Raw genomic sequence first — 144,179 nt, forward strand, 5'->3', positions numbered from 1 at the left:
TTATTTATTTTTATTGTATTAAATTGACATAAATTTACTAGAAGAAGCAGAAAAAAATTTTGAACTTACAAATTGTATATCAAAATTTAAATCTGTTATTCAAAACAAAAATATTCTAGACATAACTAACTTACTTTATAAAAAATTAACCTATGTATCAGTAAACAATATTATAAAATAATTAAAACTTGAATAAATTTTTATAAACAAAACTCAATTTTGATTTGAATGTTAGTATAAATGGAGTTCTTACAATTTTTTTATTTAAATTTTAAACTCTTAACATTTATATATCTATTTATAATCAAAATATTTTTTTCAAGTAACTTAATCTATAAAAATTGAAGTTTTACTAAAAAAATGTTTAGACTTTTTTAATTAAATTATCTTTAAATTTTATTTAAATGTTTGCCTGATGGTGCAGAAATTCTAATGATCGTTTTAAAATCTTTTTGAATTGAACTTTTCAAGGTTTAAACCCAGTTGGTTGACACATAAACAAAAAATATAAATGTTTAAGTACAAACACAACATTATTATATAACAACATAACACAAAAACTTCACACAACATTATTATATACAATAAACTAATTAAAATAAAATTTTAATGATTATATTGGACATTTTTTAAGTAAAACTGTACTTACGAGTTCAAAACAATACTTAATCAAAAGTTGTTTACGCTAAGTAACAATTTATAATGGGAACTAAGAGCATCTTAGTAAGAAGTTTCCTAGAAAAAAAATTGCTACTTTTAAACTTTTACATAATATGACAACACAATTAAAATTTCATTTAAAATCTATTTCAGCTGAGCAAAAACGATCGTTTTTTGTTAAGGAAACTTTTTATTCTTTCAGTGTTATAAATTCAACATTCATTAATCAAAGTTTATCAAGTAACCAAACAAAGTCAATAAACAACGTTTTTAGTGATACTCTAAGATACTTTTTTTCTTTCTTTTCAAGGGGGTTCACAGGAAACAGGAAACCAGTCAAAACACGCCCTTGGAACTTACTATATTAAGACACTAACTGTTTAGATTTCAGCTATAAAAAAAATAGTTTGACAAGTATAACAAAACCACCTTGTGCAAAGTAAAATAATTGTTTGTAAAAAAAATTCATAGAGGTAATTTTTGACAGTCTAACTAAACTCTGAATAGAATTGTATGATAGCTAAGAAATACGATGAGGTTTAAGCTTTAATTTTTTTTTAATGTGGCAATTTTCACAAAAATGCATCGTGCAGAATTAAAGACAATATAAAGAAAGCTTAAGTAAGGAAAAAAAATACTTTTTAATTTTATGTATTTTGTATTATTTTAGAATTTTTTTCTGTTTTAAGTTTATTTTTCGAAAAATTAAAAAAGTCAAATTAAAAACTTAGCTTAACTTACATACGATTACAAACTTCACAGCCAAATTTTTAGCTACCGTACAGTTTACTTTTGGGTTATTTCCAGAAAATCTAAAGCTGCCTTTAAATTTATTTTTGATTAGCTAGGCCAGGGGTCGGCAGTCAATTCAATTATAAATTTAAGTACTTAAATAAACCAAAGCAATAAATTTCGTATTTAAACTAAAAAGATTAAAAAAACTAAAAGTTGTATTGTCAGCAATAATTAACTGTTACATAGAAATTTCTAAATTTAAAGAATTTTTAATCTTAAAAATAAATTATAAACATGTATATTTTTTCAGCTAAATTAAAACAATAAACTAAGCAAAGTTTCAATTGTTCTATTAAAAATTTTATACTTTTTATTTATTTTTATAATAATTAGTATTTTAAATTAATGATAAAAACTGATGTTTTTAAAACCGAGCTGAACTGATTTAGCATTGAACACTAAGATAAAATATTTGTACTTTCATTCGTATGTTGTGTGGACTTTTCCTGAAATGCGATTGCAGAGAAAATAGTTATGAAGTATATTAGCGGTTTGTAAAGCTGAAATTTTCTCGGAACTTTTCGATCAGTTTTTAACGCGAGTACGTTGCTTAAAGGGCCTAAAGCAATCATTGCGAATATAACAAATTTACATTTGCGAGAATTTTACTAACTTTGCTGTAAAACAGCGAAACTCCAAACTTAGTAAAAAATTATATATGTTTCAATCCAGATTAAACGGATTGGCATATAATCAGTATTTTAATGAGATTTTTGTTCGCTGCTAGATAGTTAGATTACTTGTATGTCAAACTAATGTAAAATAAATTATTTTCTTTACTAAGGACTAAAGCTTTGTAGCTTTTATCTTTTAAGGAACTTTTTATTAAAAAATACGTTACGTAGCACCAACTATCTATTTGCATATAAATTTACGATCAAAAAATGTTGTTAATCTACATTGCTAAAATATTAACTCTACTTTGCTTTTGTTAGTAATATTAATCTATTTTAAGCATAGTTTTCAATAAAAAGTTTTGAAAAAAACCTTAAAACATTTTTATAAATTACATCTGCATGCGTGTATGTTTTGTAGGAACTTTTTTTTTTTTTTTGAAAACAAATTCTTAATTAAAAAATAAAGTTCAATTTAATAATATAAATGTTTTCAAAGAAAACGTTTTATTAAACTTCTAGTTAAATTTGATACAAACTAACGATATTCATTTTGTTATATCAGTTTATGTTCTACGGAGTTTCATAAAGTTGAATGGTAGTAATCTGTAAGCCCTACCGTTATGTTCGTAATAGTTTTCAAGTAATTTATAATCTCAAACTTTTATCCTACTCTTAATTTGATAGAACAATAAGCTTAACTATTTCAGGTGACAAATTTTATTTTTCATCCGGATAGTGGGTTAGTCGTTAATGTAAATATGACTGCAGCTCCAGTAGGAATAAAAATTGAAACTGGTCAAGATCGATTCTACATGAACAGTGTTGCTTTTGTAATACCAAAACTTAAAGCTAATGTTACCGTAAGTAAAAATAAAACTTTTTTGCTCAAATTTTTAAATTATGGTTTTGTTGTTATTAGTAGTTATTAAAGTTACAAAAAATATTTAAATAACTTTTAAAGTAACAAAAAAAAAACTTTCAGGTAACTCTGTATTCAATTACAACTTATTATGTTAGGTTGCAAAGTGTCATATCCAGTCACTTCAGAATTTACAATTAGTCGAAGCGATCTTGACATAATAGTTTATGACGTCATAGCACATGGATCAATGAGTAAAGTTCATTTAAGAATTAGCGATATTGAGTTCAAGGTTTTAGTTGAAAAATATTTATTGCGTTTAAGCTGTTTTAAATAACTTTAAATTAATTTTATTTTTAGCTAATGTTGCACATAAAAGCAACAGTTCCTCGCATTGATATGGCTTTTGAAGATCTGAGTCACGTAAAATATACTTTCTATGGTCTTGTTGGGCGGTTTTATTAAAAAAGACGACATTACAGTAAGTAGTTGATGGGCAAAGATTGATTATGAGAACTGGGTTAGTAACTTATGACTTCTATAACGGTTTTAAAGATTTAACATTCTTTTGAAATCCCTTTTAAGTAAAAAAATTTGTACGTACATCTTAAAGTATTTGTATTAAATAAATCTAAGTTACAGTTTTGTCAAAACTATATAGAAAAGAAAAAGTTAAACGTCACAAAATGAAGTCAAGTAACCAATCAGGAGCAACCTTGCTGGTTTGCAGCCAATAGTGGGTTTAAATTAAGCAAGCATTCGTCTTTTGTTGTAGACTCAATGACAACCAAACCTCGTTATAACAATGAAGATAAAGATGCAAAAAATTGTAATTAAAAACGTGATAGCTTATAAAGTGGAAAAGCAAAACTTAATGTTTTTGAAGCGCTTTTCAAATGATCTAAACCATTTAGTAAAAACAACAAACTGAGTTAACGTACAAATTCAGAAGAAATAATAAAACTGGGAAAATTGTAAAAAATTATTTACAAACTATAGACTGAATCTTCCTTTTTCTTTTACACTTAAATTGTTTTAGACATTTCTCTAAAAACTTATTTAGCATTAGACTGATGGAAAGTACTTTATATAGATAAACCGAACTACTTGAAGTAAGTGTTTAATCTAACTTTTTTAGTTATGTTATAGCTCTGCTAAAATGTAGGTTTCATGTATCCTTACTTAGTTATCTACTAAAACATTTAGGTAGTCTATCTTTGTAAATACTTTCTTCAGTATTATAAATGCATACTTTTTTAATTTAAGAACTTGGTTTATTGGCTAAAACCTTAGATTATACTAAAAGTAAAATAAATGTATAAAACAGTGATGCAGTTTTAAATATCAAACAATCGAAAAGAAGTGTTTTGATAAATTACAAACAAAAAGATAATAAATTTAAAAGTTTCATTTGCACTATAAATAACTAAGGTCGAATGCTTTCAGTTTACGTAATTTTTTTAAAGAAGTTTTTAAGATTTTTTACATAAACGTTTATTGATTTTTTTCATGTTTAAAAAAAGAAATAAGGAATAAGCAAACAAGTTTATAGTAGTAACATGTTTTTTATTTTATTTTTAGTTTAGTGTTTTGTTTATAATGAAGTTTACTTTTGTATTATATGAAATTGTTAAAAAAGACGACTAAAGGTAAATTAGAAACTCTTAAGAACGTAGAAATAAATAATAGTACTATGTTATATAGTTTTTTTTAGCAAACTTCACGAAGCCTGGTCGAGTATATTTTAAATCTTTTTGGTTGTTTGAATGATGTTGCAATACATGAAGTTCTCAAAGTTGTTGTAATGATAGCAGTAAATAAAATTTAAATAAATAGCTACGCAATAAAATAATTTTCGAAATACTTCAAATAAAAAAACTAAAATTGATAAAATAAGTTTCGATATATAGATGTTTTTGAAGTTAATTTCTAAAACTACTTTGTTATATACTTTTAATCACCAAGTCATTTTTTAAATTATAAAAAATATTAATTTAAATAGTTAAGTGAAATAATTTTATTAACAGTTAACTTTAGAACAATTGTTTTTGTTAAAAACTTTAAACATAAAAGTTACTTGCTACTTTAATATAAAAGAACAATGTTAACAAAAAAGACATTAACAAATTAAAAGTTTTAAGTATTTGTTTACACTAAATTAATTCAATTTATATATATATACATGTATTTATCAACAATAACATAAGTTATATATTGTGTAAACTCTACTAAAACCTAGGTAAACTGCCCTTTACAAATTAGAAAAAGTTTCATAATTAGTGGTTTCAGTGCGTGATGTTTTATAGAACACCTTAACATTTTTATAAGTAGTATACAATTCATACACAATGTTAATTTATGAATTTTGAAAAAAACTTTTATGTATATCACTTGACAAAACACGTTGTCTTACGACAGAATAACTGTGTGCTAAACTTAATTTCTGATAAAGATAAAAATACTTATTTTTTTTAGTTAGTATTTTATTTTAACACAATTTTTAAAGCATAAATTTATACCGAATTTTTGAAGTTTAATGCTAAACCTTTTCTTATGTCTGATGTTAAAGCTAAGTGAAAAACTAAAAAACATTTTAGAAAACAGATTTTATATTTGAAAAATAAGTTAAACTGTATCAAGACAGAAATATTTCTCACTTTGTATGCAAAGACTTGCTGTTTATCTTAAACTGTAGAGTTTTAGTGTAAAGAAACAAAACTGTATATAATCAACATGTTTGAAACTATTTAATCAGTTTTTTTCTGCCTATAGCTTTTAAGCGTTGGTTTTATTTTTATTTGTTTGTTCTTAAAAAAGCAAATGTTTTAAAAATTTTTGTGCAATAGAAACACTGAATTTTACTATACAGTTAGGAATAAGTCTTCAAATTATTAAAAAACTTTAAAACTTATTTTGACTTGCAAGTTTTAGTTGTCTAAATCTCTTAGAATTTTAAAATGTAACATATTTTACTTACAATTTATTATTAAACTAAATATAAACCTACGGTTTCCGTAGTGTTTAAAAACAATATTAATCTATGGTTAAATAATTTTTATTGAACTGCAGGAATTTAAATAGATAAACGCTCAACATGATAAATGTTGTAGCAAATATTTTTTATACATTGTTATTTGCCAACATCGTATTATGTGACAACGATTGTACCCCATACAACCAGTTGGTTAGAGAAAGTTTGAAGGATATTGCTAGTAGCTATTTGATATCAATCGATGAATCAATCTCAGAAGATAACTATACCAACTTTTATAAGAAGTCTGAAACTCAGTTCTTTAATGAAAAGTTAGTTTAAGAAAAAAAGATATATTAGTAACTTTCGTTTCAAAAATATCAAATAAAATATATATTTTATCAATTAAAGACACAAATTTAAAAGAAATTAAAAAAAAAAATTTCAAATAAACAGTTTGACAAAAAAGTCTTATATTAGAATAAATTTTGTAAAATTTACAAAAAGGCTCGTTTTCATAAAAATTTTTTTATTTTTTATAGCGTTTTTTTTAATAACATATTATAATTTTTTTAGTATTTGTACAGTTATTGTTATAGAAAATAGTTTTTCTAAATTATAGCTAACATGTTACCTTTTACTGTTTATTTCCAGTTTTGGAGCTTTAAGTTCTTCAAGTCAGTTTGTGAAACTTTCATTAACCTTGTCTTATTCTGATGTTCCAATCCACGGTACAGACGAGAATATGCTCAGACAAGCTATGCATGAGCATGTACTGAATGGAGAAACTGAAAAGGGTGCAGAAAAATTAGGAACACTTTTGTTGCTGCGTAACAAGTTTTTGATGGCACCAGATGTTGGAGTGAAAGATAGATGTTTAAAAACAAAAAACAAATATTCTGTAATCTTTACAATGACCGAAGAATTTGAAACGTTTGTTTTTTAAAAAAACTACTAAGAAACCAGTCGGTCAATTTTTTATTAAAACCATAGACTTAAAAAATGTAAAATAAGTTTGTAGAAGTTAAATAATCTTACTTATAAATTTTTATACACTTTTTTTATAAATAAATAGCAAATAAAAAAAAAAACAATTTTGAAACTTGACTTGCAATTTTTTAATTTTTAGGTTTTAGAAAACTAGCCTTACATTAGTGCTTTTTATCAAAAGTAGAACTAGAAACACAGATAAAAATTTGACATTATGTATTTAAAATATTATTATAGATTGCGTAATGAAGTTGGTGATATGAACTTTGAAAATTTTCTCGGACTTTTTGCTTCATCAGATGAAAATAACGATTTTGTTGATGACAACTACTTCAACGTATTGTGTTCAGTAAGTGTTTAAATTAATAAATTTTATACCGAAAATGTTAACATGATAGAAAAATAAAACAACAACTTATCGGTATAAAATATCAACAGATTTTGAAATTAAAACAAAGTTTAAAATAAACTGCCTAAATTAATTTGTAGCTAAATAATAAAAACTTTTGAACTAGAAAAACATCAAACATTTATTGGTTTTATATAAAAGTTTTGAATAATACTTAAGAAAGGTTTTAAATATTTCCAAAGTTCATGCAAGTTTAAGTTCAATCTATTTAATAAAAACTAACTCTTTTACCTTAATTTTCAATAGCTGATGCTGTTGGCATCAATAAAATTAGTTTCTTTAAGAAAAATATGTAAATTAAATAATATTTTTTATAAAAAAAATAAATACAAAAAAAATTTTTATACCAATTATAGCTGAACAGTGTTTAAAAAACAAAGTGTAAAAAAAATTACACGCAGTGTGTATTTGTAATTGTTTAAAATATTTTTATTTAATATAAAAACTTTAAACTTAAGTTTTTTTTATAAACCTTCATAATTTATGTCAGGTACCTGCCTTTTACGTATGCTTAAAATAGTTAAAAGTTTAGCAATAAAAAAAACATATTTATCTAACTTGCATTTATATAAAATAAACTTAAATATAATGTACTTAGAGATATATTTCTGTGTTCTTATCTAGGTTAAAATAGTTCAAATTTTTATTTTATGTAATGGTATTTATTTTACTATGATTTAAAAATAAATAAAACGTTAGTGTAAAATTTGTATAACACTTCTGTAGCTAGACAACATTTAATAAAATTTTTATTTCTTACAAAATTAAATTAATAAGTTTAACTTAAACTAATAATTACTAAGCATAAACTGTTGGTAAACTTAAACATGATATAAATACAAGGCTACTGGTCAACGTGCTGGAGAAAAAATAGTTTCTAATAAAGACTACGTTGTAATTCGTAAGCAAGAATTTGATGTTCAAGGTATGTATGTAAAATTGATAAATATACTTAATTATTTATATTATTTAATATGTTAATCTACTAAACTGAATTTAAATTTAGTATAATTACGATCTTAGCCAAAATATACAGCTATTAATTAAGTTTTAATGTAAACTTCAACAGTATAGTAAATTAAACTAACTAAGTTTAAACGACTTAGTTTTTTGAAATAATAAAGGCGTTTAGCTTTAAATATATCACTTTAAATTTCGTTACAAATTTTTAATTACAATTTTAGCTTAAAAAGTATAAATCCGAATTCGATAATTTTAAGTTGTTTATATAAGTTATTTATACTGATATTTTCTTTATAACTTACGTAAATTTAAATTAAGTAAATTTTGAAATGTTGTTTAAATGAAATTAATATTAATAGCAAATATGTCAATGAAGTTTAATGTCGATTGTACAATAAGACAAGTTGCTATTCATGCTTCAAAAAAATGCGGTGGACTGCAGCTTTTTGCAACCTATGAAGCACATGGAAAGCCTTTAACATGGTTATAGGAAATAGTAAAATATGTATTTAAGAGTAGAGTTAATCGCTTATTTTTCATTAACTTTACTCCAATTTGTTAGAAAAAACATCTGTGCTTTTAAAGTGTTATTAATCGTATTTTAAAGTGTTTATTTCAAAAATAGAGCTCGTATTTAAAATGTAAAAAGATAAGATTGCGTTTAATAAAATATTTCTAAGTTTAACGAAGTATTGAAATATTTTATAGTCAATTGTGTTAATTTTTCAATAAAAATTCTAGGCTTGATGACGAACTAGTGCTTACGATACCAGTACATAAGAGATTTGGTGAATGGAAATTGGAATCTTTGAATTCAGTCAGAAAAGGGTGTCAGGTAAAAGTTGTAGGCCAATCAACAATGGGATTCTTTCACACATCAGTTGCACCAAGAAACGTTAGGGGATCTTTTAAGGTAATTTGTTGTATTTCAGTTGAGTATCTGTTATATCGTTTAAAGTAAATAAAAGTTATAATAACCGATTTATTGTTAAAATTGACTAAAAAAGTATTTAACTTAATTCAATACTCTCTTTTGAGTTTGTTAAGTTAGTAAACATATTTTGAACTATTAGAGTGTTTTTTTTTTTAAATTGATTTGACTTTAGGTAAACGTGCCAAACGTTTAGGTAAAAGATCTTAAATTTCAGTTTACGTGCTAAAAAATTAACATTTATTTCCCAATCAACTTTGTAAGTAAAAAGCTCAAAAAACTTTCGATATTCATTTTTTCTTTTATTAATTTTTTTACTACTTACAATAATTTTGGTACACTTTTTTACAGGTTATGCACTCAAGACCAACATTAAACACTGAAATGGGTGCATTATTAGACTTTTATGGGCTCACTCGTACAAACACTACGTATAAAGCACAGACTGTAAGGTAAAAATTTTATGTATATTACGTAAATGATAGCAACTTTCGAGTTTGTTGTAATATTATATAGCACATCTAACAAGACATATACAAAGTATATAATTTTTATATAAAAACTAAATAAGCTATTACAAGATCGTACAATGTTTGTTCAAATAGATCGAAAATAATTAATGAAAATAGAAGATAAGTTGTATAACAAAGTAAAAAATAAGTAGTTTTGTTTGAACCTTATGATTAAAGTTGTTGTTTTTGTTATATTTTATAACTAGCTACTACAAAGCTTTGAAATTTTTATAAAGAATGAAAATGTCTATACTTTAATTCTTTGTTGTGTTATATAGATTAAAAAATATAACTTAAATATATTGTGTTAAATTAAAAAAACAATTTTAAAAAAGTTTACTTTAGTTAGACCAAAAATTATTTAACAACAAAACAACAACGAAAGGTTTTAAAGTATGATACAAACTTTCGTTTCAAAGTAAAAGAATGTTTTTATAAAAAACAATTTAGAGTGCTACCTATTTTGAAGATCTGTGATTTTTGTAAACAGATTTTTAAACACCTACGGAGATGATATAGTAGATCCAATTAACTTGGACATTCCAGCAGGTGATGAAGGAACTGTCACATTGAAACTTCCACAAATTACTTCTTCATTCAGGCTGATGGTAGAAGGAATTAGTAACAAAGGTTTAACAACAGCTAATTATAATACTAACGAGATTTCAGCATACAACCTTTGTTATAAATGTGCCTATCAAAAGATCTTAAAACGAAAATTGCTAACAACATTTAGAAGTAATTTAAAAAAACTACAACTTTGTAGTCATTACTTAGCACTTTGTCATTACCTTCTACTTACTATTTTGTTGCTTAATTTACACAAAAGTAAAATAGTTAGACATAAAAGATAGTACCACAACTTTTTTTTTTAATATACAATTTAAATCAAATAAAAAACAATTTTAAGGTATTAGATTTATGAGAATGGATTCAAGGCTAATAGAAATTTCTAATTTAAAGATTGAGTACGATTCTGATTTACTGAAAGCTAAACCTGGCAAAAGAATCAAAATACCAGTTGATGTTACGAATTATGGTGAAACAGTAAGTGTACTTGTTTTACATTTGAATTTTATATAGCTGCAAAATTATTACATAAAATATTCTATCTATTTCAATTTTTTATTAAAGATTAAGTATGTGTGAGCCTTATGTTTTTACAATCTATATTAATATTCAAAAGTTATCGATGATAAAACAAGTTAAAATTATACAATAAATAAAAACCAACAGTAAGCAGTAAATTTTTTATTTAATAAAAAGAAATTAGTTTTTATAATTTTGTTTTAAGTTATACAATCAATTTTTTTTTATAGAAAAGTACAATAAACTCACAAGTGTTGTTCTCATAAAAAAATTTACATTACAGTTACTATTGTTATAACAATTTTGTTTAAACTTACCATGATCCAAAACTTAATAAAAAACTAACAGTTTGATAAGCTTCTATTGCTAAATGGTTGATTAAAACGTTAACGAAATATATTTATACAATAAACACATACTTTAAGTACACTGACAATCAAACTATTCATATAACTACAAACACCTAATTACCTATTTAATGCTTTGCACATCTATATTTTGATTTATTTTTTGTGATTAAAATCTTTATATATTAAGTTTTCCTATACTTAAAAATCCCTACTCTTTGTCCTGGACATGACGTTAAACTGTTCTGGTGTATGACTCAATAGCCGAATGGATTTTTTTACATCAGGTCCTTTGATCAAACCTTTTGATCGTATTTTTATCGTGCAATAAACAGTAAAAATACTCTAGTTAAGTAGTAAAAGTTATTAAAACCTATTTAAGAATGGCATAGGATTAAACAGGGGCGTAGCGTGGGGAGGGACACTGGCGCATGCGTGCCACCCAAAAACAGAAAGAAGTAAAAAAAAAAGAATGTAATATCGTTATCCTTTGTTGTTTATTTTTTCTACTTAATTTGCCTTTTTTCAACTATGTTTATCTAGTATTCAAAAAGTTAAACGAAATTTTGAATACCAATTAGTGATAATTTAAGAAAATAACCCAATATATTGATTCGGTGCGCAAACGAAAGTGCGCACCAATGTTGATGAAAAACTCCATTAGGAAAAATTTTATAACTTCATTAACTTCATAAGAATTTAGACTCAAAAAGTACGCATCTGATTAGTGCACCGCTGTAGTATAACCTTATGGCATATTTTTCTACAAAAAGTTTTCAAAAATACGTCACGCTTAAAGGAAAATTAAACAATTTTACAAGTATTTTTTTATGCTACAATAAATGTTAAGACTACTGCTACTTCTCAGTACTTTATTGTTGTAAACATTCAAGAAAAAGAGTGTCGGCCTATGAGAAATAAACTTCGTTTGTGATTTTTATTTTAAACAAATACAACCAGATTAATTAAATTTAAAAAATATACTTTTAACTTTTTTACAAAAATGTAATAAACTGTAATACCAGTTATAAAGTTGGTTTATTTTAACTTCTGTCTAACTTTATTTAAATTATGTGCAATAAGGTGTTGTTATCACTATTGTATTGCATTTTAAAGAAATTGATATTTTTTTTGTAAATAAAACAGATACTTTTTGTTTTATTAAACATATTCATTTTTAAACATATAAAGTTTACTGAAAATAGAAAAAACTATTTTTATTTAGTAAGTTTACATTTGTGCAAGTATAAGTAATTCTAATGAAATTTATACTTTATTTTAATTGTTTAATTTTGTAATATGTAAGTATTTTTCAAATCAGTTACTTCGAACTTATTTTACTTAATGAATTTATTTTAATTATTTTACTTATAAAAAGATCTTTTTATATCTAATTACTGACGAACTTTTAATTTAGGGGATTTTATGAGAAAAAATTTGCGCACCCTCTGACCAAAATACTACGCTACGCCACTTGGATTAAATCAACGTATAATCGTTTCATTGTATAAATAAGCTTGTTTTTTTTTTGTTGTAGTCTGTCTAGTTTGCCAAAATAATGAATAGTTCCTTTAAAATAGCTTACTTGCACAATTTCAATAAGCTTGCTAAATGTATAAATAATATAAGTGTATGAATAGTAGTTCAAGTGTAGTGTTTCTGACAGAAGTACTTTTTTGTGATTAACTAAGACAAGTTTATCAAGATGTTGAAAACTGAAATGTAGGTTTTCTTTCAAAAGTCGTTTACTTAAAGTAAAAAACTAGTTATAATATTAAAATATTTTCTTACTATTAGGATATAATAAAACTTGACTCGTGGGATGAACTTGACTATGCTACAGTAGAACCTTCTCAAAAACGAATCCTGACAAATCAAACAAAAAAATTTCATCTTATACTAAATGCCCCTGAAGAAGCTGCAATTGGTTTAACTTCTTCGACTGTTGTAATTGGTTAGAATTGTTTACAAACAATTTTTTAGTGTTTCAAATTATTTATAGTTTAAAAAAAAACAAGTAGCATTTTCTGAAGTTGTTTAAAATAGCTATATTTAATTTTTTACAGCAATCTAGTTTAGAAATTAAAAGACGATATTTTTACAAAATAAAAATTAAACTTATTAAAATTAAAATAAAGGTTGCTTAAACAAGTTTAAACTGATATTAGTGTTAGAGTTTAAACGAAAACGTATTTTTAAGTAGCTTGTGTTTTTAATCTTTGTTTAAGGTTTTATTAATCTTTTACATTACGGGTCTTGTTTTATAACTGGTTACATTGCAAACTGTTATTATACAGAATAAGTTTAAATTAACTCTAACATTGTATTAAATAGTTAAAAAAATCAAGACTAGGTATGTATATATAATAGTGACGTAATACTTCTTATTTTATTTTGATTAATTACATATAAATTTTTGATTTATGTTTTAAGATACTAGTTTTTTTAACAGACCGAAAAGCTGTTATGTCTATCAGAAAAGTGAAACAAATATAGTTGTAAAATGTAGTGTTGCATTAACATATATTTGTATATGTATATAAATAAGTTACTAACCTAGTTTGTAAAAAAGTTAATCAACTCGTTATAGAAGATTTAAAATGTTATTCAATCTTATTGTTAAATGTTTGTTATAATATGTTTAAAGATTTTCAAAAATTGAAAAAATATGTTAGCTAAGCATAACGTTTTTTTAAAATGTCAGTGTTTTAGTTTAATACTAGAAATAAACTTAAAGTGTTACGTATTTTATCGTAACAATTTTTGAGGTTAAATATTGTTTAGCTTTTTTCTGTGTTTTCACATTTATTTATTTGGTATAATGAAATTGAAAGTAATGAAATGTTTTATGTTAAATAACAAAACCAACATTTCATAACCAATTCATAAACATTTTATAAGCAAACAAAAATAAACTTTTTATATACTGTTGTTTCAATTTTTGTCTAACAGATCAGTGGAACAAGTGTTTCACTAAAAATTATAGCGTTTTTTAACATGTTTATACTTATAAATATACATGTATATACAGAATTAAAGTATTTAAGTTGATAAATCAAATCTTTCACACTGAGCCCATCTTAAGGGCTTTATTAATAAAAAGGTTTCATTTGTGTGTTTTGTTTTGTGCTTTATTTTGAACTTGTTTTGAAGCTGATGAGTGCATAAGCACGAAACTCCAGTCATTTAAGTTTTATATCTTCAAATAAACCATAATATATATATATATATATATATATATATATATATATATATATCTAATTATATAAAACCTATAATTTAAACAGCTGTTTCACACATTGAAATGTAAAATTTCATGTGATCGTCAGTAAGTTACAGCTTATTATAATAGTGAACAGAAATTTCGATTTTAAAATTTTTATAATAATTGTGACGTAGTAATGGTACAGTTTATTGTACGATTAGCTGAATATGAAATAATATGCTGTGAATGTTTTTTTATGCTTTTTAGGAAATTTTGAAAATTTTATTTTGAAAAAATGTTTTAAGCTACTTCAAAATTATTATTAAAATTTAAAAATCGAAATTTCTGTTCACTATTATAATAAACTGTAACTTACTGACGATCATATGAAATTTTACATTTTAATGTGTGAAACAGCTGTTTAAATTATAGTTTTTATATAACTAGATAAATACTTAGCTTCAATTTAATTTGTCGAGCACTATCGATCAGAACTTTTTATACAACCTTTAGTATATATATTTACGGAGTCTCAAAAAAGCCTTAAGAATAGAGCTAATAAGAGTAGATCTGTTCTTATATTTATTTGAGAGCAGTGAAACGCCGTTAGTCGGAAGAAAATTTTAACACAAAAACATCTGTGGTATATATATATGTATATATAATTCATTGAAATGTACCAATTTAAAAATACTGGAAAATATGTTTCATAAAGACAAAAAAAAATTGTCTTTAATCTTCAGCTAGTTCAAATTTAAAACAAAAAGCACTTTAGTAAAAAAAGATGCAAAAGTTTACAAATAAACAAAAACATTATGACTTAAGAATTGAACATTGCACATTAAAAATATTCAGCACAAAAATCGATCTACCATCTAACTAATCAAACAACTAAAATTTACAAAAACAATAGTTAAGTGACTATAAAATACTTCAAAATTTGTTGTATTTTAAGAGGAGCTTTTTCATAAGTGTTAAAATAAATAAAATAAATAATAACTCTAAGAATAGAGCTTTTTGAGACTCCGTAGATCTGTTCTTAAATTTATTTGAGAGCAGTGAAACGCCGTTAGTTGAAATAAAGTTTTAGCACAAGTACATCTGTGGTATTTATTCCGATAAGCTTAGCTTATCAGGATCTCCAGGATTTAACGCCTTTTAACGTTACATCTTATATACATTGATATTAGTATTGTATCTTAAAATACAACAAATTTTGAAGTATTTTATAGTCACTTAAATGTTGTTTTTGTAAATTTTAGTTGTTTGATTAGTTAGATGGTAGATCGATTTTTGTGCTGAATATTTGCAATGTGCAGTGTTCAATTCTTACGTCATAATGTTTTTGTTTTTTTGTAAACTTTTGCATCTTTGTTTACTAAAGTGCTTTTTATTTTAAATTTGAACTGGCTGAAGATTAAAGACAATTTTTTTTTGTCTTTATAAAACATATGTTCCAGTATTTTTAAAATTGTACATTTCAATAAATAAATAAATATATATATATCACAGATGTTCTTGTGCTAAAACTTTATTTCAACTAACGGCGTTTCACTGCTCTCAAATAAATTTAAGAACAGATCTACGGAGTCTATAAAATGTTAACACACATTAGAAAAAAAGCAGAAAAAAGCATGTATAATTATGTATAGTATTTATCTAGGTAGTAACTATAAATGGACTTTATGGTTTAAAAACAAAGTTTGGGATAAAAGCATAAAATTATAAAATTGTCTACAAAAAAAACAAATTTAATAAAAGTAGGCACTAACCTCAAAAAGCTCTAAGAAACGCCGTTAGTTGAAATAAAGTTTTAGCACAAGAACATCTGTGATATACATTCCGATAAACTTAGCTTATCAGGATCTCCAGGATTTAACGCCTTATAACGTTACATCTTATAAATATATATATATATATATAGAGTTCAAGGGTACAGTCATAATAAGTAAAATCTAAGTAAGAAAAGGTACGGCTCGTGATTAATGTTATGGACTAAGGGTGAAGGTTTATAAACCTTAATTAGAACTTAAACATTAATATCAAAATAAGTAAGTTTAGGTTTTTTTTTTTTCAAAAACTATGAAAGATTGAGACAGTTATTTCCAAAGACTAGCTTAATTTTATCCTCCGTATTTCAAACATGTCTTAGGTATAGTGCAAGAAATTGTTGTTTATGTGCTAAATTAGTGTTAAAAGTATGAGTATAAACACAACAAAGTCAAAATGTTCAAAATAACAGTCCTAAAATTTTGATACTTGACATAAAAGATTTTTAAAATGAATAAGATTATATATAAATATTCAAAATATAAATTTAAGTGTTTGTTAACAAAAAATCTTAATGAAACAAGTTCACTGGAATATAAAACTAAAAACAAATTATACAGTAATCTTCCTTTATTGTACCAACATATGTTTCTATGTGTTAACGGATTAACTAATTCTAATCATTCATAGCCGAGTTGAAGTGTGAATCCGTAAACACACAGAAACATATGATGGTACAATAAAGAAAGATTACTGTACAATTTGTTTTTATTGTAATTTTATATATATTTATACATTTATTTGTTTGATTATATAAAAAACAATAGTTTATACAGCTGTTTCGTATATGAGAAATATAACCTTATATACTTATCAGTAAGCTAAAGTTTGTTTACAATGCTAAACAGAGATTTTGAATTTAAAATTTTTATAATTATTATGACGTAGCAATTATGGACTTTATTGCATAGTAAGCTGAGTTTGAAAAAGTAATTCATCTTGTTTGAAAAAGTTTGGAAAAAGTTGTATTACAAAAAAGTTTTAAACTGTATTAGAAAAATGTTTTAAGCTATATCGGAAAATATTTTTCACTATTCGTGTTAGCGGCTTAATTTTACTTTGTTTTGATATTTAGTTAGTTTTAATTTTGCTAAAAAAGTATTTTTGTAATGAATGCATATAATTTGTTTTTCGATTTTCTTGTTTAGTGTTATGTTGTTGTCTGATTTATCAATTTCTATTTTTCTGAGTTACAAATTTTGCAGCCGAATTTAGTATTGAATTTTGACTTTGTTCTGTTTAACTTTTTATGAAATCTTTGATATATATTCATTCATTTATCAAGAAAAAACAAAAATTAAGTACATTAAATTTACTTTCACAGAGCCTACTTAAAGTGTTTGTTCATAGTTTATTACATGATGTCGAATTTAATAAAGACAGTAAAATTATTTAATGCTAGCTATTGGACTTTTTTTTTTGAATTAAACAATTAGAAATAAACTATATATATAAATACTAGTTTTTTTTCAAAGTTTCGGTTAATAGTGCTCGATAAATTATATTTGAGCTAAATATTTATTTAAATATGTATTAAACAACAGCTTTATACAACTGTTTCGTATATTAGATATTTCTATCTCATAAAATCATCATTAAAGCTTTATTATGTTCCATTTTTAATTTTAAATCAAAGTAAAACTAAGACGTGGGCACGAGCAGTTTAAAACTATTTTCTAATACAGCCTTTCCTTTCTACACTTTACAAAATTTTTGATAGCAATTATTAAAACGTTTTCAAAATGCATAAATTCTTTAACCAATAATAAAACTAAAACCAGCGTATTTCTCAACCTTAATAATTTTCTAAACAAAAATCTTTATTATTACTACGTCATAATATCTATATATTTTTTGAGATAGAAGTATCTCATATACGAAACAGCTGTATAAAACGGGAATGGGTCACTTTTGCACGAGCGTCGCTATTACACGAAGGGTCACTTTTGCACAGCGTCATTTTTGCACGCAGGGTCACTTTTGCAAGAGTGGATAATTTTGCATGGCGACTCTTTTGCACGAGCGTCACTTTAGCACGAGGGGACACTTTTGCACGGTGTCACTTTTGCACGGAAGGTCAATTTTGCAGAAAGAGTCATTTTTGCACGAGAGTAAAAAAAAACAAGATAAAATTTAAAAATAGATAAAAAAAAGTTACTGATCGAGGGTAAGGGTTAAAGGTAACAGTGATAACGAAAATAAAAATAAAATGGAAAAAAACTACAAAATAAAATAAAAACTAGACAAAAAAAAAAAAACTGACCAAGGTTACGGATAAGAGTAATAGAAAAAACATATACTTACCTAACGAAAACTATCATAATAAAAAATAGAAAATATGTTAAAAAATAAATTATACCGACCGAAGGTAAAGGTAGGGGTAGTGGTGCAAGTAGAAAAAAATAATTAAAATTAAAAAAAAAATTCAATTTTTTGTAAAAGTGTCTTAGTTCAAAAATGATCCTTCGTGTATAAGTGACGCCGTGCAAAAGAGTCGTCGTGCAAAAGTGTCCCCTAGTGCAAAAATGACCCTTCGTGCAAAAGTGACGCTCGTGCAAAAAAGTCTCATCGTGCAAAAGTGACACCAACCCGTATAAAACTGTTGCTTATTAAATAAGTAAATAATTAATTAATTTAATATAAATGTATATATATATATATCTTCATAAATAACTGTTTTTTATTGGACGAAACTGACTAATTACAGCATTAATGTTCAAGTAAAACAGATGAAAGGGTCAAAATTACGTTTTGTACAATTGGTTTAAGGAACACTAAAAAAAGTAAAGTTAAATTGCTTTTCTACTAAAAGGAGTAATTCAAGTACTAAGATAATGAAATAAAAACTTACCAAACATAAAACCAATTTCAAATTGACAAAAGGTCGCCGAAGAAGATCAACTTCACCATCACAAGTTTCACCTTCCACTTCTGTTGTGACGTCAGAATTAAATCTTCTTAAGATAAACTCAGTTCATGTGACAGCGAAAATAAACTCAAGGTTTGTCTTATTTTTACTTTATCAAATTTTTTCAACATTTTTTGCAAAGTAAGAAGAGTTAAAAAAATAACAGATTTGCCGAGACAACAGTAAAGACTTCTGTCACAAACAATGATGATAAAGCAAGGGAAGCAGAAATTGATTTGTTAATTCCAATCGATGCTTTCGTAATGAAGTTTAATATGGAAGTTGATGGCAAAATAATTGAAGGCAACGTAGAAAAAAAACGAAAAGCAGAGAAATTATTTGACAATGTTAGTAAAATGAATGTTGTAGCAAACACTTTGTTTTATCTTTGAGTTAATAAAATTTATTGTTGTAGCATGTAATATATTTTATAAAGTAAGGATTTTAAACTTTAAACTTTTGCTAAAAATTTTGTAATTAAATTATTTATATAGATTATACTTAAAAATAAGTTAGATTATTTATTTCAAGGTGTTCAACTAACTGATAAACTAAAGTAAAAAACATTAAGAGAACAATGCGCTATTTTAGGCAAAACAAAGCAACAAGACTGTAGGAAAAGTTGCTTCAAGGCAGAAATCAGAAAGAGATTTCAAACAGAGTATTGTAGCTGCACCTGGTGAAACAATTGTTTTCACTGTGGTTTATCAAGTGTTGCTATACAGGGTTTGTTATCATTGGATTTATCATGAGCAGAAATATAACTCTAACAAACTAAACAACCTACAATATAGAACAAAAAATCGTTTATTTTCAAACTTTAATACAAAAAGTAAAATTGTTTTTATACTAACAGTTTGATTTAGCATACAACTACAAAGTGATGCTCAACCCTAATCAGCCAATCAATAGTCTTTCTATAGACGTCTTTATTGTTGAGGAGTCACCTCTCAAATATGTTAAAACACCAGGATTTTCAAATAATATGGAATCAGTTTTTGACCCTAAATCTGTACCTGACGAGCCTCCTAAATCTTCAAAAATTACTTTTAGGTCAGACCATCATAAAGCCATTTGTTCCACTTTAAACTTAAAGAATACGATAAATTTGTAATCAAATAGAGTTTAAAAGCGTTTAAAGTACATTTTTATTAATCAATTTACAATTTATATTTCTCTACACAAAAGTATAATGCTTAAAATATAATAGCTAACAATAAATGTACAGTAGTTTTGTTAAAAAATAATTTTCTTTTAATAAAACTTAACCGGATTTAAAGTATAGTTATTTAAGGCAGCTGTCAAAATTTCACAAGTGCACAAAATTGCACGAAGATACTTTTGCACGAGCAGACAATTTTGCACGTAAACATTTTTGCACGGGTTGAATTTTTTATTCATTTGTTTTAGTAATTTTATTAATTTTTTTTTTCTGTTTTTTTTTTACAATCACTTTTGTCCCTAACCCTTACCCTCGGTCAGTAACTTTTTTTTATTAAAAGTTTATTATTTACTTATTTTATATATATTTTTTTATTTTACTATCACTGTTACCCCTAAACCTTACCCTCGGTCGGTAGGTTTTTTTTTTATTTTTAATTAACTTATCTTTATTTATTCCTTTTTTTTATAGAACGTTATATTAGTTTTTTTTTTGATAGTTTTTTTTTTGTTCTATTTTTTTTCCTCTTGTGCAAAAATAAACATCCGTTTAAAATTCTAACTCGTGCAAAATTGACCCTTGGTGTAAATTTTTCTTCGTGCAACTTTGACCCGTTCCCAGTTTTTTATATTTTAAAAGTTAATAATATTCTGTTATATTTAATAGGTAATATTTTTTATATAACTAGCAATTAAATTGAATTTTAGAAAGTTGTCTACCGAAACAGTAATTACATGTTTAATATATGCAGCAATGATAGAAGGACATGTCATGTAAGATACCAACCTACAATGGAGGAACAAACTTATGAAAACGCATTCGGATTAAACGGTGCTTACACTGTTCTTTATGACGTAGAAGGCACTGATATGTATGGAAGCATGTCTGTTAATAATGGGTATGTTGAATTTTAGTTAATATAAACAGTATTAAAACGAAGTTTTCATTGATTCAACAAAAAACTAATAGATATGTTTATATTCAACTTAATAAATTCTTTAAATTTTAAAAAGATTATCAAATGTGTACACTTCAATTAAAAAGTTTAAATTTTTTTAATAAACAGTTGAAATTTTTGAAGTTTTAAAGTTTTGTTTATTTATTTTCTTAACCTGTTTTTTTAACTTTTTTTTGTCTATAGGTTGGATAAAAAAGTATAATACTTAAAAGTTATGACCTAATTAAACTTTAGTAAATACCAACTAAACTTTTTTCTTGATTAAAGAAAAATTGAGTTGTGTCTAAAGCTACTTTTTTAAATCTAATTGCTAAACATTCTACAGCAGTAGTTCCCAACCTTTTTGATGTCCCGCACCCCTAAAATATTTTAATTTATTCTCGCACTATTTGCAATACATGTCGAGTACATAATAACTAGTGTAAATTTCAAAACTATCTTTAAAAACACTTAATAATGTCTTATTTGCTCTTCATCCAGAACTTCAGAGTATCTAGTATAGGTTTCAAAATAGGCTTTGAAAACACTTAAGACCTTATTTTTTACTCTTCGTCAAGAACTCCATGCGAGCACCCATGGTTGATAAACTGTGTTCTAGAGATTACAAAGAGATCATTTAATGAAAAACTCTTTGCACACTGGCTAATCTATAGAAGATATTATAAATTTGTTTTATTTTCGTATCTTGTTTATTTTGTTTTAAATGTTTCATAGAAATTTAAATTTAACTTCTAAAATTAAAAATGTCATAGGTTATGCTTTCGTATAAATTTATCAAATTACTGATATAATTTTCTGTGCTCTGTAAAACAACTTCTATGCACATCATAAATATAGTTTAAAGGTTAAGTTTTATTATAAAATTCATAATATTTATTTTCATTATCCGACTTAACGCTCTAATTTTAAAACAAAATTTTACCTTCTTTTTTTTTCATGCAGTTATTTTACTCATTTCTTCGCTGCACGTACCATACCTACTCGACCAAAATGTCTTGTCTATGCTTTAGACATATCAGGATCGATGTATGGGACGAAAATGGAACAAGCCAGAGATTCATTGATTGAACTTATAAACCTTAATGATGAAAAAGTTTGACAAATTTATTCTAAAAGTTAAAGTTTCCATTAGTTATTTTAATAATATTAAACTAGTTTAAAACATTACTAACAGTTTATTAAAAATATTTCAAAACAAAGAAAAAACAATCTACACAGAGATAACAGTTTAATTTTTTTTTATTGATTAATGCTACATTATCTATTCGAGTGGTTAAAAATATTGTATAACTTTAATTGTATAACCTTAGTTAAATATAAGTTCGCCATTAACAATGAAAAACCTTGATTCTCATTTAAGTTTTACATTGTTTACGCTATCATATGTGGTGGTTAAAAAACGATTTATTTTTGTTTGAAGGACTTTTTCAACATAGTTCTGTTTAATATTGACATTACTAAGTGGAAAGACGACTTAGTGCTTGCAACTCCAGAAAATAAAGCTAAAGCTATAGATTTCGTGAGAAGAAATGCCAATGCTGGTGGCGATTCTCACATTGTAAAGGCTTACTCAAGTGCTTTCGATTTGTTTGATCCTTACATTAAGGAATTGCGTATGTTATGTTTTCAGCTTTATTTTTTACTAACTTAAAAAAAAATAACTGTTGATTTTTAAAATGTTTTTAAAGAACTGTTGTTGCTGAATTTTCAAACTAATACTTTTTTAACATTTTAATATACAGAAATATTTTAACTTGACGTGTTCAATTCTATATCTAGTCAAAGTTTTTAAATTATTTTAAAGAAAATATTCTCAACAGTGGTAAGTTTATGGTTTAATAAGTTGAGTATATTTAAAACATATTTCAAACATTATTTAGTTTTTATAAGTTTAATGTTTTTTTGAGATTTTGACTGTATTTATTTTACAATAAGCTATACAAGACACACAATTTACAAAATACTAAATATTAGTTAGAGCAGTTCTCGTCAGTAGAGTACAAAGCTAACAAGTGATAAGATTTTACAAACTTATATAGTAACCAAGTAATCAAGTCATCATGAAGTAATCAAGAGATTAATAAAAGACAAAAGCAGTTAGTAACAGTTAAAATCAAATGAGTGCATTTACGTTATAATTGATCAACAGTAAAACTAAACATAAATAAAATGAAAACAATCCTTATAAAATGTTACGAAAATAAAGAAACAGTATAGTCAAAGTATTTTTGCTTACATAAAACAGGTTTCCTTAACAAAATACAAATGGCTTCTAATTTAATCAAATCGAAAACATTACTATAAATTTTAATAATTCTAAATCTATCTATACCATAACTGTATGCACAAGTTGGATTATTAATTAAATGTTTTGCAATAGATAAACGTTTAGATACGTTTAAAACTTTGACAGGTATATCATCTTTCTTATCTGAAAGGCAAAAATTCTCTACACATTTTTGTATGTGTTCTTTTATTCTCTTCCTTAGATGTGTTGTTGTTAATCCAATATAACTTGCTGTACAACAGCAACTGTACTGGTAGATTACCGTACTTTTATTTAACTTTGATACTGGATCCTTGCCACCTGGCGTTGATAGTGGCTTAGAGGTAAAAACAATTCTAGGGTTTTCTGCATAATAAGTATTTCTTATTAATTGTCTAGTTTTCTTTTCTAACATCTCTGAGCTTTTATTAATGAATGAAATTTTGAAAGTAACTACATATTTTTCCGGTCCTATTGTCTTTATCTTATCCAATTTTTTACATGTAAATAAATTGTTTTGTCAACTAACTCTTGTGGGTAATATTTTTTGTTTAATAGTATTTTGATTTGTTTTATTTCACTTAGTAGCATCTCTGGCGAACAAATTTTGTGTGCCCGATGACACAAAGTTCTTATTAAATTAACTTTTCTATTTAAACTGCAGTTTGATTGAAAATTTAAATAACATCCTGTAAAAGTTTTCTTTCAGTACACCAAAATTAAAAACCTATCATATTTTTGTTTAACTACAGAGATGTTAGAAAAGCAAGTTAGACTGTTAATAAGAAATACTTATTATGCAGCAAACCCTAGAATTATTTTTCCTCTAAGTCACTATTAACACCAGGTGGCAAGGATCCAGTTAATAAAAGAACTCATACCAAAATGTGTAGAGAAAATTTTCCCTTTTAGATAAGAAAGATGATATACCGGTCAAGGTTTCAAACGCATCTAAATGTTTATCTATTGCAGAACATTTAATTAATAATCCAACTTGTGCATACATTCATAATATAGATAGATTTAGAATTATTAAAATTTGTAGTAATGTTTTCAATTGGATTAAATTAGAAGCCATTTGTATTTTGTTAAGGAAACCTGTTTTATGTAAGCAGAAAGATTTTGACTATACTGTTTTTTTTATTTTTGTAACATTTCATAAGGATTGTTTTCATTTTATTTATGTTTTGTTTTACTGTAGATCAATTATAACGTAAATCGACTTATTTGATTTTAACTGTTACTAATTACTTTTGTCTTTTGTTAATCTCTTGATTACTTTATGATTACTTGATTTCTATATAAGTTTGAAAATCTTATTACTTGTTAGCTTTGTACTCTACTGACGAGAATTGCTCGAAATATATTTAGTTTTTTTTGAAATTGCGTGTCTTGTATAACTTATTGTATAGTTACTGGTCACTTATGCTCCAGTATTTATTTTATACTTCTTATAATGTAAAAAAAAAACTATCTAACAACAATACATAAGTTTTTATTTATAATAAACAAAAGTGCATAACTGAAGTAAATAAAATCACACAGAAGAATATATAGACACTACACATGATGTTGACTTTATGCAGTTCCACCGTTAGTTATTTTTGATACTTCTTTAAACTAAAATAATTTAAACTTAAAAATCTAAAAAAAATAATTATTAAACAGGTAAAGAGTTTGAAAATCTTTATTACAGACGTAAGTTTTAATGTTTTTTTTATTTATTTATTAAATGATTGCTATACATAAACTATTTAAAAGTGCAAATAATAATTAAGCAGTTGAATTATACATACACAAAAAACTATGCATATAAAAACTCAAAAAATGGTTTACTACAAGGATAAACAAATGGAATATTCTCATACATATGTTATTTATACTTATACTATATTAAACTGAAGTAAGTTTAGTTTAAACAAACTGGAACAAGTTTTTTTTTTAGTTTGCATGACTTGATCTGTAAGAAAACATCATATAGTTAAGTACTTTTTAATTTATGAACAACTTTTTCGATTAAGTATAAAACTGAAAAAATTGTACACAATTTTTCTTTTTTAATATTTATAGTTATAAAACGTAATGTAGCAAAATACAAGTAAAGTTTTTGTAATACCCTTTACCACCGTTTAATTTAGTTTGGTTATAGTATTTATATCGTTTTAACTCTTTTTTTAAAATAGGTGATTCTAGAAACATTCCTCAACCCAGAGATGATACCGGTAAACCGTTTAATTTCCGTGTTAATTTCAGACCTGTTTTAGATTTTATTCCTAAAATGACCGAAATCACCAACGTTGAAACTCGGACAGCATATAAAAGGTATCTGTGGTGTGCTGCTCGATAACCGAAAGGTTTTTTGTGCACAAGGTCTTAGAACCTAATATTTTGAGCGCTTTTTTTGTCGTTCAATAAGCAATAAGAATATTATCCCGACACGTGAGCATTCCCTTTGTTTTGTATAAAAAGTGTTTCAATACCTTTCATATGTCCTGCAAGACTCCTTAGAATATTTACTTGCTGCTGAAATGATTTTGTTGTTTAAGAAGTCACATATTTATAATGACTGGTTTGATTTTAACTTTATCTACACTTATGTTTAAAACCTAATTAATTCTTAATTGTAACAACTAAAGTAAGAAAGTACAATTTTTGATTGTTTATTCTAACCTAAATACAACAGACCAGGGTTAGCAGCTTTTTTTAATTAAGTAGTCTGAATTACTAAAATTTATCTTATTGGTGAGATTTGTTATAAAAAAGTCTTTAGGGGCTAACGTAATTTCGAAATTTACACAAAAAAAACACTTTGAAAACAAAATTGTATTAGTATAGTTACTTAGCATATACTATTATTAATTCAAAAATAACTTATGTGAAAGTTTAAAGTGTTTATTATAAAAAAAACTATATTTTGTTGTTTTACAAAAGAGCTTAAAGCCTTTATTTTAATGCAAATAAGTATGTGGCCGACTGGAGATTTCTTCTTGGCTGATATGGCAAGCAGTAGTTTGGTGAATTTTGCTGTAGTCTTTTAGATTTACGTTAAAAAAAATACATTTATAATTTTTGCATTTCAATAAACGTATAAAAACTTTTTCTTAATAAAAATGTTTTGAAAGCTACGACACAATAGTGACGAATTTGACCGAAACCGGTTTTGACGCAATAATCAGGTTTGTCAGTGGTAGGGATCCTCCTTGGTCGAGACAATTTTGGAGACATCCATATATTTACTTTACAATACAACCAGAAACAAATGTAACGTGTAAGTATTCTACTTTTTAATTTCAATCGTTGTAATTTAAAAAAAAAACAGTTATATTATTCAATCAAAGTTATTAGAACTAAACTTTTCCACCGAAATTTAATTAAAATTTAAGGTTTTTATAAATAACAAGTTAACAATCTCGCAAAGTTTTTTTTTACAACTTTCGTTGTTGATTAGAACTAAGGTTTTGCATACTCATGCTAATATAAACTTAAAATATTTTAAACACACTTAAGTTTTCAATTGTAATGTTAAACCCTAATAGTAGAATGCATACTTTAACTATCATCTTATTTAGGGGAAACTTATTTTGAAGACATGAAAAAAGCTGAAATAGAAAAATATGAATTATTTAAAAATAAACGAGAAAAAACATCAGAACATTGGAAAATGATATGTGTTCTAACTGATAAAAAGTTAGTTCGTTTTTTATCATTGAATCAAATTGAAAAGTAGCAAATTTTGTTGTTTTTATTATTTATGTTTTTGTGAACGAGAAACAAATCATTTTTAATATAACTATTTTACTAAATTCTACGTTTAAGCTAAAATCTTGACGCTGAAAAGATCTCTTAGAATAATATCTCTTAGAACTTTTGAAATATCAAGTTTTTTTATAACTTATACTTAGACCAAAAATACTTAAACCTACAAATAATTGTTAATTGAAATAAATATTTAAAACAAATTTGTTTACCGTTTGCACAAAAAGACTCTTTAAATTGTGAATGTTAACTATAAATAGATTTATAACAGGAACAGTTGTTTGTAAATTGAATTCGTTAATGACTAGGGTTTTTATAAGTTTGTACCGCTTGTATGATCTAAACATTTTAGCTGAGTTCAAAAAGCAAAATTTTTAAAGATAAATCTTGCTCAATACACACTTTTTATTGATAAAATACTTTGAAAATAATTCTAATCGGTTGTTGCTTCAAAAATTGCCTAAATAAAACCAGTATGTAAAGTTTTATAACGGATATAAACTAATGTGTCAATGATTTTCAAGTTTACATAAGAATAAAGTTTAAAATTTGCACAGTGAGAAGGAAAAATTATTAGACACTACTTTGACTATTAAATTTTAAATTTTAAACTTCTTTAAGCACATATTGCAATTATACCTGAATAAAATTTAAAAACTTTTATTTTTTACTTATTTAAGAAAAATTTATAAACAGTATTTAGAGTGTGTTATACCCCTTATTTAGAAATTTTAAAAAGCTTTAATTAGTTTCTGTACCTTTCAAAACAGTTTCTTATTTCGAAAAAATTCTGCACACAAATGCTTACGCGTTTTCGAATTTTAAGCACTTTGACTTCTAATAATTTAGGAAAACAAAGGTTATGATTAGTTTTATTAATTTTAATCAGACGCACCTCATATTTGTATGAAAACCAATGGATAGCCAAACAAGTCAGGGAAAGAAACAAAGAAAGAGTTCTTATTCACAATGTTGCTTTTGGATCTGACGCAGATTATGAGTTTTTGCAGCAAATTTCAGCAGAAAATGGTGGAGTTGACAGAAGAATATTTGAAAATCTTGATGCCGCTGCGTCTGTAAGTTTTATGAATAGTGATCTACCGAATCCTAGTATTCAGATCTGGATCCTGCCGAATATTAATTTTAAAATTAGATTCGGATCAGGGCGGATACTATATTTGTGGAGCCGTAGATCGCGGTAAGCTTTTTAAATTAAACTCAATTAACTTTAAAAAGTTAAACGAAACGTACAACTGTCTCAGAAATATTAAAACTAAAACTGATTACGACGTAAAACATAAAAGATAATAAAAAAACAAGCAATCTTGAGTTTGAAACGAACATAAGTTAATATATTGTCAATAAAGCTATATTTTCATTTTCGCCTACTTGTATATTTAACTTCGGTTTTTGTTTTTCGATTAGCATTGATTCTTAATTATTAAGCTCATCTTGAGTACACTTCTAGAAATTTCAAGATATTCTCAATGTTTGAGTTTTAACGCGGTACACATTTATGCAAATGATTGATAAAAACACTAAAAACAAGCACTGTTTAAAACATTTAGCCCGATGTCTTTCCTATGTAGGAATATAAGAAATCGAACACTTTTTTGTATTAATGCTGGTATTGTACTTACGTTGTGTTCTCAGAAAGAAACTAAAATTGGTTCTAAAAATCTTAATGAACTATTTCCTAAGTAGATAGTTGTAAAATACGAATATTGTTTGATTTCAGAGTTTTAACCACTATTTGATTTTTGTTATTCTTTAAAACTTAAATTGTCGATTTTATGGTTTTAAGGAAAGTTATTTATTTCAGTTCGCATATTTAAAATTAAATTGTTTTAGTAATTTTTAAAAGTTCTTCTTTGAAATCGACAAATATTAAACAAAAGTATAATTCTATTTTTATATAAAAATCCAACAGACTTACATGTGTGTATTGCATTAGCAGCTAGAGGAAAATAAATTGCAGTAACTTTTTAAATGTTAAGTTATTACTGGTGTCACATTTCGTTTTGGTTTTTTAGCCGTAAGGTATAATTTTTTATTAAAAGTATGCGTTCAATTTGATACAAAAAATACAAGAACGTCAAAAACCCGCAAATAATTTGCATATTTCAAAATAAGTCTATTTTCTTAACTTAAATAGTTGATTTTTTAATTTATACCCTTTACCCTAACCAACCTTACCAAAAAATATAACAAATAAGTCAAAAAAAAATTAAGTAAATAAAACTTGCTAACTGTAAATTTAAATCTTGTTGTTATTAGTCTTGTTTTGATATATGCAAAATAGTTGCAGATTTTTAAGTAAACTCAAAAACCCAGCCTAATTAATCTAAAACTAACCTAGTTATAAGAAATGAGCTGTTTAGAAAACCTAAAAACAAAGTGTTAAGAGTCTAAAAATGAAAAAAAAACTGTTAATCAAGCTGGAATACCTAAAAATTATAATAATATTAACAATAACAGTAATGATAATTATAATAATTATACAATTTGATCTACTAGATCCTAGTATCCGGCCGGATCCTAATTTTAAAACGAGATCTTAATTTTAGAAATTGTTGGATTCGGTAGATAACTAGTACTAAACGTTTTTAGTAATTTTTTCTAATACAAGTATAACGTTGATAAGCTCTTTTCTAGATAAGGGACTTTTTTTACGAAGTAACAAACGTCGTGATGACCGATGTGAATGTTGAATATGACAAATCTAAGGTTTCTATGTTGAGTAAAGTCGATTTTCCTTACATTAGCAAAGGTAAAGAAATAGTTGTCAGCGGAAAACTGAAAGAGTATTCGATTAATATCGATCAAGCTACTGGTGTTATGGATATGAAATACAACATAAAAGGAAAGGTTAGCTTATGAACAATTGGAGCTAACATTAATATACTAAAATTATTTACTTTTAGTAACAATTATTTATACCTTTAAGGTGTACTGTAGTACAAACTATAGTTAAAGAAACCAAAATAGCTAACAATCTTTAGTTTTTCATTTTAATTATAATACTACTTAAATTAGTTGTAATTTTGTTTCGAAAACTAAAGTGATTCTTTATGCTGCATAGTTTTATTTTACTGGAAATCGAGCATTTTAAATTGTAACAACTAGTTAATTAATTAAAAGAGTATTTAGTAAACTTCAGTTTACTTTTCTTTTTTTATACTTTAATAGTTTAACACATTTAATCTAAGCTTACTGGAAGAGGACATAAAGACGAAGTGATAATTGATTTCGAAATAAACCCGTACAAGACTAGTAGAATATCTGAATCTCAACATAAGGTTGTGAATGAATTTAACAAAAACTGTAAATGTGCTCGAACATTATATTTTACTATTTGTTATTTGATTTAGCTTAACTTATACGTTTGTTCAGATTGAGGAGTTTTCTGAGCGTATTTGGGCTTTTATGAGAATAAAAAGTTTGTTAGGAGACTTAAAAGCGAAGGTTGGCGACTCAGCAAAAAAAGAAACTAAGGCCGTAGAACTTGCTAAAAAGTACAATACAATTAATCATTATTTAATAAATTATTTATTTTGTCATACATGAAAAATGCTAAAATTAAAAATGATTATTTGCAGAGAAATAAGTTTATGTTGTTGCTGATTAAAGTTATCTATCATCATTATAACTGAATTTTTCTATATATTAGAACAAACGAAAAACTTTAATACTTTTGCATTACGTTGTGGAACCTATACTTTAATTATACAAAAGTTTTTACAAGGTAATACTTTATTCGAGTTTATATTTCAACACCAAAATTTTTAATACTCATTTAAAACAAAATTTAGATACAACTTCGTTACTCCACTCACTTCTCTTGTAGTGTTAAAAGATAAAGATCGTGAAGAAGCTGAGATGAAAATAATTGAAGACAGAAAAGCAAGAATAGCAAAACAAAAAGCAAGGTTATCAAAATTTACAACAACGACAGTTGCCCCAATTACAGTCACGTCAACACATACTCAACCGATGGTGACCAAAAATCAGTTTACTAAACCTTCAACTGTAAACCCAACTGCCTACCCTCATTACGGTGGAGTTTATAGGGACCCACATGTGGTGCTTCCCTTAAAACCTGGTGTGAATTTGTAATTTAACTGGAATGGAAAAGACAAAGAAGTATGTATAATTCTACTTTTTTCTAGTCGTATGATTTTTGTATTTTAGTGTGGATAATCTAAAAGTTATGCCTTTTTTCGTTGGTTTTTTGTTTATCAAAGTCAGTTAAAGTAGGAAAAAATAAACGTTAGAAGTAAAACAGTCCTTAAAAAATTTCAAAGGAGAATATCTTGTAAAAATGATAACAATTTTTACTACTAATTAAATTTTATAATCTGTTCAAGTAATCAAAATTGTACTTTGAAGTTCAAAACATTTTGAAATACTTTAAAAACAAAAAAAAATTGTTACTAGTCTAACTTTTGTTATAAAAATTTTTGTAAATTCTCATTCGTAAAAGTAGCCATACCGTTACTTCTATAGCATTTTTAGTGTTACTTATTAATAGACCATACTTTTTGTTTTTTTAGAAAGATTTATGCTAAGTAAAATATTAAGATCAAACTTTAGGCTTTTATTTAAATAGAACAATTTAAACTAGTTCAATAATTTCAGGTGACAAACTTAATTTTTCATCCGGATAGTGGGTTAGTCGTTAATGCAAACATGACTGCAGCTCCAGTAGGAATTAAAAGTGAAACTGGTCAAGATCGATTCTACATGGACAGTGTCGCTTTTGTTATACCAAAACTTAAAGCTAATATTATTGTATGTGTAAAAGCAGTATTAAAATATTTTTGGTTAAAACTTGTTTCAATATATGCTTAAGTTTTGTCTTTAGTTTGAAAGCTTTTAAGTAGATTATTAAAGATTAGAAAAAAAATATGTTGTGGGTTTATCAATACCTTTGTATTTAAAAAAAGTGATTTGAGTTATAGAAAAATATTTCAATATTTTTCAAAATAGAATTAACTATTCAATACACTCAGGTAACTCCACATTCAATTACAATTACTTATTTTGGGATGGGAAGTTCTTCATATAGAGTTACTTCCACGTTCTCAATTAGTCGAAGCGGTCTTGACATAATGGTGTATGACGTCATAGCAAATAGATCAAAGAGTAAAGTTCATTTAAAAATTGGCGATATTGAATTTAAGGTTTTTGGTGAAGAATATTTTTTATTTTTTAATTCTTTTAAGTAATTTTAAGTTCATTTTATATTTTCTAGCTGATGTTGCATATAAAAGAAAGAGTTCCGCACATCGATATGGCTTTTGAAGATCTGAGTCACGTAAAAGGTACATTCTTTGGTCTTGTTGGGCAGTTTTATGGAAAGGGAATCACATTACAGGAAGAAGATAATGGGCAAAGAGCGACTATGAGAATTGGGTTAGTCAACAATTACTAGTTACATTTTACTTAGGTAAAGGGTTTTAGTATTTGAGTTTTATTAAAATCAATTTTAGAATAATTAAGTAATTAATTCAATAAAAACTGTTTCATATTTAAAGAATTTAAGTTTAAGGTTTAAAAACAATTTATACAGAAAAGAAATGGCAACTGTTAAAGGTCACAAAATGAAGTCAAACCCTTTAACCAATCAGGAGCAACCTTGCTGGTTTGCAGCCAATAGTGAATTTAACTTAAGCAAGCATTCGTCTTTTGTTGTAGACTCAATGACAACCAAACCTCATTATACCAATGAAGATAAACCAGCACCAAAAGATGAAAATAAAAACGTGAAAAAAGTGAAGGGCGGAAAAGCAAAACTTACTGTACTTGAAGCACTTTTCAAAAATTCTAAAAACATTTGATAAAACTATAAAATTAACTTAATATACTGATGCTAAAGTAATAATGATATTAAAGCAACATTAAAAGTGTCTTTCAATATTAAAAATATTAAACTATATGGAGTAAATATTTTCAAACTGAAACTTCTATTTGATTTAACTTTTTATTTTCTTATAGCTTCGTTAAAGTTAAGGTTTAATATATATATTCTGAATAAACACTTTTATTACCGAGGTAGTCCGTCTTTGTATCTATTTATCTTCTAACTAAAGAAAATTCAACTGAGTATGTATTTTAATCTCTATTAACTTAGCGTAAATTAAGAGTACACTTTTTAAGGGTTACTATTGATAGTATTAAACAATAATATAATATTTAACAACTAGTTTTTTTAAAATAATATATAGCAAGTGAAACCATGTGTTATGTTTAATGTTTTAATCTGTTTTAAACTAAAATTTGATAACATAAAATATTTTTTTTGAATAAAATTAATTAAACTATCAAGAAGAAAGATTTTTTTTACACTTTTATAGATATTTATTTTTCTTTTAGCTTGTAGAATTGTACTAAATACAAACAAAACTTTAGATAAGCAGCAAGTTGATAGAAAGTAAGTAAGTTTTGTTCTGACAACAGCAAGAGCTTATTTTAAACAAAATTTTAGAAAAAGAACAAATTATTAAAAGTATTTCTACCGTAGATATACTAAATTTTTAGTATATTTAAAACGCGGATAATTTGTATTAGCTTTAGTTTTTGCAAAAATATTTAAAGTCATGTCATATAGCTACTATAGTACTAAAATCAACAAACTAAAACTAGTTCATTTTTTTTTTTGCAAAGTTTTTCGTAGACAAAGATTAATTGTTAAAAAAATTATTGAAACGTTTAAATTTAAAAATATTACCAAAAAACTATTATTTATAACTTGTTTTAACTTGCTTAAAAATTTTACAATGTATTTCAAAGCTTATAAAATTTTGTAATTTCAATATTTTCTTCGTAAATAGTTTTTAATTTTTCAAACTTATTGTTTATGTTTAAAAAAAAAACTGAATTTACATATTAATTCTATTTTATAGTTATGTGTATCTTAAAAAAACATATTAAGTTTTAATTGTACTACAAAGTACCAACTACTTTAAAAACTAGCGTAACATAGTCTGTAGGAGTAAAAGGAATTATTAAGAATATATGAATAAAGTATATATACTTTGGAATAAAAGCAATTATCTAGTGAAGTGCGAATGCGGTATTATTATTTTTTAAGACTAACTAAAAAAATATGCAGATTTGACTAAAAATGGTTTCTGAAAAAACTAATAATTACAGTAGCAACATTGTTTGTGACGAAAACGTAATATCAACACCGATTAAATTGCTGCGTTGCAAGATTTCTTAAAAAAATTCTTTATCTATTGTTGTGGTTTGCATTGAAACTAAACCTAGAAGTTCTTCTAAAAGGTTAAAATTAGTAAAAACACCTCCATTAGATATTCTCAGATGAGAAGTATTTGTTGTATCATTGCCCTCATGTAAGATATCGATGAAAGACCTAACTTGACTTATGCAGTTTTATAACCTTCTGACCTTTCCTAAATACAACTTCTTGTTTTCGTTAAATAATTTAACAAAATGTCTTTTTTACCACCAACACAAATTCTTTATAGTAATTACTTTTGTTACTTTATAACTTACCATGACAATTTTTTCTGATCATTCTGTAGTTACTGAAAATAATTATGTGCTTTGTTGAAACTGGCTTAAAATTTTTGTTTTTCTGTTTCTCGCAATAACTCCTAGATAACGTTTTTTAGTTCTTTTGGTTATCTATTGTGTTCGCATTTACTCTTTTTTCAAATGCAATGTTTTTATTGCAGATAAAGCAACAATGATTTGCTATAATGTTCAGTAAAAAAAAAAGTTTTTCTACTCTAGTAATAAGTCATTAAAATGTTGTACTTTTTTTTAGATGATTTAGAAACTTATCTGTCTATTCAAGCTGAATTATAATATTTTCTTTTGCTGAATATATTGATTTTACTGTTAACAAACTTCGTTATTTCTTTATGTTGTGAATTTGAGTTTAAAAGAGTTGCCAGATATATAGGCTAGTTTAGAAATTTGAAATATTTTGAAAGATTTTTGCTTTTTCTATTTCCAATAAACTTAGTCTCATTTGATGTAACTCAGACATATTTCTTTAAATGTGGCAACCATGTAAAATACTATTTAATTACTAATAAGATATTTTACAATTTAATTTATTGAAATATAATAAATTCTTTCAAACAATATAAATAAGACTCAAATTTTCAGAACAAAATATATTTTATGCTTCTTTCGTCAGTTGTATACTAAGCAATAAAAATAAAATTTCAAATCTAGCTTATATAAGTGAAAATGCAATCAACGTAATTAAAATTAAAGCAAAGAGTAATTAACAATACATAAGTACTACTAACTACAAAGTATGGTAGTTTACCAGTTTAACTGCTTCTGTGAAGCTAGTTATGTCGATATAACTTCAAGACAATTTGGCAAAAGAATAAAGGAACATATTCCAAAAAGTATCGATGAATTTTATAAGAGTAATAAGAAAACTAAACCTATTAGAGTAATAAATGCTTCAAAAAGATCTGCTATTGCTGAACACTTAGTAAATAACCTTGAATGTGCTAGTAATTATAATTTAAAATTATTTAAAATTGTTAAACATTGTTTTCACATTTCGGATTTAACTAAACTTGAAGCTATTTGTATTTTGTTAAGAAAACCAAAGTTGTGTAAACATAAAGATTTTGATTATACTGTTTCGTTGTTTTCTTTTTATGTTTTATACGTTGTTGCTCTGTTTTATTATTTTTTTTTTGCATTGTAATTAGAAGTACTTATGTATTGTTAATTAATCTTTGCTTTATTATTAATTACGTTGATTGCATTTTTACTATATAAGCTAGATTTGAAATTTTATTTTTATTGCTTAGTATACAACTGACGAAAAAAGCATTAAATATATTTTGTTCTGAAAAATTAAGTCACTTTGAAAAAAGTCTAGACACGCCCCTGCAAAATTCACAACCACATTTTTAGCTACCGTACAGTTTACTTTTGGGTTGTTTCCAGAAAATCTAAAGCTGCCTTTAAATTTGAATTTGATTAGCTAGGTCAGGGGTCGGCAGCCAATTCAATTATAAATTTAAGTACTTAAAAAAATCAAAGCAATAAATTTCGTATTTAAACTAAAAAGATTAAAAAAACTAAAAGTTGTATTGTCAGCAATAATTAACTGTTGCATAGAAATTTCTAAATTTAAAGAATTTTTAATCTTAAAAATAAATTATAAGCATATCTATTTTTTCAGCTAAATTGAAACGATAAACTAAACAAAGTTTCAATTGTTCTATTAAAAATTTTATACTTTTTATAAATTTTTATAATAATTAGTATTTAGTTTCGGTAGACTGAGACCGGTTTCGTCCTTTTTAGGACTCATCAGTCAGTCAGTCACAACCGAAAAACTTGTAGTCGTCAATCTACAAACGGTTTATCATGCTTTCACATTAATCAACCATTGCTAGCAATGATCAGTGACGTCAGCATTGTCATTTGCCGTGCAACGTTAAAAACATTGTCCACTAAGCAAGACATCTGGCACGCTCGTTTTAGTACGATCAACAAAAAAACATCGGCGAAAGTCAGCAGAGCAAAAGCCTGGACTTTCGTTTGCCGTGAGACAAGCTCAAGTTTAACAATAGGGTTGATCACGCCAATTCGATCATCAGACCACAAGTTTCGGTAGACTGAGACCGGTTTCGTCCTTATTAGGACTCATCAGTCAGTCACAACCGAAAAACTTGTAGTACAAACTTTTTCTTCTTTAAGTAATTAACTGACTAAGCTAAGATTTTTATAAAGTTACAACTATTTTCAACAGGTTTGCTGCGAGTATACTATTTTGATTAAATTAAAAACCCAAACAAAAAAAAGTTAGAGTGTATCAATGTCCTGGACAACACGTTAAAAGGTATCCGTGGTGTGCGAGTTCATAACCGAAAGGTTCTTTGTGCACAAAGTCCTAGAACCAAATATGTTGATCTTTCTTTTGTCGTTCAATAAATTATAAAACTTTTATCACAAAAAACACATTTAAAATTTATCTCATCAAGTTTTAAAACAAATATAAACCAATTAAAGTTTTTTTTTTAACTTCAGACTTTTTTGTTTAAGTACTACTTTCGACTTTTCAACATTAAAAGCTCAAAGCTTTGTATACAAATAGAATAAGTTGTGTTTTTTTTTCATAAACAAGTTATAGTAAACATAATGTTTCAATAAAAAGTTCATATTCATTTTTGTGGCCCATTAATATCTAGTTAAAAACAAATTTTGAATTTTAAAAGTTTGATTCAAGTTTTTAAGAGTATATAACATTATAGAAAGTAAATCATATAAACTATAGTTTATATGTCTAATAGTTTATCTTATAACTTAACTAGAGAACTGTTTTTGTAAATTCATCTTTTAGAGGTTTTATAGTTAAATTACAAAGTGTAAAAATTAATACAAATTAACGAATACTTAATGTTTGTATACTTGTTTGATGTTTTTATATAAGCACTTAATTATTGTTAAAGTTAGAGGTTATTAGAAAAATAAACTAAAAAACTGTGTAGGTTAAGCTTACACAAAAAAAGCTTATAAAAACTTAGCTTTTGAAACTAAATAAGTGTTCTTGAAGTTATAGTTTTTGATTTTTGTAATGATAATTTACTTTTTAAGTTTAATTACTTAATCTAGAAGCATAACGTTTTGCTTGTAAGTTCACAATTAAAAGCTTTATTTTAAACCAAGACCCCGTAGAAAAATGTTCATCACAGTTTTAAGTTATTTAATAGAACTTTAAACTTCGTTGCTTAAATTTATCAATTGACAGTAACTGTAGTATTTATGCAATTAGTAGTTAAAACTATTTTAACTTCAATTTTTTGTTGACTGACAATGTTTGTCTAAAATTGTTAAAGTTCTTAAATGCAGATAACAGCAGATTTGTATTTACTTAAATAAAATATATATTGAAGATTAATAGACTATAATAGTCTCTAACTGGACAGAATTAAAGTTCTTAAACTTTAATTTGAGCAAAGTATTAAAAAAAGCGTTCAGTTACAAATTACTTCGACTAATGTTTCACTACCTTGCGGCAGATCTTCAGGAAAAATTTGTACCTGAAGATGTAACATAAGGTAGTAATCTTTAGTCTTACTAACAAACTTTATAAAACTGAATATTTTGTTAATATTGAAAGTTATAGTTAAATTCTTTTAGTTAACTCGAATTAGTTTTAACGAAAAAAATTAGTAACAACAATATCTTACAACTTTTAAGCTACTGGAGTAAAAACTTCTTTACGATGTTTTCGAGAAGACTTTAATTAAAATTAGTTAAAAAACTAAGATAACATAAAAATATGAACAACCTGAAACAAATAAAAACTACTGAACAAAATAAAAAAAGTTTTTGTTAAAGAAGTTAGCTGTTTTCAACGAAAAAAAATTATAGACTGTAAAATAAACGGTTTTAAGTTGTTGAATACAGATTTAGTTTTAATTAAATTTTCAGTACATATTTTGATACAGTATATGTTCTTAAATTGATGTAAAATTTAATCTTGTTAAACTAAAAAAAAACAATTATTAACTGAAAATAAAACAAAAACATATTTTTAGTAAAAAAAACAAAATAAATGTTTCTTTGAAAGCCAATTAGACTATTTTTAAAATTTTAAGAAAGTGTTTGCAAAAATTATTTACGAATAAGGTTTTTAATATTTGTCAATTTTAAGGTTCTTGCAATATCATTGTGCTAATTTGTTTTTTCGCAATGTTTGAGAAACTTTTCGTTATATTTAAAATGTTAAATTTGGTAAGAAAAAACATAAAAATGATCAATAAACTTGCTTAAAAACAAACACAAAAAGTGGTTATTACAACTGAACTCTTTTATCAGGGGTCAGCAGGCAGTTTGTGCTCGCAGGCCAAATTTCAAGTTTTAAAATTATTGCGGGCCGCAGTTTTAGTTTTAATGAAATATAAATAATCTAACGGTTTTAGTTTTAGTAACAATAAAAAAAAGTTTTACTTTTATTCAGTATAATTTTAATGATTTTTAATTTTACATTGAATGCATATTTAAATTTTACTTATCTATCGGAATAAAGTTTACGCTGACTAATAACGTCTTAATATTCTTAATAAACTATGCACTATCTAAACCAGTTAATAAGTTTAACTTGAAAATTTTATTTTTTTTACTTACAACCAATCTCTGTATAAAAACCGAGATTTAAAAACATTTTTGGGTCATTTTCATACATTTTTTATATCATCAACAGTTTTTTTATTATTATTTACTTTTAAAATAAAATTAAAGTTTTTAATGTTTTGCAACCTTTAATAAGTTTCGTAATTATTTTACTTTAATAAAATTAATATCCATTTGTATACAAAAAACCTATAGTTAATTTTTTAACATAACTTATGCTAGATTACTTTAGTAAAACACTATATTAGTAATTAAATAGTGTTTTACATGGTTGCCACATTTAGATTAATTTTATGAAATTAATCAAATGAGATTATTTTTTTTTGGAAATTGAAAAAGCAACAAACTTGCAAAATATTTCAAATTTTTAAACGAGCCTATTTATTTAGCAACTCTTTTTTAAATAAATTTCACAACATAAAGAAATAACAAAGTTTGTTAACAGTAAAATCAATATATACAGCAAAAAAAAATCAGCTTGAATAGACAGATAAGTTTCTAAAATATCAAAAAAAAAAGTATAAAAGTTTAATAATGATTTATTACTGGAGTAGAATTTTTTTTTTCTACTCAGAAATATAGCAAATAATTATTGCTTTATTTGCAATAAAAACATTGCATTTGAAAAAAGAGTAAATGCGAATATAATAGAAAACTATAAGAAATAAAAACCGGTAGTTAGGAGTTATTGCGAGAAACAAAAATACAAAATTTTTAAGCCAGTTTCAACAAAGCACATAATTATTTTCAGTAACTACAGAATGATCAAAAAAATTGTCATGGCGAGTTATAATGTAGCAAAAGTAGTTACTATAAAGAATTTGTGTTGAAATTTAGTATAAGCTTTTTGTTTATTTATTCAACGAAAACAAAAATTTGTGTTTAGGAAAGGTCAGAAGGTTATAAAGCTGCATAAGTCAAGTTAGGTCTTTCATCGATCTCTTAAATAAGGGCAATGATACAACAAATACTTCTCATCTGAGAATATCTAATGGAGGTGTTTTAACTAATTTTAACTTTTTAGAAGAACTTCTAGGTTTAGTTCCAATGCAAAGCACAACAATAGATAAAGAATTTTTTTAAGAAATCTTGCAACGCAGCAATTTAATCGGTGTTGATATTACGTTTTTGTCATAAACAATGTTGATACTGCAATTATTGCTGAAAACATGATGGTAATTTGATTTTATTTTAAAACAAGATTTTAGCATTTCAAGCCAAAAACTGACACAAAAATGCCTAAATTGGCAATGAGATTTCAAAAGTATTCAAACTAGCCTGAGTTATTCTTAGTGCGTGGCAATGTTTAGTTGTTTATAAGCTTAAGTTTGAAATATTTGGATAAACAACATAAAGATTTAATAAATTTACTATCCTAAATATATTATATATTTAATATATTTTGTGATAAATAGGTAGTTCCAAAAAGAGTATCCATGTACATTAGTATGCAACTCATAGAAATTTACCTAACTTGCCGAAAAATATTATTTGAAAAAAGAAAAATTATACTAAACAAAAACTATTAAAACTTGATTAAACGATTGTTGCTTTAGTTGACATTGTTTCTCCTAAAAAAGTCTTCGAGTATTTTAATTAACAATATTTAATAATTTGATATTTGATAATCAAGCTCTTATGTATTGAGCATTCTAGTTCATACAGTTTTCTAACATATCTAAACAAAAAATATTTTAATAGATGTCATATATGTTGATTTACATTAGTGTGTACACACTTACATATTATATGTAAAACATTAATAATAAAATGTTGTGTTTAACCTACACTTTATCTAACTTAATTATAAAATAAAAATTTTTTTTGAAAAATGATTAATGTATAAATTTGTATGCATAGGAATTAATTAAAAGTGCACAGAAATCATCTGAAAAAATTAAAGAGTGTCAAAACCAAAATAATATAAACCAATCTCTCAAAAAAGAATTAAACTATAAGTACCTAACAATTATTCGAAAAGTACTGCTTTATCGTTCGTTGGTGTTTATTTCAATTTATTCTGTATGTAGTTTTTTCAGAAACCATTTTTAGTCAAATCTGCATATTTTTTTAGTTAGTCTTAAAAAATAATAATACCGCATTCGCACTTCACTAGATAATTGCTTTTATTCCAAAGTATATATACTTTATTCATATATTCTTAATAATTCCCTTTACTCCTACAGACTATGTTACGCTAGTTTTTAAAGTAGTTGGTACTTTGTAGTACGATTAAAACTTAATATGTTTTTTTAAGATACACATAACTATAAAATAGAATTAATATGTAAATTCAGTTTTTTTTTTTAAACATAAACAATAAGTTTAAAAAATTAAAAACTACTTACTAAGAAAATATTGAAATTACAAAATTTTATAAGCTTTGAAATACAATGTAAAATTTTTAAGCAAGTTAATACAAGTTATAAATAATAGTTTTTTGGTAATATTTTTAAATTTAAACGTTTCAATAATTTTTTTATCAATTAATCTTTGTCTACGAAAAACTTTGCAAAAAAAAATTGAACTAGTTTTAGTTTGTTGATTTTAGTACTATAGTAGCTATATGACATGACTTTAAATATTTTTGCAAAAACTAAAGCTAATACAAATTATCCGCGTTTTAAATATACTAAAAATTTAGTATATCTACGGTAGAAATACTTTTAATAATTTGTTCTTTTTCTAAAATTTTGTTTAAAATAAGCTCTTGCTGTTGTCAGAACAAAACTTACTTACTTTCTATCAACTTGCTGCTTATCTAAAGTTTTGTTTGTATTTAGTACAATTCTACAAGCTAAAAAAAAATAAATATCTATAAAAATGTGAAAAAAAATCTTTCTTCTCGATAGTTTAATTAATTTTATTCAAATAAAAAATTTTTTTTGTTATCAAGTTTTAGTTTAAAACAGATTAAAACATTAAACGTAACACATGGTTTCACTTGCTATATATTATTTGTTTTTAAATACTAGTTGTTAAAATTACATTATTGTTTAATACTATCAATAATAACCCTTAAAAAATGTACTTTTAATTTACGCTAAGTTAATAGAGATTAGAAAACATACTCAGTTGAATTTTTTTTTAGTTAGAAGATAAATAGATACAAAGACGGACTACCTCGGTAATAAAAGTGTTTATTCAGAATATATATATTAAACCTTAACTTTAACGAAGCTATAAGAAAATAAAAAGTTAAATCAAATAGAAGTTTCAGTTTGAAAATATTTACTCTATGTAGTTTAATCTTTTTAATATTGAAAGACACTTTAAATGTTGCTTTAATATCATTATTACTTTAACATCAGTATATTAAGTTAATTTTATAGTTTTATCAAATGTTTTTAGAATTTTTGAAAAGTGCTTCAAGAACAGTAAGTTTTGCTTTTCCGCCCTTCACTTTTTTCACGTTTTTATTTTCATCTTTTGGTCCGGGTTTATCTTCATTGGTATAATGAGGTTTGGTTGTCATTGAGTCTACAACAAAAGACGAATGCTTGCTTAAGTTAAATTCACTATTGGCTGCAAACCAGCAAGGTTGCTCCTGATTGGTTAAAGGGTTTGACTTCATTTTGTGACCTTTAACAGTTGCCATTTCTTTTCTGTATAAATTGTTTTTAAACCTTAAACTTAAATTCTTTAAATATGAAACAGTTTTTATTGAATTAATTACTTAATTATTCTAAAATTGAATTTAATAAAACTCAAATACTAAAACCCTTTACCTAAGTAAAATGTAACTAGTAATTGTTGACTAACCCAATTCTCATAGTCGCTCTTTGCCCATTATCTTCTTCCTGTAATGTGATTCCCTTTCCATAAAACTGCCCAACAAGACCAAAGAATGTACCTTTTACGTGACTCAGATCTTCAAAAGCCATATCGATGTGCGGAACTCTTTCTTTTATATGCAACATCAGCTAGAAAATATAAAATGAACTTAAAATTACTTAAAAGAATTAAAAAATAAAAAATATTCTTCACCAAAAACCTTAAATTCAATATCGCCAATTTTTAAATGAACTTTACTCTTTGATCTATTTGCTATGACGTCATACACCATTATGTCAAGACCGCTTCGACTAATTGAGAACGTGGAAGTAACTCTATATGAAGAACTTCCCATCCCAAAATAAGTAATTGTAATTGAATGTGGAGTTACCTGAGTGTATTGAATAGTTAATTCTATTTTGAAAAATATTGAAATATTTTTCTATAACTCAAATCACTTTTTTTAAATACAAATTTATTGATAAACCCACATTATATTTTTTTTCTAATCTTTAACAATCTACTTAAAAGCTTTCAAACTAAAGAAAAAACTTAAGCATATATTGAAACAAGTTTTAACCAAAAATATTTTAAAACTGCTTTTACACATACAATAATATTAGCTTTAAGTTTTGGTATAACAAAAGCGACACTGTCCATGTAGAATCGATCTTGACCAGTTTCACTTTTAATTCCTACTGGAGCTGCAGTCATGTTTGCATTAACGACTAACCCACTATCCGGATGAAAAATTAAGTTAGTCACCTGAAATTATTGAACTAGTTTAAATTGTTCTATTTAAATAAAAGCTTAAAGTTTGATCTTAATATTTTACTTAGCATAAATCTTTCTAAGAAAACAAAAAGTATGGTCTATTAATAAGTAACACTAAAAATGCTATAGAAGTAACGGTATGGCTACTTTTACGAATGAGAATTTACAAAACTTTTTATAACACAAGTTAGACTAGTAACGATTTTTTTTGTTTTGAAAGTATTTCAAAATGTTTTGAACTTCAAAGTACAATTTTGATTACTTGAACAGATTATATTATTTAATTAGTAGTAAAAATTGTTATCATTTTTACAAGAAATTTTTTAAGGACTGTTTTACTTCTAAAGTTTATTTTTTCCTACTTTAACTGACTTTGATAAACAAAAAATCAACGAAAAAAGGCATAACTTTCAGATTATCCACACTAAAATACAAAAATCATACAACTAGCAAAAAGTAGAATTATACATACTTCTTTGTCTTTTCCATTCCAGTTAAAACACAAATTCACACCAGGTTTTAAGGGAAGCACGACATGTGGGTCCCTGTAAACTCCACCGTAATGAGGGTAGGCAGTTGGGTTTACAGTTGAAGGTTTAGTAAACTGGTTGTTGTTCACCATCGGTTGAGTATGTGTTGATGTGACTGTAATTGGGGCAAGTGTCGTTGTTGTAAATTTTGATAACCTTGCTTTTTGTTTTGCTATTCTTGCTTTTCTGTCTTCAATTATTTTCATCTCAGCTTCTTCGCGATCTTTATCTTTCAACACTACAAGAGAAGTGAGTGGAGTAACGAAGTTGTATCAAAATTTTGTTTTAAATGAGTATTAAAAATTTTGGTGTTGAAATATAAACTCGAATAAAGTATTACCTTGTAAAAACTTTTGTAAAATTAAAGTATAGCTTCCACAACGTAACGCAAAAGTATTAAAGTTTTTCGTTTGTTCTAATAAATAGAAAAATTCAGTTATAATGATGATAGATAACTTTAATCAGCAACAACATAAACTTATTTCTCTTCAAATAATCATTTTTAATTTTAGCATTATTCATTTATGACAACATAAATAATTCATTAAATAATGATTAATTGTATTGTACTTTTTAGCAAGTTCTATGGCCTTAGTTTCTTTTTTTGCTGAGTCGCCAACCTTCGCTTTTAAGTCTCCTAACAAACTTTTTATTCTCATAAAAGCCCAAATACGCTCAGAAAACTCCTCAATCTGAACAAACGTATAAGTTAAGCTAAATCAAATAACAAATAGTAAAATATAATGTTCGAGCACATTTACAGTTTTTGTTAAATTCATTCACAACCTTATGTTGAGATTCAGATATTCTACTAGTCTTGTACGGGTTTATTTCGAAATCAATTATCACTTCGTCTTTATGTCCTCTTCCAGTAAGCTTAGATTAAAAGTTTTAAACTATTAAAGTATAAAAAAAGAAAAGTAAACTGAAGTTTACTAAATACTCTTTTAATTAATTAACTAGTTGTTACAATTTAAAATGCTCGATTTCCAGTAAAATAAAACTATGCAGCATAAAGAATCACTTTAGTTTTCGAAACAAAATTACAACTAATTTAAGTAGTATTATAATTAAAATGAAAAACTAAAGATTGTTAGCTATTTTGGTTTCTTTAACTATAGTTTGTACTACAGTACACCTTAAAGGTATAAATAATTGTTACTAAAAGTAAATAATTTTAGTATATTAATGTTAGCTCCAATTGTTCATAAGCTAACCTTTCCTTTTATGTTGTATTTCATATCCATAACACCAGTAGCTTGATCGATACCAATCGAATACTCTTTCAGTTTTCCGCTGACAACTATTTCTTTACCTTTGCTAATGTAAGGAAAATCGACTTTACTCAGCATAGAAACCTTAGATTTGTCATATTCAACATTCACATCGGTCATCACGACGTTTGTTACTTCGTAAAAAAATTCCCTTATCTAGAAAAGAGCTTATCAACGTTATACTTGTATTAGAAAAATTTACTAAAAACGTTTAGTAATAGTTATCTACCGAATCCAACAACGTTTTAAAATTAGGATCCGGCCGGATACTAGGATCTAGTAGATCAAATTGTATAATTATTATAATTATCATTACTGTTATTGTTAATATTATTATAATTTTTAGGTATTCCAGCTTGATTAACAGTTTTTTTTTCATTTTTAGACCTTTAACACTTTGTTTCTAGGTTTTCCAAACAACTCATTTCTTATAACTAGGTTAGTATTAGATTAATTAGGCTGGATTTTTGAGGTTACTTAAAAATCTGCAACTATTTTGCATATATCGAAACAAGACTAATAACAACAAGATTTAAATTTACAGTTAGCAAGTTTTAATTACTCAATTTTTTTTTAGATTTATTTGTTATATTTTTTGGTAAGGTTGGTTTGGGTAAAGGGGTTAAGGGTTAAGTTAAATATACAAGTAGGCGAAAATGAAAATATAGCTTTATTGACAATATATTAACTTATATTCGTTTCAAACTCAAGATTGCTTGTTTTTTTATTATCTTGTATGTCTTACGTCGTAATCAGTTTTAGTTTTAATATTTTTTAGATAGTTGTACGTTTTGTTTTACTTTTTAAAGTTAATTGAGTTTAATTTAAAAAGCTTACCGCGATCTACAGACTCCACAAATATAGTATCCGCCCTGATCCGAATCTCATTTTAAAATTAGGATTCGGCAGGATCCGAATCTGAATACTAGGATTCGGTAGATCACTATTCATAAAACTTACAGACGCAGCGGCATCAAGATTTTCAAATATTCTTCTGTCAACTCCACCATTTTCTGCTGAAATTTGCTGCAAAAACTCATAATCTGCTTCAGATCCAAAAGCAACATTGTGAATAAGAACTCTTCCTTTGTTTCTTTCCCTGACTTGTTTGGCTATCCATTGGTTTTCAAACAAATATGAGGGGCGTCTTATTAAAATTAATAAAACTAATCATAACCTTTGTTTTCCTTAATTATTAAAAGTCTAAGTGCTTAGAATTCGAAAACGCGTAAGCGTTTGTGTGCAGAATTTTTTCGAAATAAGAAACTGTTTTGAAAGGTAAAGAAACTAGTTAAAGCTTTTTAAAAATTCTAAATAAAGTTTTGACACACTCTAAATACTGTTTATAATTTTCTTTTTAAATAAGTAAAAATAAAAGTTTTTAAATTTATACAGGTATATTTGCAATATGTGGTTAAGGAAGTTTAAAATTTAAAATTTAACAGTTAAAGTAGTGTCTTATAATTTTTCCTTCTCACTGTGAAAATTTTAAATTTTATTTTTATGTTAACTTGAAATTCATTGACACATTAGTTTATATCTGTTATAAAACTTTACATATTGATTTCATTCAGGCAATTTTTGAAGCAACAACCAATTAGAATTATTTTTTAAGTATTTTATCAATAAAAAGTTTGTATTGAGCAAAATTTATCTTTATAAATTTCGCTTTTTGAACTCAGCTACAATGTTTAGATCATACAAGCGGTGCAAACTTATAAAAACCCTGGTCAATAACGAAATCAATTTACAAACAACTGTTCCTGTTATAAATCTATTTAAAGTTAACATTCACAATTTAAAGAGTCTTTTTGTGCAAACGGTAAACAAATTTGTTTTAAATATTTATTTCAATTAACAACTATTTGTAGGTTTAAGTATTTTTGGTCTAAATATAAGTTATAAAAAATTTTGACATTTTTAAAAGTTCAAAGAGATATTAATCTAATAGTCTTTTCAGCGTCAAGATTTTAGCTTAAACGTAGAATTTTAGTAAAATAGTTATATTACAATTTATTTGTTTCTCGTTCACAAAAAAATAAATAATAAAATCAACAAAACTTGTTTTTTTTATTTGATTAAATGAATTAAAACGAACTAACTCTTTATCAGTTAGAACACATATCATTTTCAAATGTTCTGATGTTTTTTCTCGTTTATTTTTAAATAGTTCATATTTTTTTATTTCAGCTTTTTTCATGTCTTCAAAATAAGTTTCCCCTAAATAAGATGATAATTAAAGTATGCATTCTACTATTAGGGTTTAACTTTATAACTTAAAACTTAAGTGTGTTTAAAATATTATAATTTTATATCAATATGAGTATGCGAAACCTTAATTCTAATCAACAACGAAAGTTGTAAAAAAAGACTTTGCGAGATTGTTAATTTTTTATTTATAAAAACCTTAAAATTTAACTTAATTTCAGTGGAAAAGTTTAGTTCTAATAATTTTGATTGAATAATATAACTGTTTGTTCTAAATAACAACGATTGAAAACAGTAAAAAAGTAGAATACTTACACGTTACATTTGTTTCTGGTTGTATTGTATAGTAAATATATGGATCCCTCCGTGCAAAAGTAACATTCCTACCACTGACAAACCTGATTATTGCGTCAAAACCGTAAGCGTCCACACTAGTCACTTGTGTGTCGAACCTTTCAAAACATTTTTATTAAGAAAAAGTTTTAATAACGTTGATTGAAATGCAAAAATTATAAATGTAATGTTTTTTTTAACGTGAATCTAAAAGACTACAGCAAAATTCAACAAACTACTGCTTGCCATATCAGCCAAGAAGAAATCTCCAGTCCGCCACATACTTATTTGCATGAATATAAAGGCTTTAAGCTCTTTTGTAAAACAACAAAATATAGTTTTTTTTTTAAATACACACTTTAAACTTTCACATAAGTTATTTGTGAATTAATAATAGTATATATTAAGTAACTATACTAATACAATTTTGTTTTCGAAGTGTTTTTTTTGTATAAATTTCGAAATTACATTAGCCCCTAAAGACTTTTTTATAACAAATCTCACCAATAAAACAAATTTTAGTAATTCAGACTACTTAACTAAAAAAAGCTGCTAATCTCTTGTCTGTTGTATTCAAGTTAAAATGAACAATCAAAAATTATACTTTCTTACTTTAGTTGTTACAATTAAGAATTAATTAGGTTTTAAACATAAGTGTAGATAAAGTTAAAATCAAACCAATCATTATAAATATGTGACTTCTTAAAGAACAAAATCATTTCAGCAGCAAGTAAAAATTCTAAGGAGTCTTGCAGGACATATGAAAGGTATTGAAACACTTTTTATACAAAACAAAGGGAATGCTCAAGTGTCGGGATAATATTCTTATTGCTTATTGAACATTGGTTATTAGGTTCAAAGACCTTGTGCACAAATAACCTTTCGGTTATCGAGCAGCACACCACAGATACCTTTTATATTGTGAATAAGTTGAAACATCGGTTATTTCGGTCATTTTAGGAATGAAATCTAAAGCAGGATAGAAATTAATACGGACATTAAACGGTTTACCAGTTGCATCTCTGGGTTTAGGAATTCTTCTCCAACGACCTATATTTAAGAAAAGAGTTAAAACGATATAAATACTATAACCAAACTAAATTAAACGGTGGTAAAGGGTATTACAAAAAGTATTGTATTTTTCTACATTACGTTTTATAACTATAAATATTTAAAAAAAAAAATTGTGTACAGTTTTTTCAGTTTTATATTTAATCGAAAAAGTTGTTCATAAATTAAAAAGTACTTAACTATATGATAAATTCTTACAGATCAAGTCATGCAAACTAAAAAAAACTTGTTCCAGTTTGTTTAAACTAAACTTACTTCAGTTTAGTATATTAAAAATATAAATAACATATGTATGAAGAATATTCCATTTATTTATCCTTGTAGTAAAACCATTTTTTGATTTTTTATATGCATAGTTTTTTGTATATGTATAATTCAACTGCTTAATTATTATTTGCACTTTTAAATAGTTTATGTAGAGCAATCATTTAATAAATAAATAAAAAAAACATTAAAACTTACGTCTGTAATAAAGATTTTCAAACTCTTTATCTGTTTAATAATTATTTTTTTTAGATCTTTAAGTTTAAATTATTTTAGTTTAAAGAAGTATCAAAAATAACTAACGGTGGAACACCATAAAGTCAACATCATGTGTAGTGTCTATATATTCTTCTGTGTGATTTTATTTACTTCAGTTATGCACTTTTGTTTATTATAAATAAAAACTTATGTATTATTGTTAAATAGATTTTTTTACATTATAAGAAGTATAAAATAAATACTGGAACATAAGTGACCAGTAATTATACAATAAGTTATACAAGATACGCAATTTCAAAAAAACTAAATATATTTCGAGCAATTCTCGTCAGTAGAGTACAAAGCTAACAAGGAATAAGATTTTCAAACTTTTATAGAAATCAAGTAATCATAAAGTAATCAAGAGATTAACAAAAGACAAAAGTAATTAGTAACAGTTAAAATCAAATAAGTCGATTTACGTTATAATTGATCTACAGTAAAACAAAACATAAACAAAATGAAAACAATCCTTATGAAATGTTACGAAAATAAATAAACAGTATAGTCAAAATCTTTCTGCTTACATAAAACAAGTTTCGTTAACAAAATACAAATGGCTTCTTATTTAATCAAATCGAAAACTTTGCTACAAATTTTAATAATTCTAAATCTATCTATATTATGACTGTTTGCACAAGTTGCATTATTAATTAAATGTTCTGCAATAGATAAACATTTAGATGCGTTTGAAACCTTGACCGGTATATCATCTTTCTTATCTAAAAGGCAAAAATTCTCTACACATTTTTGTATGAGTTCTTTTATTAACTGGATCCTTGCCACCTGGTGTTAATAGTGACTTAGAGGAAAAATAATTCTAGGGTTTGCTGCATAATAAGTATTTCTTATTAATAATCTAACTTGCTTTTCTACCATCTCTGTAGTTTAACAAAAATATAATAGGTTTTTAACTTTGGTGTACAGAAAGAAAACTTTTACAGGATGTTATTTAAATTTTCAATCAAACTGCAGTTTAAAAAGAAAAGTAAATTTAATTAGAACTTTGTGTCATCGGGCGCACAAAATTTGTTCGCCAGAGATGCTACTAAGTGAAATAAAACAAATCAAAATACTATTAAACAAAAAATATTACCCACAAGAGTTAGTTGACAAAACAATTTATTTACATGTAAAAAATTTGGATAAGATAAAGACAATAGGACCGGAAAAATATGTAGTTACTTTCAAAATTTCATTCATTAATAAAAGCTCAGAGATGTTAGAAAAGAAAATTAGACAATTAATAAGAAATACTTATTATGCAGAAAACCCGAGAATTGTTTTTACCTCTAAGCCACTATCAACGCCAGGTGGCAAGGATCCAGTATCAAAGTTAAATAAAAGTACGGTAATCTACCAGTACAGTTGCTGTTGTACAGCAAGTTATATTGGATTAACAACAATACATATAAGGAAGAGAATAAAAGAACACATACAAAAATGTGTAGAGAATTTTTGCCTTTCAGATAAGAAAGATGATATACCGGTCAAAGTTTTAAACGCATCTAAACGTTTATCTATTGCAAAACATTTAATTAATAATCCAACTTGTGCAAACAGTTATAGTATAGATAGATTTAGAATTATTAAAATTTATAATAATGTTTTCGATTTGATTAAATTAGAAGCCATTTGTATTTTAATAAGGAAACTTGTTTTATGTAAGCAGAAAGATTTTGACTATACTGTTTCTTTATTTTCGTAACATTTCATAAGGATTGTTTTCATTTTATTTATGTTTAGTTTTACTGTTGATCAATTATAATGTAAATGCACTCATTTGATTTTAACTGTTACTAACTGCTTTTGTCTTTTATTAATCTCTTGATTACTTCATGATGACTTGATTACTTGGTTACTATATAAGTTTGTAAAAACTTATCACTTGCTAGCTTTGTACTCTACTGACGAGAACTGCTCTAACTAATATTTAGTATTTTGTAAATTGTGTGTCTTGTATAACTTATTGTAAAATAAATACAGTCAAAATCTCAAAAAAACATTAAACTTATAAAAACTAAATAATGTTTGAAATATGTTTTAAATATACTAAACTTATTAAACCATAAACTTACCACTGTTAAGAATATTTTCTTTAAAATAATTTAAAAACTTTGACTAGATATAGAACTGACGTCAAGTTAACATATTTCTGTATATTAAAATGTTAAAAAAGTATTAGTTTGAAAATTCAGCAACAACAGTTCTTTAAAAACATTTAAAAAGTCAACAGTTATTTTTTATTAAGCTAGTAAAAAATAAAGCTGAAAACATAACATACGCAATTCCTTAATGTAAGGATCAAACAAATCGAAAGCACTTGAGTAAGCCTTTACAATGTGAGAATCGCCACCAGCATCGGCATTTCTCCTCACGAAATCTATAGCTTTAGCTTTATTTTCTGGAGTTGCAAGCACTAAGTCGTCTTTCCTTGTTAGTAATGTCAGTATTAAACAGAACTATGTTGAAAAAGTCCTTCAAACAAAAATAAATCGTTTTTTAACCACCACATATGATAGCGTAAACAATGTAAAACTTAAATGAGAATCAAGGTTTTTCATTGTTAATGGCGAACTTATATTTAACTAAGGTTATACAATTAAAGTTATACAATATTTTTAACCACTCGAATAGATAATGTAGCATTTATCAATAAAAAAAAATTAAACTGTTATCTCTGTGTAGATTGTTTTTTCTTTGTTTTGAAATGTTCTTAATAAACTGTTAGTAATGTTTTAAACTAGTTTAATATTATTAAAATGACTAATGGAAACTTTAACTTATAGAATAAATTTGTCTAACTTTTTCATCATTAAGGTTTATAAGTTCAATTAATGAATTTCTGGCTTGTTCCATTTTCGTTCCATACATCGATCCTGATATGTCTAAAGCATAGACAAGATATTTTGGTCGAGTAGGTATGGTACGTGCAGCGAAGAAATGAGTAAAATAACTGCATGAAAAAAAAAGTATGGTGAAATTTTGTTTTAAAATAGAGCGTTAAGTCGGATAATGAAAATGAATATATTGAATTTTATAATAAAACTTAACCTTTAAACTATATTTATGATGTGCATAGAAGTTGTTTTACTGTGCACAGAAAATTATATCAGTAATTTAATAAATTTATACGAAAGCATATTCTATAAAATTTTTAATTTTAGAAGTTAAATTTAAATTTCTGTGAAACATTTAAAACAAAATAAACGAGATACGAAAATAAAACAAATTTATAATATCTTCTATAGGGGTATATAAGTTAGCCAGTGTGCAAAGAGTTTTTCATTAAATGATCTCTTTGTTATCTCTAGAACACAGTTTATCAACCATGGGTGCTCGCATGGAGTTCTTGATGAAGAGTAAAAAATAAGGTCTTAAGTGTTTTCAAAGCCTATTTTGAAACCTATACTAGATACTCTGAAGTTCTGGATGAAGAGCAAATAAGACATTATTAAGTGTTTTTAAAGATAGTTTTGAAATTTACACTAGTTATTTTGTATTCGACATGTATTGCAAATAGTGCGAGAATAAATTAAAATATTTTAGGGGTGCGGGACATCAAAAAGGTCGGGAACTACTGCTGTAGAATGTTAAGCAATTAGATTTAAAAAAGTAGCTTTAGACACAACTCAATTTTTCTTTAATCAAGAAAAAAGTTTAGTTGGTATTTACTAAAGTTTAATTAGGTCATAACTTTTAAGTATTATACTTTTTTATTCAACCTATAAACAAAACAAAAAAGTTATAAAAACAGTAGTTAAGAAAATAAATAAACAAAACTTTAAAACTTCAAAAATTTCAACTGTTTATTAAAGAATTTTAAACTTTTTAATTGAAGTGTACACATTTGATAATCTTTTTAAAATTTAAAGAATTTATTAAGTTGAATATAAACATATCTATTAGTTTTTTGTTGAACCAATGAAAACTTCGTTTTAATACTGTTTATATTAACTAAAATTCAACATACCCATTATTAACAGACATGCTTCCATACATATCAGTGCCTTCTACGTCATAAAGAACAGTGTAAGCACCGTTTAATCCGAATGCGTTTTCATAAGTTTGTTCCTCCATTGTAGGTTGGTATCTTACATGACATGTCCTTCTATCATTGCTGCAAAAATTAAACATGTAATTACTGTTTCGATAAACAACTTTCTAAAATTTAGTTTAATTGCTAGTTATATAAAAATATTACCTATTAAATATAACAGAATATTATTAACTTTTAAAATATAAAAACTGGGAACGGGTCAAAATTGCACGAAGACAAATTTGCACCAAGGGTCAATTTTGCACGAGTTATAATTTTGAACGGATGTTTATTTTTTCACAAGAGGTAAAAAATAAAACAAAAAATAAACTATCAAAGAAAAAAACTAACAAAACGTTTTATAAAAAAAAAAATAAAATAAAGATAAATTAATTAAAAATAAAAAAAAACCTACCGACCGAGGGTAAGGGTTAGGGGTAACAGTGATAGTAAAAAATAAATATATATATAAAATAGGTAAATAATAAATTTTTAATAAAAAAAAGTTACTGACCGAGGGTAAGGGTTAGGGACAAAAGTGATTGTAAAAAAAAAAACAGAAAAAAATAAAAATAATATTACTAAAACAAATGAATAAAAATTCAACCCGGTCAAAAATGTTCCCGTGCAAAATTGTCTGCTCGTGCAAAAGTATCTTCGTGCAATTTTGTGCATTTGTGAAATTTTGACAGCTACCTTAAATAACTATACTTTAAATCCGGTTAAGTTTTATTAAAAGAAAATTATTTTTTAACAAAACTACTGTACATTTATTGTTAGCTATTATATTTTAAGTATTATACTTTTGTGTAGAGAAATATAAAAAGTAAATTGATTAATAAAAATGTACTTTAAAAACGCTTTTAAACTCAATCTGATTACAAATTTATCGTATTCTTTAAGTTTAAAGTAAAACAAACGGCTTTATGATGGTCTGACCTAAAAGTAATTTTTGAAGATTTAGGAGGCTCGTCAGGTACAGATTTAGGGTCAAAAACTGATTCCAAATTGTTTGAAAATCCTGGTGTTTTAACATATTTGAGAGGTGACTCCTCAACAATAAAGACGTCTATAGAAAGACTATTGATTGGCTGATTAGGGTTGAGCATCACTTTGTAGTTATAAGCTAAATCAAACTGTTAGTATAAAAACAATTTTAATTTTTGTATTAAAGTTTGAAAATAATCGATTTTTTGTTCTATATTGTAGGTTGTTTAGTTTGTTAGAGTTATATTTCTGCTCATGATAAATCCAATGATAACAAACCCTGTATAGCAACACTTGATAAACCACAGTGAAAACAATTGTTTCACCAGGTGCAGCTACCATACTCTGTTTGAAATCTCTTTCTGATTTCTGCCTTGAAGCAACTTTTCCTACAATGTTGTTGCTTTGTTTTGCCTAAAATAGCGCATTGTTCTCATATTTTTTTTTACTTTAGTTTATCAGTTAGTTGAACACCTTGAAATAAATAATCTAACTTATTTTTAAGTATAATCTATATTAATTATTTAATTACAAAATTTTTAGCAAAAGTTTAAAGTTTAAAATCCTTACTTTATAAAATATATTACATGCTACAACAATAAATTTTATTAACTCAAAGATAAAACAAAGTGTTTGCTACAACATTCATTTTACTAACATTGTCAAATAATTTCTCTGCTTTTCGTTTTTTTTCTACGTTGCCTTCAATTATTTTGCCATCAACTTCCATATTAAACTTCATTACGAAAGCATCGATTGGAATTAACAAATCAATTTCTGCTTCCCTTGCTTTATCATCATTGTTTGTGACAGAAGTCTTTACTGTTGTCTCGGCAAATCTGTTATTTTTTTAACTCGTCTTACTTTGCAAAAAATGTTAAAGACATTTGATAAAGTAAAAATAAGACAAACCTTGAGTTTATTTTCGCTGTCATATGAACTGAGTTTATCTTAAGAAGATTTAATTCTGACGTCACAACAGAAATTGAAGGTGAAGCTTGTGATGGTGAAGTTGATCTTCTTCGGCGACCTTTTGTCAATTTGAAATTGGTTTTATATTTGGTAAGTTTTTATTTCATTATCTTAGTACTTAAATTACTCCTTTTAATAGAAAAGCAATTTAACTTTACTTTTTGTAGTGTTCCTTAAACCAATTGTTCATAACTTAATTTTGACCCTTTCATCTTTTTACTTGTTTATTAATGCTGTAATTAGTCAGTTTCGTCCAATAAAAAACTTTTATTTATGAAGATATATATGCACGAGGGGACACTTTTGAACGGCGACTCTTTTGCACGGCGTCACTTATGCACGGAGGATAATTTTTGAACGAAGACACTTTTGCACAAATTGAATTTTTTTTTAATTTTAATTACATTTATTCTACTTGCAGCACTACCCCATACACACTTATACTTGTTTATGAATGGAAAGAATTACTTATTCTTTCCATTCATAACACAGTTAAAGTGTTAATCCGTTATCACACAGAAACATATGTTGGTACAATAAAGGAAGATTACTGTATAATTTGTTTTTATCTTATATTCCAGTGAACTTGTTTCACTAGAATCTTTTGTTAACAAACACTTAAATTTATATTTTGAATTGTTATATATAATCTTATTCATTTTAGAATTTTTAATGTCAAATATTAAAATTTTAGGACTGTTATTTTGAACATTTTGACTTTGTTGTGTTTATACTCATACTTTTAAAACTAATTTAGTACACAAACAACAATTTCTTGCACTATACCTTAAATATGTTTGAAATACGGAAAAAAAAATTAAGCTAGTGTATGGACATAACTGTCTCAATCTTTCAAAGTTTTTGAAAATAAAACCTAAACTTACTTCTTTTAATAATAATGTTTAAGTTCTAATCAAGGTTTATAAACCTTCACAACATTAATCACGTAACTTTTCTTATTTAGCTTTTACTAATTATGACTGTACCCTTGAACTTTATACATATATATACATACATATATACATATATATACATATATATATATACATATATATACATATATATATATATACATAGTCCAGCTTCAAACACGAAAAACATAAAAACACGACAACTTTATCGCAGTACATTTGGAAACTAAAAAATAACGAAGTTAATTTTAAAATTCAGTGGGAAATATTAACAAGAACGAAAAATAAGTACAGTTTAAAAAACGGATGTAAATTGTGCAATGCGGAAAAAATCGAAATTTTAAAAGTTAAAAAATCTGAATCTCTAAACAAAAGAAACGAATTACAAACTGGCTGCATACATTATCGAAAGCAATTTATCTAAAAACTCTGTTAATAATTTTGTCTAAAATCAACTATCTGTTATTACGTAATACCTAATTTTGTATAATTTTATTGCTGTACTTACAAGTTTGCTTTTCATTGAATAAAACTTGGCTGAGGACGCGTATTAAACGCAGAAACAGCTGTACCAAGCAAAAGTTTATTTTGTGTATGTTATTTCTATATATATTTATATATATATATATATATATATGTATAATAAGGTTATTATTCAAACTTGTACACCTTCTACTGAGCCCACTGAAAGAGATTTTAAATAATTTATTGAAATGTACGATTTTAAAAATACTGGAACATATGTTTCATAAAGACAAAAAAGATTGTCTTTAATCTTCAGCCAGTTCAAATTTAAAATAAAAAGCACTCTGGTAAACAAAGATGCAAAAGTTTACAAAAGACAAAATGACGTAAGAATTGAACACTGCACATTACAAATATTAAGCACAAAAATCGATCTACCATCTAATTAATCAAACAACTAAAATTTACAAAAACAACAGTTAATTGACTATAAAATAATTCAAAATTTGTTGTATTTTGAGATACAATATCAATATCAATATATATGCATATCAATTTTAACACATATGAAAAAGCTCCTCTTAAAATACAACAAACTTTGAAGTATTTTATAGTCACTTAACTGTTGTTTTTGTAAATTTTAGTTGTTTGATTAGTTAGATGGTAGATCGATTTTTGTGCTAAATATTTGTAATGCGCAGTGTTCAATTTTTACGTCATATTGCTTTTTTTTTCGTGTAAACTTTTGCATCTTTGTATACCAAAGTGCTTTTTATTTTAAATTAGAACTGGCTGAAGATAAAAACAATCTTTTTTGTCTTTATGAAACATATGTTCCAGTATTTTTAAAATTGTACATTTCTATAAATTATATATATAAAGGTTTATTTGAAGATGTAAAACTTAAAGGACTCGAGTTTCGTGCTTGTGCACTCATCAGCTTCAAAACAAGTTCAAAATAAAGCACAAAACAAAACACACAAATGAAACCTTTTTATTAATTAAGCCCTTAAGGTGGGCTCAGTGTGAAAGATTTGATTTATGAAGTTAAATAACTTAATTCTATATATACATATATATAAGTATAAACATGTTAAAAAAACGCAATGATTTTTAGTGAAACACTTGTTCCACTGATCTGTGAGACAAAAATTGAAACAACAGTATATAAAAAGTTTATTTTTGGTTGGTTATAAAATGGTTATGAAATGTTGGTTTAGTTATTTAACTTAAACATTTCATCACTTTCAATTTCACTATACCAAATAAATAAATGTGAAAAAACAGACAAAAGCTAAACAGTATTTAACCTCAGGAATTTTTACGATAAAATACGTAACACTTTTAGTTTATTTCTTGTATTAAACTAAAACACTGACTTTTTATAAAATGCGTTGTGTTTAGCTAATATATTTTTTCAGTTTTTGAAAATCTTAAAACATACTATAACAAACATGTAACAATAAGATTGAATAACATTTTTGAATTTTCTAGAACGAGTCGATCAATTTTTTTACAAACTAGGTTAATAACTTATTTATATACATATACAAATATATGTTAATGCAACACTACATTTTACAACTATATTTGTTTCACTTTTCTGATAGACATAACAGCTTTTCGGTCTGTTAAAAATACTAGTATCTTAAAACATAAATCAAAAATTTATATGTAATTAAGCAAAATAAAATAAGAAGTATTACGTCACTATTATATATACATACCTAGTCTTGATTTTTTTAACTATTTAATACAATGTTAGAGTTAATTTAAACTTATTCTGTATAATAACAGTTTGCAATGTAACCAGTGATAAAAACAAGACACGTAATGTAACAGGTTGATAAAACCTTTAACAAAAATTAAAAACAAAAGCTACTAAAAAATACGTTTTCGTTTACACTCTACAACTGATATCAGTTTAAACTTGTTTTAAGCAACCTTTATTTTAATTTTAATAAGTTAAATCTTTATTTTGTAAAAACATCGTCTTTTAATTTCAAAAGTAGATTGCTGTAAAAAATTATATATAGCTACTTTAAACAACTTCCGAAAATGCTACTTGTATTTTTTTCAACTATAAATAATTTGAAACACAAACAGCTGTGTTTATAAACAATTCTAACCAATTACAACAGTCGAAGAAGTTAAACCAATTGCAGCTTCTTCAGGTGCGTTTAGTATAAGATTGAATTTTTTTGTTTGATTTTTAAGGATTCGTTTTTGGGAAGGTTCGACTGTAGCATAGTCAAGTTCATCCCATGAGTCAAGTTTTATTATATCCTAATAGTAAGAAAATATTTTAATATTATAACTAGTTTTTTACTTTAAATAAACGACTTTTGAAAGAAAACCTACATTTCAGTTTTCAACATCTTGATAAACTTATCTTAGTTAATCACAAAAAAGTACTTTTGTCAGAAACACTACACTAGAACTACTATTCATACACTTATACTATTTATACATTTAGCAAGCTTATTGAAATTGTGCAAGTAAGCTATTTTAAAGGAACTCTTCATTATTTTTGCAAACTAGACAGACTACAACAAAAAAAACAAGCTTATGCAATAGCATATTATAAATTTATTAAAAAGCTTCTTAAGAGCTATGCAAAAAACAACCTTTTAAAACTTTAACTTACCAAAACGTTATGATTAAGTTTTAGAGCTTTATTACAACTAACATATTTTTTCTTGTGGATTTCGTTTGTTATAAAAATTAATTCTTATAAATATTTATTTACCAGTACCGCAATAAACTTTTGGTAAGAACATTTTTTTTAAGAAAAAAATATTTTTTTTGTAACATATTATTTTTCACTTAATCTTAAAACCAACATAAATAAGTACTAGAAAAACAATTTAATATCCATTGAAAAAAGGTGTGTTCTTAATTATCATACAAATTTTTAAGTACTATACATAACTGTTTACATTTAAAGTTTATAAAAATTGATTTAATTCTATGCCATTCTTTAATAGGTTTTAATAACTTTTATTACTTAACTAGAGTACTGTTATTGTTTATTGCACGACAAAAAATACGCTCAAAAGGTTTTGTCAAAGAACCTGGCGTACAAAAAACCTTTCGGCTATCGAGTCATACACCAGAACATTTTAACGTCATGCCCAGGACAAACAGTAGGGATTTTTAAGTATAGGAAAACTTAGTATATAAAGACTTTAATCACAAAAAATAAATCAAAATATAGATGTGCAAAGTATTAAACAGATAATTAGGTGTTTGTAGTTATATGAATAGTTTGATTGTCAGTGTACTTAAAATATGTGTTTATTAGTATAAATATTATTCGTTAACGTTTTAATCAACCATTTAGCAATAGAAGCTTTTCAAATTGTTAGTTTTTTATTAAGTTTTGGATCATGATAAGTTTAAACAAAATTGTTATAACAATAGTAACTGTAATGTAAATCTTTTTATGAAGACAACACTTGTAAGTTTATTGTACTTTTCTATAAAAAAAAATTTGATTGTATAACTTAAAACGATAGTATAAAAAAATTATTTCAATTAATTATATAAAAAACTTACTGCTTACTGTTGGTTTTTATTTATTGTATAATTTTAACTTGTTTTATCATCGATAACTTTTGAATAATAATATAGATTGTAAAAACATAAGGCTCACACATACTTAATCTTTAATAATAAATTGAAATAGTTAGAATGTTTTATGTAATAGTTTTGAAGCTATATAAAATTCAAATGTAAAACAAGTACACTTACTGTTTCACCATAATTCGTAACATCAACTGGTATTCTAATTCTTTTGCCAGGTTTAGCTTTCAGTAAATCAGAATCGTACTCAATCTTTAAATTTGAAATCTCTATTAGCCTTGAATCCATTCTCATAAATCTAATACCTTAAAATTGTTTTTTATTTATTTAAATAGTATATTAAAAAAAGTTGTGGTACTATCTTTTATGGCTAACTATTTTACTTATGTGTAAATTAAGCAACTAAATAGTAAGTAGAAGGTAATGGCAAAGTGCTAAGTAATGACTACAAAGTTGTAGTTTTTTTTAATTACTTTTAAATGTTGTTAGCAATTTTCGTTTTAGAAATCTTTTGATAAGCACATTTATAACAAACGTTGTATGCTGAAATTTCGTTAGTATTATGTTTAGCTGTTATTAAACCTTCGTTACTAAATCCTTCAATCATCAGCCTGAATGAAGAAGTAATTTGTGGAAGTTTCAATAAAACAGTTCCTTCATCACCTGCCGGAATGTCCAAGTTAATTGGATCTACTATGTCATCTCCGTAGATGTTTAAAAATCGGTTTACAAAAATCACAGATCTTCAAAACAGGTAGCACTCTAAATTGTTTTTTATAAAAACATTCTTTTACTTTGAAAACAAAAGTTTGTATCATACTTTAAAACCTTTCGTTGTTGTTTTGTTGTTAAATAATTTTTAGTCTAACTAAAGTAAACATTTTTAATATAGTTGTTTTAATTAAACACAATTTATTTTAGTTAATTTTTTTAATCTATATAACACAACAAAGAATGAAAGTATAAACATTTTCATTCTTTATAAAAATTTCAAAGCTTTTTAGTAGTTAGTTATAAAATATAACGAAAACAATAACTTTAATCATAAGGTTCAAACAAAACTACTTATTTTTTTTCTTGTTTTACAACTTAACTTCTATTTTCATTAATTATTTTTGATCTATTTGAACAAACATTGTACGAGCTTGTAATAGCTTATTTAGTTTTTATATAAAAAAAATACAGCTGATTTATATACTTTGTATATGTCTTGTTAGATATATAATATTACAATAAACTCGAAAGTTGCTATCATTTACGTAATAGGTATACATAAAATTTTTACCTTACAGTTTGTGCTTTATACGTAGTGTTTGTACGAGTAAGGCCATAAAAGTCTAATAATGCACCCATTTCAGTGTTTAATGTTGGTCTTGAGTGCATAACCTGTAAAAAAGTATACCAAAACTATTGTAAGTAGAAAAAACTGAATACCAAAATTTTTTTTAGTTTTTTGCTTACTAAGGTGATTAACTAAAGGTAATAAATGTTTATTTTTTAGCACGTAAACTGAAATTTAAGATCTTTTACCTAAACGTTTGGCACGTTTACCTAAAGTCAAATAAATTTATAAAAAAACACTCTAATAGCTCAAAATATGTTTACTAACTTAACAAACTCAAAAGAGAGTATTGAACTAAGTTAAATACTTTTTTAGTTAGTTTGTTTTATAAATCGGATATTATAAGTTTTATTTACTTTAAACGATATAACAAATACTCAACTGAAATATAACAAATAACCTTAAAAGATCCCCTAACGTTTCTTGGTGCAACTGATGTGTGAAAAAATCCCATTGTTGATTGGCCTACAACTTTTACCTTACATCCTTTTCTGACTGAATTCAAAGATTCCAATTTCCATTCACCAAATCTCTTATGTACTGGTATCGTAAGCACTAGTTCGTCATCAAGCCTACAATTTTCATTTAGAAAAATAACACAATAAACTATAAAATATTTAAATACTTCGTTAAAATTAGAAAAATTTTATTAAAAGCAATCTTGTGTTTTTACATTTTAAATACGAGCTCTATTTTGAAATAAACACTTTAAAATACGATTAATAACACTTTAAAAGCACAGATGTTTTTTCTAACAAATTGGAGTAAAGTTAATGAAAAATAAGCGATTAACTCTACTCTTGAATACATATTTTACAATTTCTAGTAACCATGTTAAAGGCTTTCCATGTGCTTCATTGGTTGAAAAAAGCTGCAACCCACCGCATTTTTTTGAAGCATGAATAGCAACTTGTCTTATTGTACAATCGACATTAAACTTCATTGACATATTTGCTATTCATATTAAATTAGTTTAAACAATATTTCAAAATTTGCTTAGTTTAAATTTACCTAATTTTAAAGAAAATGTTACTAGAAATACCTACTATAAACGATTTCAAATTATCAAATTTAAAAGTATACTTTTTGAGTTAAAATGTAACTAAGAATTTGAAACGAAATTTAAGTTAATATATTTAAAGCTAAACGCCTTTATTATTTCAAAAAACTAAGGCGTTTAAATTTAGGTAGTTTTCTTCACTATACTGTTGAAGTTTACATTAAAACTTAATTTAAAACTGTATATTTTTGCTAAGATCGTAATTATACTAAATTTAAATTCAGTTGAGTGTGTTAACATTTTAAATAATATAAATAACTAAGTATATTTATCAAGTTTACATACTAACCTTGAATATCAAATTCTTGTTTACGAATTACAACGTAGTCTTTATTAGAAACTGTTTTTTCTCCAGCACGTTGACCAGTAGCCTTGTATTTATATCATGTTTAAGTTTATCAACAGTTTATGCTTAGTCACTATTAGTTTAATTTAAACTTATTAATTTAACTTTGTAAGAAGTAAAACTTTATTTAAGTATTGTCTAACTACAGAGTGTTATACAAATTTTACACATACGTTTTATAATTTTTTTAAGTCACAGTAAAATAAAGACCATTCATTAAAAAAAAATATGAACTATTTTTACCTAAATAAGAACACAGAAATATATCTCTTAGTACATTATATTTAAGTTCATTTTATATAAATGCAAGTTAAGATAATATGTTTTTTTTATTGCTAAACTTTTAACTATTTTAAGCATACGTAAAAGGCAGGTACCTGACATAAATTATGAAGGATTATATAAAAAAAACTTAAGTTAAAGTATATTAAATAAAAATATTTTAAACAATTAAACAATTACAAATACACACTGCGTGTAATTTTTTTTACACTTTGTTTTTTAAACACTGTTCAGCTATAACTGGTATAAAGTTTTTTTTTTTTGTATTTATATTTTTTATAAGAGATATTATTTAATTTACTTATTTTCCTTGAAGAAACTAATTTTACTGACGCCAACAGCATCAGCTATTTTAGATTAAGGTAAAACAGTTTTATTAAATAGATTGAACTTAGACTTGCATGAACTTTGGAAACATTTAACACCTTTCTTAAGTATTAATCAAAATCTTTATATAAAACCAATAAATGTTTGATGTTTTTATTATTTAGCTACAAATTAATTTAGGCAGTTTATTTTAAACTTTGTTTTCATTTTGAAATCTGTTGATATTTAATATCGATAAGGTGTTGTTTTATCTTTCAATCATGTTAACATTTTCGGTATAAAATATATTAACTTAAACACTTACTGAACACAATACGTTGAAGTAATTGTCATCAACAAAATTGTTACTTTCATCTGATGAAGCAAAAAGTCCGAGGAAATTTTCAAAGTTCATATCACCAACTTCATTACGCAATCTATAATAATTTTTTAAATAATGTCAATTTTTTATCTGTGTTTATAATTCTACTTTTGATAAAAAGCACTAATGTAAGGCTAGTTTTCTAAAACCTTAAAATTAAAAAACTGCATGTCAAGTTTCAAAAATTAGAATTTATTTTTATTTGCTGTTTATTTATAAAAAAAAAAAGTAAGATTATTTAACTTCTACAAATTTATTTTACAGTTTTTAAGTCTATGGTTTTAGTAAAAAATTGACCGACTGGTTTCTCAGTAGTTTTTTTTAATAAACAAACGTTTCAAATTCTTCGGTCATTGTAAAGATTGCAGAATATTTGTTTTTTGTTTTTAAACATCTATCTTTCACTCCAACATCTGGTGCCATCAAAAACTTATTACGCAGCAACAAAAGTGTTCCTAATTTTTCTGCACCCTTTTCAATTTCTCCATTCAGTACATGCTCATGCATAGCTTGTCTGAGTATATTCTCGTCTGTACCGTGGACTGGAACATCAGAATAAGACAAGGTTAATGAAAGTTTCACAAACTGACTGGAAGAACTTAAAGCTCCAAAACTGGAAAAAAATTGTAAAAGGTAATATTTTAACTATAATTAAAAAAAACTATTTTCTATAACGATAACTGTACACATATTATAAAAATTATAATAAGTTCTTAAAAGAAAGCACTATCAAAAATTTACATTTTCCTTACAAAAACGAGCCTTTTTGTAAATTATACAAAATTTATTCTAATATAGGATTTTTTTGTCAAACTGTTTATTAAAAAAAAAAACATTTTTTAAATTTCTTTGAAATTATTGTCTTTAATTGATAGGATATATATTTTATTCGATATTTTTGAAACGAAAGTTACTTATATATATATTTTTATTTAACTAACTTTTCATTGAAGAACTGAGTTTCAGACTTCTTATAAAAGTTGGTATAGTTATCTTCTGAGATTGACTCATCGATTGATATCAAATAGCTACTAGCAATATCTTTCAAATTTTCTCTAACCAACTGGTTGTATGGGGTACAATCGTTGTCACATAATACGATGTTGGCAAATAACAATGCATAAAAAATATTTGCTACAACATTTATCATGTTGAGCGTTTATCTATTTAAATTCCTGCAGTTTAATAAAAAAAAAATATCATATTTTATTGTTGATATTTTTAAATACTACGGAGACCGTAAGTTTAAATTTAGTTTAATAATAGATTGCAAGTAAAATATGTTACATTTTAATATTCTAAGAGATTGAGACAAACAAAACTTGCAAGTCAAAATAAATTTTAAAGTTTTTTAATTATTGAAGACTTATTCCTAACTGTATAGTAAAATGCAGTGTTTCTATTGCACAAAACTTTTTAAAACATTTGCTTTTTTTTGAACACACAAATAAAAATAAAACCAAGGCTTGAAAACTTTAGGCAGAAAAAACTTATTAATTAGTTTCAAACATGTTGATTATATACAGTTTTGTTTCTTTGCAGTAAAACTCTACAAGTTAAGATAAACAGCAAATCTTTGCATACAATGTGAAAAATATTTGTGTCTTGATACAGTTTAACTTATTTTTTCAAACATAAAATATGTTTTCTAAAATATTTTATTAGTTTTTCACTTAGCTTTAACACCAGACATAAGAAAAGGTTTAGCATTAAACTTCAAAAATTCGGTATAAATTTATGCTTTAAAAATTGTTTTAAAATAAAATACTAACTAAAAAAATAAGTTTTTTATCTTTATCAGAAATTAAGTTTAGCACACATTTATTTTGTCGTAAGACAACGTGTTTTGTCAAGTGATATACATAAAAATTTTTTTTCGAAATTCATAAATTAACATTGTGTTTTAATTGTATACTACTTGTAAAAATGTTAAGGTGTTCGATAAAACATCACGCACTGAAACCACTAATTATGAAACTGTTTCTAATTTGTAAAGGGCAGTTTACCTAGGTTTTAGTAGAGTTTACACAATATATAACTTATGTTATTGTTGATAAATACATGTACATATATAAATTGAATTAATTTAGTGTAAACAAATACTTGAAACTTTTATTTTGTTAATGAAAGAAATAATTTATTTAGTGTCTTTTTTGTTAACATTGTTCTTTTATATTAAAGTAGCAAGTAACTTTTGTTTTAATTTATTTCATTTAACTATTTAAATTAATTTTTTTTTATCATTTAAAAATGACTTGGTGATTAAAGGTATATAACAAAGTAGTTTTAGAAATTAACTTCAAAAACATCTATATATCTAAACTTATTTTATCGATTTTAGTTTTTTTATTTGAAGTATTTCGAAAATTATTTTATTGCGTAGCTATTTATTTAAATTTTATTTACTGCTACCATTACAACAACTTTGAGAACTTCATGTATTGCAACATCATTTTAAACAACCAAAAAGATTTAAAATATACTCGACCAGGCTTCGTAAACTTTGCTAAAAAAAACTATATAACATAGTACTATCATTTATTTCTACGTTCTTAAGAGTTTCTAATTTACCTTTAGTCGTCTTTTTTAACAATTTCATATAATACAAAAGTAAACTTCATTATAAACAAAACACTAAGCTAAAAATAAAATAAAAAACATGTTACTACTATAAACTTGTTTGCTTATTCCTTATTTCTTTTTTTAAACATGAAAAAAATCAATAAACGTTTATGTAAAAAATCTTAAAAACTCCTTTAAAAAAATTACGTAAACTGAAAGCATTCGACCTTAGTTATTTATAGTAAAAATGAAACTTTCATATTTATTATCTTTTTGTTTGTAATTTTTCAAAACAGTTCTTTTCGATTGTTTGATATTTAAAACTGCATCACTGTTTTATACATTTATTTTACTTTTAATATAATCTAAGTTTTTAGCCAATAAGCCAAGTTCTTAAATTAAAAAAGTATGCATTTATAATACTGAAGAAAGTATTTACAAAGATAGACTACATAAATGTTAAAGCAGATAACTAAGTAAGGATACATGAAACCTAAATTTTAGCAGAGCTATAACATAACTAAAAAAGTTAGATTAAACACTTACTTCAAGTAGTTCAGTTTATCTATAAAAAGTACTTTCCATTGGTCTAATGCTAAATAAGTTTTTTAGAGAAATGGCTAGACAAGTTAAGTATAAAAGAAAAAGGAAAATACAGTCTATAGTTTGTAAATAATTTTTTTCAATTTTCCCAGTTTTATTATTTCTTCTGAATTTGTATGTTAACTCAGTTTGTTGTTTTTACTAAATGGTTTAGATCATTTGAAAACCGCTTCAAAAACATTAAGTTTTGCTTTTCCACTTTATAAGCTATCACGTTTTTAATTACAATATTTTGCACCTTTATCTTCATTGTTATAACGAGGCTTAGTTGTCATTGAGTCTACAACAAAAGAAGAGTGCTTGCTTAATTTAAACCCACTATTGGCTGCAAACCAGCAAGGTTGCTCCTGATTGGTTACTTGACTTCATATTGTGACGTTTAACTGTTTCTTTTCTATATAGTTTTGACAAAACTGTAACTTAGATTTATATAATACTAAATATTTTAAGATATACGTACAAAATTTTTTACTTAAAAGGGATTTCAAAAGAATGTTAAATCTTTAAAACCGTTATCGAAGTCATAAGTTACTAACCCAGTTCTCATAATCAATCTTTGCCCATCAAATACTTCCTGTAATGTCGTCTTTTTTAATAAAACCGCCCAACAAGACCATAGAAAGTATATTTTACGTGACACAGATCTTCAAAAGCCATATCAATGCGAGGAACTGTTGCTTTTATGTGCAACATCAGCTAAAAATAAAATTAATTTAAAGTTAGTTAAAACAGCTTAAAACGCAATAAATATTTTTCATCTAAAACCTTGAACTCAATATCGCTAATTCTTAAATAAACTTTACTCATTGATCCATGTGCTATGACGTCATAAACTATTATGTCAAGACCGCTTCGACTAATTGTAAATTCTGAAGTGACTGGATATGACACTTTGCAACCTAACATAATAAGTTGTAATTGAATACGCTTTACCTGAAATATTTTTTTTGTTACTTTAAAAGTTATTTAAATACTTTTTGTAACTTTAATAACTACTAATAAGAACAAAACCATAGTTTAAAAATTTGAGCAAAAAATTTTAATTTTTACTTACGGTAACATTTGCTTTAAGTTTTGGTATTACAAAAGCGACACTGTCCATGTAGAATCGATCTTGACCAGTTTCACTTTTAATTCCTTCCAGAGCTGCAGTCATGTTTGCATTAACGACTAACCCACTATCCGGATGAAATATTAAATTTGTCACCTGAAATAATTAAGCTTATTGTTCTATCAAAATAAGAGTAGGATAAAAGTTCGAGATTATAAATTACTTGAAAAATATTACGAACATAACGGTAGGGCTTACAGAATACTACCATTCAACTTTATGAAACTCCGTAGAACATAAATTGATATAACAAAAAGAATATCGTTAGTTTGTATCAAATTTAACTAAAAGTTTGATAAAACGTTTGTTTGAAAACATTTATATTATTAGTTTAAACTTAATTTTTCTAATCAAAAATTTCTTTTGAAGTATAAAAAAAAAAAGTTTCTACAAAACATACACGCATGCAGATAGATGTAGTCTAAAAAAATGTTTTAACGTTTTTTTTTCAAAACTTTTTATTGAAAACTATGCTTAAAATAGATTAATATTACTAACAAAAGCAAAGTATAGCTAATATTTTAGCAATGTAGAATAACAACATTTTTTGATCGTAAATTTATATGCAAATAGATAGTTGGTGCTACGTAACGTATTTTTTAATAAAAAGTTCCTTAAAAGATAAAAGCTACAAAGCTTTATCCTTTAGTCAAAAAGTAATTTGTTTTAAATTAATTTGACATACAAGTAATTTAACTACCTAGCAGCGAACAAAAATCTCATTAAATTACTGATTTTACGCCAATCCGTTTAATTCGAATTGAAACATTTATAATCTACTTACTAAGTTTGTAGTTTCGCTGTTTTACAGCAAAATTAGTAAAATTCTCGCAAATGTGAATTTGTTATATTCGCAATGACCGCTTTAGGCCCTTTGAGCAACGTACTCGCGTTAAAAACTGATCGAAAAGTGCCGTGAAAATTTCAGCTTCACAAACCGCTAATATATTTCATAATATTTTCTCTGCAATCGCTGTTCAGGAAAAGTTTACACAACATACGAAAGAAAGTAAAAGTATTTTATCTTAGTGTTCAATGCTTAATCTGTTCAGCTCGGTTTTAAAAACATCAGATTTTATCATTAATTCAAAATAAAAAACATCGGCGAAAGTCAGCAGAGCAGAAGCCTGGACTTTCGTTTGCCGTGAGACAAGCTCAAGTTTAACAATAGGGTTGATCACGCCAATTCGATCATCAGACCACAAGTTTCGGTAGACTGAGACCGGTTTCGTCCTTATTAGGACTCATCAGTCAGTCACAACCGAAAAACTTGTAGTCGTCAATCTACAAACGGTTTATCATGCTTTCACATGAATCAACCATTGCTAGCAATGATCAGTGACGTCAGCATTGTCATTTGCCGTGCAACGTTTAAAACATTGTCCACTAAGCAAGACATCTGGCACGCTCGTTTTAGTACGATCAACAAAAAACATCGGCGAAAGTCAGCAGAGCAGAAGCCTGGACTTTCGTTTGCCGTGAGACAAGCTCAAGTTTAACAATAGGGTTGATCACGCCAATTCGATCATCAGACCACAAGTTTCGGTAGACTGAGACCGGTTTCGTCCTTATTCGGGCTCATCAGTCAGTCACAACCGAAAAACTTGTAGTAAGTACTTAAAAAAGTAACCAATAAAACATTAACTTAATCTTTATTGCTTTTTCCTAGGCTTTAAGATAGCTTGTGTAACCCAGCATTAAATTTTGACTTCTATATAACCAACATCAAAAAGTATTTAAGTATATGTAACACAATGAGTATTTTTAAATTAGTATGTTAGTGCAATTAAACAGTAAAAAGTTTTGTTTATCTTCTTAAATAAAAAAATTGCACGAAACAAAAATTGATCAGCAGATTTAATTAAACAACTTTAATAAGGTTTTTTTAGTTTAGTTTTAATATTAAAAAAAAAATTTATAAAACGTTTTCAACACTTACTTTAAGTTTGGTATGAAGCAATAATTTAAAAAGCATTTTTCAACTAAACTAAATGATGGTTTTACAAGTATTAGCAAACATTTTTACAGTGCTCATTTTTATAGTACTTTCTGTTGAATTTATGGAAAATTGCTGGAAGTAAAAGTAGTACATTTTATCTAATACACTACTAAACATCAGTAAATATCCTGAGCTACTAAAACTGAGTATTTTATACTCAGAATTTAATTAATGTGTTCTTTTATTGTAATTCTTATATTTTAAAGCTTTAAGTGTTAAAAAACATATGAGTGACAAAACTTATGGTTTTAGATAACTTAATAGCTAATGTCTAAATAGATGGTCAACGATTTTAAAAACTTTATTTACTTTATATGTGAAGTCATATGCTGATAATCAAACATTAGGAAGCATTAATTGCATACATTTGAGCATTTCAAAAAGTTAATCATTAAACTTTGTTTGTAATAGTATGCTAGTTTGACTAAACTGTGGATGAAAGTCATTTGAAGTTGCTTAAAATTATTTTTTTTTTTTTTTATAATTTTTATTAATAATTAAACAAAAAAATTGAATAAGTTACATTAATTTAAAAGATCTTTTTATACCTTTAGTTAATTATCAAATATTTATTAACTCTATAAGCAGTAATATAAATTGTAAGTAATATACATTCTGATTACAAGTACTGTTTATACTCTCCTTGAAAAAAATGGAATAAAAAAGTTACTTAAAAGATAGAATGTGTAAAATAATAACGCTAATAGTGTTTACCTTATTTGAAGATAATTTGATAACCGTTTTATATGAAAAAAATTTGAGTCTTTTTGCATTTATTTGAAATATTTAAATATTAATAATTATACTTTCATTTAACAACTTTTTTATATATTTATTTTTGTTTTTTTTTGTTCAAAAGTTGAATTGTTTGGTTACAATAACAGTGGTTTAGTCTAGATTGCAGCATTTTCTATCGGGTTATTCTTTAAATTATTTTTTTAATTTTCTATTAAGAATTAAGTTCAGAATACTCAGAAACTTTTTATTTTTTTGTTTTAGCATGCCAAGGTAAAAAAAAAACTATAGATGTGTATACTTTAACAGAAAATTAAGTATTTGAAAAGTACGCTGAGATAACTGTTTATATCAAACTTATGTTAAAAAACTCTTTTTTTGAGAAAATCAAAGATAAATTTTTTTTTTATATTTAAAATTATTTTTTGCCTTGTTGTATTACAATTTTTGGCTAAGACAAGTATTTAAATATAAAAAAGTAAATTTAAAAACAAAAGGAAATTTGTTGTTGTTAATATAATAACACTTTTAGCACAAAATAGTGATAAAATTAAACATAAAAGTATTTTAGCGTGTTACAGTTTTGCTTTCTTTAAAGACCTTTCATTCAAGTATTCAAATATTTGCTTTAAGTATTGTTTATCTCCTTTTATGAGTTGATTTAAAGTTGTATCTATTTTTAGCTAACATTTTACTAAACAAGTATTTAAGCACATTCTTATACACAAAATTCATTTAATTTTCGTTCAGTTTTTTTTTCTTTCATTACGTTTAACTTATTGTTTTATTACTAAAGATTTAAATATTTAAATGAAAATAATTAAACCTTATATCTCATAAGAAATTTCATAAGTGTGTAGTGTACAACTCGATAACCGAAAAGTTCCTTTGTATACCAGGTCCTTAGACCAAACTTTTTGAGCACTTTTTTTATCGTTCAATAAACAGTAATTGCAGATTTTGTAAAAATGAGTGAAACAAGAAAATTTCCAAAAGTTAATGTTTTAAAATCTGTTATTGGAGATTTGATTCAGCCACCGTTTGTCACCCAAGAGATATTTGATTCTGCTATTTCTTATCAACCCGAAAAATCTGATCTTTTTGTTGCTACATATCCAAAAAATGGAACTACATGGATGGTTAGACATTAGTTTCATATAAAAGTAGAATGTACTGTTTAAGAACTCATCTACTAAGTACAGTGTTATTTCTTTTAAGTTCGAATTTTTAACACAGTCTGAAAGTGCGTACTCAACAGAATGCACGTACATAAGAAATAACAGTCTTAATCGAAAGTTGCTTTTTGAACATAAGGTGTTAGTTTTAACAGAAATATAACTGCCTTAAACTTTTTTCTAAATATCTGAAAAACTTAGTTGTAAATATATTTCAAATAAAATCTAAATTGGTTTGTAAAGATAATCTAAACTTACAACAATGTGTACCTTGATGAAATCAATTTTTGATTTTTTAAAGGTTTCTTGTAAAAAAAACTCATAAAAATTAAAAAGCGTTTTTTACTTGTTATAAATTGAAACTAAAATATCTATTAAATTAAAAATTTAGAGGTTGAGCGCTCTCTAATTTTTTTAAAACAAACTTGTTGTTTAATTACCTATTCAGCTTTTGTCGTTTGTTTTTCAGCTCTACATAGCACATATGCTGTACGGTCGCAGTCTTGATTTGAGCAAAGGCGACAACATCTTCGATAAATATGCTTCTTTGGACTTTATTGGGGCGGAAAAGACCAAAGAGTTCCCGATCAGGCCGAGGATAATTAAAACGCATTACCACTACACTTTAACTCCAAAGAGTGACGAAGCAAAGTACATTTATGTCGGTGAGTACGTCATAATTAAAACTTTTATACTTTGCATTGATCACTTGTGGAAAAATAAGCAAGCTTTCAATATTAACTAGTCTGAAGCAGTGGTCGTCACGGTGTGCACATGTGCACAGTGATGTGAATTGAATTGTGCATAGAAAGTTTAATATGGTATAAGTGTAATTTTTTAATGAAGTTTGTTTTGTTTATTTTGTTGAAAAAAAATATTTAGCGCAAAACAAAAGTTTTTAGAACTTCATTATTATTCAAAACAATCAAAACTGAAATAAAATAATAAAGTGTTTTCAATTTTAAAGTCTAGTTGGCACAGAATTTAATTTTTAGTAGTTTACTTTTCAGAACTTTTATAAAAAATGCTGACCAGTTGTCTAACGCACCTTAAATCAAAAAAAATAACAAAAAATTTTTTTTAAACTACTGTGATTTTCATTTGCAACAGCTGATCATTTAATTTAATCACTTAACAACATTCTCAGCTAGAAACCCGAAAGACACTGTGGTTTCGTTTTATCACCACACGGTGGGGTTTCCTTTTTACGAGTTTGAAAACGGAAACTTTGACGATTACTTTCAGTTGTTCGTGGAGGGAAAAGTTGATTTTAACAACTATTTTGACATGGTGCCTGAGTGGTGGGAACGCAGTAAAGAAAAGGATAACATTCACTTTGTTTTATATGAAGACCTTAAAACTAACTTTGAAGAGTGAGCTAAAGTTTTCTATAAATTTTTAATTTTAATGCACTAAAATTGTGATAGAATTGAGAAACTAGATTTTTAAACTTTTTTAGTAATAAACAAGAAACTAGTTTATCACTTATTTAGTCATAAAGACTTTTGTTTCGATAATTTTCTAACTGTATAAAAATAGTAATACTTACAATAACATTTTATTCTGTTTATTTTGTTATCACAGTAAAACCTTGTGTCCCTACTACTATTTACCTCATATTTTTTGTTTATTTTACAAAGGCATAAAGTTGTTTAGTATTACGTAAACCTTTACTGTAAGAATCATTAATGTGACATTTGAAAAACAAATGTATTTGGAATAAACTTATTATCTTAACTCGTTTTTATCGTAGTTTAGTTTGAGAAACCGTACTGAGCTTTGATTTTTTTGCAGAGAGATTTTAAAAATAGCTGAATTTTTGGGCAATGGTTTGAAAGAAAAATTACTAAAAGATGATAAAAAAATGCTGAAAGAAATAACCGTTAAAGCGGATATTAAAACAGTACAAAAAGAAGAAACGCTGGTATATTAGCCAAATTAAGTTCTATGAGAGTATTCTTATTTAGCAAAAAAAAAACATTATTTGTTTTAATCAATTAAATTTGTTTTTACATAAACTTAAAAACTGAATTATAATGTTTGTTTGTAAACTTACACTCAATATAAGTATTTGATTATTTTTTCAAAATACAAAGTAAAAGTAAAAACATTTTAAAGAAAGTATCGCAACCAGAGTTCAAACGTCTAGAGCATTTGCCGTTTGCCCGGAAAGGAATAATAGGTGATTGGAAAAACAAACTAAATGAAGAGCAGAGTAAAATTTTAGATGAAAAAATGAAAGAAGCAGGAACAAGATATCCAGGATTTGACCAGTTGTGGGACAAATATAAAGAATATTTGTAAATAAAAAGTTTAATGTAATGTTAGATTAACAAGTTACATTTCCATTTATTTTATACATACTTCTGACAAATTTATGAAGCTTTATTTTTGAAATATTGAAAATGTTGTGTGCAAAATGTTTAAAGTTATAGAATTATTTAGTGTTAACTAAATAAAACTAAAATAAAGTACATATAAGATTCGATTATTTTTCAGACATTTCTAATTATTTTCAATCATAATTAATTGATAATTTATAGTTATTTTATTTTCTTGTTAATTCAATTAATTTTAACTGCATTTTTTTCTAAGTGTTTAAAATTTAACTGTTTTCACTGAATTACTTGTACAAAAATAAAGTGATTTAGATGACTTATTTTAGTTCGATACCCAGTACTTGGATACTACTGTTTCTTTATGTAAATAAAACAAAAACTTTTTAAAAAGTAACTTTAGTTTGATATTCAGTACTTGTGTTTTTATTTTTTTATATTGTAGTCATGTCATCTTTAAATTATTCTATTAATTCAAAAAAATGAATTTCCGTTGTATGTTTTTTAACCAATTTTATTCGGCCAAAATCCTCCGTTTTTTTCTCTAAAATAGATTTTTTGCATCTACAACTTTGTTTTTTTACTGAAGTTATATGTATTTACCTTAAGTTTAAGCTTAAAGAGTTTTGAAAGTTCGTACCATACCAACAGAGTTTTCGTGAATCCTTTAAAAGCATTATTACTTAAAAAAAAGTAAAATATTCTGATGTATTTCATACAATGATAGTTTTAACTAGTTTTAAATTATCCACAAACAAATTTGTTTAAATAAATTTTATGAATCTTTATAGAGCTTAATCGAATTAGCTCACGTTGTTTTTATTTAAGCAATAATTTGGATAATGGTTTTGCTTTGTTACCCTAATTCGTAACTCCATAACGAAAACAGCTTGATTTTATCTTGCCTCTTTATTTAGACTACGTTAATGCTTTTTTTTTTTGTTAAATTAATAAAACAAAATTGTTTCTTATATATGATTTCCCGTCATAGCATTAGTACTTTTGAAACTTGTAAACTTTATTTTTCACTAGATTTGTAATATATTATTTTGCTTTAAATTGTTTTTGTTTTAAAATAAGATAAGAATTAATAAATAATACTAAAAACTGAATGAAATGTAGCACGAAATTTTAAGTCTAAATGTTTTCCAAATCATTAATGAAACATTCTTTTCATAAGTTATCAATAAATTGTTTATCTTTCTAATAAATTTTTTATAAAGAAAAGTTTCATGAGTTAATTAAGATAATACTTTAATACAAAGTACAGTATAACATTTAAACTGTTTTATTATTAGTCAGCTTAGTTAAAAAGCGAAAAATTCTTAGCCATGTTTATAGAACATCAAAGTCAAATCTTTTAGCAGCTAATTTTTTATAACACTTTAACAATACCTAAAATAATCTTGACAAAGTTATGTACAACAATAATATTATCATTAAAAAGTATGATTTAATTAAAATGTATGCGTTCAAATTTTTTTTCTTTAAACATAGTCAATTTGTTAAAAGATAACGACTTTTCTCAGTTTTTAATTAAAAACATGGTTCTACGCAGTTTTCATAAAGTAGATAGAAGTATTAACATAACAGTATTAGTAATGCCTAGTTTTAATTGCTTAAATTCATCACTTATTTTTCGTTATGATTAAAACCTTAATTTACTTCACCTTATCACAAAACTTTATATATATATATATATATATATATATATATATATATATATATATATATATATATATACCACAGATGTTCTTGTGTTAAAACTTTATTTCAACTAACGGTTTTTCACTGCTCTCAAAAAAAATTAAGAACAGATCTACGGAGTCTATAAAATATTAACAAACATTAGAAAAATAGCAGAAAAAGCATGTATAATTATGTATAGTGTTTATGTAGGTAGTAACTATAAACGAACTTTATGGTTTAAAAACAAAGTTTGGGATAAAAACATAAAATTATAAATTTGTCTACAAAAATACAAATTTAATAAAAGTAAGCACTAACCTCAAAATGCTCTAAGAATAGGCAAGTTTTTAAAATGAAAATTAAATTGAGTTGTACAGAAATGTGACGTCATAATAAATTTAACAAATTGGTCAATAATTTATGCAGCTTAAAAACATGAAGTATTAAATTTGCAAAAGTTTGTGATTGTGAATATGAGTGTTGTGAAATAAATTAGTACATAAGTAGACAGAGTTATTTAAAGTAGAATTGTCGGTTGTGGGGACAAATATTCGATAAATCTTGCCGCTTATTCAGAAGTAGGTCTTTATCTTCTGCTGCAATTACTGCTCTTTCTGTATTGCAAGTTGGGCAAATTCTACTTACTCCGTTGGATGCATGTTTGATCTTTGAAACAATACTCCAATCCATGTTTGGCCTTTTACCGTACCTGTGAAAAAAGCTCCAGACATAATCCGATAAACGCGTGCTTTGTTTTTTCTTTATATTTTTAAAAGTATCTTTATGGTTAGCATATCTATCCTTGAAACTACCTGCTGTACTTCCGATATAAATTTTATCTGGGCCCTTACTTTCAACTTTAACTTTATAAATTACATTTTTAATTAAGCAATTACCTTTTAATGGGCAGTTATCTTTATTTAATTTACGGCAATTACATGTTTTAGGCATATTATTTAACTTATTACTATTAAAGTTAGTTGTTTTGGAATATTTATTTATAGTTTTATTGTTATGCATTTTGCTTATACTTTTAGCGCTATTATCACTTACTTGTTCTAAGTTTTCTTTTATAATTTTAGAAATACTTCTAGTTATACGTTGATTATTATAATCTACACTATTATTAGTACTATTGATATGGATATTTTCATTATCATTATTATTAAAGTTATCATTGCAACTTATATCTTTAATGTTTAAAGTTTTGATATGTTTTACATTATTGTTACCATAATTAAAATTTTTACTATTAGGATTATCATTATTATTGCTGTTATTATTACTATTATTAAAATTTTTATTTTTATTATTACTGTTATTATTAATATGATTAGTATAATTAGAAGTATTGTACATGTCTACGTTATTACTAACTTTATTACTAGAATTATTATTTGTATTAGCTTTGATATGTCTATTTTTAAAGTTTGAAATTACTGTTTTGTTGTGCGATTGTATTAAAGTTTTAACATTACTCATACAACTATAAGAAATTTTAACTGTCTTTCTATTAAAAATTTTATTATAAAAGTGGCTAACGGGGAAGTGTTTATCGACTAGCTTTAAAATTCTTTACCTAAGTTTATATTAACTGAAGAGCAATATGGAGGATTATACCACATTATATGTCGGTTACGCGGTTTTTTGCGTTTTTTATCTACATCTAATTTTTCATACTTTAATTTACATTTAAAACCTCGATTTTTTAATTCATTTTCGTACGGTGCTTTTATTTCGTTCATTTTTTTAGGTCGGAAATCACATAAATAGACAGCACAAAAAAAATAGCTTCTTAGCCCTTACCACCGTCACGCTATCTACATTTTTCTAAAAACAACCCCTATGTAAGTTGTATGGAGCCTAAAATTTTGACCTCTGAGTTTTTGGCTGAATTTTTTTTTTACATGTAGCAATTATTTTAAACTACATATTTACAGTACATATTCTTAGCAACAGAGTTACCGTAAAATACACTTTAAGATTTATAATAAAACAATTGAATTAGTACATATGATAATTCGTTTGAGTATAAGATTTTTCGTTTAAGAAATGACGATTCTTTGTCATTGACAATGTTAATAATAGCAGTTCTGCATCAAGAAGGTGTTTTGACTGATTTTTATTTTCTCCCTGAAAATAAAAACCAGAATAAACGTATTAAAAAGTGTTTGTGAACGGTTTTCTTTTAAAACAGTTTACTAAAAGTTCATATTTATCTGTTGACTTTATCAAGTAATATTTTTTTGCAAAAAAGACGTAGTTTTTTAATTAAGTTTTGAAGAAAAAATATATTTACAAAATAAAATTCTAATAATTAATAAAGCGACCAAATGTAAAAGAGAAAAATTTTGATTTGAAACTTTACAATCAATATTGTTTAAAGACATTTTTTAATGATTTTACACCTCCAGCTCCAAGGGTTTCTTTTTCAAAACGGAAACCAGTGACAAATTTTTAAACAGCTTTTACTTTTACGACACTCAAAAAACCGTATTCTTAGAAGTCACTTTTTTTTCAAACGGTTTGATAATTGTTTACGTTCTAAAATTTTTTTTTTCTAAAATAAAAATTGTTTTTGGTATTAATTAGATTTTTAGCTAAATTATTTTAATTAGAACTTTTTGACTAAGTAATTTATTCACATATCATCAACTATGTTTTAATAATATCAAAACTAGTTAAATATAAGTTTTTGTTATACATTCTTTGTTTTTAATAATTTACTCACAAAAGCTTTCGATAGCTTTACAATGTTAGACAAAAGTTTTATATTGTCAATAGTAACAGTACATAGGTTTATATTTTAATCATTTACTAAAAGTTAAAGAACTGGATTACTTATTTAGACTTTTATTTGTTTCCCTGGTGTTTAAAGACTACTTAAGTTTTATTTTTTTTTCACCTGAAAATATTTTAGTTGACAGTTATGTAAATTTATAAAGTGTATTATTAGAAGCTAAGAAAGTACTCTAATATTAAAAAACAACATATTTGCTAAAACCCTGAAAAAAGTTTAGACATACCCTATTTACAGTGCGGATTATAAAGTCAAGTTAGTTAAAGAATCTAGTTAAAATTCATTATAGAATCGATGAGATAGGAATTTAGGATACCGCAGAAATACTCATTTTAATTAAATTTAACCATCTTAAGAAAGACAAAATGTTTATAAAATGGAAAAATCATTTGTATGTAAGCTTAGAAAATGTATTGTCTAAAAATTCTAGTATTTATAAAGACTGAAATTTTTTGAGAACCTTGTATAATTGACTTTCTTACTAATCTTACTTATTATTGACAGCTTTAGTAGTAAAGCAACCTTTGTTTTTTGCAGCTTACCATTAGTTAAGGCTGGCTTGGTACAAAGTTAGGGAAGACCCCTAAAAGATCTAAGATTTAAAAACTTTGCTTATGCTAACTAAGCTAACAAAAGTTAATGAGCATGAAGTTAATTTTATAGGCAAATTTATAAATTTTTCAAAAAACATAAAACTTTAATGTCAATTATTTTCCTTATCTTAAAAGCTATCTAAAAATTTTTATTTTAGAGAACGCACCTTTGTATTTAACTTCAAAAATATTTGGTTTGGGGTTTGAATTATTTCATGGGGTCCCTCCAAAAATAAAGGGTTTTTTTTTTTCATTATTATGGTATTAAAACCAAAAATAGATATTTTTTTATTTTATTTATTTTATTTTTCCCTTTGTTTGCATGTTATTTAAACTATTAGATGTTTATTTTATAAATAATATTAATATTTTTCACAATTTGGCCCCAAAGCAATATGATGTATATAACACTATCATTTGCCTTGGCCATTTCCTAGATAAAAAATTGATAAAAGGAAAAAAAAATTAAAAAGAATGTGAATTACAACAAATTTAATTAAACTATTTTAGTTTAATTAAATTTGTTGTAATTCACATTCTTATTAACTTTTTTTTTTCCTTTTATCAATTTTTTATCTAGGAAATGTCCAAGGCAAATGATGTTAAATGCAGTATTTTTAAGTAGTATACAGTTATATTTTCATTGTGATAAGCAGCAAATAAATATATATATTTGTTAGTTCTGAGTTACTTTTTTTTTCTGAAATAAAAACATTAATACTAACTCTCTTTTTTTCAACCCTGAACGTTATGCAAAAGTAGAGCAAGTAATTGATATAAATTATTTTAAATAAAATTATTTCAGATTGATTAGAACCTAAAGAAAAATGTTTTGAATTATAAAGTTCTATATTATAAGAAAATAAAAAATAATAGAAAAGTTTAAAGCTTATCCAAAAGTCATCTTACAAAAAGAAAGTGTTTTACTCAGAGGCCAGAGTTTTAAAAGATCATTAAATTTCATAAACTTTTAGATTTAGATCATAGCCTTGAAAGTCTTTAGATTTTTGCTTAAAAAAAAACTTGTTTACATTTTTTTATACTTATTGTCATTTAAATTTTTTAATTACATATAAATGAAAAACCATTTAACTGATTTATCTTGAAAAAAAAGTTAAAAATATCTTTCATAAATATATGTAAGTTTATTTAAAACAGGGTTTCCCAAACTTTTTTGCGAATGGCCCCCTTTAAAGAAGTTGAAAAAGCCATGGCCCCCTTCAACAACATTACTCAAAAATAATTTTTTTAATCTCTTCATCTGCAACTCAAAAATATCTAGTTAAGTTTCTAAACTACCATTAAAAACACCTTAGACCTTTTTTTGCTCTTCATCTGCAACTCGAGAATATCTAGTGTAAGTTTCAAATCATGACTTCATAGCCCCCCTGTGACTCCTTTACTGCTCATGCCCCCTAAGTATCTGTCATGGCCCCCAAGGGGGCCACTTGGCCCAATTTCGGAAACCCTGATTTAAAAGAAGATAAATATACCTTTTCTTAATTTTAGAATTTCTTAAACAATTTTTAGGTAAAAGTAAAAAATGTAGAGTCTTAAAAAAGTTATATAGCACTAGAAATTTTATGCAATTATAAAATAGTATTTTTGTAAACTTTTGGTAAAAATATACTTTTATGTTATGTAAATTAGTTTAAATGAATTACTTATATAGTTTTCTACATTTATAGTTGTAGAAAGTAGATTATATAAGTTAAGCAAATTTAACCTTGCTAGGACAAAACTTAAAAAAAAAACATTTTTGTAGAACTTTAAATGTTATAAAGCAAAATGATCAAACCAAGAAAAGTAGTAACGTTAGACAGTTACATAAGAGATTTACCTTGGTCACTTTTTAACTTTATTGCTAATGAACTTGATTCTCCAGGAAGCTCTACTAATTGGAAAGATTTTGTCACTAAAATTCCTATTAGTTTGAACAACTCTACACCTAGATTCAGCATGAATGAAATAAGGTTATAAAATTAAATATAAGTTTTAGTTCAAACATAAAGTATACTCAAAAGTAATTCAATTAAATTTAAAAATCATAATCTAATTTTTTTTCTTAAATTTTAAAAAATCTTTTAGATCTATAAAAAACACAAACTTATTCTGATACAGTAGTGTCAAGTTTTTAAATTAGTTATATTTTAAATATCAAACAGTAAATTTCTAAAGAATTACTTGAAAAATTTGAAACAATCTTTAAAAAAAAAAATATTATTTAAAGAAAAACAATGCTTTAAACGAACATGAAAAGTTCTAGTTAAGTTTCTTCAATTCACATAAATTTAATTTGGTGAAGTTAATTAAAATTGCTTTTGTTTTTGCAAGTCACATTATAAAATTTTATTTATTTTAGTTCATCTTTGTTTGTACTGTTATACACATACATGGTTGTTTATTAGGCCCTCTTCTATCATAATTCTTTTTAGTCTAGTTTTTCTTAGAAGTGCTTTTTTTTTCAAGTCTTTAGAATTTAGCAAGCGTTTCTTGATTCTAATTTCATAATGTATTTAGTTTTTTACAGTATACCTACTTTTACACAAAAACTGTTGTTTTTTGATTAGCAACTTAAATAAAGTCCTTAGCTAGGTACTGAGTCTTATTTTAGTGTTAAGATAAACTAAAACATAAAACAATCCATGGTCAACTATTGTTTTTATAAACAATGATTAACTATCACCTTTTTAAATTAAATATATTTTACACCAGTATACGTTATTTAAAACATATTATAATTTTTCAAGTTATTGAGAACAAAAAAAAAACAATTTTCTATGTTAAATTAGTAACACAGATTTTAAAAAGTATATAATAGTACTACTAACATTTCAATAAGTTGATTACTTTTTGAAGATGTTTTTGTATTTAAGTTATAAGTATTGTAAATTTACAGGAAATTTGAATCACTTGCTTACAGAGGTGAGAGCCCAACAATAGCTGTTATGGATGCTTGGGGTACCTACAATTGCACTGTTAAAGTATTTACTTTTTTAAGATATAAAATCAAGTTTTTGTTTGACATTAATGAAAGTAAGTAAAGTATTTTTATCATGTTTTTTTTTAAGTAAAACAGTGTTATTAATGTATATACTTTTAAACTGTGTTTGGTATATATGTGGGTAGTTGTCAAATTTGCACAACTGTACAAAATTGCATAAGGGTACAAAATTGAACAAAGATAACTTTGCACAAAGACGTTTTTTCACAATGGGTCACTTTTGCACGAAGACACTATTGCATGAGTGAAAATTTTTGCACACGTTATTTTTTTTTTCAATTTATATTATTTTTAATTTTTTTTTCAATATCACTGTTAACCCTTACCTTAGGTCAGTAACTTTTTTTTTATTTTATCTTTTAGTTTTTTTTTTTGTTTTTTTTTTTATTGTCGGGCAAATTGACCCTCAGTGCAAAATTGTCTTTGTGAAATTTTGTCCCCTCGTCCAACTTTGTCTTTGTGCAAAAGTATCTTAGTGCAATTTTGACCCATATGTATATAAATTTAAAGTATACCTTAATGTGTTTACAACAGTTTGTACTTTAATCAAGTTATCTTTTAAAAGTGTTAACTGATATATAATTATTTTAAATTAATAAAGTTTTTCATAGTAAATGATAAGTTAAAAGTTTTAAATTACTCTTTAAATATTATTAATTTTTATGATTAACTACTTAGACATTTTAAAAAACTTTATAATATGAAGATTAAGTATATTAACTGAGTATCAAATTATAGGATTTACTATCAGTGTTGGAGTCATTGAACCTGCATAGCTCTGCCAATAGAGTAAAGAACTTGATGCCACAATTACCAAAATATGAAGAAATATTGTGTGACTTTCCATCCACTAGCAGAGTACCTGTTGAGCACACTTCACTACATAAAGCTACTGTAATGTATTATTATAAAAAACTTTTTCTTTAAAGCTTTGTTGTAGTTAAAATATTTAAGTATTTTGTTTTTGTATAAAAGATAAACTTTTTGTTGATATTACTATCACTTTATAAAGCTACTGTAATCTATTAGTATATAAACAAACTGTTCCTAAGAACTTTGTTTCTAATTAAAGTTTTACGTACTTTATTTTTTGTTAAAACTTAAAAAGCTTTTCTTTCTTTACTGTTAATTCTCTACGATAAATATTGAGTAAAATTTACTTTACAAATTTGAAAACCAATTTAATTCAAAAGTTTACTAATTTTTAGTTTTTGCTTTGATAGTACATTTTCAGAATAATATTTAAAAGCTTAAAAAACATTTTTATTTTTGATTATTGGAAGTGTACAATTTACTTCAATGTAAAAATTAAGCTTAAACAAAATACTCATCGTTTTTCAGCATTCAGCGTTTGAAGGTAATATTGATGCAAACAAGGAGCTTAGCACTTGTCGTGATGAAAGCTTTTTGAAATTATCTGAAGAATTTTTACATTCAATTTCAACAAACAATTTCAAAAGTATTTCTTTAAATTATTTTTGAATCTAATGTTACAATATTTTTATAGAGAAACATAACGAAATCTAAATTTCAAAACTATATTTTACAGTATAATAAACTACATAGCATACAACAATAACTTATTGTATATAGTGATTTTAAAGAGAAACGACATCATAATAACTTTTAGCTTTTAGGAAGCTAACTATGTAAAGTTATTAGTACTATTCACTTGTTTATGAATAAATTAAGAGCAAATAATTTATTTATATTTTTACATGTTAAGAAGTTTTCTGGTATTTTGTTTTCTTAAAGCTAAAAACTTTCAACTTTTTAAACAAAGCTGTTAATCAAATCAATTAATTTTTAAAATGTATAGAAATTTTTGTTTGTAGTAAACTAGATGAAAATTTTATACACGTTTAAAATTATTTTTAGGTCGAAACAGTTTAGTGTGTTTTATTAAACAAATTTTCTAAAAAAATGTTATCTTGATTAAGTTGTAAAATTATTTTAGTTTGGTTCTAGTTTATTACCAAGCAAATTTGTAAATATACTAAATTTTAATAATAAAAATAAAATTGTTAAAAAATGTTATGTTTGTTTTTGCTTTTAATTCTAATACGCTTTCTTTTTATATTTTAATGGATTTACTTTAGTGTTCTTATTTTTTTAATATACTGAACATAACATGCTGTATATTAAAGCTCTTAGTTTTAATCATTTATTAGCAAAATACTAACGGCTCTTTTAAAAACCGTTACTTTTTGACTAAATAAACTCATTTTGTTCTAGACTAAACTTTTTAATAAAATATCTTTTTTTATTAGTCAGGAGTATAATGAAGTCCGAAAGACATTGTTTATTAATTTCGAATGATTAAGATTTTTTAGAATTCAAGTAAAAACTTATTTGATATACTTTAGCTGTAAAATTAGATTTTAGAATACTTTTTGTTGAACAACTATTTTGCAGTACAGCATTACCAATACTCACATATGCTGCAAATGACAAGAAATTTCAATGAGCTGTTCAAATTGGGAGAGGGTGCTTTCGGATCAGTTTACAAAGGACTCATTTCAAGTGAGGTTGCTTGCTCAAATACAATATGCAGAGTGTTTTATATAGTGTTCAAAAGTATTTTTGTTGAAGTTATAAAGATTTGCTTTACAACTATTATTTTATTTATGTCAAAAATAATTTTATCTGCTGTCAGATCCCAACATACAAAAGCATAAAAGTTGCAATAAAAAGACTGAAGTTAGATAATCAACCAAATAAAGAATTATTTGCTTGTCAGTTTAAGAAAGAAATTGAAACAATATCAGAGTTAGCTAACTACTTCAGCTATTTTTTTTTTAATAAAAATATTTTTTTAAATTAACCTTATAATAAAATTATAACTTTATAAATAATAATTATTTCAAATAACAAACATTTCTTTTAGACGTTACGTTGCCTTGTATTTTCATTTCTCTCAAAAAAAGTTATGTTATACTTTGTTAGACATTTACTATTTATAAAAGTATATAACATTCAATGTTCTTGGTTCTTTTGTGATATAAAAGTAAATGTTTTTCACTCAGAATTACTAGTTTATCATATATTCAGTGTTGCAACACACTTATGTAACTTAAGATAAGTCAGGCTTGTTTGAAATTTTTGAAAAACTAAGGCTAGTTTGGAATTTTTGAAATTTTAGGCTAGTGTTTTTTTTTTGACTTCAAGTTTTCTTTTTTCTTAAAACTTGTGTTCTTATTAACTTATTTTGTTATTATTTTGGTATATAAGCTTTATTAACAGGTTTTTTTTAGGTTTTGGCTCATACTACCTTTATCAATAACCTCAAAAACTCAGACTGAATTAGTTTAATTTGATGTACATCAGACTGACTTTTTTGCTTCAAAGAGTGGCGACCCTGTATATAGACATTGTATTTTATACAGTAAATATTATTCGTTACTTAGCGATTTAGTTTCTAAACAATAAAATGCTTTCCGAGAATAATGTTCGCTACGGGAACTTTAAAGAAAAAAAAAACACTACAACTAATTCCTTACCTTTATTCCTAATAGTACTTTTTTTCACTCAGATTGTCACATCCAAACATACTATCAATATTGGGATACTCTTGTGATGGACCGCAATGGTGTCTAATGTACCATTACATGGTCAACGGTTCACTTAGTCACAATTTGCAGTTATCAAGGTGAGCTTGTTTCTGTTTTTTGTTACGTATAAAGAAATTTACTAAGTTAAACTAATTAAAATAGAGTTTAAGTTTTTTTTTTTATTTTATACTTGGAATCAGATATTCACTCAACTTTTTTTCTTAATTTAAACTGAAGTTTATCTAAAAAGGTTCTAGTCGTGTGGTTTGTAAATTGATAATCCTGGATACTGCACAATTTCATTTTTCTTAAATTAACAATACATTGAACAGGTTTTATTTTTATGCGACTTTAAATTTTTATACTATATTACTAGCAAATTTATTAGTTATTAAAAGTTTTATATGTCTACTTACACTTACAATGAAAGGTTTTAAGTTGTAACTTTCTTTAGATGTTGTTTTTGTTTCTTTTTATTCTCTTTTTAAGATATTTTTTTTTGTTTAGCTGCTAGAATAATAGCTAAATTTATTTTAAACTATAAACATTAAACTTTGGTTGAATAATAAAAAATAAGTTTGAACTTAGTTTTCAATTAAATAGTTTTTCTACAGATTGTAATTAGTTAATTTTGAATCATCTTAGCGTTTTAATTATATAAAGAAGTAAATTACTTATAGTAAAGTTCAACCAACTAGTAATGTAAAGTTTCTTTAGTACTTAATTCATCAAACTTCTATCTGCTCTAAAATTTAAAGTCACGTTATTGTGGTTTCTTTGGCAAAATTCCGTTTTTATAACTAAAACAGTCTTTACAGCTGGTTTCATTGCATTTAGTGAATAAAGTAATTATAGTTAGAACATTTATTTGCTTTATTAAGCACGAATGATAGTAGTCTTTAAAAGTTATTTTAACAGGTTAAAAGTAGCTTAATTTGACAAATAATATAAGTTAATTGTAAACAAACTGAAATCTGTAAAAGTACATTTTTTATAAAGGGAGGAAATAAAGGATCTGTCAACGTTTGAAAGACTGAAAATATTAAAAGAAACATCATCAGGAATTCAATATCTGCACAATAAATTACTCATTCACCGAGATATAAAATCGTAATTTTTTTGAAAAAAAATTATTGATATTATGCATTTGAAAAATAAATTTATTGACACTACGCATTCAAAAAATATTTAGTTTATCGAACGTAATCAGCCTTATTTTTTCATGCAAAGCTTCTTTGAAAATTCAGATTAAAGGTGCTTTAATAAATAAGATAAAACTTATAAATTTTATTTTAAAAGTTTGCTCAGTAGGATTTTAATATTTTTTTTTAGTTTATATACACAGCTTATTAAATTTAAATCCTTTTGGAAGTTACAAGTTTCATTAATTTCACGAATGCTTCCAGCTCTAACATCTTACTCGACGAAAACATGAACCTGCGGATCGGTGACTTTGGGTTGATCAGAAGTCAGGATCTTCCAGGTTCGGATACCACGACAACGGACATGACGGGCAACCCGGTGGGAACCATGGTATACATGGCACCTGAGAGCATGCTGGGCAAAATAAGCCCCGCCATGGATGTGTACAGTTTCGGAATTGTGAGATTTTATTTTTTATTACTTAAATACAACCCGAAAATTTTAAAAGTTTGCTTTTTAGTATAAATATCTTCTGTATTGATATGAGTAAAACAAATTTCACTTCAACACTTGTTATAAAGTTTTTACCTTCTCATAAAAAAAGTTAAAAAATTGAAAAGTTGTTTAACATACAGTGCCACAAAACATTAATTGATCACTTTTAATCTTACTATTTTTTAACTTAACAGGTGATTCTGGAAGTGGTGACCAACTTGAAAGTTATGGACGAATCCCGACAGCCCAGCCACATCGTTCTCTACTGCGACGAAACTGATGACGTCACACATTGCTCTGTGCTTCCCTCGTGCGGTGAAAGGTTGCTGGAAATTGCGGAGGAGTGTCTTAACCACAAGTACAAAAGGAGGGCTAAGATTGATCAGGTGAGTCAATGTAAGAGTTTTAATAGTAGAAGTTTAGTTATAATCTTGTAAATTGAAAAAAAAAATTGTTGAGAATTTTTTTGTCAGTTTTTTTCACTATACCTAAATGCTATAACTCATGAAGGTAATATTTAAATTTTATGTAAAGAAGGTTTTAATTTTAATTAAAATGCAAAAAAAATTGATAAACTACCGTCAGCTAAAGTTATTTACGATTAAAAAAGTTATATTATTTCTATAAAACTTTTACTTGCTCTTTGTCAAAAATTCATCCAAGAGATTTATTTAATATTTTACTTATGGAAAGCTTTTTCAGTGAATTCTTATGGTTTTTTTTAATAGTAAACATTCTACGTTAACTTCCTTGTAGAGTTAGATTTTTATATAAAGTTTGCATATTATTTAAATACATACTTGTTTAAGTTTGAATACATTAATGTGTTTTCTATTAACTTCTTCCTAAATTCAAGAAAAAGTGTCAGACTAAGTTAGTTTTTTTTTTTTGAAATATTGGCAAAGTTTTGGTTTTATTTCAGTTCAGATACTTGAAAATTTCTTAATTTGAAACAAAAAATAAATTAACGATGGTTTAAAAATCTACCAGTTTATTGCAACATTTTGTTCAAATTAATTTCGGACAAACGTCCTTCATCAGTGAACTTTAAAACTAGTAGAACTAAACACATTCATGCAACAAAAAAATAAATAAAAGTTAAAAAATATATTATGACGTAGTAGTTTAAAAATGTGTATAAAACTAAAATTTAAAAGCTAGATGATTTTTACATTGTAATGATATTTTTGTATGTAAAAGTAAATTAAAATAAAATGCGTATAAAAACAAACACTTTACCGTTATAAACTTTAAATTAAAACCTATCTTAGTAAAGAAATGTTTGATGTAAGTTATTGTTAATAAATAATTACTGCTATCGGCGAAATATAAATAAAAACTTTTCCCAAACAATACTTAAAGTAATTATAAAAACCTATATTAATAAGAAGCTGTATCTTACAAACTTTTTATCAAAGAGAAATAGTTTAATCCCTAAATAAAAATAACTATTTGAAACAAAACTTAAATCTAAGTAAGATAATAATACAAAAATTATATAAAGAATTAAATTAACTTGTTTCAGCAGCAAATTATTTTTTCTTATATATTGTTTTTTAACTTTTATTTATTTTTTTGTTGCATGAATGTGTTTAGTTCTACTAGTTTTAAAGTTCACTGATGAAAGACGGTTGTCCGAAATTAATTTGAACAAAATGTTGCAATAAACTGGTAGATTTTTAAACCATCGTTAATTTATTTTTTTGTATCTATTGATGCAGGGAAAAAATCACTAGTAAAAACAACTGACTTGTGTCCTGGACCGATTTGCGAATTATTTATAAATCTTAATTTGAAACAAATTTGTCAGTACAAATGATAGAAAATTCTTAAAGCTCTTTTTTTTTTTGAATTGTTCCTTATCAGTATTGTACTTTCCAGTTGTCGCATTGAAGAATTGTTTGCAAAGAGGCTAGTATATTTAAAAGTTTTATAAGTGTGTATCATAAAATGAGCGTACCAGTGTTGCTGTAGTTAAAGTTATTATAACAATTAGTACTGTGTGAACTAGAAGTCTGAGAGTTCTATATGTTGTATATAATTATATAGTGTTAAGTATTTCTGTAGCAGTAACAAGACAATTCAAGTTTAAAAAAGAAAAAAAAATTATGTTATATACCAGGGGCCATATCTAAACATATAATTCTAAAAAAAAAATAGAAATAGGTTAAAGAAAATAATAAACAGTGAAATCAACGTTTAGATTCCCAATGATTGTATCATAACTGTGAAAATTGTATAAAAAAGCGATGTTAATGAAATTAAATAACATTGCTATAGATATCTATTTAGGACTAAATTTTTTTGAAAAATATTTCTATTAGTGTAGCTCATCATCTAGGTTTCGCAGACATTTTTGCTTGCTTTTCTTTTAAATTTTAGAACCCTAAACTAGTAAACACAATTAAATAAAAGCATGATCAATATTTTCAAAATTATTTATTTATTTGCAATTATTAATTACATAATTATGTGTGCTATGTAAATTAAAGGTCCAAGGAGATACAAGATATATTTTAAAAAAGTTCTGGGTTGAATATAAACCACATACATGAATAAATTTTTATATGTAAATACATAAGTTAGATAAATACTAAAATTTTTTTTAAAAACTTCCAATGTATATGTTTTTTTTATGATGAGTGTTTTTGTCTTTAAGGACTTTTCTATCATTTGTAAACTTTAGTGACTTTAAATAGCTTGTATTAGGCTTACGGTAGCTAAATAAAAACCAAAATTTCTTAGGTACGCTTTGCCGGTTGGGTACGCACTTTTGTGCTGTGTTCAAAGTGCGTACCTAGTTGGCAGGTTACTGTAAATGTTTATCATGCAATGTATAAGTAATAAGAAAATATGTAACGTAAGTACAACTACATAAATAGAATAAAAAATAGATAAGAAAAATAACAAAACTTTTCTATACAGAAAACTATCCTAAATTCCTTTTATTTTTACGGTTATAAAAACATAAACTTTTAATTAACATAAGAAAAATTTTGTTTAGTTATATTAACATTTCAAGTCAGTTTCATGCGGAAAAAAAATACATAATCTGTTTTAGATCAAACATACTTCAAAGGCTTTTACGAGTTAAAGTAAATAATTTTTAGACCTATTAAACTTTAAATTTTGACAGACTTGTTCACTAAAATTAAAAGAGTTCATCTAAAACTTACTAAATTAATAAAACTAAGTTTTTTTTCTAGGTTTCAGAAGATCTTACAAAAATGTTGCAATCCTGCACAGCCAACGAACCTGAATAAATTTGTTTTACTTTCAACTTTTTGAACTAAGACTTTTATTTTTTAATCATAATTTAATTGCGTTCAAAGTTTAATCATAATACAATGTTGCACAGTTTTTTTTTATTGAAGTTGTAAACAAAATAACCAATACAAAATCATGTTTCAAAAAGCCAAAACTTTTTTTAATCAGTACTATTTTTAGATGTTTATAGAATGAAAATTTTGTTTTATTTTTTAGTTATATTTTATTTTCAAATAGAAATATTATGCTGCAACTGTTTTTGTAACTCTTAACTTGAAGTAAAATTTACATATGTTGGCAAAGACATGGTTGTAATAAATGTTATTTTATTACAAATATAAATTTGTATACGTCAAAAGTTGAATTGTTTTGCAGAACCTGATCTCAACTTTAAGTTGTGGTCCAGGTCTGATTCTTGGGCCTTCGTTTTCCTACCTCTGTGCTATATTGAAAGTAAATCAAAGTATCTAAAATTATATCATAGTAAAAGGGATAAAAACTGATAATAAATGTTACTTAAGAGGCTTTGAAACTTTGAACAAAAAGACAAAACATATCATATTCAACGTACTTAATAATGTAATAATCAAAGTTAAGTAAATAAAGTTAAGTTAGTGGTTGTGCTATTTAGTAACTACGACTATTACACTACCATAACTATTAAAAAAATTATTTCATTTCAGAAGTTTTGCCAATTTCTTAGAGAGTTTCTATTACAATAAATTGTTAAGGTGTCTTATATGCAAGAAGACGCTGTTACACGAAGACACTTTTGCACAAAGATACTTTTGCACGGCGTCGATTTTGCGCGACAGGTCACTTTTGCACGATAGATCACTTTTACACGAAGGGAAATTTTTGCACGAAGACACTTTGTACAGGTTTTAAAAAAAATATTCATTTTTAAATTTTATCACTATTACCACTTACCGTCGGTCGGCAATCTTATTTAGTTTTTTATAATTAACTTTTTGTTAATTTTTTTTTCTGATTAATAATTTTTACTAGGTTAATTTAAAAATTTTTTTTTCATTTACTGTTACACCTTGCCCTCAGTCGGTAACTGTTTTTTTTTTTGATTGTCGTAATTTTTAATTTTTTGTTATTTTTTTTTTACTATCACTGTTACCCTCAGTCGGTAATTAAAAAAAATCTCTTTACTTTTTATTGTTTTTATTTTGTTGTTTATCTATATATTTTTTCTACTGTTGTGCAAAATCGACCCTTCGTAAAAAAGTGTTTTCGTGCATATTTGACCCGTTTCCAAGTAAATTTACAAACATGAGCATCATCCTTTATGATAATAAATTCTTGAATGATACAAGATCACTAAACTAATATAACCATTTAATAGGCTGTTTTTAGATATTTTTAAATAGTATTCTAAGGCAAGATTTGTTGTATTAATAATAATTACTTTAGAGAAAAAACACTTCCTAAGTTTAACCGCAGAGCGGATATTCAAATTGTAGATCTGTGTTAAAATAATAATGGTAAAAATTACAAATATTTCAAAATTGATTTTATTTAAGTTTTTTGTTGATAAAACTTGAAAAATCATTCAGAAATATAATAAAAAACCTTTAATTTAAAGAGCATCAAATTATAATCTATAAATGAAAATAATTAAACCGTGGTATACAATGAAAATCCGCTCTACGGTGAAACTCAGTAAATCTTTTTCTTTAAAGTAATAACTTATTAATTAGAAATCTTCCTTGTAGATAGATTACTGTGTCTTATTTATTTGTTTTTAACTCAATATTTAAGATTTGTTGTAGCCAACTAAACTTTGCTATGCTCACTAAAAAAACATTATATTTCTAAAAGTTAAAGAGTTTTAGGGCTGAATGAAGGTATGTTTGTTTTAACTCTAAATTAAAAAGTTGTGTGGATTTTTTTTTCATAGAAATCTAAAACTACGATTACCAGATATTTTTAAAGCTATTTTTAGTTTATTTATTTATATACACTATGTTGTGTTCAGCTTTTGAATGATAAGCTTTATTTGTATTGAAATAGATTCACAAGTGCTTAAAAAAATCAGGTCATGTTTCATCTAAAATAATTAGTTTTTATCATATAAACCTGGCATGTATAATTTGTAAAGATAAAGGAAATAAATTAAACAGTTTAATATGTATACTACTTTATAAACAAGTATAATAGGCTTCATAAGTTATATTGTTTATTGAACGATAAAAAAACGCTCAAAAAATTTGGTCAAGGAACTGGTGTACAAAGGAACCTTTCGGTTATCGAATCGTACATTCCTACTCTAAAAATCCATTAATATATCTTTGATACAATGCAAGACAGGTTTATTCATATGTGGGAAAAGGACAATTTAAAAAAAGTTGTAGTAACATAAACAATTTCTATTAAACATTTTTCTTATATTTTATAGATTTTTGTTCAAAAGAAGACATCCATTACAGCACAAAATGCATATTTTTGTAAAAGGCTATAGAAACAAATTTAAATATAGACACCACACCATTTCTTAATTGTAAGCAAATGCTTAATTACAAATTGAAATTGCTAAATAGAATAGAATATAAACGTTAAATAACAAATATGTCACATATAAAAAAAGATAAAATCTACTTATTATTAAAATTTATAAATTTAATTAGTAAATTTATTTTATGTAAATTTAAATCATTTTTTTTATATATGTATAGTTTCATCTTTTGTTTTCATATTCATAAATTAAGTAAAGAAATTGAAGAAAGTTGGAAAGCCCCCAGTCTGCTTTTTACTAGAAGCAATATCAAAAAACAGTTATTATAGTAACTATATTTGGTACCTCTCGTATCTTTACGCACTTTTTCTGTGGACACAATGTGCGTAAATAAGCTAGAGATTACTGTATATATAAAACAAGTCATATACTCTATCATATACTGTATATCAATTTTATCATCTCTTTGTGCGCAGTTAAATTATAAAAAAAAACAAATCTATACATGTTTTGAAAAAAAAAAACACTTCAAATTGTACAATATTACTTTTAAAAAAGTTCCAGTCTATTAGATTACAAACTTCTAAAACAACTAAATTAAGTATCTGTCTAGAAAACTTACACATGTTTATAAACATTTCGTAAAATAAATTTTTGAATGCCATTTTTGTTCTGGTAACAAAGTTAATTCGAAAGTCTTGTGTTACATAATTTGAAATAAATATACAACAATAAAAAATTAAATGAAAGTAGATGATTTTAGTATACTACTTTTTAGTTATAAAAAATACACTATATTTAAATACGATACGGACTTCATTCAAAATATTATTAAAATTATTGCATTGGATTTTACACCCAAACCTACTTCTTATAAATAGAAGTAAAATTTGAGCTTTTATTATATTTTTATTTTTTAAACTTTTAGATTTGTCTTATAATATTTACCAATAATAAAGTAGAACAGATGCGAATTGATCATTTATACATTTTAGTTATATAAAAGAAGTCTGCAAAACAAAATGATTTAGAAACTGTAAACAGAGCACTGGATAGTTATAAATATTTTAATCTATAACACACAAGTCGAAAATTCAGAACTAAGGTTTATTTAAAAACAAAGCTATAAATTGATTATTACTTCAAAAAAATATTCAGACGACTTAGTTGTATTTAAACTTAATAAACTTATCTGATTTTTATTTACAACTAACTACAAGTACAATAATCGTAAAAATATACATACAAACCAATAATGATTACAAAAGATCTCGTTCATACAGCAAGGCTTTGGTAGGTAGCTAATTTGTTTTCTTATTTTTTACTTTTCATATAATTTAATAAAAATTCTGCTTACGAAGGTGAATCAGAACTTTAAGTACAAACAGAAAGTTTGGAAGTATCTTCAATTTCACTGCTGGTTGTAAAAATTTCCCTGGGACATGTCTAACTGATTGAACTAGTCTTTGATTCATTACGTTCAACTTTCAGTGATGCAGAAGATTTTTTTACAAAATAAATCGACCATTTAAATTCAACTAGATTTCTGAGATCAGCCAGTTTTTCCTCAAACTCCCTTATTAAAAAGCCTTTCGCATTCTCCTTTTAAATGAATATAAACTTGATGAATTTTGTTTGCGAATCAGCGAGGTATTTTTTCACTGTGTTTAAAATGCAACCTTTCTTTAAATCATCATTTTCGAAGAGTTGTTTACGACATCAGGCTAGACACTAGCATGCGGATCTCCGTTTTAGATTATACAATTTCGTTATTTAATAAGGAAACATGGGTTGCGATACTACCATCAACATCGGAGTCATCTATAAAAGACACTTTGTTTTTTCTTCAAATAATTTCATCAGTTTTTCACTGATACGACGAATTACTAAAAAATATCCTAAAAACTGTTAATAAAGAGACGTTTGACAAGAAAAAAGGTTGTGAAATGCTAAATTTAGAAATAAAAAAACCTTTACAAAAAATTAATCTATGAATAGTTTACAAACTTTGAAACTGTTCATTGTTTAAGTTAGAAACAAACTTTGATTTAAAAAAAAACTTATTACAACTTTATACAAAAACAGCACATTTAGAAGTTTTTTTTACAGTTTGTACTCGAGATAAAATATTTTTTTTTATTTAACGAGAAAAATATATAGCTGTATAGTAATAAACATAAGTTAAGATACTTTTATAAATTATTTTTAGGTTTAGCTTATTTATACTTGACAAGTTTACAAAATAACTACACAATACTCCAGTTGATAGTTTTTTTTACTTACTAAATTGATTAGACTAATCAAGCAAACTATTTTGAAAAATAGATAATGCAGTTATTTGCCTTAACTAAAAAAGCTTTTAACATGTACAATTGTTGGTGGATATTGGAATAGTTTAGTATTGCATGTTTTAAAGAATAAATTTACTGATTAAACATTTGGCATAGTTATTATGATTAATAAGTTGCAATTAGATGACAAAATATTTAGGTCTTCATTTGTATAAATAAAAATCGTTAAATCTGTATAATAGCCACTAACAAAATACTGTTTTTCCACACTTTTTTTTACGTATTCGAGATTATTGCGTCTTAATCCGTTAGTCTCACACTAGTTGCATATTAAGATTTTATAATTAAATTAGTTCTGTTTTGTAGAGCCTATGTTATTATCATATATTAGTTTGAACTAAACACATTTTAATAATATCGATAAACATAAGTACATATACGTTTAAGTAAACCATTAGTTATTTGAATCTATATTCTAACTACAACATTTTTTCTTATTATTTTTTACTACAATTAGAACATATTTTCCATAATTGCCATATTTGTCATGATTTGGCAAAATTTTCTTTATTTGCTATATTGTTTCCAATTTTGCTAGTTTTTATTAGAAGTGCAATATATTTGCCATATTATGTTATAACTGCCATAAATTACTAAATTTTGCCATAATTGCAACAACTTGTAAAAATGTTACCATATTTTTCTCAATTTAGCCATTTTTGTTATAATTTCCACATTTTGCTATATTTGCCAAATAATTATATAAACAATATTTATTGTTACAATACATAATATTTATAACATCTAAATTTGAAATTTTTGTTCCTGATCATATGATTGAAACTTACTTGTTAAACATATTAAGTTTTTGTCTCTGATATGATAGTTTAAGCGTACAAAATTGCACGAGTGGACAAAATTGCACGAAAACACAAAATTGCACGAAGATACTTTTGCACGAAGACTGATTTGCACGAGAGCACACAATTGCACGTAGACAAAATTGCACGAAGGTTCACTTTTGCACGAAGACACTTTTGCACGAGGGTACATTTTTGCACGAGCAGACAAAGATGCACGCAGACACTTATGCACGAAGGGTCAATTTTGCATGAGTGACAATTTAGCACGGAGGGTCAATTTTGCACGAGTTTCGTTTCCTACCCAGGGACGGGTCAAAATTGCGCGTAGACATTTTTGCACGAGAGGACAAAATTGCACGAGAGAACTCTTTTGCACGAAAAAATGTGTATAATATACTTAAAAAAAATTTAAAAAATTAATAACTAAATAATAGAAAAATACGACAAAAAACTATATAATATTAAAAAAATAAGTAAAAAATATTAAGTAAAAGTTAAAAAAAAACAGTTAAAAATAAAAAAGTAAATAAATATTTAGTAAAAAAAAATAAATTAATAAAAGAAAATAATAGTTACTAGAAAAATAAAAAAAATGATATTTTTAAATTTAAAAAAGTTATTTTTAAGAAAAAAATAAGTATCAAATGTTAAATAGATTTTAGTAAATAATAAAGAAGTCAGAATTTAAAAAATCAAATAACTAAATAATAAATAAATTTTGAAAAAATCAAAAAATAAAATAGATTTATAAAAAATAATAAATTAAATAATAAATACATAAAATAAAAGTCCAAAACAAAAAATAATAAAATTATTAAAAAAAGTTAAAATAAATGAAATAAGTAATTAGAAAAGTTTAAAAGAAATACTAATAATTAAAAAATTCAAAATGAACAAATTAAATAATAAACAAAAATCAATCAAAAAAAAAGTTTATAAAAATAAAAATAAAACTAGATTATAAAATTAGATTCTAACCGTTATTAAAATATAACTACCAAAAAGAGTTTTATTTATACTAATAATTTTTTTTTGTTAAAAATAGTAATTAAGTAATTCTAGCTGTTGTACTATTATGTTTGTTTTATTTTAGTCAAAAGCTTGTATCTCCTTTTTATTCTCAAAAAGTAAGAAGAAAATTGCTTCTGTCAGTGCTTTTGCGCAAGTCTGGGTTAGATAAAGAGATAAAACAGAGCAGGAGAAACTTAAGATATAATTAGAGTAAAACGCGTGGTAATGAAACTAAGATAAAGTTTAGACAAATAGAAAATAATGATATTTAAATTATGTTTAAAAGTTTTATAAAAAAAAACAATTTTAAGTATAATTTATGGAAGTACACAGCCATAACAGAACTTTCTACACAATGCACAATAAAAATTTCATCAGACGGATTTTCTCCTTTCTAAATTTATTTAATTGATTCACTGTTTTGCATGCTCGTTTTTTTCTGTGCAAAAATATCTTCGTGCAATTTTGTCCCCTCGTGCAGTTTTGTACGCTCGTGCAATTTTAACACCTACCCATGTAAATATTATTTATTTTTTATTATTTTTTAATCTTGTTTTATTTTATATTAAAGTTTAGTATAATTTTAATTTAATTTAAGTTTACATCAATACATGTTTTTTCTTTAATAAGGGATATTTTTATTAAAATAAAACCCTATTTTTATTTTTATTAAAAATTTTTTAAATTTTTTATTAGTTTTTAAACACAATAATTTAGTTTCAATTTAAAAAAAGCTAAACAAATTTAAAAATGAATAAAATTAATATAAACCTTAATAACTTAAAATTAACTACACTAATACATGCTTATTTTATTTTTTTTTTAATAAAATATAAAGGTTTTAATATATTTTTTATTTAGTTATTTTAAGTTAGTACTATTTTGTGCAAAATTGACCCTCCGTGCAAAACTGTCTGTCGTGCAAAATTGACCTTCCGTGCAAAATTGTAACTCGTGCAAAATTGAGCTTCCGTGCAAATTAGTCTTCGTGCAATTTTGTCCCCTCGTGCAATTTTGTGCCTGCGTGCAAACTAGTCTTCGTGCAATTTTGTACACTCGTGCAATTTTGTTCTCGTGCAATTTAGTCCCCACGTGCAATTAAGTAACCTCGTGCAATTTTGTCTTCGCGCAATTTAGACCCGTTCCCACAGTAAGGAGTTCACGGCTGTATTACAAAAAGTCTCGGATTGTTTCTATCATATCTAAACTGTTTCTCTGCTTTGATGTTTACTAATCAACTCAAGTACGAAACTGGCTTTAATAGCTTTCAAATACATAAAAAAATTCTTTTCATTTGAAATTTTACAGCTATAAATTTACTGATTTATTCACATTGTTAATGTTTAAAATAATAAGTGAGATGCTTTTTGTATTTTAATGTAATTAACTTAATTTTGATTACAGTATACTACCGCTTAAGTACGCACACTTTTTGGTACGCATCACGCCTTAAGTACGCACTTATCCAGAAAGACAAAGTAAAGGATGTTATACTAGAACTTATAAGAAATTCCAGTTTTTTTGCCTAAATTTTCAATCATAAAGTTTTTCCAGATTATTTTATGTTTCCAGGTAGAATGGCCAACCTGCTGAGTTAGCCTGAGACTTTCACAACTTTTAAACTAGGGTGAGTAATCCTGAGTAGTCTAAAGTAACCTGAGATTGTGACAGTCCTGTTATTAAATGTTAATAAACTAAATACTTATGTAGTGGTTGCAGAAAAGTAAAAAGAATAATGATATTTGAGTTGTAATGCTATAAAATAAATAAATATAGATGACAATGTAAAAAAAACCTACAAATACAAATTAGTTAAGTCATAAATTAATTTAAATGTACATACATCGATGTTTTGAAAATGTTTGGTAAACACAATGTAGTTTGGTACTTTTTCTCTATCAAAACAAAATGTAGCTTAATATTTTTTTTTAAATCATTGACTGACATTGACTTTCTATATTAAATGTATGTATTAATTATGTAGAAACTTTTTATAGAAAAAAATAAATCATTTTAAAATTTATAAATAAAATTTACAAATTAGAGTTATGTATTAAATGTTATTTAAAATAAAAAGACTTGTTTGTTTGGCTTAATTATTTGGTGGCTAGTTGTAAGAAAGAAAACAAACAACTAAATTTCATAATATACTATGTCGTCAAAAAGTACGCACTACCCGTGCTAAGTACGCACTTTTTGGTCGGGTTCAATTTGCGTACTTAAGCGGTAGTGTACTGTACTATGCAAGTAAATTCTTTAGCAAAAAGTTTTTTGGGTTACGGCCCTCCTGACTAAGAAAAAATAAAGAATTTCTTGGAAAATTCTAGAAAAAAGACGAAAATGGCTTAATTTTTTAAGTATTGACACTTTTACTGTGATGGTTCATTTATAAATTACATCAGAGAAAGCTGTTACTACAAAATAAAGTAAATAGTATTATTTTATTTGAACCTCAAAATACTAGGTTATAAGTGTCATTTTTAAAATTTTTTTTAACTAAGAATTAGACATATAATAAACTAACAATATTTTGATGTAGAAAGCTTTTATTCATGAACAAGCAGATTTGGTTTAAGTTTTTTCGTCAATAATTGCATAATTATCTAAATAAAACCCACATAGGTTGTGTCAGGGTCTATAGATTAACTATGTTTCAGGCCAAACTTTTTAGAGAAATTTTTCCGCTGGTTGTATTTGTTGAAACACAGTCTTATATTTTAAAATCATAAGATAGAAATGTAAATAACAACCTTAAAAAAGTCAAACTTGCATGTTTTGCAGAACCTGATCTCAACTTTAAGTTGTGGTCCAGGTCTGATTCTTGGGCCTTCGTTTTCCTACCTCTGTGCTATACTGAAAGTAAATCAAAGGAAAATATAACATTTGTTTGATTATTGAAGTTTAGATAACTATTTATATTTAATTAGAAACAAAGTTAGGTAAATTCTTTATTTTTTATTAATTTTTTTAACTGTATAGTTTATGTAAACTTAATTTATACACCTTAAAAAAAGGCTTATTCTTCAGTGGAGTAGATGCGTTAATAATAATTCTGAATAAGTTGGACCAAGGGTATAGGTAAAAGTATGACACTGACTTTTATAATTTGAAATTCAGATTTGGTACTTACAAGATAATTTACAAATTATTTTCTTACTCACATTACACAAAGTTTAGCATGTTTAGTCTTTAATAATCTATACAAATTTAAGTAATTAATATATGCCGAACATAAGTTATACAAAATCTACTGCTTTTTAAATGGAAATACAATATAAATTGCTACTATATACTTAGTGTTACTTTAATAATAATTAGTACTCATATTAGGTAAACTTATTTTTTTATCTACAACACACTAAGCATATTAATTCTAACTAGACCAATTTTCTGCCACTTAATAAGTACTGTGTGTTGTTATTTTAAATTTTAAAATAATATTTGCCAAAAGTTCTTTCTAAAAATTAAGCTTTTTTGCTTTATTTATTTTAAGAGTCTTTTTATTAAATTTAGTTTCAACAAGTATTGAAAAGGTCTAGTATTGACTTAAAATTTTTATAAGTTGTATGTTAGAAACTAAGTATTTATAATTAGCCATATTTATTTAATGTTTTAATTTTGTTTGATATACTTAAAGAGGTAAAAGTTTCAACAAATAGTATATTTTTGTCTATGAAGCATATTCGCCTGATTTCTATTAGAGAATTGACACAGAATCATTCGACCATGTAACTTTTACTAATAACAAACCAATGCATTTTTAGTAGTAAGAACGTTTTGATAATATGTATTTGATTTTTACTCTTTATTTTGAGATTTTGGTTTGTTTTACAAAAAAAAACAAGAAGTGCCTCCATGAAACGCGTTTTTAGATTCTTTTTAAATTGTAAATTCAAAGGTCGTATTTATTATAAGCACTCTGTCTATAGTATACAGTAATATTTTAGTTAGTAGAAATTCTTTTAAAAGTTATATATTTTTTCTTAGGATTGTACGACTAATCAAATAACGGATAATTCAAATTCGACTATTCAAGTTCATAAAAAAAATTAAAAGGCCATATTTCAAAATTTGATATGTGTTTGAAAAAAATTTAAAATTTGTTGTAATTTTGTTAATCACCTACGGTAGCTTTTTTTTGAAAATTTTAAACAACTTTTGATATTTGGCTTAGATAATTAATAAAATATAGTAATTTTTAAAATATATGCATTCAAAGTAAAGGTTGGGCAACGTACGGCCCGCGGAAAGAAAAAAAAAGGCCACTGACGATTTTTATATTTGGAATCTGGCCTGCCAAAATCACTGTTACAAATTTTTTTCTAGTTATTTAAATGTTATTAGGGTAGTACATCAGCCCAGGGTTGCCAAAAGTAGATTGTTCCAAATACTTAATCATAAATTTCTACGTTTAAGCTTAAACTGTTACTCTCGAGTAACTTTCAGTAAGCAAATTACTGTATTAATAAAACTAGTATTAATTCTGCCCAGGGTTAAAATAGATACAGAATTCTGAATAACTAATAAAAACTTAAAATATTAGTAACTCTTGAGAAATTTTTGCGAATTAGATGAATTAGAAAGAGTGATTAATTGGATATACAAAATTAGTATGCGGCGGTAACCGTTTAATATTTTCAAACAAGGATCCAGCCGGATCCGGAAAGGCATTGCCCGTTCGGATACTGGATCCGGTAGATCACTGATTCAAAATGCTCCAGCCCGCCAAGGACTAAGTTTTTCCAGATTCCACTTGAAAACGTTGCCTGCCCCTAATAATTTAGAGTATAAAAGGACCGTATGCGCATTAAGATATTTTGATTTCTTAGTTTAATATACATTAAATAAGTTAACAAACTAAATTTATATATTTACTTAGTTCTCTTATAATAGTGTTTTTAAATTTGGACGTGCCAAAAAAAAAACATAAAAAATTAAGCTACTTATTCTAAAAAAAATAACTTATAAATAATTTTCATAGCTTTTTAAATAAAATAAAATTACTTCATAAAACGATTTTGTTAAAATTAGAATATACAGGGATACTAATTTTTTTTATAAACAGAGAAATAAGAAAAGTAAAACAGTTGACGCAAAGCTACAAAAATAAAAAGGTTTTATAGATTCACACGGTCAAGAAAACATCTTCAGTTAACAACAGGAAAAACTTCTGAGAACGTTAAACTGGAACTAAACCAGGATCTGTTCTAATTAAAATGGGTTTAGAAAACAAAGAGATTAGTGAAACCTTAAACAGGCTTTCAGAAAATTTTAACTATTTTAAAAACAAAATCTGCTTAAAATTTTTAAAGGAAAATGACAATTTTTTGATCTTTAATGACGTTTCTAAAGACAGCTTCAGAATTTTGATTGAACTGATAAATGATAGTAAGTTTTAATTTTTTTATATTTACGTATTTGTTTTTCACTTTTGTTTAGTTATGTTTTATGGTTAAGACAAATATGAATAAAATTTGTTAGATAGTCTATAAAACTTAAAGTTTTTTTTATTTGGAAAGCAAAGTTTATTGCTTAAGTTTAATTAAACATTCTTTGTAGACGAAAAGGACATAAAAGAAGAAGTTTTAATACCACTAGTGGAAGCAGCCGATTACTTGAAATGCGAGAAAGCAAAACACACGCTAAGTCAAAGCATATACAACAAGTTAAACCTAAAAAATTGTTATTTCTATTACAAACTTTCTAAACTGTACCGTTTAAACAGCTTGCACAAGTCTTTATGCAACTTCATACTGCAGCAGCACATTTTCAATGAAGACAATTCAACGTTTTACGGACTGAACGTTGAAGAGTTGTGCGATATATTTTCCATTTCACAACTTCGCCTGAGTTCGGAACTGCAACTTTTTTACGCGGCATTCGATTGGATTCGGCACGAAGAAGCGAAGCGGAGCGTGCACATGAAGACCCTTTTGAAGTTGATAAGGCTGCCCTTGCTCTTCAATGAAATACTGACCGTCGTCATAAGAGATCACGACCTCTGCAGACATTGCTTTGGTTGCAAAGAAGAAATTGAAAACGCCGTCAAAAGTAAAGCAGGCGTGAGAGTCGCGTCCGATTTGCGGTTTCAAAACCGATACTTCAACTGTGAGTTTGAAGCGAAAAAGGTCATGTTGGTCGGAGGAATCCGCTCGGGAAATTTTATTGAAACTGCTAGTGAGTTCATAATAAACAAAACGAATTTCAGTAAAGTTAGCACTTCTAGCAAAATGCCAGCAAACCAGTCCCACCCTTTAGTCGCTGTGCTCGGTACAAAAATCTACTGTTTTGGCGGGAGAGATTTCGAACACGTCGTAGTGAGGTGTTGCCAGGTGTACTGCAGGAAATCCGACACTTGGGCTTTGGTGGCTCCCACGCCGGCAATCGAAAGCATCGGGTCCGCTTGCGCCTGCACTTTCATGAACAAAATTTACGTTTTTGGCGACGCGTGGTACCGAAGTTTCTGCTACGATGCGGAACGGAACAGGTGGGAGGAGGTGGCCGGAATGCGGGTGAGGAGGAGAAGGACTTCTTGCGCGGTTTTCGACGGCCGATGCGCAGTGGTGGGGGGCAGAAGCGACAGCGGCACGCCTCTCAGATCGGTTGAATGTTTCGACCATTTTGTCGGGAGAGGTTTTTCGCGCGAAAACTTGGCGGGAAATGTTGGTGGTGGTAGGGCAGGAAAATGGTCGTTTCTTGTTGAAATGCGATCTGCTAGAGTCAACCCTGCCGTGGCTGCAAAAGGAAACAAAATGTTTGTTGTCGGCGGATTTGATGGGGACTGGACGGAGTCACCGCGTCTTCTCAAAACTTCCGAGGTATATGATACCAAATCAATGACGTTCACCGACATTGCTGTTAACAATGACGTCATACCGACATACAACCTGTGTTTTACACACGTCAGCGAGGAAGAAATTTTCATAACTGACGGAAAATATTATTGTGTTTATGATGTAAGCAACAACAGCTGGTCACGCCAGTTGCAAGCAAACACGGGTGTTCACGGTGGTTCTTACGTTCGTTTGAACAGGTTTCTAATTTGAATGATTTGTACAAAACTATGAATTGAATGTTGCTTATTAAATGATAAAAAAGCGCTTAATAAGTTTCGTCTAAGGATCTAGTGTACAAAAAAAAACCTTTCGGTAGACCTTTAGGAATTGAAAAGTGTACATGAAAAATTTATTTTCAGTACCACATAAACTAGTACGGTCAACTATAATATTATCCTTAATTTTGAAAACAAACGTTTTTTTACAGTTATTTCCAGTGTGTACTTCTTGACAGTTTTATAACATTTTCTGCTTAAGATTACAATTAAAACTAAAAAATAGAAGATTTATATGAAAAACTATTTTGCCACTTATGCAAATTTTAAAACCATGTATCAGATAATAGTTAAAATATCAAAGCTCTTTATTTGCAAATAAAAGAAAGTTTTTTGTCTAAAACAAATAGAAGTCGCTAATTTGATTTTAAAAAATTAAAAGAGTACAATAATTAAATTGTTAAATTTTAATACTTTGTATGTATCAAAAAATTATTAGTTAAAAACTTTTTTTTAAATACTTATATATTTACAGAAAAATAGACAAATGTATCATTTTTTCTATGGGCTATAACACCGCAAATGCTAACAAGTATTAAAAAAGCTCACAAACTAGATACATTAAGAAAATACAACAAATAATATGTATAAAACCTTAATATTGTTGAGCTAAAAACGAAGAAGATAGGTTGCGCGAAAGCTAAAGAACTTTAGTAAAACTTTTAAAGTAATACCGTAAGTAGAACGACATCAGTGTCTCAAAGTTGTAAAAGCTTCTTTTTTTTTATTATACAGAATTCTATTTTGTTTTATGTAAAGTTTCCACTAACAAAAAAATAAATTGTTTAGTTAAGCTTTATCGGTTTTTGTTTATTCTTTTCATGCAATAAAATTGGTTTGATAAACAATTAAAAAAACTGTCTCAGCTCTTTTACAAAAACAAAAAAAACTGATACAAAGATCTTTTGTTTATTATATAAACATTTTCAATGCTTACTTAAACAGAATCTATTTCTTAAGTTGATTTGGTTATTTTCTATTTCTTTTAAAATTAAGATTTCAAAACATTGTGTTCGAATATACTAAAACAGATTGTTGGACAATTTCTTATGAAAAGTTATAATTAGTTTTTAAGTTGCACATCTTAATTTTGTGTAATTTTTTGAAATAAAGATGTTAAATAAACAAATTAGTAGATAACTTATAAGCCAGACTTATGAACAGTATATTTTTCGAAGTTTTTTATAAATATTTTCTAGAGCTTCTTTTTAAATAATAGCGTTTGTTTATAAGTCTTTTTTCTTATTTTGTTTAGATTTTTTATTTTGTAATTTAATTCTAGTTCATGCCTAAAGCTAAGCAAAGACTGAATATAATTTAATATATGTTTACTTATTGTCGCTTTTTGAGCTATTAAATACCTTTTACTAGTTACACAGATGATAAATTATTACAGTTAAAAACTAATAAATTTTGTAAATTTGTAGTAACTTATTAGCATTTAAAAAACTTGGTCTACATACAAACACTCGTTTATTAGAAATTGTATCTATTACTTACAAACAAAATATTTGTTGTTTTTCCAGTTAGTTTAGATGTTTTCGTTATTAACATTTATTTAAACAACTTTTTTTCGATGCATAACTTATATTTTTAAATAACAAAATACATTTCATTGTTATTAAAATTGTTTAAGTACTTTCAAGTAAGTCTTGTGAAAAAAAAAGATTTAGTTTATTAAGATACAAATTTCGACAAGACTTTTTTTAAAGTACTCGTAAAAATTTAAGAAAAAATTAAATGTGTTTTATATTATTATACTTTTTAATATTTAGTGTTTCAAGAACAATATATTATTACTTCATCATGCAGTAAACACGTTAAAAAAAAAGAAAAAACATTGGATGGCAACTTATGATTTTTCTTAAATTATATAAAGTAGTGGAAATTTTCTAACCATTTAACTTATTTTAACTCGTCCACTAACTAAATATTTTAAGTTTTCGTTAAAAATTTCCCATAGTTTGTTTAGTTGTACTTTATATTGTTCAAAAAACAACGTTTTTACTTTATTTACGTCAACAGGTTTTAAATTACATAAATATTTTCTTTTTCATATTAAACCTATGTTTCTGGATATACCTTTTTAAATAAAAACTTTTATTATTTTTTTAATTAAACATTAATAAGTTTACACTTGGAATCAGTTGTTAAATTAGCCTATTAAAACTGACGTATGTCTGTGCTTTTTATAGAATATTTGAAAGTTAAACATAGTTCGAAAAAATAGAAGTACTTAAAATAAAACGGTAAGGTAAATACAAACTTATAAACTTTGATATATGGGTAAACAAAATGTATAGACTAACAGAAAAGATGTAAATTTTAAATTTTAACAAACTTGTTTAATAATTGAACACAAATGGTTTATACATACAGTCATCGTAGAATAAGTTATAGATACAAGACGCTTGTAAAATGTTCATATTTTATATAACATCTTGTATAAAAAATACAGTACAATATATAAAGTTGTTAGAATACTTTACAAAAACACATTTTGTAAAAAAATATTTTATAAACACCTAAATAAAAAACACAGTAAATTGCCTATACAAATATTTTTAAAGATTAAAAACTTAACTGTAAATACACAAAACATGAATATCATTTTAAACAGGTTTTAAAATTAACTGCTATGAAATAAAAGGTTAAAAAAAACTAACCGATAGTCACAAATCATTTAAAAGACTTACAAAGATAGGATTAAACAATTAAAACGTCTTTAAGTTAAAAAGACCAAACCCAATACCCATATTCATCGTTCGGCATACTGTTGTTCTGTATTGTATGGGTTTATATACTGATTTGAAAATCATCAAATGTTTCGCATCATCTATCATCAAAAGACTTACCCGCAGACTTTATTATTTTCAATTCTAATTTTTCGAAGAAGCACAAGTCTCTAAAATCTTTTTACAGTACATGTCATCGATGCTTAATGCGGAATATTTCAGCAACTTTTGAGTTTTGGTCTTTTAGTAGTAAATTGAAACAATTGATTTCCATTATCTTCATATTGAGCTGTGGCTATAAAGTTTAGACAAACGACATAATATGACTGCTTATTAATTTTTGCTTTTTTAAGCTAAAAAACTACCAATAAAAATTTCTGATAAAACCTTCAACTCAATGTTTCAATGAGTTATGTGTAATATAAAAATATTTTATGAATTTATCAGACTTTTAGAAAATAGTACTTAACAGCTAAAAGATTTACAGTCAATTATTAACTTAGTTTTTTTTAATTTAAAAGTTTGTTAACTAACCTTTATACATATAAGTGAAAACTATAAAGACAGATGCTAGAATTCAAAGTGTACTGGTTTAAGTGGAATGATGGGAAGTTAACTACTCAGTCCTTTATTATTTCCAATTCTAATTTTTTCGAAGAAGCACAAGGCTCTAAAAACTTTTTACAGTACATATCATCGATGCTTAATGCGGAATATTTCAGCAACTTTTGAGTTTTGGTCTTTTAGTAGTAAATTGAAACAATTGATTTCCATTATCTTCATATTGAGCTGTGGCTATAAAGTTTAGACAAACGACATAATATGACTGCTTATTAACTTTTGCTTTTTTAAGCTAAAAAACTACCAATAAAAGTTTCTGACAAAACCTTCAACTCAATGTTTTAATGAGTTATGTGTAATATAAAAATATTTTATGAATTTATCAGACTTTTAGAAAATAGTACTTAACAGCTAAAAGATTTACAGTCAATTATTAACTTATTTTTTTTTAATTTAAAAGTTTGTTAACTAACCTTTATACATATAAGTCAAAACTATAAAGACAGATGCTAGAATTCAAAGTGTACTGGTTTAAGTGGAATGATGGGAAGTTAACTACTCAGTCCTTTATTATTTCCAATTCTAATTTTTTCGAAGAAGCACAAGGCTCTAAAAACTTTTTACAGTACATATCATCGATGCTTAATGCGGAATATTTCAGCAACTTTTGAGTTTTGGTCTTTTAGTAGTAAATTGAAACAATTGATTTCCATTATCTTCATATTGAGCTGTGGCTATAAAGTTTAGACAAACGACATAATATGACTGCTTATTAACTTTTGCTTTTTTAAGCTAAAAAACTACCAATAAAAGTTTCTGACAAAACCTTCAACTCAATGTTTTAATGAGTTATGTGTAATATAAAAATATTTTATGAATTTATCAGACTTTTAGAAAATAGTACTTAACAGCTAAAAGATTTACAGTCAATTATTAACTTAGTTTTTTTTTAATTTAAAAGTTTGTTAACTAACCTTTATACATATAAGTCAAAACTATAAAGACAGATGCTAGAATTCAAAGTGTACTGGTTTAAGTGGAATGATGGGAAGTTAACTACTCAGTCCAGAATGGCGTAATAACATATATTCGTTCATCATTTCCTTTATTCACTGTAAAAAAAAACAAACACATTTTGGAGTTAATAAATTATTAATTATAACTTATCATATTTAATTGTTAAGAATTAGTATCATCTAAAACTAGTTTCAAATTTATTTAAGTTATTTTACCTTGGAAATAGTATCTATATACAACAAAAAACGTACTGTACAAAACTTATTGTGGAATTTCTTTACAAACAGGTAGATGTAGAAAAATTACATCATTTTTATAAAATGCCGTAACGTTACACGGTTTTGTTTTGCATCGAGGTTTATTTTCTGTTTTTTCAGTATAAAAGTCTAAACCTTTTCCTAATAAAATCCAGAACTCAATTTCCTTGAAGCTAAAATAAAGTTCAATTCTAAATGGAATTTATTTGGAAAATAGACCAAATATAAATTATTTAAATCAAATGTTCCATTAATTTTACTAGTTTCAACAAAAATAAAATGTTGGTTACTATTCAACTAACATGATAATTCGGTCATGTACGGTTTTCGTAACACCCTCCGGAGGTTTATTTTTATACAAGCTTATAAAGACATTTTGAAATTTACTTTGATGTTCTTTTAGTTTTTCTTCTACATCTTTAAAAATTCCATTTGCCATAACTACTTGAACGTTTTTAATTTGCTTGTAATTTGTGCAAAAAAAATTTATGGCATTCTTCAAATTTTCAATCTGAATAGTTTTTATTCAAAAAATTTTGAACAGAAAGATCTTTGATGTAACATTAAAAGCAAACTAAAAGTATGTTATTAACTAATATATGTTAAGTTTTAATGATTACTATTTTAAGTATGTAAAGTGTAAAAACTTTTTATATTTTTAGCTCAGAAAAAAAAATTACTTGGTCATCCCTTATCAAATAAGTTTCTTTGATTATAATTGTTTCTACTTTAATTTCATCAGTGACTTGAATTGAAGATAGTATGTCGTTTATAGAAAATCCATCTTCATTTATTCCTCCGGGTACACAAATCATTTGGACGTGCTTCTTAAAATTAGTTGTTTTTTATTTAGGTTAATAATTTTAGTAGATTTGTAGTTGAAAATACAATTTTATACAAATTTTAACTGTTTCATTTTTAAACTGGAATTTAAAGACTTTATTGTTTATTGAACGAAGAAAAAAAAAGCGCTCAAATATTTGGTCAAAGGACCTGGTGTACGAAAAAACCTTTCGGTTATCGAGTCTTACACCAGGATACAGTTTAAACATCATGTCCAGGACAACTTTGGTGTGTTTTCAATATTTAATTTATTTAACTAACATTTTAACGGTTTTTAAAGTGTAAACTTTCAACTTCAAATAAAATAGTGAAGATGTTTTTATTAATACTACTTTTTGTTTAAAAGATTTTATAATTAATATGTCAAATAATTGCTAAGTATGCGCAAACCACCAAATGTTACATGAGTCTGACATTTTAATTTAAAGCAAACAAATTTTTATTCAGAACTAAGAATTGTTTAGTTCTTTAATTATGGCAACCCTGCGTTAAATTTTAAAAACTAAATTGTTTAACAAAGTATATATTAAACCTTTTTTTCTAATTCTTTAATTTTACCTTCTTTTTCACTTAATTTGCTCTTTAGCGTTCTATACGTTGACTCTTTTAAAATACAAAATAAGGAGTCTAGGTTTTTAAACTCTATGTTTTCATCATTTTTATCACTTAGATCTTGTTTAGCCTTTAAATACTTGTCAAATATGTTTTTCATTTCAGTAAACTTAGATGACAGTATTAGAGTGTTTTCATCTCCTACTTTTACTGGAAATTCACTACTATTAATTAGAAAAGATTTGTAGGAAGCCTCATTACTTTTAATTTTCTTAAGATTTTCTTTGCTTATCAAACTGTTATTGTTCATACAAGGTTGAAAATCTTCCACGTCAGAATTGATTATTAAAGTCTCTAAATTTTCAGATTTTTTCTTAATATCTCCATAGTGTGTTTTGTTTATTACCAAATTTTCTCCTAATTCTAAACAATCATTTTGTTTTAGTTTTGAAAATAACTTTTCATAATCATATGCTTTTTCAATAGAACACTCCAAGAATTTGAGTGCTTCTTTTTGGCTTTGCACAATTTCAGGAAATTTCGTGGCAACCTTAATTTTTAAACTGTTATATCTATGTGCATCTTCAATGAATTCAAGTAAATCTGCCTGTGATACTTCTAAACTTTCGTCCTTTTGTTTGAATTTGGTTGATGCCCGAAGTCTTAGTTCATCATATCTCTTTGCTTTGTCTAAAATCATTTCGTACTAGATTTTTTAAAACCACATTTATTTTATTTAGAGACAAAATATTCATTTTTATAAAGTTTTACAAACCTTTATTTTTTTTAATTATAGTTGTACTAAATTTGAATATAAAAAATATTTGAATGATTAATTATTTTACTTTCATTAAGATTAACCTGAATTAAGTTTCCATATGTTTATTAACAATCCCATTAGACAAATACCACATAGCGTTATTGTGAGAAGGATTACATTCATCAGGATATTCCACATATTTTTAACTCGCTAAAAGTTTATAGTTAACAGTTTTTTTTTTTAAACTTTTTTTTTAAATTCATAGTTTGTTTTCAAAATCAAAAATTAATCAAAATTAATCAAAAGACTTTTTAAGCGTTTTCCGTAATTATTTATATTAGTTGGTATATATATATGAATATTCGTGTATGTACGTACAATGTACATACAAAAATCTGAAGCATAGGTCGGTAAACTACCGCTTTCGGACCAACTCTAGCTTACGTAAAAAAAATAATTGTTCTTTTTAGGTGAATACTTACGTTTTTACAATAGTATTAGGTCTATTATTGTTGAGTATATTCCACTAGTTTTCTTTCAGTTTTTGAAAACTGATTTTTATCTTTTCTACTTCAATTGTTTCTAAATTACTCGTTTTATTTAGCTTTATTTGTTTTACCACACAAGTGAAATTTTAACTAATCAAAACAGAAAAGTGCTTTGTTCAAAAAAATACTTAGACAGTAAAATAAACTTGTTTCATTAAAAATCTTAGTTTACTTTCACATATCTTGAAAATACATTTAACCTAGTTTTAATACCACATAAAAAAAAAATTAAACATAGAAAAAACTAAAACATATACTATGCTAAGGAAAATTATTACTTAATACTAAAATACTTTCAATAAGAAAACATGTTTTATGGCGTTTCTAGTTATGCACAAAATGGTAATATGATTTCGTTCCTTCTAATTGAAAAAATATATATATACTTTGAACTGAGATAAAAGTTTTACAAATACTGAGATGTTAGTTTAGAAAAATAAACTTAAATAAGGTTGTAGGCTGTTTGTAAATCCTACAACAAGGAGTTTTGAAAACTAGCTTGTAAAATTGTGTCAACCACTTTCATCTAAATGTCTTAGTTTCCATTTGATTATTTATAGTTGTGTGTTATTATAGTTTTTTTTTATTAATAAAAATACTAATTGTCGCATCGCAGCGTTTTTGTAATTGCTTTAACTGCTGTGTATTTGGTACATAACTTTTTATTCTTCTACACACAACTCGCATAGCATATTTCGCCTGGTAGCGAACCTGTTATTGTTGTTGTTTTATACCTCCACAGACTTCTAACTCTTTATGATAAAAGTGGCTTGTGTTAAATCGGTTTTTGTTTTAGTTTTTAATTATTAAATGCTTTATTTATTGCAACATGTTCAGTTAAAATTTATTATAATAAACTTTAACAAAAAATTGTTGCTTGTTAGCACTAAAGACTTAAATGCCAAAATTATGACTGTACAGTGTTCACATCAAAAAGTTCTGTTCAATGTAAACTATAAAAAAAGTGTTCATGCAGAATAAACATGCGTTTTAATATTTCACTATTTTTTTAAATCGAAGATACTTGTTCAGTTTTGCAAAAGTATACTGCTTTTAGTATTGATAATCTGCAGAAGATACAATAATCTAACACTTAAAGGTTTTCTAGTAGAAAAACTGTATCTACAAAACCTGTCTCCAAGTTTTTTGCAAGCACATTGATCTTTGTTTTTAGTTTTACGCAATTTATAAGTTTACAAATTTATTGTTTTTTTACTAAAACTATTTTATGATACGTAAATTTTTATCATAACAATAAATTTTAATTTGACCTAGTATTTAATCGATTTTGTAACATAGATAAACTATAGGAGCCTAAATAACCATAAGTACTTATAAATTAGTTTTATTCAAAATGTTTCACGCTAAAAACGATAATAATGATTATTTTGTCACTTTTAAAAAAGTTTTACCAAGGTAGAATTTTAAGATCAGGGTTTCCTAACGTCGGCCAAGTGGCCCCCCTAGGGGCCGTGATAAATACTCAGGGGGTCATGAGCAGCAAAGGGGCCAGAGAGTTGCCATGAGGTCATAATTTGAAACTTACACTAGATATTCTTGAATTGCAGATAAAAAGCAAAAAAAAAAAGTTTTTTGAGTATTTTTGTTCGTGAGGGCCATTTGAAAAAAGTTTAGGAAACCCTACACTTGATAGTCTTCCGCTTAATTTACACAAACGCAGTTTTTTCAACTAAGCGTTTTAAAAGATTGTGAAATTTTAAAACAACAACCGATACCCTAAGACCTTATTTTTTCAGTGTTACAAAAGTTAAACTAAGAAACGATGTTTTTTAACAACTCCATTTAAAGACAACACAAAAGTACCCGCCAAAGTCGACGCAATTTGTTAGCCTGTCGTACTACCATCTTAAGCTTTAATAGGTCTACAGTTGTATGAGTGTCATACTTATTTGTTTCACATTAGTTTAATCAGATACTGTTTAAGTTATTTTACGCATATAGTAATCAATAGGTTCAACTTATTTTCAACATAGTAAACTATAATAGAAAAGTAAAAATAGTTTACATACGAAAATATTAACAAACAAACAGTATGTACCTTTAAAAGTCAAAAAAATTAAGAATAATAATTACGTTTGAAAAAGTGATAGTTAAAGTATATGTACCGCTCTGTAGGGGTAGAGATCAATCTTATTTTTTTCTTTCTCTTCTCTCAAACTTCCTATTAAAAGTAAGGAACTCGTTTGAGAATTGCTTTTTAGTTTTTGCTGCTTTGCAGTTAATTTTGAGCCATTGGTATTTTAGTTTTTGCTGCTTTGCAGTTAGCTTTAAGCCATTGCTTATAATGGCGGCTTTTTGCTGCATTTAGTTTATGAATGGTTTTGATCTCATTAAAGCGAACGATTATTTCGCTTTTATTTTGTTTCATGAGTTTAGTTTTTCAAAACTTAGTTTTCAGTTTTTTTGATTGATGCATTTTAGTCTTTTAAAAGGATTAATAATTTGATTAATTGGTATTTTTTGTTGCATAGTATTTTATCACCTAACGTTTGCAATTTTATTGTAAATACATGTGATCACCACAGACTCAAATCACGTTTAACAGTAGTATGAGTAATTTATTTATTAAACCTTAAGTAAATAGTAAGTAAGTCATATTAGTCTATTTATCAAATATACTTTAATCGTTAGCTTGAGGTACCTCTTATATAAGTTAAAGCGCACGCTGCGTTATAAGCCAGGCCCCTAATACTGTATAAGTAGAACACCCCACGCGACAATTAAATTGTAAAATCTTTGTAGTTCACCTTTTTTAAGTTTTTGATATTTTAGAAAATAACGATCAGTGCATTCAGTATTAATATCATGTATAATTGAAAAATGTGTACAAAAATAACCAGAAAAGGGAAACTTAAATATAATCTCAAAATGAAGATATAAAAACGAGGAAGTTTATATTATGACATATGATTAAACAAACCATCTAGAACAGGGATCGGCAGCCTTATGTAACTCGCCGCAATATTTAGAAAAAGATCTTTAAGGGCCGCATTTATTCAAAAATAGTTCTAGTAATCAGTTTAAAAATGTTATTTAACATTAAAATTATGATAAATAAGGCACTATTAAACCACTAATAAAGATTAATTATTAAAATAAGATCCTAGCTGTAAGTTTTCATAACAAAATCATTAGTTTTATTGTTTTTAAACTGTATATTTTTAGCTGAAAAGGAGCTCGCGGGCCGCAGTTTGCCGACCCCTGATCTAGAAGAAACCTACTGTTGTTGATAAATTTTAGGTTTAAGTTATCAAAAGCTTTTCGGTCCGCATTGTTTGGCAAATTTTATTCTGTGGAGCACATTTATTTAAAACTTCTGTGGTAACCAATGTAAAAAATACTATTTGAAACCAAAAATGTAATATAAAGCAATGATAAATCTATTTAAACTCTTAAATAAAAGTTATAATTTTTATCACACAACTTTTTTTTTTATTAATTTTGAGTATTTTTAGGAGTAAAAATACATCGCAGGCCGGATTCGGCACCAGTTTTCCGACCCCTGTTGTAATAATAACGTTATTCTAGTTTACTGTAGTTTCTCATCTACTTTTAAAGAAAGAAAAGTTTCATTTGATCAGAAGTTTATTCAAATCTTCAACTTTTCAATATATCGTTATCTAATGCTAATGAGAAATATCAATAATATTCACAATTATGTAAAATTTAGAAATTACTTTTAATGTCTGAGCAGTCTAAATTTGAATAACATACAAAAAATAATTTTTTCCGTAAGAAGCTGTAGTTAATCGAACTTTTACTTTTTATTCGAAAACATCAAAAGTTTAAAAATTTGACGAATCTACAAGCAGTCTTAAAAGTCCAAAAACTGTGGCATCCATGAGCTATGCAAGGTAAAAAAAAGTTTGCTTTCAACACAGATAGAATAAAAACAAAAATAATTATGGATTTATTATTTAAACTGTTGACAGCTTTAAAATAATAGACTTGTTGGATTTTTCATGAAAATGCTAAAGTTTTCTGAAACATTCTGCAACATGGTTACATATCTTATACATACTTTCTTCCAAAACTATTAATAATTGAACGACATAAAAAATCGCACAAAATATTTGATGCTAGGACCTGGTGTACGAAAATACCTTTCAATTATCGATCAAACATGTAGTTAAAAAAGATATTAATAACCTTTTTTTCAGCTGAAATCCTTTTAAAATTTAACTATCTAAAAAATTTTTATCTGAGATATCCGATAATCGAAAAATTTAAGCCGAGATAAAGGTTTAGATACCAGTATGTTAAGTGTACAGTTCAATTAACTTTAAAAATATATTTTATTTTTATACCGTTGAAGCTTGTAGTTTTATTACATAAAAGTTTTAAAGCATTATTGAAGATAGCTTAACAAAGAATTATTTAAACTTTTCAACTTTGGTATCTTCAAAAAGAATTTTTTTAATGATAACTGTTAAAATGCGTTTATTAGTACTGCTGTAAAATTTTCAGAAGGCATACAAAAAGCTTTTTTACTGTTAAACTTATAACATATTTTTGATATATTGTTATGTTTTAGTCGCCAAATTACTACATACAAGTCAAAAACTAAATGCAACTTAAGTTATAATATACTACGTAATGCTTTCAATAAGGTGTGTAGAACATAAATTTATTGCGACTATGAAATAAACAAGACAGTATAATATATGTTCCACTAACAGCTTTATAGTAAAAATCAAATAAATGTTCAATTTAGTTCAATTATAAAAATGTTCAGTAAAATGATTTTTAAACTTTCAAAACTCCATTACTTTAGAAAAAATTTTGTACTTACTGAAATATCGGGTAAGTGTAGTTTTAAAAACAACTTATTTTATATTTTATAAAATAATTTTTACAGTGTTTCCCAAAGTGTGCATCTGCGCACAGTGGGTTTTAGAAACACTGCGGTTTAAAAACAAAAAACATCTTATAAGTAATAAAAGATAAAAATATATCTATGTAGAAGAAAAATTCATTGCTTGAAAAATCTAATAAACTTTGTTAAGAATTTTTCTAAAAAACTAAAATAATTTAAATAGTAAGTTATGTATAATAATAGTATTTTAAGAAAAACTAAACATCAAATACTGACGCACAAAAACATATCAAAATAATCGTTCGTTTGCAAATAATTTGATTCCATCAAGTAGTACAACAAAACAGTTCAAAACAAATTACAACGGATCAGTCTGCTTGAGCAGCCATTCGTAAGTGTCCATGTGATTCCGTTTTTTCCACTACTTTCTTCATCGTGGTGTGGTAGTTGTACAGCCAGTCGATCTGTTTGAATAAAATAATATTTTGTAAAATCAGTTGTAAAAGTTGAGTCTTATTGGTAAGTTTTTTACGTGATTAAAAAACAGATGTAAAAAAATTGAATAAAAATAGATAATAAAGTTGTTTATTACAACCGTACTAAACATAATGTTTTAACAAGCTAGAATTTTTTTAATTATTACTTTGAAAAAATTTAAGTCGGTTTAAATCATATTGTAAAATGATTCAAGTACTCAAACGCTGTTTAGTCACTATGCTTAAAACTATTTTCTGAATTCAGACGGGTTGATAATAAAATAATTTAAATGTATTTATCATGACAGAGTTTTAAAAAAATGGTTTTATACGTATCTTAGAGTATTGTTTTATGTTTATTATAGAGTTTTAATAATAACAAACATAGGCTAGTACAACGTTTTTATTTTTTTAAACTTTTTCCATTTTATTAAGTTTAAGATGTAAAAACTTTTGAATGACTTTTGTTAATATTTTTATATACTTCAACTAATAGTTTATAGGTCCCGATCTTTGTAATGTTAAGTTTCTACGCCGTCCACATTTCTTCTGTACTACAAAGCCAAGTTTTTATTATTAAAATTATAACAACAATTTTTTTAATAGAAAGATCAAAAAAGTTTAGATTTTTGAACATGTTTTATAAATCAAAAACCGAATGTAATTGGTACTATAAGTTTTCAGCATATGAAGTCTCATTGAGTATGTTTATCTAATTTTTAATGGTAGTTTTTAGTAATAGTTTCTATGATAATCCTTTTACTAAAGTTTTTAAATAATATAATAATTTTTGTAAAAAAGTAATAACAGGACTCTTGATAATGATACTTAAGATTTAATTAGCATCTAGTAATAAATAGATTTCACGAGTGTTAAGTTGGCTTAGCAACGTTTTAAAGGATTTTTTTTTAATGTCCAAACTTTGGACCCTATTATTTTCCTTATCTTATTAGCTAATTAATTTATTTTTTGTATTCTAGAGAACGGTCCTTTGCTTTTAATTTTAAAAAATTCCATTGGATTGGGGTTTGACTTTTTGTGTGGGGCCCCTTAGAAAAAATGAGTTTTGTTATCAATTTTTACTTTTTTTGAGTTAAAAAAAATCAAATCAAATTGATAGATTTCTTCAGTACAAAAGTATTTTATTTTAAGTAATACAAATGTTAATAACAACCTATTAAAGTTAATTTTTTAAACAATCTAAAAACACACTCAGTACAAAATCCAAATATATTTAACACTATTTTCATCAGTGGACACAAAGCAATTAATAAAAAATAAGTTTAACTTGTTAACAGTAACAATCATCATAAACAAATATTAATTACATACAAAGTCAATTATAGAAAACTAATAAAAATACTAGTTGTTAAAACTGATTAAATACAAACATATAAGTTTAAACATAACTGACTCATTTTTGAAAAAAGTTTATTTATTAATTTCGTTTAGCTCTCTCAAAAAATTTGCAAACAAAGGGATTTTTACAATTTAAAACTTTACAAATAGGGTCTTTAGTAGTATTATTTTTGTTGTCGTTATTGTCGTATTTTTTAACGTGCTTAATTTAGTTTTAGGTAAAAATTTCTACTATTTTAAATGTTTTTGTTTTAGCAATTTTGTCTTATAAATTACTTTAAGTTAGTTCAGTACAGCTCTATTCTATATTCAAACTTTTTCTAAACAGACTTTTATACTTTATGACGTAACTATTTTTTGTTAGACTTTTCAAATTCATTATATATAACTAAAATTACTCTACAATATTCATAGTTTTTAGCAATGTTATTCTGAAGAGAGCTAAACGAAATTAATAAATAAACTTTTTTCAAAAATGAGTCAGTTATGTTTAAACTTTTTAATTAAAACCAGTACCAAAACCAAACTATTCAAACATATAAACACTAAAAAAGCATTATGTAAATAAAGCAAAACTATAGTCAAATTATTTTTGCCAACAAACGGTAGATTTTCTATTTAAAACATATATAGCTTCAACTTTATCTAAGTCAAACACCTTATAATAACTTTTAATTATCTCAAATGTATCCAAATTAAAATTTTCATACTATGTATCAACTGATGAAAATAGCGTAAAATATATTTTGATTTTGCACTGAGTGTCTTTGTATATTGTTTAAAAATAGTTTTGACTTCAAATGTTTGCAAACTTAATTTTAGTAAAAAACATTTGCACAATTCCTTAAAATTTAATCTACAGTTTTAAATATAATTTTTCGTAAACATTTTGTATTAATTTAATAACCATATGGTTTTTTAGATTTTATTAAAAATAAAACTATTAAGGATTCATAACTGTCAGATATTTAGTTTTTAAATAATTTGAAGATCAACATGGAATTGGAAACTGAAGCATATATTCTGTACTTTTATAATATTCTTGTGAAAATTTAGAGGGAAGTTTATCATACAACTTTTTTTTATGAACTAATTTTTACTTATTATACTTAATTATTTTTAACAAACATCTTACAAATAGATATTCAAATATATATATATCTGTAATTTTTGTCTTTAAACCACTTCAAAAAGTTAAAATTAGTTTGTATTTTGTAAATTTTTATTAATTTTTCTCTTAATTAAACAAAATATTGAATTGATAACGAATAGGTCCTTTCAAGAAAACTTCAGAAGTTTTGTAAAACTTAAAAAAATATATAATTGTCTAACTTCAAGTGCATATTTAAAAAAGTGTAATGATAAAACTTGTATATCATCAAATTTTTTTGTTATTGTTCGTTATATACTGAATGATTATTCAGTTAGTTTTGTGTCGGGTTATGTTTTTCTAAATTATCAAAATTCAGTGTTTTTCTTTTGATTATTGGAGATAAAACAAAATAACAAATTTTTAAACCACGAAAACATTTAAAAAGTGACTACGTTCAGAAATAACTATAAAAAATATCAGTATAAGGTTTTAACCCAATGTTTTTAAAGTCAAAAAAAAAATGTTTAATTTAGTTTGTTTGTTATTTTTGAAAAAAACTATTGACTGTTTTAGCTAGTTCTACAATTTTCTATACTTTTAGTTTGTTTTAATATAAACAATCAAAACTAACTTGTATCCAAATAGAAAATTTACAAGTATATTGAGTCACAAATTTATCTATAAAACAACTTTTTGCCCAATAAATAAATGATATCCTCAGTCATAACTGTGTTTGAAAATCAAAATAAACATTTATTGCGACGTTAAAGGCTTAGCTTAATTTCACAAACTATATTTAAACACATAACAAAAGTTTAAAGCTACCGTGGAAAAAACTACTAAGAAAATTAAAATATTCTTTACCAGTTTGATATCAACTATTTCTATTAAATACACTTAAAATGTTATCCTATGAATAATAACTGTAACTAGTGTCCTTTTAGTTTGTCATGTAACGTACTTTGATCACTATCATAGTGAGTACTTGAATAAGTATTACTAGATGTACGTTTAGAAATTTTATTTTGTAATAAAGTATAAAAATTGTTTAAATTAATAATTCCCGTTATTTGAAAGACTAAAAAGCATATACAAAAAGATACTTTTTATTGAACAGATTTATTTAATTATTTTTAAGACGTAGTAAATTTGTAAAAAGTTTGCTACTTTCTCAGATTTTTTAAAAATTAGCGAAAGTTTATCTCATAAATTTTTTAAACAATTTACTTTAATTTGTCAGAAACTTTATTTTCAATGTTTCTACAGATTTGCTGAATGCGGATTTTTATCTAAAAATTAAAAAAAAATAGAGAATACTTGTATTTATTTTTGAAAGATAAAATTAGTTACAAACTAAATAATCTGTCTCCTACAATATTTTAATATAATAATTGATGATTAGACTGAAAAAGTTTAAGAACGACTGCTCAAAAACTGTGGAGATATTTAAGGAGTTGTCTTCTTTTACTTTATAATTGTTGCCTGTTACATTGAACCTATTAACCCTCTAACTTCGATCGCTTATATCTAAGAGTTTACTCAGAATTTAAAAATGTTAAAATGAAAGTATGCCTAGTGGTTAATGTAAAAAAAAAACTAAACTAATTTAAATAAAAAGCTATTTGCATCTATGACATTACACTCCTACAGGATAATTTAGATAATTTTATATATCTAGGGCTATAAAACCATGGGAAGCAGAGATTCATTGTTTTAAGCGTAATATTTATATAAAAAAATAAAAAAAGAGGAACTAAAGTAGTCTAATGAGGAAAAAACAATCTTTTTTTGTAGAAATAGCACCATTGAAACCCTTAATTTAATTAATTTTTCATAATGAGATTTTAACAACATTTGAGTTCTGTAAAAGCACATTTACTTCTGTTAAAACTTCATTAAGTTTAGATTTGATTGACTAAAGATGTGTAAACTCGTATTTTTAAGTCCATCTTATCAGGAAAAACAAGATTTAACTGTAGTGCAATTATTTCAAACTTTAGTTCTATATTTTATTCAAACTTTCTAAAAATCAATGAACGATCCTTCATTCTAAGCTATTGATGAATATACTTCTCACAAACAGTATCTACTATAACGTTTTATCGCTTTAAATTTAGTTGAAGTTTAAAGGTAAGCATATACTTCCAATCATGTTAAACGTTTATGACACATTTTGGCTTTTATATGTTTACATTTTTAATAAACAAAATATAACTTTAAGCAAAATTCATAGTACATATAATAGATCTATAAATTTACCTAGCCGAATTTACAATAAAATCACAGTTTATTAAAATTGCACTTGAAAGTAATTGATTGTTCATATCATAAAAATAAATTCGTTAAATATTATTTCATAAAAAAAAAACTTAAACAAAGTAAGGCTAATTAAAAAATAAAAAAGTTCAAATTTTAAAACAAAAAATTGCTAGCACCTTGATGGTATATAAACATATACAAATTAAGTACAAAGTTTAAACGTTAAGTTCAATAAAATGTTTAAATCTAGTAGTAAAAATGATACCAATCACTTTACTTCTACATATTACGATATGATTTAAGAGTACATAGTCTAAATACTTATTCTAAAAACTTAGTTTTAATCATAAAAAAATTTAAAATTTAAAATTTAGTTAAAATGTACTTCACTTAAATTCGAATATTTTTCACATAAATAATCAAGACAATCTTCAAAAAAGACTATTTTTGGTAAATCATGAAAAGTTTAAATATTGGAGTACATTATCGGAAAACAAAAATAAACTAAAGCAAATTTAATACAAATATTTTTGCATAGTAAGGATTCACAAACTTATTGTCGAAAACATTCATCTTACCTTGAAAAACGTTTTTGAATTTTTAAGGGCATAAAAAGCACACAAACCAACAGCAACAGTCCTTATCAAAACGAAAATTTTTTTTGAAGATCTCGCACGAACACTTGAAGTTCGCACGTATCCTTCTTGTTGTTTGATGCACTTGTTGATCTGCAGCACTTCCGTTGCTGCCCTCCTCCCACTAACAACGGCTCCCTCCATGTAGCCAGCCCACTCGTCACTCGTCTCCGTACCCGCCCAATGCACCCTGTGTGTGTGAAATATTTAATTAAGTTTATAAGTATAGTTAGCTCGATAGTCCAAAAGTTTATTTAGTTAGCTTAAGTTTAATAAATACGCATGTTAGTAGGTTACATGACAATTCAAACTCGGATAATTCAAATTCTTAAAAAAATATTCAAGAGGCCATATCTCAAAACTTTATATAAAATTTCAAAAAAAAAATACATATTCAGGTCTTAATGATATCTACAAGCCTTTTTTACTACAAAATTTTAAATATTTTTTGAGTTTGTCAAAAATTATTTTAATTTAAATTTAATTTTAGCCATATCTCAAAAATTAATGTAACTTTGAAAAATAATAAGTAGCTTGTAGAAATTACTAAAACCTACATATGTATTTTTTTTATTTTTTGAAAACATACATAAATTTTTAAGTTGTGACTATTTAAAAAAAAATTAAGAGTTTGAATTGTCGTGCACCCATGTGAGCAACAGATTTAGTTATATATTAGAAGCAAAATAGTATATTTAATAAAAATTGTTGTCGATCATTTAAATAAACATTGTGTGTTAGACCTTAAGGCTATTTCTTTTATTTTAAAAAAATAATCTTACTTTTTTAATTACAAAATTTTGTAAGAATTACTTTACCATTTAAGTAATTTTCTTTTGGATGTTTTACAAACAGGTTTTTTAATAAAATATTTTTTTCAAGCTTTCAAATTTAGAAATTATTATCCTGGTAAAATTGTAGACATTAGACAGTTTTAGTATTCTCCTTTTTCAATTTATACACTCCTTTTAAAAAAAAAACATATGAATCTTCAAATACTTTCAAGCGTTCAATAGGTGTTTTAAATGTAAAATATGTATTCAGTTATAAGTTTTATGAACACTTGTAGAACCTCTGTTTGGTTAACTTTAAAACAAGTAGATGTATATCATATATAACACATAATGTAAATATAAAAATTAATTTTACTAAGTAACTTTACAGACCTATTGCATATTTGTAATAAAAAACTTGACAACTACTTATACTCTTTTTCTACACATCTTAACCTTTTCATGATTATATAGATTAAGTACGATTTTTTTTTGCAACCTATGATAAATATTTATTAGACAGTAGTTAATAAGTTTAAAATATTTTGAAAACAACACAAAATTATAAACATTTTATCAAATTTCATTTTTTAGGCAAAATATTTTTTAATTATATTATTTGAAATACTATTAATAAAAAATAGTCTTGAAACCAGCAACCTTGAAATTTTATAAATTTTAGTCAAAACTACACTCCCAAACATAAATGTTGGATATATCACAACTTTTTAAAACGTTTCGCTAGTACAAAATCAGTTTTAACTTTTATTTTCTGTATTAATATTTTAAATAGATGTCTCTGTATAATCATTTGCAGATAAAAAGTATATTAACATTTTTTACAGCCACATTTTTAAATTCTAGCTTTATACTATATTTAATACTGTGCTGTTATAACAAAATAATAACAAATACAAAAATTTTTAAACAGTTTCAATAAAAAAACATAATAATAAATACATTTTTAGTATGCTTCACTTTTAGAAATGATTTACCAAAATTGTAGACTAGATTTTTCATGCAATGAAAAGTCTTAGGAACTTAAAACCACAAAACTAAACTTTAATTCTTTAGTAGTTTTTTTTTTTAATCAAACATTTTTTGAACAGTTCTGATGACTCAAACACCCCTGACGAAACTCTCATTTACAACAATAAGTTTTATACTAAATGAGCTCAATATTACCATAAAATAAACTTAAATTAATTTCAGAAGGTCAATTTTTGTTTTTAAAAAACCAAATAACAAGATTTATGTTGCTTTCAAGCAAAAAATTTTAGGCTATATTTTTAAATACAATGAGAAAGTTAAAAAACTAAAGAACTTAAAATATCACAAAACAAAACTTTAACTACAATCAGTAGTCATTTCTTTAACATTATTTATGAACAACCAACCTGTCAAAAGGGGTTCTGATGCCTTCATGGTGTTGGTACAAAGCGCCAGTTTGTCCCACTCCCACGGGACAGCCCCCTACATAGTGCTCTTGTGACCAATCGATGTCTGTATAGTGGATGAGAGATGATCGAGCCTCACCGCCGAACAGTGAAACTAGTCGTTCGATTACCGCATCTTGCCTTTCTGATTGCTGTTTAAAACTATTGATTATTAATTCAAAAATAAAAACACAAATATAAATTTTTAAAACAAACTCATTAATAATCAAGTTTGAAAAATTACAACTAAAACCTACTTAAAATAAATGTAATAGTTCTATTAGTTAATGATTGATAAAAGTATAACATTTGTTTTGTAAAATTAAATAAATATCTTATCTAGTTAAAATAAAACTAATTTGTGTTTTCAAGTGTATTTTTGAAAAATCATTACGATAGTAGTTGGAATTTTATTTGATGTATCATTTTTTATTACTGTAGGCCAAACCTTTAATGTATGTTAGCAGCTTTAAAACTTTGTGGTCACACAGTGTACACTCACTTAACAAACACTAAAAAATTATTACTTTTCAAATTAACTATTACTATAGCAAACTGTAAAACGTACAATAAATCGTTTAAAATATTTATGAAAAAAATCTACACATTAAAATCTTAGTATAAGATGCAATGAAAGTCTAAATTTACCTAAATGTAGAATGTTTGTCAGTTTATCTATTGTCTTTAAACTCAGGGTTCCACTTGTTTTTTTACAATTTTTCCAGGTTTTTTAAATTTTTTCCAGGTTTTTAAAAGTGCACATTTTTGGATCTATTTTTAGTTTTTAGTTGAGTTTAATGTAAGAAACTGTGTTAAATAGTATAAAAACATTGAAAAGATACTGAAAGTTTATTTAAATGTGTTTTTTAATAGAAAAACTTTTTGATGATGACAAAAAAATCTTATTAATATGATAGATTTTTTTATCAAACTGAAATTTTACTACTGAAAATGTTAAAATTGTTAAAAAATCCAGGTTTTTCCAGGTTTTTTTCAAAATTTCTCAAATTCCAGGTTTTTCCAGGTTATTTTAGCCTAAATTGTCAAATTCTAGGTTTTCCAGGTTTCCAGGTAAAGTGGAAACCCTGTAAACTACTTTTTAAAGAAACACCTTTTTTTGATATATAGCAATATGAACTAATTTTTCAAACAACCGGACTTTAATTATATTCGATTAAGTGATAATTAATTCACGCACTTAATAGTACATATAAAAAATATGTATTGTAAAACATCTAGCTTGAAAAACATTATACTTCTTTTAAATATAATAGTTTTTCTTAATAATGAAACTAGGCGATGTGATGTAGTATTTTTACTTACAAGTTTGCTTGAAGTAAAAAGTTAAGCTAAAAGTTTTTAGTTAGGTTACAGCTAAAAAAAAATTAGTACCTCAGGTGATACACTACATCATGAAAGTAAAGAGTTAAGATACTTTTTTTCATTTTTCTTGATTCATTTATAAATTTTTGTAGAAATTATTTCAATTCGAAAAACTTGAATTTCGAAAAAAAAATATTTTTAAGTATTTTAGAAATTTTGTTTTTTTATTTTAGTTATTTAGTATATTTAGTTGGAAAATGGTTTAAGTATAAAATAATAGTAAAATGTAGTATTTACAAATTATAAATTCAATCATAACTTATTTCAGAAAAAATGACAAATGTGTTTATCTAAAATAATAAAAAACATAAGTTGTTTATTAAAATTAAAGGGAGTCAGTATATCATTGCAAACAGATTTTGTTGTGATTTTGTAATATAAAAATTGTTTAGAAAAAAAAAAAGCAAGTTTAAGTATTAATATGATAAGATTAAAACAAATCTATCAAAACCTGAAAAAGTGTATAATTATATATAACAAAAAGTAATAGGGCTGTGTGTATAAAAAAACAGGCTTTACTTTTAAATAAACTATCTAAGAAATTAACCTCATTGAGTAATGGAAAGTATATTTAAGTCAATAAATTTTAACAATTAACATTTAGAAATTATATTAACAACTTTTTTATGAAAAAATATATAAATAATAACTTTTCCTCTACTAATGCAAATACTAGTATTCCTCTTTTTAAAACACATACTTTGATTTAAGTTAGTATATATTCAAAATAATAGAATCGATTAAAAGAAGTAATTAAAAAAAAAACGCTTAATGAAAGTTGTATATAGAAAAGTAAAAAAAAAACGTACAACTTAAACAATAATTTTCAGTATTTTACAAAAAAACAAAACAACTTACAGTTTTCATTGACCAATGAGAAGCGTTTTCTCCGCCTATGAAACCCACGATGGCGGGATTTCCCCCGTGGGAAGTACCATCGAAAGTGCAGCAAAAAGTTTCTTCTGAAAATTTTTCTGCAACAATGATGGATTCACCCGAACTGTTTTCCTCCTGTTTGGTTTTTCATCAACTTAATAATTTCTTAATAAGATAGAAGTTATCTGATAATAATACACGTTTATTTATATCTTTTGTTGAACAACTGTACTATTACATCTTGATAAAAATACATTATTTAAAACAGTTTGTAATTGTTGGAACAAAATTACATTTTAGACCCAATAGTTTGGAATTAATGAAAGCTAAAGTTTAAAAAAAACATACACAAGTTATTTACTTTTAAACAAATTTGTGTTTATTAGAAACAACTTTTACATTTTAATCGTACAAATTTGCTACTATTTTAATTTTGACAAACTGAAAATAATTCATTTAACTTTTATTCGCGTACGAATTGGAAAGTTTTAGTCAAAAGGAAAAAAAATATATTTTAAAATAAGTTCAGATAAAATTATGATATGCAAGTTTTATTGTCATGTCTGTAGACTAATGTGTATTACACACTGCCACAATAACTAATTTAATTTAAGTCTATACGAACTCAAAAAAATCCAACAGTATTGTGCTATCAAACGTGTAAAAATATAGTTTTTAAAAATTCTTAATTTGAATAAATGCAAAAATTCCAAACATGTAAACTTGTCAATTAAAGTTTTTAAAAACTTAAAATCTTATGTTTGTTACAAATTCTGTCCACACTGATAAATTTATTTACATTTTTTTGAAAAACAACTACTTGAATTAAAGTACTACGTTGTTAAATAATTATTATTGTTTTGAAACATTACAAATATTAACACAACCCTCCAGCACCTTCCAAAAACACGACTGAAAAGTGGCAATGAATTTGATCAGATGCCCCATTGGCAGCTTGGCATTCAATTGGTACTTGTGGGCTGGTAGGGGAGGTGAAAATAATATCTGATTGGTTAATTGGGGCGGTGTTGCCATGACAACCAGTTTTGACTTGTACCTGCGCCCATCTTTCAATTCCACTACCACAAAGTCTTTATTTGTCTAAATCAAAACATGTATACTTTTTTTAAATATAAACGAAGCATAACTTGTGAACATTATATTTAATTTTTACGTTAAAAAACAATTTAATTTACACTTTTTATATATTAGAGTTGTTTAATTTTTTTTTTTAGCTACTTGCACCTATATTAAAACTTTCATTTATAAGATCTGTTCAATTTCTACTTGAATAATAATTATTCTAACAACTGATGATCTCTTATATTTAATACAAGATTAAAACATTGCACTGTTTGTAAAAATATGTGAAAATAAAATTTAATAGTCAAGTTTATACAGACAAGTAATCTATTACATCGTTTACATCTATTCAATACTTTAAATATTTAAAGTTTCTCTAAGGATACTATTAATATATATAATATTATTAACCTGATCAATCATTGCCACTGGAGAACTTGTAAATACGTTTTTAGCTCCAATATATTTTTGTAAGCGTTTTGGCAACTCTGCTGCCGTTTCCTGAAACAAAAAAGTCAATATTGATAAACATTAGTACTTTATCATATAATTGTATTAAAAACAATATGGTTAATAGCATATTTGTAAAAAAATCTCATGTTTTTTGTAATCAATTAACCTATTTTAATCATCCAACACTAAAATAAGTGTTAATAGATTGATAAACTTTTTTGTTAAGACTTTTATACGTTTGTTTCAAAAATACATATTGTTTAGTAAAAACAATTCTCAAAAAATTAAAATTTTAATTACTTTGTAAAATACTTTGCGTTTTTCATATTTAAATTGTAAAGTCATTTATATTGATTAGATACTTTGGTTGTTTTAATATAAAACAATTAATAAGAAACATCATTATTTCAAAAACAAGCCTTGATAAAAAAAAAAAAGTTCTTGTATAAAATACTACATTAGCTATAAAAGACAAAGTTTTAAATAACATTGATAAAATATTATGGCAACCATATCAAAACTTAAACAACTAATGAGTATCAAACAAAATTGTATTTTATCTTGCTAATGAGTTCAAAAGTTCTACAATAGTGTAAAAATTAGTGTATTTAAATTCAAGAATGAATCAATTTTCTAGACTGGCTTAAATTTTAGAAATAAATATATAGATACCTTAACTTGTTTATTAATACTTAAAATTAGTTTGACTTTTGAAAAAAGAATTAAAGATTTCTACTTTGTAAAACCTGTTTAATAATAAATGTTGCTCTTTTTAAAAGCTTTACTAACAATTTAATAACAAACAAACTAATTTTTATGTCAACTATTGTTCATCTTTTAGTTCCTGCACTTTCGTATTTTCTTCTTTAAACTTTTTATCTTCTAAGCTAAAATAAAAACGAAAAATATAAAAAACTTTCATTTTTAATTCAAAATTTACTATTTTCATCTATTTCTTATACACTTTTGCGATACAACAGTATTGAAATCTTAATAATTCTATTTTTTTGTATTCAACTAAAAATTATTTATCAACTTGTAAATATGTGCTTTTCGCGTGCACACAAATATATAATACTCCTGAATCTTATAAAAAAAATTATATTTCAACAAAAAACTACTTTTAAAATTAAACATTTTTAACTAAACGTTGCTGATTCTATTAAACTGATAATTTTCTTGTTGATTTTTAAAAATTTAACTACAAAAAAATAATATAAGTAAATTACTTTTCTATCCACTAATTCCTTATTATACACTCTTTAATAAAAAATATTATCTTGGAACATTTTAAACTTAAACTAGAACGAAATTGCCTCAGTCATTATATAAATTAAAATGTTATACTTTTAGAGTACAAGGTAATAAAATACAACATTTTATCAAAACACTTTAGTTTGTTTTTTCACAACGTAACATGCTTATAACATTTAAAAAAAAGGTAACACTAGAAAACTTTAGTTTTAAAATTACTTTTTTATTAATTTAAATTATATAGTAGTTTTCAAATAATTTCAATTGAAACAAAGTTTAAATAAAAGATGTATAAAACTAAAACTTAATTTTATGATACCTTTTAACCAAAAACATTTAAATTATTTTATTTGTCAAAAATCCAACAACTAATTAACCGTAAATCTGTGGGGTTTTGAAGGTTTGTGTTAGTAGATTATATATTGCAAACATATTCTAAAATAAATTTGTTTAAATCTATGTTTGTTTAGAACTATTGCTAACTCAAACTACTTTTCTAAGAACTAGACCTACTCATTTCAAGCATTTTTTCTTTAAAAAAATTACAAATTTGACAGTAGAAGAAAAATTAAGTTATGTTTTTAGAAACCATGCTGTATTTTTTCAAAAAAAAATTAAACAAAAATACTGCAAGTATCATTGAAAGTTATCAAAAAAAAAGGTAGTTTGCAGATTTACCTTTATTCTCAGCTCCTGAGCGTGGCCTTCAGTGGTGTCAAGCAGCTTGTTGACGCCACCAGCAGAAGCGCACACGTGCAGAAAAAACAGCAACGAAACTTGACTCGGTTCGCACCCGAACACGACGCGAGTCATGCAGGCGATCAGGCCGTCGATTCCTGAAACAAAGGAAAACAAAAACCATTGAATAAATAATAATTTATACCTTAAAAGTGTAAGGTAAAAAGATACAACACTTTTATTTAAACAATTTAGTATTTTTAGTCGTTACATAACATTCTTACACATTTAAAAATAGGCAAAAATAATAGTAAAACTTAGTTTATAAAGTAAATTTTTTAAAGTAAAAATTTTGCAGTAGCTTTATAAAAGCTTAATTGAAACACAAGAGTCATACAAGCATTCAAGCTGTCGATTCCTGATACAAAGAAATTCAAAAACCCTTTTTATTTTAACCGCATTGCTGGCTCACCATCACAAAATGCTGTGTTTTCATCTACGAACTTCTGGAGTGAAATCGAATCCAGCTTTTCCATTCTTTCTGACTTGTATGTACTTGCATCTTTGACTTCTTTTGTTAGTTTTTTGATCTGTTTAAAATATAATAGTTTATTGAATTTAAAAAAAAAAACCTAGCGATTAAAAAGTTTGGTCCAAGGTCCTGAGTGTACAATAAAACTTTTTGGATATTGAGTCATACACCACGGATACATTTTATTGTCTGGCTGAGGATAGATATACAGTAATTATAGAAGTTGTTATTTTAAACATATATGAGAAAGTAACTATAAAAACAACAAAAAAATTAAAATTACACTTTTAAAATATAACAGTTGAAGTACACAGAGTTTTAAAATCCAAGGTAATTTAAACTAAACTGTAATAAATATGAGAAAGTAACTATAAAAACAACAAAAAAATTAAAATTACACTTTTAAAATATAACAGTTGAAGTACACAGAGTTTTAAAATCCAAGGTAATTTAAACTAAACTGTAATAAATAAAGAAAAACCTTTTGTTCTAGATACCAATAGTTAAGTAAATTGAATACTCCAACAGGTGGAATTAAGCCTTCATACTTTTTTATGTTTCTTCTGTTCTTGTAAAAAACTTTATTAAAGCCAGAAGTGTATTGATAAAAAGTTTCCATACAAAGCTCTTCCAAAAGTTTGATAATATTTTTTTGAGAGCTAAAAGTGAAAACATAAGTAAGAACAGCCTAAGAACATAATACACTTTTAAACCCACCAAATACTTTTGTCATAAATTGAATATTATTTAAAGTTAAAAAAATTAATTCAGATTCCTGATTATATTATTGTGGATAATTAAAAACATTTATGTATACAAATACTTTAGAGTAAAAAAGATGTATAGAAGATGTAGAGTAAGAATTATTAAATGTATAACTAAATTAAAATATTTAAACCTACAAACCCATTGCCCTCCCAGGTCCCAAACGTCTTCTCCGCTTTTAGCTGGAAGCTTCGTGTTTTTCAACCTTCCACCAACTTCATCTACTCACAAAAAAATAACAGAAGTGTTTTTTAATGCTAACTATATAAAATTATTATTTGGTTAAACTTCCACTTACTAAGCTGTACCGTTTGATTTTCAAAACTAAGAATTTGGCCTTAACAGTTTAAAAATAACTATCAACTAAAAGGTCTAAAAAATTTTATTTCTTTACATTGAAGTATTAAGCGTTAACATCAACTTGCATTGATAAAAATAAAGACCATTTCACTTTCAAGCTTATCAACGGTATTCCACTTGTTTATAATTTATCAGTTCTTAAAAACTTTGATAAGAAATAGAGTATGTTTATTTTTAACTACACATTTCAGTTTTCAAAAATTAGTTGCTAAAACAACTTAATAAATTTTAAAAAAACTTATATAACATATAATAAATAAATAAAAATATAACACTTACTTAAACTACTAAAAATAATACATTTCTTTACATGTCTTTTATCAATGAATTGAAAGTTAAACTAGTTTTTACAAAATGCATGATTTAAACCAAGTATAAAATTATTTTAAAGTCACACTTTTAACTTAACCGAAAATACTGTTTAAATACCTTAAAATATTGATACAGCTTATCTAGCTGTATTTGTTTTTTTCTTTTTTATTCTGAAGTTTCTTTATTTATGTAACTTATAAACTATAATTATTGTCTAAACCGAAGATATCTAATTACTTAAAGTTAATAAATCTTAGCAATAAAAAACGCTTACTTTTGAAAACTCTACTTATAATGATTAGTAACAGTACTTACAAAAAAGACCTATTGCTACTACTTGAATAAAATATAAACCTTAATAGCAAATAGTTACGTTAAAATATATTATAGGAAACATACCACAACAGACAAATAGTTTTGATGTTACTTAGAACACACTAGTAAAAACAAACAAAACTGTAAGTTCGTAAAGCTTAGTTTTAAACAAACCTCTAGCTTCCAACACTATAACTTTAAGCTTGCCACAAGATTTTTTGTTTATTTCATAGGCAGCAGTCATACCAGAAAGTCCACCACCAACAATTGTTACATCAAAAAATTGCAGATCATTACTCATATTACTTTTTTTTTGAACTAACTAGTATTAACTATTCATAAGAGTTATAAACAAATTATCAGATTTCAAACAGGAAAACTTTAGTATGATTAGTTTTTAACTAAGAATTTTCTTACTTTTCTTTGAAAATTGTATGTAAATGAATATCTTTAATGGTCTAAAAACATTAAAACTAATTAAACCTTTAAAAACCTGAGTATATTACAAATAATTATTACTTATAAACTTAAGTGGATATTTTTTATACATACATAAGAATATAACATAGAATGTTTTTTCTTAAACTTAAAATACTTCGTTTAAAACATTTAGTTTGATAACTGAACAAAACTACTTTCATTTAAATAATAAAAAGTAATCAATAATATATTTACGTAACAATGCTTAATATTGTTGAATTTATTAAATAAATATTGTACATTTGGATATTTTGAATCAAAAGCTGGGTTTTTTCCTTTTTTATCTTTTTATTTTCAACATAGTCTTCATTCATTTCTTTGAGCTATAAGATTTTTGTATATTTTTTTAAACAACTACATTTTTATTTCAAAGTAAATACTTTTATATATTGGGGCTTATTTTTGTAGTGGGGCTCTTTTAAAAGTAAATCATGTTTTGTAGCTTTTAATACAAATAAATTAAGTATATAGGTGCACAGTAGACCCACAACTCAAAAAAGGAAAATAAAAATTTATATTTTTTTTCTGGATAAATTATTTCCAGAAAGCCAAGATTCTAGACTCTAGAGTATCATAGATTAAAGAGAGGAAAAATACTTCTACATAATAGTTAAACCAGTTGGGGCGGGAAAATAGAATATTTTTTCCATTAAACAAATATTGATGTCTTCTAAATTAAAAAATCAACAGTGAAAGATTAGCCTTTTTTAAACCAAATCAAAACTATTACAATTTTTCATGATTTAATAATTATACTACAAATTTTGTTGTAATGAGTTTGATTTGTAATCTAATAATAATAAAAAACTTATCTCTTGCACAGGAGAAAAAAAAAGGATTATATACAGTTTTAAATGCTATATTATCAAAATATAATTATACTACATTAAAAAAATTTTTGTAATTTTTGTTATTAACCTAGTTTACAATTGAAGAATGTAAAAAAGTTCTAGTTGGGACAATATAAATGTAGATATCGAAATAATTCTTATATTTAGTAGACTACAATTTAATTAACATAAAACTTACTATGCCATAATAAAACCTAAAGAACCAATTTTCTTTTTGAAAAGAACACTCAGTCATATATACCGTTTTAGCTGATATATCAAATTTATAAAACTCTATTTATAAAAACAAGTAGAGCTCAATCTTTGAAAACATGAAACTTTATATTTTACATCTACTAAACATCTTTAAGTTGTTATAACAAAATTAATTGAAATATAAGCTCAACTTGTTTCTTTTGTAATTTTAAAAATAAACCTAAATTCTAGAATTAAAAAAGCAAAGAGCAAAAACATTCTAATGAGTTTTTACTTAAAGTCCCATTATTTTTGTTTTAATGAAAAAAAAAATTAGTTTCAAAAAAAAAAATCAATATATATAATCAAGAGGTACATTAAAACTTTACAAATAATGATTTTGTAGAAAATTTTGTTCCCCACTTACTGGTAAATTCAATTTTAGTTTGAGGGTGGTAAGAAATTTTTCATATGTTTATATCATTTTAAATATTTTTATGAAATAACAAATTGTTGGTACTCTTTTTTAATAAAATAAAAATTAGCTTTTTTGATGTAAGAGTTCAATAGGTACTTGTAGAAAGGCCAAGTAAAAAACTATTACATTGAATATATACCTTCTCTTATACTATCTTACAACATGGTGGTATGTAGAAGGCTTCTTTTTTTTACTGAGACAGCAGCTGTTTAGTACAAACAGCAAGGAGGTTATGGAGGTTAGAGTCAGTAGCTACAACAATATTAAGGGTACCTAAAATACAAGAACACAACACAGGGTAGCCTAAGGTTTGTGATAAATTTCTTTCAGGTTTTCTGAATTTCTCCCAGGTTTTCGAAAGTACAATTTTTGGGTATACTTTTAATATAAAATCAAATTTAATGTAAAAAACTGTTCTAAACAGCATAAGAACATTGAAAAAATACTGAAAAGCTATTTTAAATATGTTTTTTTCATAAAAAAAACATGATAACAAAAATTTGTTTTTTTTATGATTAAATTTTTGTGTCAAATCAAAATTTTATTAACTTGTATAAATAGTTCAATACTATATATTTTTCTAGCCTAAATTGTCAAATTACCTAAATTACCTAAATTACCTAAATTTCTAGCCTAAATTGTCTAATTGCCTAAATTGTCAAATTACAGATTTTTCCAGGATTTCAAGTTTTTGGCAACCATGATTAAATATGTTATTTTAAATAATACTCTCAGTAGGGTGGTCAAACTAGTCAGGGAGGCCAGTAGTTAACAAACTATTAAATCATTCATTGTTAATAATATCAAAAGGCCTGTTATCAGCCAAGATCAGCTATGAGTAATTGTGCATAAATAATAAATTTAAAGCACAGAAATCCAATAAATAAAAAATAAATAAAATACAAATGAACAGAATTTATTTTGCTTTTCATTTTTCATCTTTATTGTAATGAGGTCATGAGTTCACATGTTTGACCTTATAAAGTAGATAAATTTTATCATTTATATTTTTATAACATTATTGATTGTTTATTGAACAACAAAAAAATTGCTCTAAATTATTATTCTAAGAACCTGGTGTTAAACAAAAATATTTTGGTCATCAAATTGTACACCAAGGATACAGTTTAATGTCTTGTCCAGGAATATGTCATACTAAATTCTAAATTCTCCTACAGTTTTTAACTAATTGTTCTCCGTTTTTTCAGTAAAATATTTACTAAATATAAACAATAATATGATAGAAAAATTTAAAAATTTTAGCAAAAAAATGCTTTTAAACTTTTTTTAGCTAATTTTTCTGAAAATATAAAAAATTAGTTTACACTCTTGTATCAGAAAACTTGTATAAAGATTAATTAAATATCTATTTTCAAAAAAACTGACTAATAGGTTATACTACAAGCTTTCTTATAAGAATAATTGTTCATTTAAAAAAAAATGCTTTCAACATCTATCTGTATTAATTTATTCTTTCTCATTAAATGAATTGCTTTAGTTTCAGGGTAAACTTTACTATGTTTTCAGTTTGTAGGTTTTCCCCAATGCGAACAAACTTTAGTTTATGAAAATAAGTCTAATAAATACCAGTTAGCAGTAAGCAGTTAGCAGACCGTTATTTGACAAAAGCTGCAAACTACGAACTACGAAGAAAAAGTTACAGACAATGTGAGAAAAAAATACTAATTATTTATATACTTTTTTTTTAATTTTAATGCTTATTAGTTTTTTTAATAACTATTATTGCTTTGTATGAATATAAAATATTAAATTTAATAAAAAAAGTTTTAAAAGAAAAATATGTTTCAAAAAAAATGTGTTTTCATCCCTTTGAAACTCAAAATACTTTGATTCCTTAACTCGTTTGGCATACTTGTACAAACTTTAATAATGTGACTGTTTTTAGATTGTTGTACAACGTTTGTTTGTTTTAATTTATCCTGGTGCAGTGCAGGCTCATAAACTATGCTGTTTTTTAAATTGACGGCAACTTTAATTGCAGCAACCGACTTCAAGAAATTAGCTATTTGATAGTTGACAATAAAATAAGAAAAATTAAACAATATTTTTTTCAACCAACAAATTATACACACGTCACTAAAAAATAAACAAATTTAAAGTAAAAACAAATATTTGGGTCAATGGTGTAGTTAAAAGTGTTAAAAGGTCGAATGTAAATATTATATTATTTGCTTTTATGATAAACATTTTGTTACTTTTAACTAATGGAAATAAGTAAAAAATAATAATTTAGTAAAATTAGTATTGAAACATACTCAATCACTTTATTACAGATGCTTTTTTATATGTAGATCCGGTAACACTAATAAGTTTTGTTTTTAACAAAATTACTTTAAAAATAACTGAACCGTGAAACAGCTTTTAATAATAAGTAGTAAGCTTTGTTATAATAACATTGTCGGGTAGAGTTAAACCTATAAGTTAAGATATTAAAACAATATATAGTTTGTATGACCTATGATATTAATTAAAAAAGGAGTTAAATCATGCGAAGTGATGATGTAAGTTCTTAAAGTATTTCATAAAAAGAAGTTTAAGATGATAAAAGCTAAACTGTACTGACTGAACGTTTAAAAGCAATCCAAATTTTAATCTTCTCTTTTTCTTGAGTATAATTATTTATTTTTAGTTTCAAATTCTGTATTTATTTTTTGTTTTTTTATATTTGGAATTAATAAGTAAATATATGTTTGTGTTTTATTTTTTCAATAGACCTTTTACTTTTATACTTTTATGTATTTATTATATAATTTTTTATTTATAGAAATTATTCAAAAAAAAATACATAAAAGTAATTTTTACTTTGCTTTAAAAAAATCTTAATTTAAACTTTGTCTTTTTTATTACTTAAGTAACTAAATTTAATTTTTAAATAAGCAAGTTTTGGCTACCTGTGTTTAAAAGATAATAAATACATTTTAATAGTATCTAAATTATTAACTAAAACAAATAAAAGTAATAAAAACAGTAAAGCTATAGTATAAACAGTTTTTAAAACTTTGTAAATAAAAAATTAATTATGGTAAAGCTGAAGAGGTAAATAAAAAACTTAAATTGATTTAGAGATGCCTTGAATGTAAACCTTAAACTTAATATTTAACAAAAAGAAGTAATTTTGTTTTAAACTAAAAAAACGCTTGTGTAAGCTTTCCTACCAAATACTGTTTAAGTACCACATTTTTTAAGTTTACTTTTTAATACTAAATCACGAGAAAGATAAAAAGGTGTAGAACAAACTGTTAATAGTTAGTTTAGATGAAACCCAAAAACATTGTTACATATATTTATTGAACGATAAAACATCAATCAAAACATTTGGTCACTGGACCTGGTGCACGAAGAACCTTTCGGTTATGGAGTCGTACACCACAGATACCTTTTAATGTCTGGTCCGGAACTCCATCTTTAGTTAAAATTCAATAAAAAACTTGTTTTAGGTTTTTATCTGTAAATCTAAAATAAAATACATACTTTGTATGAAGTACTACTAGTTTTACTGTTTTTTGTCTACATATACTTTTAGTAGAGCACTCGCGAGAAAACATATACAAAAATTTTACAATTATCATTCAACTTTTATTTGATGTTATTTTAAAAGTATTTATTTTGAAAAATTAAAACATTAAAAAAAAAAAAAACTTTTGAAGCTAAAAAGAAAATTAACAGAACGATCATAAATACTTTTTCTAAACGTTTGTATAAATCTATACTTGTTTTTAGTAAACCCCTTTTAATTTTTAAACCATAAGATTTGTTTTTAAATTCAAAACTAAAAAAGTGTTTAGTTGTCTAAAGCTAAAATTTAAAAACAAAACTTGTTTTAAACGGATAACAAATAGTTTACTACTTAAGGTTGGATATTGCATACTTTTTTGCACAGTTATACCAAAAGTACTTACTTAAAATAAAATAGCTAGCGATATCAAGCCAAAAAAAAAAACAAAAAAAAGAAGTTAAAAACGTTTTTTAAAAAGAAAAATAAGAGATAGAGCGATTTTATTTTAAAACATTTTAATAAAGTTTGTTGGAATTTAAGATAAAAGCTCACACAGTAAATTAAGTATGTTCTACAATTTGACTTTATCTTACTTGCTTTTTTTAACTTAACTAATAACTTAATTGTTAAAATACTTTATGTTTTTAACGCAACTAACTTGATAAAAACTTTTTTTTTTCTCATTATAAACTTATTTGTTTTAGCTTTTTGTATGCTTATAATAAAATAATTCGTGCTAAATCAATCTAACATTCTTTTAGTGTTAAAAATTACAATAATTAAATAATAGACAGTTTTAGACTAATTTCCTGGAGCCTGTGCTACCATTGAAAAAAGAAGAAAAACGGAAAAAAATATTTGATAGTTAAATGAAAACACTTTCTAATCATAAAATATTCAAGAATTACTCTGTATTAGTACTTTTTAACAAATTTTCTTGTGATTTCGCTCTACCTTTAAAATTTTTAAATATAAGCCACTAAATGTTATAACAACAACGTATCAACAAAAAATACAATATTCTTTTTATTCTGTTAATCCTTTAGGTCATCTGTAATAAGTTTTAAACCTAAAAGTTATTTATGATGTCATACTAAATTTAGTAAAGCCTATTTGTTGAAGAAACTCCTTAACAAGCTTTTAAACTTTTTGAATTAAAGATCCTAGTTTAAGAAAATAAATTAAAGTTATTAACAAAATTATTTGAAAACTTAAAACATTTGAGTTTTAAAACATTGATGTTTTGGTTTTTTAAATAGATATTTTGTTTTAAAAATTCAGGGTTGTGTTTTTTAGAGCAAGCTTAAGGAATATTGAGCGTCAAATACTTCGAAAAGCTTTTAGAAAACCTCTTTTTTTTTTCTTAGGCACATACAATAAAGAAGCTTAAAATATTTTTTTGCATTTTAGGACCTAAAAGTTTTAAAAGCATAACCTTAACGGTTCATTTTTATGGAAGTTTTTCAAGACAAAAAAAATAAAAGTTAAACTAAATCTTTTGTAACAACTTACGTTATTTTCGATAAATACTATGTTATACCAATTTAAAAAAAAAAAGATAAAGAAATGTAAGTATTTTTATTTTGTTCACATAATGCATCCAAACTATTTTTTCAAAGTGCATACAAACAAATAAAAAAACAGGAGTTTATTGTAATTTTCGAATAGAAAATAGCAAAAGCTGACCGCATTTAAACTTAAATAATTTTTGAAATACTTAAAGCAGTAACTTTGTTAAAAAGAAAAAACTTATCTTCGTACAATTATACATAATTTAGTTTTGTTTAAATTTCTACTTGGATTATTTTGATTTTCTAGTCACTAAAAATGTTCAAGCTTTACCCTTTTTTTCGTACTACTATACAGAGTGTGTAAAATATTGACGTACATTAAAAAACATGCAAAGTTAAGTATTAATTATACTTACTACAACCATGTGTTTGTAAGTAATAAACAAGCTATAAGACTTTGTCTAATATTGAAAAATTGGTCAAAGATTCTATTTTTAAAATTTTGAAAAAACAAAAGTATAGTTTTATAATAAAACCGGTATGACTTTGTTCGATGACTAAATTCGTTTAATCAGATATAATTTTACTGTCATAAAAAAATTATGATTCAAGAAGATATGCTCAAAAAACTACTGAAATTAAGTTTTAATTTTAGTTAAAATAAGTCGATGACTCGTAGTAATGCATTTTTAAAATAAGAAAATATTAAATGATAAACTCATCAAGGTCCTTTAAAGATTTTTTCTTTACAAAGTTTGTTATAAAAAATAACAGTTACTACGTTAGAATACTTAGCGAGCTACGTTACTTTTCAGTCTGTTTCTGTTTACTGTGTGTTTTAAGATTTTAAATAAATTGATTAAAAAGTTAAAACTGTTAAGAATAAAATTGTTCGACGGCTATCAACAATAGTTTTTAGTATACTTTTTATGTTAAAAAAAAGATAGTTTAAAAAACCTGACTGTATAAACTATATAAGTCTTCAAACAGTCATAGATACGAAGTACTTTCATAAATGCGGATTGCTTAATATAAGAAAGCAAAATAATAAAAGCGTGTGTAAGCTTTTATGTAAACAAAAGTACTTTTAATGAATAGAAGCGAAATAGGCTTGTCACAAATGTATGCTTGATATCATTTAAACGCAAATGTAAGTTTTAAAACATAATTACTTTTTCTAACTATTCAAACAATACTTTTATGTTGAAATGTTTTCGTTTTTATTCTATTTAGTTACAACTAAGGTTTACGTATAACTTTTAAGTTCATTAGTAAGCTCACTCAGTAATAAGTTTATAATAAGATAATTTATCAACCAGACTTTTTAGTTTTTATTAAAAACAGTTAAATCATTAAGTTTTGACAATTAATTCTGTCGCTTTAGAAAACCAAAATATTTGGATTATTGCAGAAACATTATTAGTCTGTTGAGTTTAATTATTGACTTTTTTAAATTTAATTTTATCTAATTTAAATTTATTGTTTATAATTGTTTCATAAAAGTACGTTAACTTTTTTTTTGTTATTCTAGATAAGACTACTTCGTTTAACGTAGACTTTAACAATTTTTAAATTGACTAAACTTTTGCTTTGTTTTAGTTAATTGTTATAGTTGTGTTGCATCTTTTTAAGCTATTAAATATTTAAATTTCTGAGAAATAGATGAAAGTTGGCAAGTGTTAATTCAATTTAATTGTTTTATGTTTAATAAAATAATAATGATTTTCAGTTTTATATTACAATAATTTTAAAACCGTTATTTCAAGGTTTTTTACTTTTTATAGCTTTAGATAAAATTAAAAGAATTTCTTCGCCAAGTTTCTTTTTTTTGGTATATTAAAATTTAGTTTATTTTTTTTTACTATACTCATTAAGCAGCTTAATTTTTTTAAGACAAAGTATATCTAAAGAAAAATTTATAAAGTTATGATAGATGGGTATTTAAACATACTTTTATGAATAAAACTAGTAAAAATAAATACGAAATTTAGATAATGTTAAAACTTTGTAATAAACTCCTTGTTTATAGTACAACGTTTTCATTAAATATTTAAAGTTTAATGTTCATAATTTTAAACTTTACTTTTTAGAGATACAAAATGGTGTTACGCTGGAAAAAACAGCGGATGGTGGGAGTATGACGTCACAAGTACAAAAATAATAGAAAAAGCTTGGCGAGACAAAAGGTCATCGGTGGCCCGGAGCTGATCAAAGGTGTGGCCCTCAATGCCTTTGAAAATTAAGCTGTTACTATATGCCCTTAAATTTAAAACTAGCTGCTGTTCTTTTTGAATATATACCATAACTCAGTTATGTTAAAACCAAAGAAAACTTTTTTGTACAAGATGACTATTAATTATGATTTCTCAAACACTCATGCATTTACAGGTATTTTAAAAACATTCCTTCAAATACCGTTGCTTGTGCATAACTCTTTTCATTTTACAAATGACTTTAGTAGCATGTTGATTTTTAATTAACAAAATAAAGTTATTACTATCCTAGAAACGTAACAAAAAATTAAGTTCTATGTAAATAAATTACTACTACTAAATTAGTTTACCGAGACTATTTATAAACAAGAAGAGTGTTATTTCAATTGCTTTGCAGCCAAAATATATTAAAAAAAATGTCTGAAGATGATATAGCTGCTTTAGTTGTAGACAATGGATCAGGAATGTGCAAGGCAGGGTTTGCTGGTGATGATATACCAAGAGCTGTTTTTCCTTCTCTTGTCGGTAGACTTAAACGTCAGGTAATTATTGTGTAACGGTAATTATTTAACAGGTAATTATTGTGTAAATTGTTGTGTAATGGAATCCATTCATTTACATAGCTTTTAATCATGTTCTACTAGCTGACATTACCAGTCTCATTGGACAGTAACTTTCGTCATGTTTTACTAAAACATATCATTTTCTTAATTGACAACCTCGTGCGTGGTACTAGGCTTTTTTTTTTTTCTTCTAGCAAAGGTTATATGTTAATACAGATGCATGTTTGTCTTTATTTTATATACCAGAGTGCTTTGTCGTAATTACTGGTATGTCAGTTTAGATTAGAATCCAGTGCTTTTAACTTATATATGTCATCTAAGTTTCATTTATTGTTATGATTTTTTACCTTTGTACACCACAGTTGTGGAATTGAAATGTGATTTATATTGATTTAAGTTAATTTAAAAACTTTTATTTCAAAATATGCTTCAAAAAACTAATTTTTTTATGAAAAAGTTATTTATTTTAGGTAGTTATGGAAAAAATAGGTCAAAAAGACTCATATGTTGGTGACGAAGCCCAAAGTAAAAGAGGCATCCTCAATTTAAGATACCCAATCGAGCATGGAATTATTACAAATTGGGATGACATGGAAAAAATCTGGCATCACACCTTCTACAATGAACTTCGAGTTGCTCCTGAAGAACATCCTGTTCTTTTAACTGAAGCACCTCTAAACCCCAAAGTTTGTAGGTTTTTTAAAAGTGCTTTGATCATGTAAAAATTATTTTCTGCAAAGTGCTCATTGGAATAGCTTTTAATTTTTAAAGCAGATTTAGTAACAGCAAAAACTTAGCACATAAAAAAAACTGTCGAAGACAAATTTGTCGAAATTATCCATTTTTCATTTAAAGGCAAATAGAGAAAAAATGACGCAAGTAATGTTTGAAACTTTTAA

At 25.4% G+C, this 144,179-nt stretch overlaps 8 protein-coding genes across 14 annotated transcripts in view; 5 read left to right on the forward strand and 3 right to left on the reverse strand.

Annotated features, from left to right (window-relative positions):
* The first annotated feature begins 6,004 nt into the window (after positions 1-6,004).
* LOC145831343 (uncharacterized) lies at positions 6,005-31,995 on the forward strand. Of its 3 annotated transcripts, XM_082938564.1 has the most exons (28): positions 6,005-6,234; positions 6,557-6,835; positions 7,130-7,241; positions 8,145-8,226; positions 8,624-8,747; positions 9,006-9,177; positions 9,547-9,647; positions 10,198-10,337; positions 10,618-10,754; positions 12,941-13,097; positions 19,062-19,179; positions 19,253-19,433; positions 19,678-19,812; positions 19,943-20,139; positions 21,000-21,146; positions 22,149-22,299; positions 22,627-22,819; positions 25,018-25,065; positions 25,141-25,170; positions 25,656-25,794; positions 26,595-26,740; positions 27,042-27,159; positions 28,118-28,304; positions 29,884-30,096; positions 30,438-30,527; positions 30,622-30,743; positions 31,041-31,371; positions 31,867-31,995. In XM_082938564.1, the coding sequence occupies exons 1-27, from the start codon at positions 6,026-6,028 to the stop codon at positions 31,342-31,344; spliced, it is 4,032 nt and encodes a 1,343-aa protein (XP_082794690.1). In that variant the 5' UTR covers positions 6,005-6,025; the 3' UTR covers positions 31,345-31,371; positions 31,867-31,995. The 3 variants fall into 3 exon arrangements, with proteins under 3 accessions (XP_082794690.1, XP_082794691.1, XP_082794692.1); XM_082938565.1 differs by lacking the exons at positions 31,041-31,371; positions 31,867-31,995 and adding an exon at positions 30,828-30,871; XM_082938566.1 differs by lacking the exons at positions 30,438-30,527; positions 30,622-30,743; positions 31,041-31,371; positions 31,867-31,995 and having other exon boundaries at positions 29,873-29,974.
* Positions 31,996-42,498: 10,503 nt separating this feature from the next.
* Positions 42,499-54,888, reverse strand: LOC145831417 (inter-alpha-trypsin inhibitor heavy chain H3-like). 4 transcript variants are annotated; one of them, XM_082938673.1, is made up of 14 exons: positions 54,840-54,888; positions 53,835-53,981; positions 52,667-52,817; positions 52,146-52,339; positions 49,907-49,954; positions 49,802-49,831; positions 49,180-49,318; positions 48,251-48,387; positions 47,830-47,947; positions 46,688-46,874; positions 45,671-45,883; positions 45,240-45,329; positions 45,024-45,145; positions 44,552-44,691 (listed from the first exon to the last, which is right to left on the reverse strand). In XM_082938673.1, the coding sequence occupies exons 5-14, from the start codon at positions 49,917-49,919 to the stop codon at positions 44,679-44,681; spliced, it is 1,062 nt and encodes a 353-aa protein (XP_082794799.1). In that variant the 5' UTR covers positions 49,920-49,954; positions 52,146-52,339; positions 52,667-52,817; positions 53,835-53,981; positions 54,840-54,888; the 3' UTR covers positions 44,552-44,678. The 4 variants fall into 4 exon arrangements, with proteins under 4 accessions (XP_082794800.1, XP_082794799.1, XP_082794798.1 ...); XM_082938672.1 differs by having other exon boundaries at positions 52,639-52,817; XM_082938675.1 differs by lacking the exon at positions 49,907-49,954 and having other exon boundaries at positions 52,146-52,817.
* LOC145832397 (uncharacterized) lies at positions 51,154-65,701 on the reverse strand. Its single transcript, XM_082939715.1, has 17 exons — positions 65,480-65,701; positions 64,873-65,151; positions 64,482-64,593; positions 63,512-63,593; positions 62,993-63,116; positions 62,563-62,734; positions 62,106-62,206; positions 61,403-61,542; positions 60,989-61,125; positions 59,365-59,521; positions 55,800-55,917; positions 55,546-55,726; positions 55,167-55,301; positions 54,840-55,036; positions 53,835-53,981; positions 52,172-52,294; positions 51,154-51,232 (listed from the first exon to the last, which is right to left on the reverse strand). The coding sequence occupies exons 1-17, from the start codon at positions 65,686-65,688 to the stop codon at positions 51,154-51,156; spliced, it is 2,493 nt and encodes an 830-aa protein (XP_082795841.1). The 5' UTR covers positions 65,689-65,701.
* A 3,969-nt stretch (positions 65,702-69,670) lies between these two features.
* LOC145832399 (sulfotransferase ssu-1-like) lies at positions 69,671-75,027 on the forward strand. The gene is made up of 6 exons (XM_082939716.1): positions 69,671-69,724; positions 72,583-72,687; positions 73,193-73,388; positions 73,871-74,096; positions 74,518-74,647; positions 74,842-75,027. Exons 1-6 carry the CDS (start codon positions 69,671-69,673, stop codon positions 75,025-75,027), a joined length of 897 nt encoding a protein of 298 aa, XP_082795842.1.
* A 6,883-nt stretch (positions 75,028-81,910) lies between these two features.
* On the forward strand, positions 81,911-91,727 carry LOC145831856 (interleukin-1 receptor-associated kinase 4-like). 2 transcript variants are annotated; one of them, XM_082939199.1, is made up of 11 exons: positions 81,911-82,114; positions 83,041-83,125; positions 83,884-84,039; positions 84,487-84,604; positions 85,561-85,673; positions 85,802-85,914; positions 86,678-86,794; positions 87,696-87,806; positions 88,103-88,298; positions 88,529-88,720; positions 91,541-91,727. In XM_082939199.1, exons 1-11 carry the CDS (start codon positions 81,930-81,932, stop codon positions 91,595-91,597), a joined length of 1,443 nt encoding a protein of 480 aa, XP_082795325.1. In that variant the 5' UTR covers positions 81,911-81,929; the 3' UTR covers positions 91,598-91,727. The 2 variants fall into 2 exon arrangements, with proteins under 2 accessions (XP_082795325.1, XP_082795326.1); XM_082939200.1 differs by lacking the exons at positions 81,911-82,114; positions 83,041-83,125 and adding an exon at positions 83,166-83,177.
* Positions 91,728-103,446: 11,719 nt separating this feature from the next.
* Positions 103,447-105,276, forward strand: LOC145832400 (kelch-like protein 25). The gene is made up of 3 exons (XM_082939717.1): positions 103,447-103,450; positions 103,790-103,895; positions 103,956-105,276. The coding sequence occupies exons 1-3, from the start codon at positions 103,447-103,449 to the stop codon at positions 105,274-105,276; spliced, it is 1,431 nt and encodes a 476-aa protein (XP_082795843.1).
* Positions 105,277-123,067: 17,791 nt separating this feature from the next.
* Positions 123,068-133,799, reverse strand: LOC145831763 (putative flavin-containing monoamine oxidase A). Its single transcript, XM_082939095.1, has 10 exons — positions 133,668-133,799; positions 132,640-132,727; positions 132,223-132,400; positions 131,682-131,799; positions 131,210-131,367; positions 129,236-129,325; positions 128,639-128,842; positions 127,724-127,876; positions 125,444-125,634; positions 123,068-123,463 (listed from the first exon to the last, which is right to left on the reverse strand). Exons 1-10 carry the CDS (start codon positions 133,792-133,794, stop codon positions 123,208-123,210), a joined length of 1,563 nt encoding a protein of 520 aa, XP_082795221.1. The 5' UTR covers positions 133,795-133,799; the 3' UTR covers positions 123,068-123,207.
* Positions 133,800-143,130: 9,331 nt separating this feature from the next.
* The window catches only part of LOC145831636 (actin, cytoplasmic-like), a 2,925-nt gene continuing 1,876 nt past the window's right edge, over positions 143,131-144,179 (forward strand). Inside the window, exons 1-3 of the mRNA XM_082938945.1 lie at positions 143,131-143,259; positions 143,751-143,966; positions 144,136-144,179. The exon at positions 144,136-144,179 is cut by the window's right edge and continues 65 nt beyond it. Of these exons, the coding sequence (XP_082795071.1) occupies positions 143,134-143,259; positions 143,751-143,966; positions 144,136-144,179 (386 nt within the window). The 5' untranslated portion in view covers positions 143,131-143,133. The remainder of the gene's footprint in view (positions 143,260-143,750; positions 143,967-144,135) is intronic.

This window comes from Thalia democratica, chromosome 3 (assembly GCF_965202585.1).
Source record: "Thalia democratica chromosome 3, ktThaDemo2.hap1.1, whole genome shotgun sequence".
Lineage (NCBI taxonomy): Eukaryota > Metazoa > Chordata > Thaliacea > Salpida > Salpidae > Thalia > Thalia democratica.

Excerpts from the sequence above, each read along its gene's own strand:
- LOC145832397 (XM_082939715.1), bottom strand. The coding sequence starts at position 65,688 with ATGATAAATGTTGTAGCAAATATTTTTTATGCATTGTTATTTGCCAAC. Across the intron at positions 55,727-55,799 it reads ACAGCGAAAATAAACTCAAG|ATTTGCCGAGACAACAGTAA; the intron begins GTTTGTCTTATT and ends AAAAAATAACAG. Across the intron at positions 51,233-52,171 it reads TACTCAAGTGCTTTCGATTT|CAACTGTACTGGTAGATTAC; the intron begins GTTTGATCCTTA and ends GCTGTACAACAG.
- LOC145831343 (XM_082938564.1), top strand. The coding sequence starts at position 6,026 with ATGATAAATGTTGTAGCAAATATTTTTTATACATTGTTATTTGCCAAC. Across the intron at positions 6,235-6,556 it reads ACTCAGTTCTTTAATGAAAA|TTTTGGAGCTTTAAGTTCTT; the intron begins GTTAGTTTAAGA and ends GTTTATTTCCAG. Across the intron at positions 19,180-19,252 it reads ACAGCGAAAATAAACTCAAG|ATTTGCCGAGACAACAGTAA; the intron begins GTTTGTCTTATT and ends AAAAAATAACAG.
- LOC145832400 (XM_082939717.1), top strand. Across the intron at positions 103,896-103,955 it reads AGTCAAAGCATATACAACAA|CTTGCACAAGTCTTTATGCA; the intron begins GTTAAACCTAAA and ends CCGTTTAAACAG.
- LOC145831763 (XM_082939095.1), bottom strand. The coding sequence starts at position 133,794 with ATGAGTAATGATCTGCAATTTTTTGATGTAACAATTGTTGGTGGTGGA. Across the intron at positions 131,800-132,222 it reads ATTGGTATCTAGAACAAAAG|ATCAAAAAACTAACAAAAGA; the intron begins GTTTTTCTTTAT and ends TATTTTAAACAG. Across the intron at positions 129,326-131,209 it reads CTCAGGAGCTGAGAATAAAG|GAAACGGCAGCAGAGTTGCC; the intron begins GTAAATCTGCAA and ends TTTTTGTTTCAG.
- LOC145831417 (XM_082938673.1), bottom strand. Across the intron at positions 48,388-49,179 it reads ACTTATTCACAATATAAAAG|GTTCGACACACAAGTGACTA; the intron begins GTATCTGTGGTG and ends ATGTTTTGAAAG. Across the intron at positions 45,330-45,670 it reads AATACAACATAAAAGGAAAG|CTTACTGGAAGAGGACATAA; the intron begins GTTAGCTTATGA and ends TTTTAATCTAAG.
- LOC145832399 (XM_082939716.1), top strand. The coding sequence starts at position 69,671 with ATGACCGCTTTAGGCCCTTTGAGCAACGTACTCGCGTTAAAAACTGAT. Across the intron at positions 69,725-72,582 it reads CGTTAAAAACTGATCGAAAA|CCACCGTTTGTCACCCAAGA; the intron begins GTGCCGTGAAAA and ends GATTTGATTCAG. Across the intron at positions 72,688-73,192 it reads AAAATGGAACTACATGGATG|CTCTACATAGCACATATGCT; the intron begins GTTAGACATTAG and ends TTTGTTTTTCAG.
- LOC145831856 (XM_082939199.1), top strand. The coding sequence starts at position 81,930 with ATGATCAAACCAAGAAAAGTAGTAACGTTAGACAGTTACATAAGAGAT. Across the intron at positions 83,126-83,883 it reads CCTACAATTGCACTGTTAAA|GATTTACTATCAGTGTTGGA; the intron begins GTATTTACTTTT and ends ATCAAATTATAG. Across the intron at positions 85,915-86,677 it reads GAAATTGAAACAATATCAGA|ATTGTCACATCCAAACATAC; the intron begins GTTAGCTAACTA and ends TTTTTCACTCAG.